Source organism: Ochotona curzoniae, unplaced genomic scaffold, assembly GCF_017591425.1.
Source record: "Ochotona curzoniae isolate NIBS_2020 unplaced genomic scaffold, NIBS_Ocur_1.0 contig_1014, whole genome shotgun sequence".
Classification (NCBI taxonomy): Eukaryota; Metazoa; Chordata; class Mammalia; order Lagomorpha; family Ochotonidae; genus Ochotona; species Ochotona curzoniae.
The window spans coordinates 2794037-2937518 of record NW_024464920.1 but is presented as its reverse complement, the minus strand read 5'-3'; the positions used below and the strand labels follow the sequence as shown (position 1 = coordinate 2937518).

The following is a 143482-nucleotide window of genomic DNA, read 5'->3' as shown; positions in this document are numbered from 1 at the left end:
TTCAGGACACTCTTCCTTGGTTGGTTTTTCCCCTGCATTTACTTCCCATTCTTGCACAAATTATTGTTTTGTAGGTGAAATGACAAAACCTTAACAGACTGCCTTACAACATTTCAGCAAGGGTTAAGCCTGCAAGCAGAGGGTTCCAGTTCCTTCCCTGAAATCCCAAAGGATCACAGGTCTCGAGTATGGCATTTCTGTACAATGCCTTACACAGACCAAGCGCACAGTGGGACTATCTCAGGGAAACACACAGGAGGTGCACGGTGGAAAGGCTCTAGTCAGTGGTAAGATTTAAACCCAGAGAATTCACAGGGGTCTAAATCCAGGAGTAGATGCTTTCACAGGAAAGATAAAAGAAGATTAGGGGGAAAAAGGTAAATGGAAATACAACCCTCAGGCGTTTAGGTCCCTAACTGATGAAGCAGTCAGCTTAAGTCATGACAAGGCTCCATTGGAAAATGCCGACATTGTCACTAACTTTTCCTAAGACTTCCTGCTGCCTGGAAGGAAGAAAACAAAACTGAGAAAACACAACAAAATACACTAGAAAGTATGCGATTAAGATGGTAAAACTAAGGATGACTTTTCCACAATCAGGATGGGTTGCTTTGCTACTTATACTGACTGATCTGCTTTGCCAGTTAGAAAAAAAAAACCCTGCATTTTCAGTATACAGTATGGGTTTCTTGGTCTTCTTACAAGTAATCCATAAGAATTGAGGATTCACTATCTCAAACATGTGCCTTCCAGGACAATTTATTACATAATACCAGCACATTAAAGGCAATTAATTTTTTCCATTCACATAATGTTTGCCTTGCTTCAGGTGGACATGCCTCCATCTCTGTACTCTCTGCAAAGGGAGTTGCCTTTCTTCCACCCTCTCTCCAGATTCTCCCTCTCTTCAGGATAACAATCACCACACTGACACCTGCTCTGAGACAGCCCATCATACTCATCCCTCAACTTTTATTTTTCACTGAGACGAAAATAAACTAAGATAGTCATTGTGCTAGGAAGTTCCCTGCCAGGTCTCTCCCCAAAGGAACTCCTGTGTTGGTTGGCAGAACGTACCAGCTAAATGCAACACCTCCATTCCTAGTCTGATGTACAAGTAACTTTTCTGGACAAACCTACCAGGGTCACATGGTGGGTTTGGTGGGAGACCCTTTTCCAGTTTTCCCAGTTCAACAGCAGCCAGACAAAATACACTTCTGAGACAGCTTCATAATTCTCAAGCTATTGAACTCCTTCTCTTGGAGACCAGATCTCCAAAATATTAACAGTCTCCTGCTATCCCAAATGGACTGAAATCACGCAGTCAGCAAAACGCCACTGTATGACTTACATATATAAATATCTGTCGCAGCCTGCAACCCGCCCCCCCCAAAAAACCTCGTTGTCTCCATGAGGGACGGCCAAAAAGAAGTTATGTGGGAGTAATCCAATGTGATAACTAGGCTTCAACCTCTAGCACAGAGCCAGCTGTGCAGGCACAGCCACATCCCCTGGAAAGCCTGCCAATAATCAACACCCAAATCTCATCCAGCGCTTGAAGGAGCTGTCCTTTCAGCACCACGGGGAAAAAAAAATGCCAGGAGGAGCCTAACCCCAGACAACTCAAACCTGGACCACCGTTCACAGGGGAGACAGCAAGCAACTGTGTGGGTACCTTTCCCCCCGTATCCTACATCCCAACTCATTATCCTTTATTTAAATGAAAACCCTCCAAATTTTCTGATACAGAATCTCAAATGAAAACCAGGGACACTTGAAATCAGCCTAGCCCAGCCACCCCACGCTTCAGAGCCTTCCTTTGCTCCTTCCAGCTCCAGTCCCACCAGGACACGCCACTCGGCCCCACGGCATCAGATGCTCACAGAACATGGAACATGCCCACAGCCCTCGCCTCAGGGACAGTCTCAATTTCTAGGACAGAGAATGCGTGCTCAACAGCAGCCTGTCACTACCACCTCCCTCCCAGGCAATCAAATCTGCTTTCAGGGAGAACTGAAGGCCTTACGGGTCATGAGTTCCAAAGAAAAACACTGCAGTATTTCAAGAACCAGGTTACAGGCAACCTGCTATCCAGCGGCTTTGAGCATTCTAAGCCCATTCCCTCCAGATTCCTACTGGGCTATGGCTACCGGGTGGCAATGTTGCCCACGGCCAGTGGCATTACACATCAAAAAAAAAATTTTTGACGAAAGAAAAAAAATCCTTCCCAACGCCCTGTTTTGCAACGCACAAGGAGAAGAGAGAGGCCCGGAAGAAGAGGACGAAAATGGTCCTTCAGCCCCGACAGCCTCCCTCAGACTCCCCAGGTTCAAACTTGTGCAAACTGTTTTTGACAAGTAGTGTCCCCTCGCCCCTCACGGCCCTCCCCCACACTTCCTACTTCCATCCCAAGGTGCAGGGAAAGCGGCGCCTGCTGGGGCAGACCCCAGCCCCCTTCTCGTTATTTCTCCCCCACCCCAACCGAGCCAGATGCAACGCCCTCCCCCAAACAGATGCCACCCATGCATTCGGAACACCGGGCCAACCCTGGATTCTCCGGATGTAAAATGTACTCCCCCACCTTTAAAAAAAAAAAAAAGCAAAACTGCAGTGTAAGTGAGGAAGGCAGCGCAGGGTGGAGTAGTTGGAAAGAACGCTTGGTGTGAAGCACTCAATTGGGCTGAAAGGGAAAAAAAAGAATAGCCACCCATCCTAACTCGCAGTTGGGGCTCTCCGAGGGGGTCTGGCAGCCCAGGCGATGCCCAGAAAGTTCGCTGCCAAGTCTGGCCGGTGGTCGCTGTGAGCAGCCGAGGGGATGCGGCTTGAGCTCAGAGGTTTGGGGATCCCACACCCATCCACCCCCGCCCCGAGGACCGCGAGAGAACCAGAGAAGTGGGGTCTGGGCCTGAGGAGCCGGCCAACAGTCCCACGCCCCAGAGCTAACAAGAAGCCGAGGTGTAGAAAGAAGAGGGGATGGGGGTGGAGGGGGTGGAGGAGAGGCCCAGGCTTCTGCACCGGGTGGCGTAGAGGTGGGGGTGGGGGAAGGGGCTGTTCTGAAAGTGGTGTAGTCCCTAATACAGGAATCCTAGCCGGCTCCGGGAGCGCCCCCCACCCCCAGCAGCAACACAAGCCCCAGAGCACCCTGCTGGGAGGGGGCGCGTGCACCCAAGTCCTGGGCAAGGTGGTGGTGAGAGAGCAGGGAGTACCGCCTGCCTTCCCAAGATCCCAGGAGCCCCAGGCTTCTGCAGTGGGGAGCAGCCTGAGGCCGGCTGAGCGAGAAGGGTGCAGTCAGACATGGGGGAGGGGGGCAAGCCTAGGGGCTGCAGCAGGAAGATCCTGGCAGCACTGCCCTTCCCAGGGCAACCCGGCAGGGGGTGGGGGATGGAGGCATGAGTAGCGGGCAGCTGAGGGCAGGCCCGGGCCCCCCCCTCGGCCCCGCGACCCAGAGCCCAGCAGAGCGAGGGTGTCCCGGGTGGGTGCCGGTGGTGGTCCTCCATTGGCTCGGAAGGTACCCCTCTCCCCCCCACTCCCCAGGCCCCTGGGGAACGCGGCGAGAGGAGGCAACACTTGCAAACATCTGTCCAAAACCGGGATGGCAGAACCCCCAGCTCTCCCGGCCCCCTCGAGCCCCGCCGCCACCGCGCACTCTGCGGCAGAGCCCCTGACTGGACAGGGGTCGAGCGCCGCTCGAGGGTTGCCCCCCGAGACGAGCAAGCAGCCTCCCCCCCGGGAGGGCGAGGACGCGGGAGCGACTTACGGCGGCGGCGGCGAGGCAGGCGGCGGCGGCCCTAGCGCGGGGCCCGGGAGGCGCGGCCGGACTGCAGAGGCGCCGAGGCTGCGGCGGGCGGGACTGCGGTGGGCGCCATCTTGGAGCGCACCCCGCGCCCGCCCCCCGCGCCGCCCGGGGCCTTGCATAATTGATGACTCGCGCCCGCCGCGCGCCGCCGGCACCGAGCGCGCGCCCGGCCGCCGAGGCCCCCCGGCCGCCCGCGCGCCCACCCGCTCGGCGCGCGCCCCTCACCACCACCACCATCACCACCACACCACCCGGCCCGGGCCGTCCCCGTGCGCGCCCCCCGCGGCCCACGCCCGCTGGGCCCCCGCGCCCCCGCGCCCTCGCGGCCCACCTACCCCTGTAGGGCGCAGCGCCGCCCGCCCGGCTCGCCCGCTCTGGGGCCCGCGTCCCCGCGCGCCCGTCGGCACCGGATCCGGAGCGGAGCGAGCAGGGCGCCCGGCAGGGGGCGCCGCGCCCCCGGTTCTCCCGCACCCCCAGCTCTCCCGCGCCCGCCCCCGCGCCCAGCGGCGGCCCTGAGGGGAGGAGGCGGCCGCGGGGCAGTGCGGGGCTAGGGTCCCGCTGGCGTCCTCCAAGGGGGTGGTCGGGGTTGCTGACGCCTGGAGACGCCAGGACTGAGTTTTACCTGGTCTCGGGCCGGAGATGGGGCGCAGGGGAACGCACCAGTCCGGCCCCCTCAGGCGGCGGCGCGTGCTTCCGTGGCTGGCGCCCTGACGGCCCCCAGGTGTGACTGCGCCGGGGTCACCTTAATCTTCCCCTAGCGTCTGAAACGCGGGCGGGCAGAGTCTTGGAGCGCCTCACCCCGCAGTCCTCTGCGGGGAGCTGGACTGTGAATGCGGGGACTCCTCGCGCTTGGCCGTGCCTTTCTCGGGCTTCATTCTTTCCCCCTCCCCCAGAAACGCGATGAGCGAGGACCAAGGTGCCAGGCGCACGGTGCGCCCAGCACTCAGTGTGTCCACGCCATGCCTTTTGCAAGCAGCTTTTGGGGCTGAGTGGTCAGCTGCACGTTCAGGATGTGCGCTTTCCCAATACGTGTGTGCACGCGTGGAACTTGCCAAAGTTTCCTCGTGCGTCTTGGTAGACCTCTTCTGCACTGCCTGCCCCTCCGCCACCTCCAGCAACCTCTCATCTACTGTCCCTTAGCATGGTTCAGAGTCTTAAATACACGAGGTCACACGGCATGAACTATCTGCCCCCCCCCCGCCTTTTTTTTTTTTAACTGCTTCTTCCGCTCCGCAACGATTGGCGTGAAGGATCTTTGTCGTCCTGTGCTGCTCCTCCACAAGGTGAGTACGGGTTTCCCCTGTGGCTTTGACTTGCCTTCGCTCATGCCTAGAGCTGCGCACAGCATCTCAGGGACTCGCTTGTCATCACCAGATTCTCTGGGGTGAGGTGGTCTGCTCAAGTCTTTTGCCTAAAATTGGTCCTTTTCCCTGTTATTGCACTTGAAGAATTAGTCAGGATGCATATCTTCTATTAGGTGATTGGCAAGCGGTTTCCTGCGCAAGCTAATCTTTTTATTTTCTCTTTTCTTCTTCTTCTTAAAGGTTTATTTTTATTTAAAAGGCAGATTTACAGGGAGGAGGAGAGACAGAGAGCTCTTGCATCCCTTTTATTCCCCAGCCACAGTGGCCTGAGCTGAGCTGACCTAATGCCAGGAGCCAGGAACTTCTGGGTCTCCCACGTGAGTACAGGAGCATGAGGTCTTGAACCAGCCTCCGTTGCTGTTCCATGCCAAAGCAGGGAGCTGCATCAGAAGTGGAACAGTCAGACACAAAACTGGTGCCCGTAGGGGATGCTGGTCCTGCCAACAGAAGATTAGCCTACTGAGCTATCCTCTTTGCAGTGTCTTGCAAAAAGCAGTGGCTCTTCATTCCAAAGTCCAATTGATCATTTTTTTTATTCTAAGAAAATGTTTTATAATAATTATTATTTTTAAAGATTTATTTTTATTGGAAAGGCAGATATACAGAGAGGAGGAGAGATAGGGAAGATCTTCCATCCAATGATTCACTGCCCGAGGGGCTGCAGTGTCTGGAGTTGAACAGATCAGAAACCAGAAGCCCGGAGCTTCTTCTGGGTCTCCCACCTGGGTGCAGGGTCCCAAGGCTTTGGACCATCCTGGACTGCTTTCCCAGGTTACAAGCAGGGAGCTGGAAGGGAAACTGGGCTGCCGGTATTAGAACCGGCGTCCATATGGGATCCCAGCACGTGCAAGGCGAGGACTCCAGCAAATAGGTTATCATGCCAGGCCCTATAATTTTTTTTAAAATTTATTTATTTTGGGCCCGGCGCGGTGGCGCAAGTGGTTAAAGGTCCTCGCCTTGTACGCCCAGGATCCCATATGGGCGCCGGTTCTAATCCTGGCAGCCCCGCTTCCCTTCCAGCTCCCTGCCTGTGGCCTGGGAAAGCAGTCGAGGACGGCCCAAAGCTTTGGGAACCTGCACCTGCATGGGAGACCCGGAAGAGGCTCCTGGCTTCGGATCGGCATAGTATCGGCCCGTTGCGCTCACTTGGGGAGTGAATCATCGGACGGAAGATCTTCCTCTCTGTCTCTCCTCTCTGTATATCCGCCTTTCCAATGAAAAAATAATAAAAATAAATCTTTTTAAAAAATTTATTTATTTTTACTGGAAAGGTAGATTCACAGAAAGATCTTCCATCCTCTGGTCCACTCCCCAAGTGGCTGCAATGGCTGAAGCTGAGCTGATTCCAAACCAGGGGCCAGGAAGGAACAAACTCCTTCTGGGTCTCCCACACGGGTGCAGGGGCGCAAGGCTTTGGACCATCCTCTGCTGCCCTCCCACGCCGCAAGCAGGGAGCTGCTTGTGGGCAAGGAGTAAAGCCGCAGTGACATAGGCCAGTACCTATATGGGCTGCTGCACTTGCAGACAGAGGTCTAGGCAGTGGAGCCATTGCGCTAACCCCTCTAAGAAATTTCTACCCAGCTCAAGTCCGCACATCCTTTGTCCTTTGATGAATGTTCGAGTGTTATCCTTTATGTTTAGGTTGTACACTGTATTTTGAATTAACTTTTTGTATAGAATGTGAAATAATGTTTAAGATTCTTTCCTGTTCTTGATTTTTTCTGTGAGATGTGGTGTGGATAACCAGTTCTTCTTGCACTGTTTTGTTGAAAAGACTCTCCTTCCTCCATTGGTCACTCTGGAATCTTTGTCCACAATCCATTGATCAAATCACTAAGGGTCTATTGTTGGTCTCTCCATTCGGTTCGATTCATCTGTTTTTCCTCTATTGGTGCTAATGTGAGGGGACTTGAGAAAGTTCATGGAAAGTGGAATGAAAAGATGAGTTTTGTGGCCAGCTTTGTGGCACAGTGGGTGAAGCCACTACCCATGAGTGGCTTTGGCATCCCGTATGGTCACCCGCTCTTGTCCCAGTTGCTCTGCTCTCAGTCCAGCTCCCTGGTAATAGCATGGGCAAAGCAGAGGAAGATAGCTCAGCTGTTTGGGGTGCCTACACCCACAAGTGTGACACAGCGGACGCTCCTCACTCCTGCTTCGGCTGGCTTGGTGCTGGCCATTGCAGCCATGTGGGAGTGAACCGTGGACAGAAGATCTCTCGCTCCCTCTCTGTCTAACTCTGACTTCTAAAATTGGTAAGCAAATCTTGACAAATAAATCTTTTTTTTAAAAAGAACATGCATTTCAAGATTTACCTTTTTAAAGATTTGTTTTATTTTTATTGCAAAGTCAGAGAGGAGGAGAGACAGAGAGGAAGATCTGGCATTCACTGATTCACTCCCCGGGGTGCCGCACACTGGTTTCAATACTGCTTACTTTCCCTGAGTCCTTTATTATTTCCACAAGACAGATCTTGCTCACCTTTTTGGCAATTTATTTCTAACTATCCCATGTTTTTGATGTTACTGAATAGTATTTTATAATTCAAGTTCTGACTATTCATTTGTTATTATATAAAAGCACAATTTTTATGTATTGGTTTTAAACCATATAAGTTGGCTTGTTACCTGTAACAGATTTCTATAACTGGTACCACACACTGGGTTTTCTTTTTATTATTTTTTTTTAAGATTTATTTATTTTTATTGGAAAGTTAGATTTATAGAGCAAAGGAGATAGAGAAAGATCTTGCATCCGCTGGTTCACTCCCCAAGCGGTGCAACAGCCACAGCTGAACCAATCAGAAGCCAGGAGCCAGGAGCTTCTTCCAGGTCTCCCATGTGGGTGCAGAGTCTCAGGACCTTGGTCCGTCTGCTAGGGCTTTCCCGGGCCATAGGCAGGGAGCTGGAAGGGAAGCGGAAGAGTTGTGATACGAAGCAGCACCTACATGGGACCCCGTGCTGGGCCCCATACTTTGGGTTTTCTAGCCACAAACTTCTCAGCTTCAAATAAACACAGTTTTTGTTGCTTCCTCTTTTTTCCTTGTCCTGTAACACTGTCTGGAGTCTGTCTAATATTGAAGTGGTGAAAGAAAACATTATGGCTTACGTCCTTATCTTAGGAGAAAACTTTCAGTCTTCCACCACTAAGAAGAGGTGTTGGTTGTAGATTTTTTTCTAGATATTGTTTGTTCTGTTGGTCTCTTTTGTTCCGATACTGCTGAACGTTTTTGTCAGAAATTGATAGGAATTTTGTCAATGATTTCTACGTCTATATTTATTTTGAGCCTATTCATACAGCAAATTGACTTTCAAATGTTAAATGTATCCCGAGAGTAATATTTAGATCATGACACATTATCCTTTTAATATATCTTGGCTTTGATTGGATCACTTTTAAGAATTATTGTATCTGGGGCTGGCATTGTGGTATAGCAGGAAAAGCACCACTAGCATCCCCAGCTTCCCACGGGAGCCCCAGCTTCTGTCCTGGCCATTCCTCGTGATTCAGCTTGCTGCCAATGGCCTGTAGATGGCCCCATGTTTGGGCCCCTGCTGCCCACATGATAGATCTGGGTCAAGGTCCAGACCTCTGGCTTTCGCCCAGGCCAGAGCTGACTGTTGGTATCTATGTTCATGAAGCGTGTTGGTTTGTAGTTTTGTTGTAATGCCCTATCTAGAACTGGAATCACAGAATACAGGTGTTCCCTTCTCTTCAATTTTCTAGAAAAAAAAAATGTGTAAAATTCATATTAATTGCTTCTTAAATGTCTTATAGTACTACCCAGTGAAGTCATCTAGGCCCAGAGTTTTCTTTCAAGACAAGTTTTTAACTACAAATCTAATTTCTTCAGTAGACATAAGGATATTCAGATTTTATTTATTGTTGAGTGAAGTTGGGTGGTTAGGTCTTTGAGGAACTTTGTGTCTAACGGGCCTAAGGTTGATCAGGATATTCCCATATTATATTTGTTCTATCTATAGAATTTGTATTAATGTCACCTCTCTTAGTCCTGATGTTGGTAAGTTGTGTTTTTTCTCACTTTTGTTGGTTAGTCTGGCTAAAAGCTCATTGATTTTACTGCTCTTCTCAAATAGCCAAATACTGTTTTTGATTTCATTGGTTTTTCTCTACCGGTCTTATGCATTCAATTCCACTGATTTCTACTTTTATCTTTAACCTGCCAACTTTGAGTTTTATTTGCTTCTCTCAGTTCCCTTATTTTAAATACATACATATATATATATATATATATATATATATTGGAAAGGCAGAGTTGCAAAGAGGGACGAAGAGGTAGAGAGCTCTTCCCTCTGTTAATTTGCTTTGCAGATGGCAGCAACAGCCAGGACTGAGCAGGGTTGAAGCCAGCAGCCAGGGACTCCCTCTGTGTCTCCCACCTGGGTGTCAGGGAACCAAGCACATGGGCCATTGTCTGCTGCTTTGCCAGGTGCATTATCAGAGACCTGGATCAGAAGTGAAGTAGCTAGGATTTAAACTGGTGTCTGAAACATGGCTGCCAGTACAGGTAGGGACTTAACCCACTGTGCCACGGTGCCAGCCCCTCACCACTGATTTCTTAAACCAAGATCAAAGCTCATCGATTGGGATTTTTTTTTATAAAATAGGGATTCAGAGCTAAAACTTTTTCTCTAAGTATTGCATTAGCTTTAATAATGCTGGATTTTCTTTTAAGGTTTTTTATTTGAAAGGCAGATTTATAGAGAAAGAAGGAGAGATAGAGACATATCTTTCATCTACCAGCTCATCTACCAAATGGACACAACAGCCAGAGCTGGGCTGATCCAAAGCCAGGAGCCTGGCACGCATCTGGGTCTCCCATGTTGGGTACAGGGCCCAAGGAATTGGGCCATCCTCTGCTACTTTTTCAGGCATATCAGAAGGGAACTGGATTGGAAGGGAAGCAGCTGGGACTGGAACCGCTATAGGGGATACTGGCATTGCAGGCAGAAGCTTAGCTTGCAACCCCATAGTGTTGGCCCTTATGTTGAGTTTTCATTTTAATTTGGTAAAACGGGTTTCTAATTTCCTTTCGTTACTCATCTGGCTCATGAATTATTTAGAAATATATCATCTCATTTTCAAGCGTTTGAGGATTTTCCAGATGACTGTCATCAGCTTCTGATTCTGTTGCTTGTGACCAGTGACCATGGTTTCTGTCTTGACTGCCCAGTTGGTGCAGCATGGGGTCTTTTGCTCAATGTCCAGTGTGCAGCTGGGAAGAAGGAATGTGGCCTCCACTCTTGTTGCACGGGGTACTCTGTAAATGATAATTAGGTCAAGATAGTTGATGAGGATTTTCTTTTTGCTTATTCTATCATTTATTCACTATTTTTAAATATATATATATACACACATATATATATATATATTTGGATTTGTTTCTTCTTGGCATTTTTTTTTTATCAATTTGAAAGCCAAAGAGACAGAGATCTACTACCTGACGATTTACGCCACAAATGCCTGTGACAGCCAATGTAGGATCAGGCCTAAGACTGGAACAAGGAACTCAGTCTGGGTCTCCCATGTGAGTGGCAAGAATACGGCTACTTAAGGCACCACCTATTGCCTCCCAGGCTGTGCAATAGCAGAAAGCACAGCGGGGACTCAAACTCAGGTACTCCATTCTATAATGCAGATGTCCCAATCATCCTAGCGACTGAGCCAAATGCCTACGCCCATATTATTTGTTGAGAATAGTATGTTGCATGGTAGCCTAGTAGCTAATGTCCTTGCCTTGAATGTGCCAGGATTCCATATGAACGCCAGGTTTAGAATCGGTTCTAATCCCAGTAGCCCTGCTTCCCATCCAGCTCCCTTCTTGTGGCTTGGGAAAGCATTCGAGGAAGACCCAAAGCCTTGGTACCCTGCACCTGTGTGTGAGACCTGAAAGAGGCTCCTGACTCCTGGCTTTGGATCGGCTCAGCTCCAACCATTGCGGTCACTTGGGAGTGAATCATTGGATGGCAGAAGATCTTTCTCTCCATCTCTGCTCAGTAGGCCCACCTTTCTGATAAAAATAAATAAAATCTTTTAAAAAAACTAATTTAAAAAACCCAGGATCAGGTATCTGGCATAGCAGTTAAGATACCACCCATGAAAACATCCTATATCAGGGTGTCTGGGTTTCAGTCCCTGCTACAGTCTCAGCTCCGGCTTCCTGCTTACCTGCACCACCGGAAGCAGCAGTGCTGGCTCAAACTCTTGGATTCCTGCCACTGATGTGGGAGACCAGGGTGGAGTTTCTGGATCTTGGCTTTGGCTCAGCCCGGCTGCCACGATTGCAGGCATGTGGGCAAATGAGCGAGCAGATGGGAGGTCTCTGTCTTTGTGTCTCTGTCTTTCACATTTAAAAAAATAATCATCATAATTTGAAAAGGAAAGCAAATGCAGGCATTCCCAAAGAAAGGACTTAACAGTGTTTGCTGAAGGCAAAAAATTGTAATATCGGTTGTTCTGGACGTTTTTAAGATCAAACCTCCTTTTGAAAATTTGATGAAAATTGTAAATCTTTTTCAAGAAAAAAAAATGCTCAAATTCACACACAGATGCTTGTGCGTGTTCACACACACACACACACACACACACACACACACACACACAGGCATCCAATTGTGTGACTTCCTGGACCCCATGTTAACAGTGCCTGGTGCATTCAGATGTTGGAGGCATGAAATAGGATGGATTTTCATCGTCTACGTGGGCAACTCTGTGCCCCCCTCTGACTGTATCCGCAGCCTCAGCACTGCCTCATTTCTCCTCTCTCCTTTTCACCCATTCATCATGTGTCGTCTCTTTTTCCCTCATCCCAGGCGTTATTGCTTCCTCTAAATGTACCCTTCCCTTCCACGGAGACAGTTTGTAATCCTGTGAGCTTTTGTAAGGCCAACAGACTCCAGCCTCAGTCTCTGAGGTTCCTGCCAGTCTCCCTCCTACACTGACAGGTCCTGCTGAAACATTGCTGGTGTGGAAGATAATGCTCCTTCCAGCCTTCCTGTCTGCTCCCAACCAGGGCCACCCACCTCAAGCATGAAGCTGTGGCCATTTCTTGGCTGATCCTACTTTTGGGGTTAATGTCACTTTGCCAACTGTTGACCAGTTCACTGGATCAAACTGCACGGGTAAGAGCACATCTCCCGGCTCTAGGTCAGCATTTGGAGTTGATGCTGGGTGGCATGGCTGGCCATCCTGCGTAGGGAGAACAGTCTTGGATAGGCACAGTGGAGAGGGCAGTGTCCCCTGAGTTCACCCTCGTGGACTGTGAGCTGGACCTCACAGCCTCCAATCCACACTTCACCATATGGTACCCTTTTCAACGTGGGCACTTAGGAGCCACTGGGCTTTCTTTCCCGTCCCTGCGAAAGCATCGATGCCTCCCCATAGCTCTCTCAGCAAAGTCTAATTTCTGTGGCATTGCGTTCAACCCTGTCCACAGCTGGGCCCCAGACTGCCCTTCCATTCTCGCATCCTGTGATTGCAACTCATTGACTCCAGTCCTGTACAGCCTGTAGGTATGCCATACACGATCAGTTCTTTGCCTGTGCCATCTACTTTGTCATATCCTGGTCAACTGCTCATTCTTCAAGGGCTGACCTGTATATCCTGTACTTCATGATGCTTTCTCTACCCTCTTCCTCCATCAAAATCAACCATGTGCTGTCGGTTTCTATTAGAGGAAGAGTGACTCTGTGTGTGTGTGTGTGTTTGCCCAGCCACATGTGCATTTTCAGGGACTAATACTGGCCACCCCTCGTGCTGGATGGGCCTGGATGCAATGTGCCGTGGCAGACAACGTCTTACACAAACTGTCCCGTTCCTAACAGTTGAGCTTCAATTCTTCTTGTTCCCTGTTTACGCAGATGCGTTATCTCCTACTCTTTTGAAATGCTTTCGTTCCCAAGGGACACTTAGCTCACAGAACATTGGCAGATATTTTAACTTTTTCAGAAAAAAACACAGCAGTGTCTGGAAGGTAGTTCCAGGTTTTGTGTCCAATGTAAGAAAGAGTTTAAAGACAAGATATAGGTAAAGATCAGCCCAGGATCCAGATGTGGGTGTGTGCACAGCGGGAGTACACACTGCAGAAGTGTGCATCTTCCGGACATCTCTTCGTGACCCTGAGGCGCAGCGGGAGACGTCAGGGCAGGCTCTGATTGGATATTCTTGGGGTGGAGCTCAGAGCAGGGTTTGAGTGCCACCTATTTCCTTGCCCTGGTAGGAAGTCTGAAGTGTTGGGATATCAGGGGCACCATGGGAATGGAAGTGTCAGCCATGGTCCTGTGTGGTCCCTCGAATTAGCTAGGTGTCATCACAGCGATGTGGTCGGCACTGCACTGGCAGGTTGGTGACTGGCACTGATTCTGAGCACTGGCTTTCCAGAGGCTCTGGTTTGAAGGTATGGTGGAGCAGACAGGGCTGAAGTGACCTCAGCTCCTTGCTACATCAGGTCCTCAGCGTCTCTCAGTGCAGAGCCTTCACCTGGAGGCAGTTCACAATATCAACCTTAGATTATAAGCAGCTCGGTCAATGACATCACCTCTTGGCAAAGCTGGATTTTTGCGGTGGGGGGATGCTATCATAAAAAGCAAATACCATGTGACAATGAACGTGAAACAGGAAATTATGATGGTGGTCCTCAATCTCACTCCAACATCTCAAAGACCATGCTGTGCCCAAAAGGTGCACACCTCGCATGATTATGTCATTGTGGTGACTTGAGAGTGACACGAAGGGGGCTGGAGTTGAGGCATAGCAAGCTAAGCTGCCACCTGCTGCCCAGGCATCCCATCTGAATGTGGATTCCATCCCCAGCGGCTCCCTGTTAATGTGCCTAGGAAAGCAGTGGAGGCTGGCCCAAGTCCTTGGGCCCTTGCACTCACATGGAACAATGAAAAGAAGCTCCTGGCTTCAACCTGTTCCAATCCTGGCAGTTACAGCCATTTGGGGAGTGAAACAGTGAATGAAAGACCTCTCTTGGGCAGCTAAAGTCCCATATAGTCACCGGTTCTGGTCCCAGCAACCCCACTTCCCATCAAGCTCCCTGCTTGTGGCCCGGGAAGGCAGTCGGAAAGGCAAAAGCCTTAGGACCCTGAACCTGCGTAGGAGACCCACAAGAGGATCGGGCTCCTTGCTTCGGATCGGCACAGCTATGGCTATTGCAGTTGGTTGGGGAATCATTGGACAGAAGATCTTCCTCTCTGTCTCTCCTCCTCTCGGTATATCTCACTTTCCAACAAAAATAAATAAATCTGTTTTTAAAAAAGACCTCTTTCTCCCTCTATCTCTCCCTCTCTGTATAACTCAAATAAAATAAATATCTTCAAAAAATGATATTATATGATTGCATTTGAATGTATAGATATTTTTTTCAGGCAGCTGTTGAGTTGTTGGAATGCAAATAGTCAATAATGGAACTGGTAGAAATTACGAGACTAGATATGCTATCAAAAAGTTATCAAAATAGTAAGTTACAAACACAGACTGAGGGCCCCGACGTGATTAACTAGTAGCTAAATACTCACCTTGCATGCGCCAGGATCCCATATGGACTCCGGTTCATGTCCCAGTTGCTCCACTTCCCATCCAGCTCCCTGCTTGCAGTCTGGGAAAGCTGTTGAGGACGGCCGAAGGCCTTCAACCCTGTGGGAGACCCGGAAGAGGCTCCTGGCTCCTGGCTTCAAATCAGCTCAGCTCTGGCCATTTGGGGAATGAATCAGTGGACGAAAGATCTTTCTCTCAGTCTCTCCTTTTCTGTGTAAACCTGTCATTCCAAAAAATATAAATAAACCTTTAAAAAATTAAAAATACCAGAGTTTAGCAAACTGAGCACATTTGTTCATTTCTTCTTTGCAGTTTCCTCTTACAAACCTTTTTCTATGCCAATTCCATGTTGAAATGCCCAGGGTCCAGCTGGTCAACTCTCTTTTCTCCTTCAGAGTCAGGCTCCTCTAAGAAATCTTCCTTGATTTTCCCAGAGCAGGAGGTGCCAGACAAGCATGCCTACACTTGCATCGCAGTGAAGCTCCTGGTCTCTGCCAGTGTTGTATGCATAACAACATTCCCCAACTAATAGAAACCTCGGTCCTTTGTGGAAAACATCCCCAGGAAGAAATCCTGAAGTCATTGTGGTTTTTTAATGAATCATTTCTTAAACATTGATTTATTTTTATTGGAAAGGCAGATTGACAGAGATAAGGAGAGATGGAAAGATCTTCCATCCACTGGTTCACTCCCCTAATGGCTACAACAGCTAGAGCTGAGCTGATCCAAAGCCAGGAGCCTGGAGCTTCTTCCTGGTCTCCCATGTGGGTGCAGGGTCCCAAGGCTTTGGGCCGTCCTCCACTGCTTTCCCAGGCCACAAGCCGGGAGCTGGATGGGAAGTGGAGCAGCTGGGACACAAACTGGAACCCGTATATCAGCACTTGGACATGGAAGATTAGAGAGCTGAGCCGTTGTGCCAGTGCTGAGGCTTTGTGTCTGTGTTTGTGCTTTTAAGATTTATTTGTTTGTTTAATTTGTCTGGTGAAATGCTAACTAAGAGAAAGAGAGAGAAGGAGAACCTTCCGTCTCCTGGTTCACTCCTCAAATCCCCAGTACCGGGCCAGGGTGAAGCCAGAACCCTTGGAAATCCATTGGGTCTCCTATGAAGGTAGCAGGTGTGCACACACCTGCTGTCTCCGAGTCACAGCAGCAGGGAGCTGGTTTGGAGGTGGAACAGCCAGGCCTCCAATGAGCACTCGTGGGGTTCTCGTCATTGCAGGCAGCAGCCCCTGCGCCACAGCGCTGGCCCCTAGAGTCATTCTTGACCACTTCTTTCACATGCATTCTGTGCACAAATGCCAAATTGGCTCTCACATCATTATGGCTACCTGCTTCGTCCCTCACCATTGCCTTTCACCAGACCTACTTCATCAGCTCCTGACTCATCTACCTGGTTTCTCCCTGGTCTCTGTTTGGTCTTTGTTCAGTCAACATCCAGCGAGAACCTTTAAATATGGGGTCAGACCAAGTGAGTCTTCCCAAAACCCTCTACAGGATTTGGCCCTTGTTAAACCTTGGCTTCTGTACCCCCATGTTTATTGCAGCTCAGTTCAGAATAGCAAAGATACCGAGTTAACTCGGGGTGTCCGTCCATTGATGACTGGAACGTATGGTGTATATGCTCACTGTGAAATACCACTCAGCCATGCAACAGAATGATGTCCTGTTTCTTTGCAACAGAGTGGATGCAGCTGGAAGCGATGATGCTGTGAAATAAGCCAGTCTGAGGAGGGGAATATCATACGTGTTCTCTAATAGGGAAACGTGAAGACAGAGTGCAGAAAATGTATAGGAACAAGATGCCCATTTTGAGATGCACTTGCTATTTTTAGCTCTTGCTTATATTCTTGCAGAATTGTGGTATTTCTATTTTTCGTTTGTTGAGTGGTATGATTAGTGGTGCATTAAGCCCGTGATGATAGCGTGAACTGGAATGATGTTTTTTTTTGGGGGGGTGGGGGGAGGCAGGGAAGGGAAGAAAGGAGAGGGATTGAAGGATAAAAAACAGTGTGGTTATTACCTTGGGAATGCACCCCTGAAATTCATGAAGACTGTTCTCTTTATAAGTTTATAATTTCTCTTTAAAATGGATAAATAGATAGCACCTGGCTTGGAGTGCTGCTAGCTTTGCAACCTGCGCATGTGCGCTGGTCATGGCATTGCCCGCCCTGCGCGTGCTCACTACACCCACTCTTCAGACACACAAGGTAGTCTGGTCTCCCTGCTTCCGTGCTTGCTGATTTTCCTGGTGGCATTCTCTTGCAGAGAGCTGTGCCGTGCCCCACATACTCTTTAGAGAGTAACTCTGGATTCCTGTGTCTGAGCTGCATCTGTAACCATCCTATGCAAAAGGCTGCCCCCTTCCTGTTCCCCTTTGCTGTGTTCATTTCCTCCTGTACGTTATCTAATGGTTATCTAATACCCTGTGTGTTTGAGCTCACAAAGTTACATCACTGGCTGCCTCTGCAGGGTGGCAACAAAGGAAACTGCAACAGGGAGGGACAACTGGAGGGCGTCTTGGGTGTTAGCAGTGGTGTGTTTCCTCTCCTGGGTGGGATCAAATACCCTACTTCTTTGGAATGCACTCTTCTGTGTATCACGCATCTCATCCGAAAATCAAATGTTAAAGAGAAGAAGAAAGCCAGCAGCTGTGCACACTAGAAACAAAAGTTAAAAGGTCTAAGGAAATACAGTTGTTGCAATAAAAAAGAAATATTGGCTCACTTAAACAGTGAGACAGCTGGGGCATTGCCTCGTGAAATGAATGATTTGACCAGAAGCAACATGCAAAAGTAAGAAAAAGCGGCTTGTGAAACTGTCCCAGCCAGCACTGCATGCACTGTACCCACAGAGATGCTGACTGGGGCGGGCATTTGGGACAACAGTCAAGTCAGTGATTGGGACAGCTGCACTCTATACCAAAGTGCCCAGGCTCAAATCCTGACTCGCTCCTGATTCCAACTTCCTGTCATCCCACCTCAGCAGGCAGCAAGGAGGACTCAAGTCCCTGCTGCCAACATAGGAGAACCACCCAGATCGAGTTTTGGGCTGCTGGATTTGACCTGGCCCGGCTCCTGCTGTTGCAGGCAGCCAACCAACGGACGAAAGATAGTCTCTTTCTCCCTCTCCCCTCCTCCCCCCCTTCTCTTTCTTTCTCCCTCTCTCTCTCTCTCTCTCCTTCCCTTTAAAATACATAACTAGGGGCCCGGCACCATGGCCTAGTGGCTAAAGTCCTCACCTCATGCTGGGATCCAATATGGACACCGGTTCTAATCCCAGCAGCTCCACTTCCCATCCAGCTCCCTGCTTGTGGCCTGGGAAAGCAGTCGAGGAAGGCCCAGAGCCTTGGGACCCTGTACCCTGTACTCGTTGCGGTCACTTGGGGAGTGAATCATCGGACGGAAGATCTTCTTCTCTGTCTCTCCCCCTCTCTGTATATCTGACTTTCCAATAAAAATAAATAAATCTTTTAAAAAAATAATATGGTTAAGAAGCGAGGTAGTTATTAGGAGACCGAAGGAGCCACAGTTAGACTGACAGGAACAATGTGTATTAGCATGGTGTGTTTACAGTATGACAGAAGCAGCAGGGACAGATAACTAGTCTGATCTCAGGGACTGAACACAATAGTATTTTATTTGTACTTAAAGTTTACTGGGTGGTGGAGGGGAGAGGAGTAAAGTAGATTTGTTGCACACGGTCATTCAGGAGCTCCATGGTGGTTAGTGGCCAGCACATGGGTGGGATGGAAGAGAGCTACGGGTTCCCTAGTCGTTTTACACTGAGTCAAAGAAGTGGTCCCTTTGCTGCCAGAACTTGGCTACATGACCCCGTATGCAAGGGAGGTTGGGAAAAAAATGTAATCCTCTGGTAGAAGCCCGTTACCATATTTTGGATTTTAGAAAGGAGCCTGGCTAGTCATTTTCTGTGAACTCGATAAAAATGTAAATATTTACATTTTCCAAAGTCCAGATCCTAGAGTGCATCAACTAATAGCATATCTTACCCGTTGCCTGTAATGATACAATTGTTTTTTTAAAAACAATAAAAAACACAACAAGATATTTTTTAAAGACTTAGTTATTTTTTATTGGAAAGTCAGATATACAGAGAGGAGGAGGCAGAGAAGAAGCTCCTCTGTCCAATGATTCACTCCCCAAGTGACCGCAACGGCTGGTGCTGCACCAATCCGAAGCCAGGAGCCAGGATCCTCTTCCAGGTCTCCCATGTGGGTGCAGGGTCCCAAAGCTTTGGGCCATCCTCGACTGCTTTTCCAGGCCACAAGCAGGGAGCTGGATGGGAAGTGGAGCTGCTGGGATTAGAATCAGTGCCCATATTGGATCCCAACATGTTCAAGGTGAGGACTCCAGCTACTAAGCCAACACGCCGGCCCCAGGAAAAGATTTTTTAGGACTTATTTTGTTTTTATTGGAAAAGCAGAGTTACAAAAAGAGAGGGATAGAGTATTCTTTCTGTTGATTCACTCTCCGGATGAACACAACAACCATGACTGAGTCAAGCTGAAGCCAGGATCCAGGAGCTTCCTCCACGTCTCCCATGTGGGTGCAGAGATCTAAGCACTTGGACCATCCTCTGCATTTTTCCCAGGTGCATTAACAGGGAGCTGGGGCAGAAATGGAGCTGCTGAGACTTGAACCGTTGCCCGTATGGGATGTCGGTGTCATGGATGGCAGCTTCGCCCACTTTGCAAAGATTTCTTGACATCTTCTTGTGCCTTTCATTCATGTAACAGTATAACATGGGCAGCTTCCCACAGCCAGGCTGCCCGGGTCTGCTTGTTCTTTGCTGGAGGTGCACAGTTCTGCTACAATGATGGTCTATAACTTTGTCTAACCAAGGACTGGCTCAGGATTCCCAGTGCCTTGTGTAGTACCCAATACCCAGAGAAAGCCCCTTGTAAACGCTCAACCAATGAACTCCTATGCCCCTAAAGAGATGTTATTGCGATGAAGCAATATAAACACAGAAGAGGGAAGAACCAAGGGCACAATGTGCCTATCTGAAACAGAATTACTCTACTAAAAATCAATTACTGGGGCTGTATGTGGGAATTCAGGTCCAGGAGCCAAAGTGCTGCAGACTCAGAACTCCCCAACCCCGCCACCCCCCCCCCCGCCCCCACTGCCCAGGATGAGCCGCCATTCCCTGGGCTTGGAACCTCAGGAAATGCTTGACTGTACTGTAAAGCTGCTAGCCCATGCTGGACGCTCCATATGCGCCAACCCGTGTGGGGAACCTTGCCGACATGCATTTTTTAAATTTATTGTAAAGATTTATTTTATTTTTATTACAAAGTCAGATATACAGAGAGGAGGAGAGACAGAGAGGAAGGTCTTCTATCCAATAAATGATTCACTCCCCAAGAAGCCGCAACGGCCAGTGCTGCGCTGATCCAAAGCCAAGATTCCTCCTCCAGGTCTCCCATGCGGGTGCAGGGTCCCAAGGCTTTGGGCCGTCCTCGACTGCTTTCCCAGGCCACAAGCAGAGAGCTGGATGGGAAGTAGAGCTGCTGGGACCAGAACCGGTGCCCATATTGGATCTCGGCACGTTCAAGGCAAGGACTTTAGCCACTAGGCCACCACGCCAGTCCCGTCAACATGCATTTTAATGGGGGAGGAGGACAGATGGGGCTCATAGGGGATGGAGGCCTCACATTGGGACAGAAAGCACATGCAAAGGTGCCAAGATGGGACCTACAGGGATTGTGCAGTTGGGTGTAGACGGCCTCTGAGGAATGATGGGAAAAAATGGGATTGATGAGATGTGGATGTGCCAGCAAAGAGGAATGGCACCAGCCAAAGGCTGAGGCAGGTAGATCATGTCCACCACCATTGGACAGCAGGAAGAACTGGAGAGAGGGGAGGGAAGGGTGTTGTGGTCTGCTGATTTTGGCACATCCCAGCCTCTTATTGGCTTTGTCTGCACTCGGCTCTCTGGAGGAACTGGTAGCAGTCCTATTGCAGGTGTAGGGAACCAGCCTACTGGGGAAAGTCTCCTGCAGCTGGAGACCCAGGGCCTGGCAGCATTCAATAGAATCCTGAGGTTGCCTCCCTCCAAAGCACAGGTGTTCTGGAGCTAACTCCTAAGAGGCTTGCAAAAGCTGACAGCTGAAAATTTGGGGAATTTTCTGAGCATTTGCTTGACAGGATCACAGCTTAAGTGCTGGGCCCTAGGGTTAACCACCTCTCGAGATAGCTGCATCACATGTTGGAGTACTGGTTTGAGTCCTGGCTGCTCGGATACAGATCCGGCTTCCCATTCATGTGCCTGGAGGTACCAGGTGATGACCAAGTGCTTGGAGTGCCAGCCCTGGTTGTTGTGGGCATTTGGGGAAAAAAAGCAAAGAATGAAAGTTGGCTTTCTCTTTCTGTTTTACTATGTATTTCAACTAAATATTGTAAACTTATAATTAATTATATTTAAAACAAAACAAAAAGACTCAGATCACATTTGTTCCTAACCCTTGATTGTCAGTGCACTGTGGGTGTTTGCGGATCCAATGTCTCTGTAGGGTGGGTCACCCCGCACATGCCCGCCCTGAGACTGGCCAAGATGGCAGTGCTTACAACTCACCAACTGACATGTGCTACACATCAGGGCTTCATTTATCATTTTGCTGATTATCTAGAATTAATAAGGTGGTGATAAGCTCCCTGCTTGTGGCATGGGAGGGCAGTCGGGGACAGTCCAAAGCCTTGGGACCCTGCACCCGCATAGGAGACCTGGAGGAAGTTCCTGGCTCCTGGCTTCAGATTGACGCAGCCCTGGCCATTGCAGTCACTTGGGAAGTGAATCATCGGATGGAAGATCTTCCCCTCTTTCTCTCCTCCTCTCTGTGTATCTGACTTTCCATTAAAAATAAATAAATCGTGGGCCCGGCGCGGTGGCGCAGTGGTTAAGGTCCTCGCCTTGTACGCCCGGGATCCCATATGGGCGCTGGTTCTAAACCTGGCAGCTCCACTTCCCATCCAGCTCCCTGCCTGTGGCCTGGGAAAGCAGTCGAGGAGGACGGCCCAGAGCCTTGGCACCCTGCATCTGCGTGGGAGACCCGGAAGAGGCTCCTGGCTTCGAATTGGCATAGCATCGGCCATTGCACTCACTTGGGGAGTGAATCATCGGAGGGAAGATCTTCCTCTCTGTCTCTCCCCTCTGTATATCCGCCTTTCCAATAAAAATAAATCTTTACAACAAATAAATAAATTAAAAAATCTTTACAAAAAAAAAGAAGGTGGTGATAAAACAGTAATTATATAGACAAACTTTTCAAAACGTATGTTTGTTTATTTATTTATTTGAAAAAGTTACAAAGAAAGAGAGAAGGAGATCTTTGATCTCCCCCAGTGGCAACACTGAATCAGGCCCAAAGCAAGGACCAAGAAGGTGTGAGGGGTCCAAGGACTTAGGCCATTTTCTGCTGCTTTTCCAAGGCCAGTAACAGGACCATCAGAAGTGGAGCAGCGGGCCCAGCATGATAGCCTAGTGGCTAAATACTCACCTTGCAAGCGTCAGGATCTCATGTTGATGCCGGTTCATGTCCCAGCTGTCCCATTTCCCATTTCCCTGCTTGTGGCCTGGGAAAGCAGTTGAGGACTGCCGAAAGCCTTGGGATCCTATGCCCATGTGGGAGACTCGGAAGAAGCTCCTAGCTCCTGGCTTCAAATTGGCTCAGCTTCGGCTATTGCAACCACTTGGGGAGTGAACCAGCGGATGGAAGATCTTTCTGTCTCTCCTTCTCCCTGTATATCTCACTTTCCAACAAAAATAAATAAATCTTTTTTAATGTATGAACAATGTAGAATATAAAATGTACCAAAATCACAGAGTTTGTCTCCCTTCCCAAACCATTAGCAACTTTGGGGACAGACAGTGCTAATATGGCATTGTGGCAAAATTCATACACAAACAAAAGATGTTTCAGGAAATATTTTACTTCATTATTTAAGTTAGATACTATTAGGGAATTCTAGATCATTTTCTGGATAAATTATAATTTCTTTTCACAAATGCATTTAAAAAGAAGCGTAAGTTTTTATAATCACCTATATTTATGTTAAAATATATACTTCACGTGAAAAATAACCACATTTTATAAAATTTAGATACATTGTATTCAGTACAACCCTATTCTCTTTGCAAGTATAAGTTCTTATGTTCACATACACAAAAATTGAAACTAGCCTGACTGTTGCAAATAATTACATGGTTTCAGGTTTTCACTTGTACAACTTCTAATGCTGTTCAATAAAATATTCAGTGATTTGTTAAAAAAAAAAAAAACCTTTTTAAAAAAGAAGAAAAAGAAGGAGAGGAAGAGGGAAAAAGTGAAGAGAAAGAAGGAGGAGGAGGAGGAGGATATAAGAAGAAGCCAGGATTTGAACTGGCACCCCTGTGGGATGCCAGTGTGGCTTCATTCACTGTGAACACCAAGCCATAGATACTTAAGGATGCATCCCGTTGGGGCCAGCAGGTTAAGCTGCTATCTATGATACCGGCATCCTTTATGGGTGCCGGTTTAAGTTCCAGCTATTCCACTTCTGATTCAGCTCGCTGCTAACATGGCTGGAAAGTAGCAGAAGATGCCACAGATACTTGGACATCTTTCTGCCACTCATGTGGGAGACATGGAGGGAATTCCAGGCTCCTGGCTTCAGGCTGATCCATCCCTAGCAGCCGTAGCCATGTGGGAGGCGAACCAGCAAATTGAAGCTCTTTCTTTCCTCTCTTCCCTCTCCTTTCCTCTCTTGTAACTCTGCCTTTCAAATAAATAAATGAATGAAAGATGCAATGTGTCTATAGCCGTTGCATTTTTTCATAACACAATAACGTTGAGGAAATATTCTTCCAGTTCTAGGCAGCAATTATCTGACTCAACAGTCATGTAACGCCATTGACAAACAAGTGATGCCCCAACAGACATTTGCTGCTTATTCAGTAAGGCAAACAAAATATCAGTCAACGCAATGCCACAACTGTCCTCCTCTCTGAGCTGCCGCCATAGATGGGTTGTGGATACACATTTCAGGAAAAATCATTTTGCATTTCTCTTAGGGTTAGTATGATAGTTCATCACAGTGTCATATATTTGATGCTACTTGTAAATTGTGCGCAACACATCTTTCAGATCAGTAAAATGTCTAGTAAACACAGGTTACATCAGCTCGCAAGAACAAAATCTACAGTGAACACGATAGATTGACTTTGTGGAAAAAGGCATTTTTGCTACCATTTTACCAGCATCCTAGTGCTCCCCCTCATCAGATCACCTTGCGTCCCAAGGAGACCAGAAACACTTGCCCGATTCAAGTTCCAGTACCAACCTCCATCAACTATAGTCGGTTTATTCCAGACAAACCTTGCTGTTTCCATGTGACCTATCCCCTGCTTTTTATCTCGGTCTTTGAAATACACCATGGCTTATTTTCAGCCCAAATTATACAAGTATCTAAGACTTCCTCTAACTCTGTAAATAGTAATTTTCCGACTTGAACACGCTGATTCATTGAATCCAAGGAGCATATTTTATCCCAACATTTTAACATCTCTGAAATCAAGAAGCCTCTTGCAGCCCCTGCCAGCCTGGCAACAGCTGGGCCACTGTGCTCCCACGTGTGAGCATGGTCAGAGCTGGTGCCTTGGCATCGCCGTCGGTGGGTTTGGTTGATATTTAAGATGTAGGAAGGCTGCCTATTGACATGACAGGTTATCTGTAGTTACAGAAACGAGAGGGGACCAGAGCAGTGGAAGAAAATGTTAATAAAAAGAAAGCAGTCGGTACCCAAATGCCAGATTCTGCTGTTAAGATCTGCCAAGTGCTTTAGGCGACCTTTAGGAAGAGAAGAGACCCATCGTGGGAGAAGCTGTGCCTCCTTTTGCCCCTGAAACATGAGCAAAAGCAGTGTCTCTTATAAGCCAAGGCAGTGGGGTGACTTGGTAGGATGAACTGCTAGATCTCTCACAATAGAGCAAAGAAGTTTCAAGCCATGGAAGTCTGATGTGAACAACTTATGTGTCCCCTGGGACCATGGCCAGAGCATGGCTTCGTATAGACGTGGCAGAATTTTTCCCCTCTTAATGATGTATAAAATGATACATTTTATGGCCAGTGGCATTTAAGATCTCCTTTACCATTTCATATTAAACCTCAGGCATGACTGCCCCTGTATCTCAAATAACCCACTGTGTTTGACATTTCACTTGGGAAACACAACAGTTACTGTGAAATCGAAGTATCCCTCCAGATGTGATCTGTCCTAACTTCAACATTTCTGGACGTGGGATGTGCGTCTCCCACATGCGTCATGGCCACTGCCCCCAACAATCCCTACAATCATTGTTGGTGATCAAATGGGCAGAGATGAAAGACCATCTCAGTGAATTATCACCAAACCAACGCCACCCACCCAGGTTGAGGACAGTAACAGCACCCACCACTCCTCCAGGTCACCCTCAGTTACCAGCTCCACTCTCCTCCCCAAAGACAGCTGCTCTGCTGACCTGCAGCGTGCAGCACTGTAGGCTGGTTTGGCCATTTTTCAGCTTTAATGTGAACAGAATAAGTCTTTGACCCAATGTTTGCGGAATTCACTGAACTTTGTGCTTTTAAGTCTCTCGTCAACACTGCCGTGTGTCTTGTGCCCCAGCTCCTTTGTCTGTCCCCCTACTGATGGACATTTGGGCTGTTTCTAATTTGGAGGCTACTTTGAATAGTGCTGCTATAAACACCTTTGAATCTGTCACCATGCATATATGAATGAATTCTGTTACGTATGAATGTAGGAGTCGGATTACTGAATCAGAGCATATGTTCCACAGGAGTAGATCCTGCCAAATGCCTTTGACTTGTGACAAAGATATCACTGCTGTGCCATAGGACAAGAATTTAAAAAAACAATTGAGACTTCGTCCTTATCTCATCTCCCATATAAGAAGTAATTCCAGGGGAACTTCACATCTAAAAGTGACTCAAAAAAGGCCGAGTCTGCGATGAGCCGGTATAGGAGAATATAAAGTATTTGAGGATACCTCTCACTTTTTAATTTTTTAAGGCTTATTTTATTTATTTGAAAAGTAGAGTGACAGAGAGAGGTTTTTTTTTTTTTTTTCTTCCCCATTAGCTTCAAAACTGTAAGATTGAGATTCCTCCCATCTGCCACTTCAAGCCAACAGCCCAACAAATGGTCCCAGAGCCAAAACCAGAAATACAGTTCAACTTGGGACTCCCAGTGGATGTCCCAGGTGCTGGGGGTGGGGGCGGGCAGCATTAGCAGGAAACCAGGTACTTGGCACTGCCAAGAAAGACCCATGAGACACCCCAAGGGGGATGGGAAGTGCACCCTCCCAACCTCTCCACCTAGCTGCCCCACTCCTGTGGTGAAGCTTGGTGGCTTGTTGGGAACAGGGTATTCACTCAGGGCCATTCTCAGCAGTGGAGAAGAGATCTTGCACCTGCTGGTTCACTCCCTGAGTAGTTGGAACAGCTAGGGCGTATCAGGTTTAAGTCAGGAGCCTGGCACTCCCTCCACGTCTCCCAGAGGGGTGGCAGAGGCCCAGGTGCTGGTGCCATCTTTCACAGCTGTCTAAGATGCATTAGCAGCCAGTGAGTGGCAAGTGGAGCAGCCAGGATTCCAGTGGCCAGTGCTCTGACCTAAGATCAAACGAGCCGCTAATTCCTGGATCTTGCAAGCGTTTGGGAAGCAGTCTGGCTGGATTTTTGCTGGCTTCTGTGGGACACCCAAGAACTTGGGGGTCTACTTCCATCCAGCTGCACCACCATTGCCTCAGCCTCACATCCCAGGGTACTGTTCACAGCATCACGTTTGCCAGAAGGCTATCGGAAGGTATGAGGCAGGGCCTGCATACTCTCCCTCTGCACCCCTCCAGTGGATGATGGTTAGTTTCTTTTAATTATTCTATTTTTAATATTACTTATATAGTTGAGAGGGATGTATTCCCATGTGGGCCTTCAGTTAGGATGGGGAGGGTTGAGATATAGAGGAAGATGGAGCCGCTTCTTGTTTTCAGACTATATCAGCACTCAGGGATAGGGAATGAGAGGAAGGGGCAATCATTTGATGACGCCTTAGAGACCCTGATGTGGGGAAGAATGTTCCGAGGGTGCTACTTGAGTGATTTTGATAGTCCTAGGATGTTGCTGGCTGTGTTGCTGCAGGGTTGAGAAAATGTTTCCAAGGTCTATTGGCTGATCAAGTCTGCCTTAGTGAGTGCACAGACATTTGCTGCGAAGCATGGCCAGCAGCTGTTTAAGTTGTTCTGCCTTCCATTCACTGATGAGCTGGTTCTCATGTCCCCCTTGTGCATCTGGACATGCTGTCTACAGCCCGGGTGTCAGCAGCTGAGATGTTCCAGTCCTGATACCCGCTGTCCAGGGTTAGACCCCCTTATCTTGTGGTTTTCCCTGTGACTGGGATTTGAGTCCAGTGGTCTAGTTGGCAAGGCCTCCAAGAAGCCTCGCCTGAAGTGACCTCAGACTTGACTCTTCTATGTGCCAGTCAGTGCAGGGTCTGGCTCAGTCTGTCATCTATATCAGTCAACACACATCAGCTGCCTGGTCAGTTCTGCCCCAGCTCCATCTCTCACGTGAACTGATGGGCCTAGCCCAGCCCAGCTTGCCACAGGCCTGGTCTTCACACACATCAGCGAGTGTTGTGGCCTAGTTGGAGCAACCCTCAATAACTCCCACCAGGCTCCCTCCCCCAAGACCTAGTTTTTGCATGTGCTGCAGCCTAGCCCAGCTTGTCCTGCATTCCACGTGGCTCTCGTATGCACCCATGGATGCTATAGCCTGCCCCGCCCTCAGACCTGGCCCAGACATATACTGATGGGTTTTGCCACCTAATCAAGCTTGACCTGCCCCCAACTCTGGCTCTCATGCTCATTAGCAGGAGCCACAGCCTAGTAAGGGAGTGCCCATAGTGCCCACTCCCAGGCCCAGATCTTGTGATTGCCACAGGGTACTGTGGTCCAGCCTGACATGACTAGCACCCAGCCTTGCCACTTGTCAGCAGGTGCTGCAGCCTAACCTGGCTAGCCTGTACCCATACTGGCTCTTGTGTGTGCCAGCAGGTGTAGCAGCCTAGTCCAGCAGGTGCTGCAGTCCCACAGGGGTGAGCCCATAAATCTTACAAAATCTGCCCCAAGATCTGATTCTTTCATATTCCAGTAGGTTTTTGGTCTAGCCTAATGTGGCCCATGCCCTACCCCAACACTCACCAGCATGTACTACAACCTAGCCCAGCCAGACATGCCCCACAGCCCCAGTTGTCATGTATACCAGTGGTTGGCAAGTGATGCTACTCAGTCCAGTACAGGTCTCCTACATGGGTGGTTGCCTTGGCATGACCCAGACATGCCCCCCAGTTTTTTTCCCTTTAAACTGCTCCGTCTCAGCTCCCTCGCTTTTCTGTAAATGTAATGTCCCAGCTCATGGAAGCCCCCAGAGACCATTTCTCACCTGTGAAGCATGACCCGGATGGCCCCTATTCCAATATGTCCCCAGATTCCCCTTCCCTGGGTCAGACTCTATGAATCTGTGGCTTCATACCTCCTCACTTCTGCCACAAGGCAACATGCCTCAGGCCAGGATGGCATGCCCCTGCCTGATGTTCCCACCCCCGCCACATGGTGTTCCCTGCATATCTTTTTTTTTTTATATAATTTTTTTTTATTGGAAAGGCGGATATACAGAGAGGAGAGACAGAGAGGAAGATCTTCCGTCCGATGATTCACTCCCCAAGTGAGCACAACGGCCGATGCTATGCTGATCCAAAGCCAGGAGCCTCTTCCGGGTCTCCCACACGGATGCAGGGTCCCAAGGCTTTGGGCCGTCCTTGACTGCTTTCCCGGGCCACTGGCAGGGAGCTGGATGGGAAGCGGGGCTGCCGGGTTAGAACCGGCGTCCATATGGGATCCTGGGCGTGCAAGGTGAGGACCTTAACCACTGCGCCACCGCGCCAGGCCCCTGCATATCTTTAAAAAGGCAAAATAGGCAACTATGCTGCATATTGACATTAACCAGGCCTGCCAGCTACTGGCTGCTTTCTCCCAGCTGTGTGACGCTTGCCAGATAATGTGCCTGGGAAGTAGCAGGTGATGATCCAATTACTTGGGTTCTTGCTGATCTGATGGGAAACCCGGTTCCTGGTTCCTAGCTTCTACCTGAACCGGCAATGATCCCCTGTTTCTCTCTCTCTCTATCTCCCCTCCCTCCTTCCCTCCCTCTCTATCCCTCTATGTCACTGTGCATTTCAGATCTTCAAGAGGGTGGGCATTTGGCATAGCACTGACGATCCTGGTTGGGACTTCTGCATCCCACCCCAAACTAAGCTCAGCTCACGTACTGATCCCAGCTTCTTGCTAATGCAGACCGTGGGAATGAGCAGATTCTGGCTTAAGTAATTGGGTTCCCACCACCCACACGGGCAACCCAGATTGACTTGCAGGCTCGGTTCCAGCTCTGGCAGCCATCTGGGGAATGAACCATGGCTAGGAGATTTCTCACTCTCCTTCTCTGTCTCTTAAATTGATAAATAAATACTTTTAAAAATTTTTAACAAAGGAGTGAGTATTAAACTGTCATCATTTTGTAGCCCCTGAAGAACTAATAAAGCATTGAACATGGTGGCTGATATCTTGCAAGGAGAGACAACTAAGTGGTCTTTGCCAGTCTAGAAGAGTCCTGGCCACCCCTTCCCAACTAAATAGAAGCTTTAAAGAACTGTAGGGCAGGAGGGACGTTTGAAACACTAACACGGTCATGTACTCAGCAAGTCATGACAGAATAAGTGTCTGGTTTCTCAACATACAAATTGTAAGGAAAGAAAGGTGGAGAGAGAAAGCAAAAGAAGCTGTCGATGTAAGGAACATATAAATGAATTGCAATATCTGGACCTTGCTTAACTCATGAGTTGAATAAACTGTAAAAAACAAATGCCTAAGCCTGAGCTGAGTGAATACTTAAGATTAAGTCACTGTTGTTGATTTTTCAGAAATGATAATGATGTTATAATTATATGACCTTATGCATTGGAAATCTGTGTAAAAATATTTATAGGTGAAACCATGGTGGGGCCATGTGTACAGAGATAAGAAAAAACTAAGTATATGGTTGTATTTTGTTGATGGGTCATGGAATTTCATTACATATTTTCTCTGTTTTTTGTGAATATTTTAAATGTTTGATGTGTTTTTTTATTTAGTTGAGAGGCAGGGAGAGACAGACACAGAGTAGACATCTGCTGGTTCACTCCCCAAAGACCTGCAGAGCAGGAACTGGGCCAGACTAGAACCAGGAGCTTGGGAACAGCATCCCGATGTCCCAGGTGGGTGGCAGCAGTCCAGCTCCTTGAGCCACCGCCAGCTGTCTCCCAGAATGTGCATTATCAGGAAGCTTGAACAGGTAACCAGAACTGGGGCTTCAAGCAAATGTTCCAGTCTAGAAATGTAAGCACCTTAACTGATAACCCAGCCATCAGCTGGGTGGAGGTGGCCGGTACCTGGCTTAGCAACCAGTTCACGGAATACCATGGGCAGGGCAATTTATAAACAGTGTATGTTTGCTGCTGGGAAAGAAGAAGGGCAAGGGCATGCATGGAACACACAAGGGGCTAGAGAAAAGTTAAAAGAACCTGCTCTTCAAATAACTAGTCCTCTCCCAAGACTGTGGCCTTGGTCTCTCAGGAGGAGGAAGCTCTGGAGACCTAACCATTCTCCAAAGTTGATGTCTTTCCAAGGGGTTTAGTTCCTACCACGTGAGTCCCAGGGAACACATATGAACCACAGCAGTGGGCCATTTGGATACTTTCTGATTGAGACTAAGGTTGGATCAGACAGCAACAGGTCTCTGCAAATGAGAAATTTTGTCCGGTGGGAGCAAGAACCTGCACCGCTCCCAATCATGTGAAGTTGTGTTAAAACGCACAGTAAGAGAAACGTACTTGAAACCACTCAGAGATTCTCCTCTTCACCCATCAGATGGGCGCTGTTAGCAAGACTAGCGCTCAGCCTACTAACAACATACATGGCTGTAAGTCATGGCTATAAGCCACACATGCTCATAGATGGCAAGCAGAAATCCAGAGTGGTGCACCACAATGGAGAGTGCCTAACAGAACTACATGGGCACATGTGGCTCTTGTAGGAGACACCGCCAACAACACAAACCAAAACGGGACAAAGAATGCTTAGGGCAACAAAGTGCTAGAAGTCACCGAGATGCCCCAAGCAGGACGTTCATTAAATAGACAGGTTTACTGGTTGAACAAGCAGCTTCAATAGAACACTGTGCCTTGTAGAAAGAATGGAAACACTCTATGGAATGAATTGCAGTGTGCAAAATAAGATCTGTAGCATGCTCCCTTTGTGTAAGGGAGAAGAGGGGATAATAAAAATGTGCTCATTTTGATTGAAAGACACAGAGTAAGCCAGACACAGAGAAAGTGGACTACCTATTCGTAGGATGGACAGTGGAGAAGGAAGAGGCTGTGGTAGCTGGGAAATCTCTCTACAAAACAAAGGAGTCCTCTGTGTTTGGTGCAGCAGTTAATACATTCCTTGGGATGCAGGAATCGCCTGTAGGGTGCCTGGGTTTAAGTTCTGCCTCTGTTTCCAGCCCCTTAGTAGGCAGCAAGTGAAGGTTCAAGTGCTTGGTTCCTGCTACTCATGTGGCAGACTTGGAGAGAGTTCTGGGCTCCTGGATTTGGCCTGACCCAGCTGTCATGGGCATCTGGGGGCGGGAGTGAACGGGCAAATGGACAGTCTCTTCCTCTGTCTGCCTCCTCCTCCCTCCCCCCCCCCCCCCGTCATCCGGCTTATCTGTCTACTTGGGTGAGATTCATCTTCATTACCAACATAACATGCAAAAGGAATCACATGACGTACACTCTTCCTGAGGGGCTTTGGCTCAGTGTAGTGTGTCTGAGATTGCGCCATGCTGTAGTGTGTTATCAGTAGCTCACTCCTGTCTATCACAGACACAGAACCATTTTTTTGATCTAGTAACTGCTAATAAGTTGCTTATCGCCAGGTTTTACCGTTTTGCATAAAATGGCCATGCACGTTGATGTACAAATCTTTGTGTGAACATATAATTTCATTTCTCTTAATATGGGGTTAAAAGTTCTGGGTCACCTGATAAACATAAAACTTTATTTTATTTTTTTAAAGATTTATTTATTTATTGGAAAGTCAGATATACAGAGAGGAGGAGAGACAGAGAGGAAGATCTTCTGTCCAATGATTCACTCCTCAAGTGACCACAACAGCCGATGCTATGCCGATCCGAAGCCAGGATCCAGGAACCTCTTCCAAGTATCCCATGCGAGTGCAGGGTCCCAAAGCTTTGGACCATCCTCAACTGCTTTCCCAGGCCAGAAGCAGGGAGCTGGATGGGAAGTGGAGCTGCCAGGATTAGAACCGGCACCCATATTGGATCCCGGGGTGTTAAAGGTGAGGACTTTGGCCACTAGGCCACGCCGCTGGGCCCAAAACTTTATTTTTAATTGCAATGTTTGTGTATTCTACTCACCCACATCTCTATAATTCTTCTTCTTGTAGAGGTCTACTATTGTGGTCTTAATATAAGTTTCCTGATGACTAATTTCTGTTGAATCTTATTACTTGTTTGCCCACAAGAATTCTTTTATGAACCAGAGTTCCTTGAAAAGTTGCCGATACTGGATCTGAAGCAAGAAAGATACAACATGAGCTTGAAATGCTTGGTTTGCAACCGAACGAGTGCTTCAAAGTCATGATGGGATTCTACAAAAGGCACAGAACCAACTCTGTGCAAACCCGGGACCCTGGGATTTTTACAAATCAAGGTAGGGGCAGATGCCTGGCCTTGTGACAAAGACACTGTGCCCTACATGAGAGTACTTGCATTTTTCCCCCCCCTGGGAGTACTTGGGTTTGGGACCTGACTCTGATTCCTGACTTCAGCTTGCTGCTAATGCGCACCCTGGGAGGCAACGACAGTGGCTCAAGTGTAAGTAGGTTTCCACCATGCATATGGGATACCCAGATTGGATTCTCAGCTCCTGGCTCTGGCTCAGCGCAGTCCTGGCTGTGGCAACATTTGGGAAGAGAACTAGTGGGTGCAAAATCTACCTCTGTCTTTCAAAACAAATTAGTGAAAAAAAAATGAAGTGATACTTATATATCAATGGTAAACTTCCTGAATTTGATCAGTGTAGAGTGGCAGTGTCACAGCATGTCCTACTTAGGAACTGCAGACCAAAGTACTTAGGATTAAAGGGACCTGATGTGCAAATGCTATTTTCAGATTCTTTAGAGAAGTGTGTGTGTGTATACTGTTTGCATAGGCAATATAAGGCAGAGATGCACATAGTTAGAGGGAATAATAGAACAAATATGGAAAAATATTTCCAAGTGGTAAAGATAAGTGTATGTGGAGGTCCCTGTGCCACTTTTGCAAACCTTTCTGTAAATTTGAAATTGTTTCAAATTCAGAATTCTTTTTCAATTATAAAGAAAGAAGAAAATAAAGCACCATGCTAGCCAAGGCCAAAGGTGGGGGCACCAGAAGCACTAAGCGTGGCGAAGAGATGGGCGCAGACCTGCAGAACGGCCTGGAGGCCAGATGCTGAGAGAGAACAAAGATCCCGAGTGCCCACCTGGAAGTGTCGTCCCCAGAGCGTCCTCCCGGAAGGCCTTGGGGTCTCCCTGCACTGGGGTCCCCACTACCCGTGAAGTGAGAGATAAGCACCTGGGATGTGCGGATGGAAACCCGCTGTTCTGTTTTCTCTCTTTCATGTGGGGCTGGACGCAGGCACCTGTCTGCACCTGGAGGAGGAACAAAAGCTTTCATTTTTTCCGATAATGAACTGACAATCAGTGGTTTTCTACTGTGATTGCAGACCATGAATGCTGGTGGAATGGACTGCCACCAACCAATAAAACACACTGAATCCCCACATCCCAGCTGCTGCAGATGCGCGGATGCCGTTTACGCTCTTTGCTACTCACAGTCACTGTGGCCGGGTCTGAACAGCTTGGACATGGCCCACTTGCTGGGCGAAAGTCTTAATCCCTGGACCCCCACATCCGGCCCTGAATGGTTCTGAGTAGGCAGTCAGAATTCTTGCTGGGGTGAACTGGTTGCTGTACTTCTGGTCAGGCCTCACTTTCTGGGCACCCAAAACAACTCAAAAATAAATTTAAAACAAAAACACAAATTTTTTAAAATGGAGGGTGTTCTGGCCCTTTCTTCCTTTCTTTTGAAAAGTGTCTGAGAGAGAGCTTCTATCTGCTGGTTAATTCTGCAACATGTCCACAAGGGTGGGTGCTGGGCCAGACCAAAGCCAGGACGTGGGACCTTCAGCTGGGTCTCCCATGCAGGTGGTAAGGCCTGAAGACCTTGAGCCATCTCCTGCTGCCTCCTAAAATGCATTTTCTTTTTCTTTTTAATGTTAGTTTTGATGATATTTACATTGTTGATCAGAGTGGGAAGGATTGAGGGTTAGGGAAAAGTGGGTGAAAGTGGGAGTGGTCATTATTTCCAAATTTTCTATTTCTTCCTCTTGTTTCTGGGGGAAGGGAGGAGGTAAGGGGATGAGCCATGCCCAGCCTCCCTACCGCCCCCGCACCTCGGGATGATGAACGGCCACCCAACATCAACCCAGGGTCCCAGTGTTGCTCATGCTCCGAGGGTGCTGCCCAGGTGGTTTTCATGGTTCTGAAGTGCTTTTGATCTCGCCAATCCAAGGATAAGGAAATCCTTCCCGTGTCCACTGGCTGACTTAGTCGACCTTTCTCTCTCTCCATTTGGCCATATTTTTGCTGTTATCGTTTGGCTGGGGTAGTTGTCCAATTTTTCTGTTTTCCCTCCTCTGCTGTGGCACTAGTTGTCCTCTGAAGGCCCCAATGGGCTACCATATGCTCCATGTGTGTCAGGGCCCCGTCCACTGCTTCATCTTTTCCACTAAGGAGGATCAGTTCTTGCAGGCAAACCCAAGGGCCTGGGCCAGGTGACCCGAGCCCTGCTAAACACCCCTGCACTTAGGGCTCACAGACCCAGCACCCACCACCCACCACACAGGTGGGCCAAGGACCCGGGCCCGTCAACGCCGGTCCCTCCGGACCTCTCATCCCCATCCCTAGGGCTCATGGACCTGGCACCCAGGGTGCATTTTCACTGGAAGCTCAAGTCCGAAGCAGAGAAGCAGGGACTTGAACCGAGGCACTCTGACATGGGTACAGGTGTCTCAGACAGTGTCTTCAGCACTAGGACCACGCGTCATCTCCTGGTACCTTTCAAACCAGGCAGCTTGTACTCAAGCTGGGCATAAGAACCAGATGGGATGCGGATTAGACCAGGCTAGGTCACAACACATGCTGACACAAGCAAGCACCAGGGCTGGGGTTGGTCTGGTGGGGGTTGTTGGGGGTCAGCCTGCTAGGCCACATCACCTGCTAGTGTGAGTGAAGCCTGGACTATGATGGGTTGGGCTGGACTAGACCACAGCACCCATCAGTCAGTTTGCATAAGAAATGGGTCTGGGGATGGAACTGACCAGGCAGCTCTATTCACCAGTATATGTGTTGGCCGGTGCAAGTGATGGATTGAACCTGATGCTGTACTAGCTGGCTCACACAAGAGTCAAGTCTGAAGTCACCTCAAACGAGGTTTCGTGAAAGACTCCCCAACTAGATCACTGGATTCAAATCCCGGCCACAGGGAAAAATCACAAGATATGTGGAACCACCTTGGAGTCTATTTATCAGGATTGGGCCTCCTCAGTTGCTGATCCAGGCAGTGGTCAGGCTGAAGCCAAGAGATGGAAATTCAGCTCAGGGCAGGGAGCCCAGGTGCACGCTAGCAGGAAGCTGGATTGAATGCTCAAACCCAGGTGCTTTAATACAGGATGTGACTGTCCTAAGCAGTGTCCCAGTCGCCGTGCCAAATCCCCGTCCCCACTTCATCTTTAGATGGGAAGAGCAGCAAAGGACGTGTGGCCATTTCCAATCTGCCACATGGGAGAAGAACAGCATCCCCAAGCAACTGGGATATCAACTGCGTAAGAAAGCGTTGGCATAGAGATAAAGAGCAGAAAGGGAACAGGAAGGAATTGTGGCTGTGGGGTTTCCATGAGTCATTTGACTGCTTTCTGTCAAGGCGAGTCCTGGGATGGCGAAGGGAGTTCAGGCGGGATGCTGGAGGCACAAGGGAAGGAGCTGGAGTTGTTCATCTTGAAGGCTCAGTGGGGATGGGGAATGGGTAGAAACGTCTGGAAGCCTTGGACACATTCCTAGACTAGTGCGCGTGTGCCATCAGAACCAGAGCCAGCAGGCGGGCAGCCCGGAAAAGCAGAGTTCTTTTTCTCCGTGTAACTCACAGTGCGAGATGTGCATGAGCGGAACGAGCCACGAGAGGGAATGAGCACGCAGGCACTGCCCATGGCAGCCCCAGAATGTGGAAGCCACCCTGCCCCTGGAAGGGTCCCCGAGACTCCTCCTAACCCGGAGAGTTCAAGATGCCACCTCCTTCTACTGTAACCTCGTGCTTCTGCCATGGTGGTATGACCCAAAAGCCAGTGGGAAATGGGGGCAGCTTCCAGAGCGTCCGTCCCACCAGCTGCTCCGGGGTCTCCAGCTGGGTGGCACTCCCTGCACCTGTCCAGCCTGGTTTCCAACAGGAACTTGTCCTGCCCAGTCACGGGGTGGACTGTGCTTCTTGGGGCCCAGACAGTGGCTGATCTTCTCGCTTGCACTGGTGTGTGGTAGGATGGCCAAGTCCTCCGCAAGGTGGCCTTCACCCCATCCATGTCTCCTGGTGCCTGATGCAATCATGTGCCCAGCAAGGCCACTGAGAGAACTCAGTGTCATGGGGCAGTTCCACTTTGCTTTCACTTTCCTTAAGCGGGCTTGGGGGTTTCACCTGTTTGCTCGTTTTGCCAGCCAAGTATAGGGGATGGGAGAGATCGGGAACCACTCCCACCTCCCAAACTACATGTGGGTGCTTTCCATGAGCCGGAGCTTTGTGCAGATTAGTTCTGTTAATCCTATCAACAATCATAAGTGGTAGGGATGGATGAGAGAACGGAGGCAGAGGAAGTTAGCCTGAGCACGTTAGCTGCATGCTCAGGCTTACGCAGCTGTAAAACGGCACAACTGATCCACGTAAGCACTGGTTCAAGTCCCGGCTGCTCCACTTCTGATCCACCTCCCTGCTGGTGTGCCTGGGTAAGCAGCACAAGATGCCCCGACTGCCTAGCCCCTGTACCCACAGGGAGACCCCAATGGAGTTTTGGACTCTTTGACCTGAAGCAGCCTCAGCCGTTGCAGCCATTGATCCCCAGAACTGCTTAAAAGAGTCCCCCATGCTTCCCCCGCAGAGTCCTGCCTTCCAACTCACCCTCACAGGCGCCAGCTTTTCAAACACCTGTGGTGCCAGCGGATGCCCTTCTGGACAGAGAACGTCCAAACTGGCCCCTGCCTGTGCTCCTGACCCCTCCGCTGGCGCCACTACGATTCCAGGACGACCAGCATTGAGCTAGGCCTGGAGACAAGCCCCGCCTGGCCGACTCTGCAGCTCAGGGGTAGAGCAGCAGGTCATCAGATGACATCAGCAACCATGACCACCAGGAGGACGAGCAAGGCACCTGTCCTCACAGGTCCACACTGCCGGGCAGCAACGCCGCAGCTGCTGCCTGGGGTTCCCGTTCCAGCGCTTCCCTCAGAGAGGAGACGGGGAGAATCCAGGTGCTGAGGATGGGACAGGTGGCAGCATGCAGATCCTGTGCCACAGGGAGGGCCAATCTTGGATGATGAGGCTCCCATGCTGGCTTCCAACAAAGAAGCCAGAGGTCAGCATCCTGGTGTAGCATGTTAAGCCTCTGCCTTGACACCAGCTTCCATCTGGGCACAGGTTCAAGTCCTGGCTGCTCCAGTTCTGATCCAGAGCCCTGCTGATGCATCTGAGAAAGCAGTGGGAGATGGCCCAAGTCCTCCGGACCCTGCACTCACGGGGGAAGACCTGGAGGGAGTTTCAGGCTCTTGGCTTTGGCCTGACCCAACCGTAACTACTGTGAATCAGTGGATGGAAGAGCTCTCTCTCTCTTTCCCATTCTCTCCTCTATTTCTTTCTTTATCTCTGCCTTTCAAGTAAAAACAAAATAAATCTGGGAGAAAAAAAAAAAAACCAGAACAGAGCCAAGTAGCAAGATACAGATGGGCTACAGGCCCCTGATGTCAGGAAGATGCACATGTGACAAGATATGCAGCAAAGCTCATCCCAAAGCCTTGGGATCCTGCACCCATGTGGGAGACCCAGAAGAGGCTCCAGGCTGCTGGCTTCGAATCGGCTCAGCTCCAGCCACTGAGATCACTTGGGGAATGAACCAGTGGATGGAAGATCTTTCTCTCTCTCTCTCACTATAGCTCTGCCTTTTCAGATCTTCCCGGGCGGTGTGTTGCCTTTGTGGGAGGGCCGGTGGTGGCTGCAGGGCCCCCAGCCCCGTCACACATACACACACTTTCCCAGGGCCTGTCCCAGCAGGCCGCCCACTTTGCCTGGCTGCCCCTCTCTGGCTGTATCTGTCTGTCCTGCCTGCTGTCTACAGTAATGAAGACTCCTGGGACAGAGAGCAGGTTGGAGGCCTCTGCCAATTCAGCTGAGGGGTCTGGGCTCCTGCTGCCACCATTTATCAGGCCGGCAGGGTGCAGGAAGGGAAAAACCTGGGCACCCTTTAGTGTGGAGGGCAGGGACCTTCTCCACTCCCACTGACAAATCGTTGAAGACACAACACACCCAGTAGCCACACTCAGCTACAAACAGGCTAGGAGCTGCCAAGTCCTCTGTAATTTGGGAGGGCAGAAAGAACAGGCACTGAGGACAGACAGCAAGCCATCCCCACCCCTGCCAGGTTAGCAGTGACTTTGTAGTAGAGATATATTCATCTTGGGGGCCGACATGGTGGTGCATCAGGCTAATCCTCTGCCTGTGGAGCCAGCATCCCTTATGAACACTGGTTCAAGTCCTCGCTGCTCCACTTCTGGTTCGGCTATGGCCTGGGGAGGCAGTGGAGGATGGCTGAAGGTCTTGGGCCTCTGAACCCATGTTGGAGACCTGGAAGAAGCTCCTGGCTTCAGATCATCTCAGCTCTGGCTAATGTGGCCATTTGGGGAGTGAACCAGTGGATGGGAGACCTCTCTCTCACACTATAACTCTGTCTTGTCATTAAAAATAAATATGTTTTTATGTACATAAATAAAGAAAAAAATACATCTCTGCTTGAGAAAACCTTCAGCCCAGGGCAGGACTGGAAAGTTATAAAGTTGAGTAAGATGGAGCATCAGAGAGCCGGAAGTGCGCTGACAGCAAAGGCATGGGGAAGAGACACAGGAAGGAAGTGGAAAGCGCCCCCAGTGGCCAGAGCTGGAGAAGTCTCAGCAGTGGCACAGTTAGGTCACGGGATTGCAAGGATTGAAACAGTCAGTGACTCACAAGTCAGCGGGGTCGCCGGAGTGGAATTCCTTTCTTATAAAGGCAGGAAGTGCAGTGTGGTTCCTGGTTCTGCCAGCTCAGGTGGGGTGGCCCTGGGGTGAGGCTGAGGGATGACAATGTCAGAATGCTTGTGGGACAACCGTGGGGCAGGCTGGGGAGCGGAGGTGCACCCTGGCAAACCACTCCAATCTAACCACGTCCCCAAAACATCCAACTCAAGACCCCATAATGGGCTCAGACTCCAGCAAGTCAGAAAGCCTGGTCCTCTTCACACTGGAGCTCGAGACAAGGGACACATGTGCTCTACAAAAAAATTCCAGTTGGGAGATCATCTGAATCGTTGCCCTGAGTGATTCACACTCACAGAATACGGACTAGAACGCAGGGAGACACAGAGGCACTTGGCCAAGGCTGCCTAGACCAAGCGTAGAAGCTAGCACAGCAGTGACAAACCACGTCGCCACAGGAAGACATCCCAGTTCGTGTCTCATGATGGGAGATGGGACCCTCAGCTCTAAGATGTTCTCCTGAGAACCCCTTTGCAGTCGCGGGGTAAACATCAGAAACACCTCCTCCGAGAGATGCTCTGCCGAATAGCTGACCGCAACTCCCCAGAACTGTCGCGGTCCTGAGGCAAGACAACAACTGCCACAGGCCATCAGCGACCAAGGAAACGGGGCCCAAGACACAAAGATGGGGCATCCCAGGACCAAGAGCTGCCATGAGCTCTGTGAGCCAAGGACAGCCTCGAGCTCACTTCACGGTCATGTGCCCAATACGGTCTTTCTTGGCTTCAACCAGTTTCCCCCGTGGTCCCGTAAAAGCAGAAGCCTGGTAAAGGGAATCCAGCAACTCTCTCAACTTTATAACTTTTCTTTGAATTTCTAGTTCTTCCAAAGTATATTACTGTGTGTGTGTCCCACAGGAATAAGTGAATAAATAAATGTTTTATATTAAAAACAAAATACTGCTTTTCTTGTGACCCAATGGTCATACATGCAAGGGTCCTTCAGAAAGTTCCAGAAGGACAAGTGTCTTAGCACAGCAAGTTAAGTCATTGCTGAATCGCAGCCTGGCTGCTCCCATACAAGACGCTAGAATGGAGTTACTGCCTCTTGGCTTCTGGCGTTGTCCTGGTCCAGGCATGGCTGTGGTGGCCAAGTCGGGGGTGAATCAGTGTATGGAAAATATCCATCTCTCTCTCTCTCTCTCTTTTTTTCTGTCTCTCTAGTGCTCATCCTTCAAATAAATCTTTTTTTTTAGATGTTCATGGAGGAAGTGCATTATGACAGGTGTAATACCCCTGGAGTCTGTAGGATCCTGGCAATGGGTCCTCCTTGTCTCTCCACCCATACCACCGAGTTGGCGAGCCTTCATTTTTACATGGGAAAAGAAACCTTTCTTTTCATTGCATCTGCCATGGATTTTTTAAAAAGATTATTTCTTTATGTAGAAAAACAGGATTACAGAGTGAGAAGGAGAGACACACAGAAAATTTATCTTCCATCTGCTGGTTCACACCAGATACAAGTGCTTGGACCATCTTCTGCTGCTTTCCCAGGTGCATCAACAGGGAGCTGGATCAGAAGTGGAGCAGCCCAGGCCCAGCACGATGGTTGAATTGGCTAAATCTTCCCCTTGCAAGCACTGGGATCCCATGCAGATGCTGATTTGTGTCCCATTGTGGCCATTTGGGGAGTGAGCCAGAGGATGGAAGATCTTCCATTCTGTCTCTCCTTCTCTCTGTAAATCTGCCTTCTCCAATTATATAAATAAATCTTTTTTAAAACTAGTAGGGCCTGGCATGATAGCCTATAGGCTAAACCCTCACCTTGCATGTGCTGGGATCCCAAATGAACTAGATGTTCCACTTCTGGTCCTACTCCCTTTTCATGCACAAGCAGAGGATGGCCTAAGTCCTTGGGCTCCTGCATCCATGTGAGAGATCTAGAAGAAGCTCCTGACTCCTGGCTCCTAGCTTCTGGCTTTGGACCGGCCCAGGTCCAGATATTGTGGTCATCTGGGGTGTGAACCAGCAGATGAAAAGTCTCTCTGTTTTTGCTTCTCTCTTCATCACTCTTACTTTCAAATAAAAAATTAATGTATTTTTAGATGTATTTTTTTCCAGACACAAGTGAAGAAAACATAGGCCTGGAGCATGGCTTGATGGCTAAATCCTCACCTTACAAGTGCTGGGATCCTGTATGGGCGTCAGTGCATGTCCCAGCTGCTTCATTTTCCATCCAGCTCCCTACTTGTGGCCTGGGAAGACAGCAAAAGAAGACCCAAAGTTTTGGGATCCTGCACCCACGTGGAAAACCCAGAAGAAGCTCCTGACTCCTGGCTTCTGATCGGCTCATCTCCGGCCATTGTGGCCACTTGGGGAGTGAATCAGCAGATGGAAGATTTTGTCTCTCCTTCTCTTTGCAAATTTGCCTTTCCAATAAAAAAGAAGTAAATTTTAAAAAATAAATACATGTGGAGAAAACATGATTAGACCGTGGAATGTCTTCCTTTCCCTTCCTTTAGAGTGTTTTTATTTATTTTCATCTTGTTTGAAAGAGACACGGAGTGAGAAGGCCAGCTTCCATCTGCGGATTCATTCCCCAGATGCCCACAACAGCAGCATCTGGGGAACCAGGAGCTCAACCCAGTCCTCCCCAGGGGGCTGGCAGCCCAGTGACCAGGACTGCTGCCCGGGGGTGCTGGGTCAGGAGCAGAGGTGGCATCTGTGACCAGGTGACCCAGGCAGTGCTGTCCACTTCTGCCTTGGAGTTGGGGGAGGAGTGCCAGCCCGATGAGGCTGTGTTCCCTGCAGAGCAGCCAAGGCGGGGCTCCCGGCCTTCCATCCCGTTCCAGTGTATTCCACTGTGAACTGCTGGCCTCTTGTTGCCCACATGTGACTTGTGTTTACATCTGTCAATGATTTTAATTTCCAGAAAGAATGGGAGAGGAGAGGAAGACAGACAAAATGAAGATGAGGCACTGGCCTTCTCCATCACCACTTCTTATGCATGAAAGCCAAAATTCACCCCTTCCAGGGCCCCCTAGTTGGGTGCCACCACATCTAAGTTGTCACTGCAGAAAATGCCGTGGGGGCTCTTCTTTCGTGACTTTCTGAAGCCTGGTAACTTGCGGCTGGCTTCACCCTTCTTCTAACCCTGCAAGGCTCCTTTTTCTCCTGTTGACCACTCACCTGGGGAGCGCTAGCCAGCAGCCTCTTCCTAATTGTGGATTTAGAAAGCGCTGTTTGCTCAAGACAGAGCACGAGGATCCTAGGAGGTGAGCAAGGGGAAGGTGGAGATCCTTAAATATTCATACCTTACCCAAGAAGTTAATGATACTGGTCCTCCCTGGCAGGGCAGAGGGAGGCCCCTGGGGAGCAGGGAAGCTGCAATTGAATCAGCCGATTGATGAAAAGATCGGTTCATTTACCTGCTGGAGGCTAGGAAAGCGAATCTGAGTTGTCCTGTGTGGGCAGGTGGAGGCTGAGACTTGGGTGGGAGTGCAAGACATTCATGCTGGATGCTCAAGACCATTTTAAGAACTTCAGATAAGCCCCCGGGGATTCCCCATTTGATTATATATGGCGTTTTCAAATGCATTCACAGCCTACATTAAGTATAATTTCCCCTGCACATGTGAGCGAGGTTATATAATTTTGCTTTGGAAATTTTGTGGTTATGAGTAATGTGAGCTTGACAATGGGCTACGATTTCCCGGAAGCCGTGGTCTCTACCCAGGCATTCCTGTGGAGTGAGAGAATCTAGCCCACAAATTCTTTTCAAGTGAAATGACTATTCATAAATGCTAAATTTAGCATTTAATGAAGTTGGCATAATGCTATGTGTGACATTTAATTAAGGATTTATTAATTTCGTTTCCCCGGGTTTTTAAAATTAGCCTTTGCACCCCATCATTTCTTTCAGGATCCTGCTAGATAAAAAGGCCCTGTTGCTGTGTGCCCCAGGCTTGGTCTTCCTGGGAATCCCAGCCCACGGTGAGGGTCCCTGGGAGCTGCCCACATTCCCTCCCTCTGCTCTCCCCAGCTTTAGCTAGTCCATCTTCACAAGTTCTGGTATGAGCAGGTGGGTAAGCAAATAGGAGCTGAGTGAACCACCTGCTGTCACCAACGAGCTGCACCTTCCAACATGGCTGCAGACTCTGCACACCCACTTCCCACCATGCACCTGAGCCTCACTTCCCATCATGCATCAGGCACCAAGTTCCTTCATGGAGATGCCCACATAGGTGTTCTGGCCTCACGGCTAGGCGGTGCCATGACGCTTCTGAGGTTCTCTGCCTAAGCTCCACCCCATTTGAATATCCTGTTGGGCCCCTTATAGGGGGACCCCAGCTTTGGTGGGGGCAGCAACTCTTCTTCCCTTGTGAAGGGAGATTGTCCGTATCCCCGTTAAGTGTATGCCATCCTTTTCTCCAAGTCCTGCTTCCCTACACAGTCATGTGGCTCCTCCATGAATGCTTCCACACGTGGAGACCAGAGCCTGGCACAGCCCAGCCAGAGGCCCTACAGCCCCCAGCAGTTCCTCAAGCTCGACCCTTCCCTTGATGCCCGTCTTCCTTTCTCCTGACAAGCTCTGGGCTCCACTGGGGTGCATGGCCTGGGTAACTTACAGCTTCCCATAGTAACACTTACCACTCCTATGTATTATTTGAGCGTGTGTGTGCTCCCATGTGCAGGGTCACATCCCCAAATGTCTGCAGCACCCATAGGGGCCGGACCTGGACTGCAGCCAGAGCTGAGAACTCAACCCCCCTCTTCCATGTGAGTGGCAAGGACTCAGCTAGCCGAAACATCACCCCCCGCCCTCCAGCGCCTACCCTACATGGAAGCTGGGCTCAGGAGGGTGGGGCTCACGTGATCTGGTGGCTTAGTCACCAGGCCAAATGCCTATCCCCATAGTCCGGTTGTATTTTACTATAATTTTTTTAGCTTCAAGAATGAGATTCTGGGCCCAGCATGATGGTACAGTGGCTAATTTCTTGCCTTACGGCTGCCAGGATCCCATCTGGGTGCCAATTTGTGTCCTGACTGCTCCACTTCCCATCCAGCTCCCTGCTTGTGGCCTGGGAAAGCACTCGAGGACGGCCCAAAGCCTTGGCATCCTGCATCCATGTGGAAGACCCAGAAGAGGCTCCTGGCTCCTGGGTTTGGATCAGCTCAGCTCCAGCCATTATAGCTAATTGGCGGATGGAAGTTCTTTCTCTGTCTCCTTCTCTCTGTAAAAAAAGATTTATTTATTTATTTTTATTACAAAGTCAGATATACAGTGGAGGAGAGACAGACAGGAAGATCTTCCGTCCAATGATTCACTCCCCAAGTGAGCACAACGAACGGTGCTGTTCCGATCTGAAGCAGGGAACCATGAACCTCCTCTGGGTCTCCCACTTGGGTGCAGGGTCCCAAGGCTTTGGGCCGTCCTCAACTGCTTTCCCAGGCCACAAGCAGGGAGCTGGATGGGAAGTAGAGCTGCCAGGATTAGAACCGGCACCCATATGGGATCCAAGCATGTTTAAGGCGAGGACTTTAGTTGCTAGGCCATGCCGCGGGGCCCTAATCTTTTTTGTTTTTTAATGAAATTCCTCAAATTGCTGGTTCAAGCCAACAAATCATTGAGTTTGATGGGTGCAAGAGGCCAGCATTAGCAGGGATCTGGAAAATGGATCGAAGCAGGGATTTGAGGGGGGCTTGGGGCTAGCACTGCTGGCAACTTCCAACCACTACCCCAATCACAGGCTGCTGCCTTGCTCCAGCAGCCTCCACTTGGACCCGGGGAGCCCTACCTGAAGGCTGGGGAGCAGGGGAGGGGAAGTAGGCAGGGAACGTGCCTGGGAGGGGCCAGGGAGCTACAGGGGTGGCCATAGTCTCATTTTAACTGAGCCCTTTTGGAGAGACAAATTTGCATTTTGAGAATTTTTTTTTTCAGGATGTAAATTTAGGGTGTATGTGTGTGTGGAATATGTTCCCAGGCAAGTGCAAAATGCTTTCAGAGTAAATTGAAAAAAAAAAAAATCCTTCCTCCGGGCACATATACACGTCGTTGGTGAGGCAGCATGTGTAAGATGTAACCATGATACAAACTGCCCCGCAGCATGTTGCACATGCAAATGAAGGGTCACCGCCAGCCGAGAGCAAAGCTTGCTTCCTGGGGTTTGCACGGTGGTGCAGAGGGCTAACCACCGTCTGTAACTCTGGCACCCCGCATGAGCACCAGTTCTAGTCCCGGCTGCACCATTTCTGATCCTGCCCCCTGTTACTGCACCTGGAGAGGCAGCAAGTGACAGCTCAGCTCCTTGCCACCCACTAAGACACTCCGAGGGGGTGCCAGGCTTCAGCCAGGTGGGGAGTGAAACAGCCAATGGAACATCCGTCTCTCTCTTCTCTGTTTAACTCTTTTAAATCAGAGAGCAGAACACTTGTCCCTAGCTGCACTGACTGGAGGGGGCTGCTTGGAGAGGCGCCTTGTTCAGTCGCCCCTGAAGGGTGAGTGGTGTTTCTGAGTTCACTTCTGGCTCCTTCCAGTCGCTGCAGTTCGTGCGTGCCTCCAGCAGAGGGCAGACCAAGCACAGCCAGGAAGGAAAAGGTGACCCGGAAAGCAGGGTGGCTCTCTAGGCTTGCGAAGTTATTGGGACGCACAGTGACCTCTTTGATCTTGCCCAAAATTGCTGCTGAGTGTGCGGGCTGTCGGCCTCCACTGGTTCAAAGCCTGGGTCCACCTGTCCGTGGGTACTGCAGTAACCTTTCCAGAGGAAGAGTCCTGCCGGGGCAGGTGTGGGTCCTGGATGGGGAAGGGAGGAGCCTCTGGGTTACCACAGGAAACCAGTGGATGGAAAATCTTTCTCTCTTTCTGTCAAAAATCAACACTTTTAAAAAAATCAATAATCTATTTGAAAGAGAGAGACAGAAAAGAAACAGAGACAGAATCTTCCAACTACGGATTCACTCCACGGATCACTGCGACAGACAGCACTGGCCAAGCCAGGAGCCAGGAGCTCCGTCTGGGTCTCCTAAGTGGGTGCAGGGTTCCAAGCCTAACCCAGTGGGGTGCCCTGGGGTACTCCTGCACACCACAGGCTCTGTGCCCTGCACGGTGGTGCAGAGGGCTAACCACCGTCTGTAACTCTGGCACCCCACATGAGCACCAGTTCTAGTCCCGGCTGGACCATTTCTGATCCACCGCGTCTCCCACCCCTCAAAGCCATGGACTCACCCGCAGGAAAAGTCAGAGTCCTCTGGCTTTCCATTCCCTGGCCGTCGTCCCAGAACGCTGGCCTGTGGCCTCCGTCCCTCCTACAACGTCTCCCCGTTGTCTGATCAGACACCCACACCACTGGGCAGAGCAGGTTCTGAAAGGCACTGAGGCCTCCAGGGAGCCAGTTCTGAGAGAGCAGCCTCTGTCGCTTTCGCCTTCAGGCCATCAGATTTCCTGGCTGCTCAACCCTGCTCCTTCCTCCCTCTCCAGGTCTCCCACATGGGTGCAGGGGCCCAAGCACTTGGGCCATCCTCCGCTGCTCTCCCAGGAGCACGAGCAGGGAACTGGAGCACAAGTGGAGCCGCCGGGACTCAAACCAAAGTCCATATGAGATGCCAACACTGCAGACAACAACTTTGCCCATGTCGCCACAGCGTCTTCAGCACTGCCCCCAACTCCTGCTCTTTTAAATGTAACATTTGCCATTTTATCTGTGATGTGTGAGGCCTGCGGCCTCCCCCTGTGATGGGGCAGGGGGCTGTGTTTCACACCACACCCTAGGATTGGTGTCGGCAGTGCAGGAGCTGGGAAAACAAGCACTGAGTGATGGACGCGGCATGACCGTGCCTGGAGACAGAGAGGACCACAGATGCACCGTCTGCTCTGCGTTCTCTGGTTACAGATGCCGATCAGAGGCAGCTCTGCGCTGCCTGTGGAGGCTCTGAGGGTTGCCCCCAGTCCAACCCCACCCCCGGTGTGTGCGGGCGATGCAAGCTGTGGCCACTCGGGGACCCACAAGCGACTCTGCCACACAGCGCTTTGGTGGAGGATCCGTCCCCGTGTGACTGACTCAGCTATTTAAATGCTAGCTCCCTGGGTGGGCACACTGAGAGCAAGTGCAGGAGTCTCCCGGGTGTGCACGGACAGGCCGCGTCTCTGTCGGTCGCACTGTTGGCAGGCATTGCTTCATCACTTGCTGCAGCGTGGCCCAAGGCTGCAGGCATCCAGCCTGAGCTGTTGTCACCTGCTGGTGGTGTATCTGTGCGTTTACACTTCCTCCCCACTGCATGACGTTCCGTTCTTTCTCAACATTCCAGGGCAGGTGTCTGACTTGGTGATGAAGATGGCTGCTCCCACATCAGACACAGTGCCTAGGTTCAGTTCCCTGCTCCGGCTCCAGCACCAGCTTCCTGCTGCTACAGGCCCTAGGATGCTGCAGTGATGGCTCGAGGGACGGGGCCCCTGCCACGCACTTGGGAAGCCTTTATGGCGTTCCTGGCTCCTGGATTTGGCTGTAGCCCAACCCTGGTTATTACAGGCATTTGGAGCGAATGACCCAACGTGAGCCCTTTGTGTCTTGTTGTTATTATTTGCTGGCTGCACGTCCCACTCCCTGCTCCGGTCCAGTCCCCCGTGTGCAGGCCGCCAGTCACCCGATGACTGTGCAGCCCTGAGAGGTACAGCTGGGGCACTGAGGCTCAAGTTTTGCCATCTCTGCACAGCTACGTGTAGCAAGTGGAGAGCATGCACAGGTCTGGAACTTTCTTTTTAAAGCTGTTGATCTTTAAAAAGCTGACACATTCAACAAGCTGCAGGTGTGTGCCAGGGGAGTGCACAAACCCAGATAGGCGGCCCAGAGTTGAAGGAACCAGGATTCAAAGCAGTGCTCGCACAGGATGCCAGCTCCGCAGGCGGTGGCTTCACCCGGTGAGCCACAGTGCCAGCCCCAAGATTCAGCGGCCGAAGGTAGGCAGAACACAAAACAAACCAACACAAGCCTTGATGGCTGGAGGGGCAGGAGGCTCTGGGAGAGAAGCTTTGTGACCCTGGGAGCGTAATGTGGCCAACTGAGGCTCGGCTGCTGCACCTGTGAAATGGGCATGATTGAAGCTGCCTTTCAGGGCCCTCTGGAAGCCAAGTTTTCTGTAACCTGGCTGGGCATGTGTGCAGTCAGCAACAGCAAGGCAAGCAGGAGCCAGTGCAGAACTGGAGGCTGGCGGTCTCGCAGTGACATTTTTTTTTTGAAGGAAAGATACTCTAACTTGGAAGTGGGTACTTCACAGGTGACATAGAATGTGATTTTTTCTAAGATTAATTTTTTTTATCAGAAAGTCATATATACACAGAGGAGGACAGAAAGATCTGTCTGATGATTCACTTCCCAAGTGGCTGCAACAGCCAGAGCTGAGCCGATCTGAAGCCAGGAGCTTCTTCCGGGTATCCCGCATGGGTGCAGGGTCCCAAGGCTTTGGGCCATCCTCTGCTGCTTTCCCCGGCCACAGGCAGGGAGCTGGATGGGAAGCCACCAGGACACAAACCAGCACCCTTATGGGATCCTGGCAAGGACTTCAGTTGCTAGGTTACTGCACCGAGCCAGGCACATGACATAGTTTAGGGTGCATCTGTCCCTGGGCAAGGGGACACGTGGACAGGATGAATGAGGAAGAGGGGCAGGCAGCATGGAGGTGGGGTCCAGTGCTGGGGAGAAGAAGGGAGGGCATACTTCTTTCCTCGCCTCCCAGAGAAGCTGTGTGGAGGTTGCTCAGGAAGTCGGGGACCCCCTCCTTCGATGGGCGTTCATCCCCAGCCTTCCAGCCCGGGATGCCCAGGGCCCCGCGTCTTCCACAGGTGTGAACTTCACCATGGTAACCTCACACAGAGTTCCCTTGCTTTGCTTTTTCCGGTGCCTCAATCAGGGTGTGACATGGTGCTCAGGTGAACGGAGCTATGACCTCTCTATCCAAGAAACTTGGGGCTGTGAATCCTTTACTTTGGCCTCTTGTCAACACGCCAGATCCAAATATCCACCCCTCACCACCTTGGGACTACCCAGAGCAGGATGCCCTGTAGGTCCATGCCCTGTGAGGGACTCCCCGTGCTGCCGCGGCTTCACACTCCCAGCCTCAGCTGTTCTGGGCTCGGACACTCCCTGGGTTTGCACCTGCTCAAGTCCAGCACACCCGAGGCCCGGGGTGGACACTGCTTAACCATCCACTGGCCTGTGAGACTGGAAATGCCGGCAGCTGGAGCGTGCTCAGGGTACACCTGTTCTGTTTGAGTGGATGGAGACCTCAGAGGGAGAGCAAAGCCAGCCACAGGTGGAGACAGGATTGGCGCCAAACCCAGAATGCTACCTCGATAGCCTGGCCTAGGGAGACTGTTGGCAGGGGCTGCTTTGGGGAGGCACAGGGGGCTCTGAGGGAACCCCTGGATCCAGATGAACTGCTGAGCTCCGCCATCTTGCAGGCCCAGCGAGGCAGCACCATTGCACTGGCCTACTGCAGTGTGGCCCAGCATGTCCACACAGGTCTGGATTCATCTAGGGGCTTCATAGCAGGGTCGGGGTGCAGGTGAGGGAGGGAAACAGGGAGACCATCAGGAAAAAACCCTTCCTGTGTTCTGGGAGGTCCTCTCCTAGACCCACGTGGTGACCTTGGTCCCATGTAACCCAAAAGGCTGACCACAAGCCTGGAGTGCCTGCTCACCTGCCGGGCCACACACACACACACACACACACACTGGTTCTTCCTCTCACCTCTGACATCTGTTCCCACCCACCCCTTCATCACACGCTCTTCCATAGCCCCTTCCCCCGACGCCCTTGACCCTTGCTGGGAGCTTTCCAGTCCATCCTTCCACCTGCTGCTCCCTGCCACCCCGGGCTGCTCATTCTGGTGGAGGTTGCAGCCAGCCCAGCTCAGCCTTGCAGGAGTGAATCCTGGCTACATCTCCGGCGCTGTCCAACACGACGGCTCTGGACCTAATAGCTCTCCTGGGTGACTCCCCACCAGATCCCAGGCCAGCGGTTTCTCTTTTGTTGCCCTCACCTGTCCCCTCCCATGCGTCCCCCCTGTTCTGACCTGGATCCAGCAGCTTCTATCCTAATCTCTTGCAAGTCTTCCCCTCTGCTGTTGAGGTTTTCAGAAACCTCAGCAAACACCCATCATCTCTCCCTTTGATGGGGTCCTGGAGCTTGGCCTGGAAGGTCACCTGCTCCCCTTCCCTTACCAAGGATGCTTGCACAGCGCCCCCTGCAGGCTTTGGGCCTCCCAACATTCCAGCTCGTTCCTGCCTCTGAGACCTGCCGGCTTTCCCTCCTCCCACCCCAGTCTCCCCTTGGGAAGCCTCCCGGCTCTCAGAGGACTCACCCGGCACCAGCAGCTGCTAGAAGCCCGGCCCTCACCACTGCGCTGTGCTGTCCTGCAAGCCCCGCCCCAGCCCTGTGAGTCCCCTCCATCTCTTCCCTCACCACTCCTGCCCTGCCCAGGAGGGACATGAGAATGTGGAGGTCACCCAGCTGTCCTCTTTCACAGTTCCCCGACCTATGGCCGTGCTGGGGGCGTCTCTGCTTTCCCAGTAGCCTCTTGAAGGACCACAGAGTGTGCCATGATGTCTGATCGCTGTGGGGAGGGGAATGGTGGTTCCATCGGAGCCTAGGGAGAGGGCGGCCAGCAGGCGCTCGGGGTCCCTTGAGGGCAAGCATGGCGCTGGGACTCGCCTGTCCATCTGCGCAGTGGTCCTGATGCCCTCTGGACTGTTCAGGGCGGTGGCGGACATCCTCAGCAATGTTTCCGGAACATATTTCTAAACTAGGGATTGTCACCACCTCACTGCAATTATTGCTTTCTTGGCTTCTCCTGCAGAGTCATCCTTCCCTGCTCCAGCCAGCAGAGCCAGTAACGTGGAAAGGGAGAGGGTCTGGGGATGAAGCACCGACAGGAGACCAGTGATGGGAGAAGTCTCTCTCTATTGCTCCTTCACCTCTCCTTATATACTCTTCCCCCCCATATCTTCACTTAGCAGGATATTGGATACAATATCCAATATTTAGCCACAAGCCCAGTTCCTGTTCCTGCCCATTCCAAGGAGCACTAATCAACTCCTTAGCCCACAACAGGTCCCTATGCATACATCAAGGAAATGTTGCAGATACAGCCTCCTCCTGAAGAGATCCGTAGAGAGACTGACAGCAGGGGTTCCAGAGAAACAAATGCGGCTGCCTGACCCCTCCTTCTTCTCCACCCCAACTCTGCTACTCAGAACCATGCAGCCATCAGTAACTTAATTAATCTTGTTGAGCTTCTGTTTTTTTTTTTTTTTTTTTTTTTTTGCCTATAGGAGGAAGCATACCCATTGCATGGATGAGTCATGATGATCAGCAGAGAGAAGGCATTTGTGAAGTGCACACACCACACACACACAGAGCAGGTGCCAACGGACTGTGTAGGATGCTGCTCCACCTGCAGCGCCAGCATCCTATATGTGTGCTGGTTTGAGAGCTGGCTTGCTCCACTGCCAATCCAGCCCCCTGCTGACGGCCTGGGAAAGCAGCAGAGGCACCCATACGGGCGTCCCGGAAGAAGCTCCTGCCTCCCAGCTTCCGATCAGCTCTGGCTGGGAAGTGAGCCAGCACGTGGAAGATCTCTGCCTCTCCTCTCTACATATCTGCTTTCCAATAAGGCGGAACGCAGAGGCCTTCGTGGCTCAGGATCAGAGGCAGACTCACGTAGCCCCAAGCGGCAAGAAGGCTGTGTTGTTCTCATTTTGCCTGGGAAAGAACGATTTGGCGTAGTTCTCCTTGTGTATCCCAGCTCAGGGAAGACAGGACACAGCCAGTGTTCTTGTGATCTCTGAGGGCTGTGGTGATAACAGAACCACTGGCACCCTCAGGGGACTGGGGCCTCACCTCTCCCCCTCACGTGTACACCAACAATCAGGGGCCAAATAAGGTACTGATGACATTTCGTAAAACAATGTGGTGGATTTATCTGAAAGAAAGATACAGAGGGAGAGACAGACCCGCAACACCCAGGGCTGGGCAGGCCTTGCCAGGTGCCTGGAACTCCACCCTGGTTTCCTACAATGACGGCAGGGCCCGCCCAGCAGTTTGGGCCATCTGCTGCTGCCTTCCCGGAGGGCACTGTCAGGAAGCTGGATCAGAAGCAGAGCAGCTGGGACTTGAACCAGTGCTCCAACAAGGAATGTATGTGTTCCTGAGCGATGGCTTAGCCTGATGTGCCGTTCACTAGCCCTTGGTGATCTTAAAACCGAGGGCAAGCATGCTGCAACCCGGGTGCATGGCTTAGGGGGCCCAAGCAAGGCCTCTGACTTACACAGTTTAACACATGCAAGTTATGCCTCCTTGCCCGACTTGTGGGCTCCTTGCCCCTGCCATGGCACTGTCTCCATGGTTCACTCCATGGCTGGGGTCCAGGCCATAAGGGCCGGAGGAGGGAGGGTCTGACCCTGCTGGGAGAGACTGCCTTGGCATGTTTGCCAATCACTCCTGCTTTGTAGGTGAGAAAACAGAGGCACCAAGGAAGCCACTTACCCAGGGCCAGGCAGCGAAGGAGGCAAAGCCAGAACCGCCCCACTGCCTGGCTCGAAGGGCCTCCGCTACACCCTCACCTGCTGGCAGGGATGCTATGCCCGTCTCTGAGTGTGACAAGGGAGCCACGTGACGGCTGGCAGGTGTGTGCCCATGTGTCACTCGCTGTAGGGAAACCTGACCACAGGATCGCCTTGGGGCCAGGTTTGTAGCCAGGCACAGCTCTGGACGTCACAGACACATCATCACTGGGCCTCCTGGGGCCCTGGCCACCTCCCAAGAGAAGCTGACAGGTACAGCCCTGGTCTGAGGCGCCATTCTCAACAGCCAGCATTCAAAGTGGCCCCAGGCCACCAGGCTCCCGAGCCCCAGCAGGAGAAATGCTGAAAGGGGCCCCGCAGGCTTGGGAGTTGGATCTGGGAAACCTGGAGGCAATGAGGCTGTGCGCGGTGGGGGTGGAGGCTGTGAGAACGCGTGGGTGAGCGAGGCTGTGACGCTGGAGGCGAGAGACTCCACCACCACCCTGTGGCAGAGCTGTGATGGCAGGTGGCGACAGGGGTGTGGCAGGAGGGAAGCAGCCACAGAGCAGCGGAGGAGCACAGCACGCAGTAGCTCCTGATGCCTGACCTGTGCATACTGTTCCCCGGCAGGTGGCCCCCAGGGGAGAGACTGAAGTAAAAACCAGGATGGAGAACCGTGACCTTCAGGGCCGCCCCTGGGGTTCTGACAACACGCCCCCCCCCCCACCACCTGAGTCCGACCCCAGCTCTGCAGGAGGCCAGCTGCATCCTGGGTCTCTTGGGGTCAGTAGGAGACACTTTAGGATACTACAGGTCAGTCCAAGAGAGTAGAGCTCAGGAGCCCCAGCCAGACCCCCGAATCTCAGCCCCCTCTCTCTTTCGGGCTCAGAGAAGGCAAGTGACCCAGCTCTGATTCAGGATGTGGGAGGTGGAGTCTCAGAGAGAGACTTTCCCCTCTGAGTGAGGGGAGGGAGGGAGGGGGACAGAGCTAAGGGATGGGGGAGGCAGAGGGAGAAAGAACAGAGACAGGAAATGCCCTCATCCCGGTGCTTGTTGCATTTGGAGTCTAGGTTGGCTGTGCAGTGTGGTGTTCTGGCAGCCATCTCGTGACCTGTGCCTCGTGTGGTCACTGCAGACCTGGCCAGCCCCGCAGTCCCCCAGCATGGGAGGCCCCACCTATGTGACTGCCATGAGTTGGGACCTTCTAAGCACTTTCTGTTTTTAAGGAGTTATTGATTTATTGGAAAGGCAGGGTTACACAGTGAGGGAGTGAGAGTGAGAGAGATGGATTTTCTATTTGTTGGTTCATTTCCCATTTGGCTGCAATGGTCCAAGGTTGGGCTTCACCTGGGACTCCCACATAAGTGCAGGGCTCAGGCACTCGGCCCCATCCTCTGCTGCTTTCCCAGGCCACAAGCAGGGAGCTGAATGGGAAGCAGGTCAGCCAGGACTCAAATCGGTGCCCATACAGGATGCCAGTGCTGCAGCTAGATGGGGGACCCATTTATTTCCCAGAGCGGCTGTGCTGGGGTGCCCCCTGCCATCTAACCTGGTATTTGGGAGCGGCGAGGATCGGGTGTTAAATAAAAGACCCGGGATGGCTAAGGGGCTCGTGAGCCGTGCGCTGTGCCTGCAGCTCACAGGACCAGCCTGGCTGGCTCTCACACCAGGCACCCACTGGACCCTGGCCTTCAGGGAGCTCTCAGTGCCAGTGGGCACCCTCTCACCCAGAGCCTGCTCACCGGCCCCTCTTACTCCGCTGTTCCTCCCTCTTTCCTCTGCTTCTCCAATAACAGGATGAGAGGGAGAAAAACAGAGCAACTCCATCCCCGAACCGAATCAACCCCTCCCTGCACCCCCCACCCCACCCTGGAAGATCCTTTTTGAAGTCTGTACCAGTGGACAGGGGAACCCCTCAGCCTGGCGGGGGCACCAAGGTGGGCTTTCTGTGCCTCGGTCCCATTCCCCAGGCCAAGCAGCAAGCAGCTCCTTGGCAGCTCTGTCCGCTTGGGTGGACCCCACCACCCCCAGGGTTCTGAAGTTAGCCAGCACAGGCTCCACCTTGGGTTTGGGCCGAAAGAACAGCACTGGCATGGATGGTTTATAGAGACTTTATTTACCAATCCCCCTTACCACCAAGGCAAGCACTCGAGAGCTGGGCAGGCTGGTGTTCGTGGTGCCTGCCCAGCTTCACACACACAGACCCAGGGGAGGCAATGTGGAGATGGGGTTGTCACACACACACACACACACACACACACACACTCTCTCTCTCTCTCTCTCTCTCTCTCTCACACACACACACACACACACACAGGGCTACAGGATTAGCATGACAACATGGCTTTTCTCTATTTACACCACGGAGTACGGACAGGGGACATTTCCCACACCAAGAATATCTGCCTTAGAATCTCTGAAATGAAAATATCTCCAGCTCTACATGAGGGTGGCTGGAAAGAATACCAGATGACCTGGACGAGGGAGCAGCTCAGGCCCCACTCTCCACGCACCCCGGGCTCTGAGCGACCCTGCGACAAACACCGACATGGAAAGGCAGGCGGGAACCCGAGAAGGAGAGGAAGAAGGGCGGGCCTCTTAGGAAAGGAAACCATTTGTACATTCAGTTGGCTGCGTCTGCTTTGCACATTGTTGCACATGGTCAAAGACCTGTGTGGGAGGTGGATTGTGGCCTGGCATTGGGAGCCACGTTCTGCTTGTTCCTGCTGAGCTCGGAAAAGCCTGGGTGTGGCTCTCCAACCCCCTGGCCTGGAGATACTAATGCCACTAGCTAAAAGACAGAGTCCAGCATTGTCCACGACGGACAGAGAGTTAGACTTGGGCGAGCTGCGCTGTCTCCTCCTCTCTTGGACGTTGCTTCGGCCCGGCAGATCCCGGCACGCTCCTTTCCTATGTCTTGTGACACAGTGACCCCTCTGGGTTTTGACAATGACCTCTGCGTTCTGATAAAGCAACATGAATTGAGCCGACTCGGCACAGTCGCTGCTCTGGGACGAAGGGCGCCGAGCAGCTCACAGGATGGATGTGGTGGGCGCATGGCTTGTGCCTGCCTCTGGATGACTCTTTCCCTGTTCCCATCGAAATGTGGGTCAGGAATTAGCCTAATGAAGAAGCCCCCTTTATCAGGAGCTCCAGAGCCATCCAGCTTCTCCCTGCTGTCTCCTCTCCTGTCCTGTGACCCGGAGCTTCTTGCCTCTGAAGGAGAACCTGAGAGATGGAGGACAAGCAGAGGGAGAGGAGTTCAGGGTGTCGGGAGAGGCTGCGCCAGGAGACGGGGAGGAAGGTGGATGGGTGACGGCTCTCAGCCAGCCTGCGCCTGCTCCAAGGGCTTCTGCCTGAAGGGAGGCCCGGCGGCGGCAACTGAAGGGAAGATGGGCAGGCCGAGCACAAGCGTTTGCAGCATACCACGTCAGGGGGCCTGGGACGGAGACCCAGTTCTGCTTTCTGCTAACGGCCACTCTGGGAGGTAGCAGGTGATGGCTGGAGCACTCCGGCCCTCACAAGTCAGATGGGAGATGTGGATGTAGGGGCCTGGCTCCTGGCTGCAGCCTGGCCCGGCCCCTGCTATTGTAGGCATCTGGGTAGTGAACCAGTAGGTAAGAATTCTCTCTCCCCTCTCCCTGGCTCTGCTATGTAGACTTAAAAAAAAAAAAAAAGGCAGAAAGAGAACATTCAATGCAGAGTTCCTGAATATCCCACCAAGATGTGGCCTGGAAAATCTCAGAAGTCTGAAGAAAATGCAGGAACAAAGCAACAAAGCTGATTGCTCACGTGCCCAGCAGGAGGGCCCAGCTCTGTTGCAAGGGATGAGCTGAGGGGCTCAGTCGACCCAACCCCAATGGCAGGGAGCAGCTGCAGCACAGCCTGGTCCTTCGGGTGCTGCTTGCAGGCCCTGCGTGGGCCTGGCTTCCCCACGTGGGCTGGCTTCCCCACGTGGGCTGGCTTCCCCACTTGGTGGCAAGCCTGAGACCCGGAGACCACACGGAGCAGGCCACAGACTCCTCCACTCACAGTCAAGTCTGGGAAGCCGAGCAGGAGATGGAGAACTAGGAACTTGGGGTTTTTTTGGATGGCCAGAACTACAGATTCTCCAGCGCCCCCTGGGGTAGGTAGGCCCTAACAGCCGTGGCCTGACCTCTCAACCGCACCTGGAATTCTGCATTTGCTAAATCTTTATTGGATATTTATGATGAATTTAGAAGCCAGCCAGCCACATGTCTGACATGGAGCGTATGGCCTGTCACCCCTTCTGTCCTCAGGCCAGTGACCAGAAACAAGGCTCTGGGCCCAGCAGTTGTGTGTTGTGCCCTCACATGTTGGACATTGTCCCTTGCCACCAAGAGCCAGTCTCCCACAGTTCCTGCAACCGAGCACACTTGACAGTGTCCCAGCATGGACATGAGTAGAGTTTTCTGTGGATGAACTTGCATGAGTCTGTCCTCACGCTGTCGTGTCAGGGAAGCGTGAGATGGGAACTCCCTGGATGAAAGACTGACCGTATATTTTCCCCAAGTTCCCACATGGCAGCTTAACAGGAACAAGGAAAGCTCTTGACTGTACTCCTGCTAGTCCACGCAGAGCAGGTATGTGCTCACCCACGTGCACAATGGCTGCTTTGCCTCTTCTTCCAGCTTCTGCCTGACCTGACAGCCCCTCCATGTCTGCCTGAGCACCGACACAGCCTGGGCTGGGGCTGTGTGTGTGTGTGTGTGTGTGTGTGTGTGTATGTTTGGGGGACTGGGAAAGAGGAGAAGCTAAGGGTGGGGAATGGTTCCTAGCACTGGAATGAGGCAGAAAGGAGATTGGTTGTTGTTTGAGAAAAAAAATCTAGTGGCTTCAAAAGGTTGGCAACACCTTCCAAGTAGCTAAGTGACCTGGGAGGGTATGGCGCAGGAAGGACTGGCAGTGTACCCATAGGTGGCTCTGAAACCACACTGTCCAGCACTGACAAAGGCAGGGACCCTACTCTTTGGCAGCTCAGCATACAAAAGGCATAAGAAGATATCCTTGTGTCTGGGGAGACGTGTCTCAGTGGTCCTGTCATCTGGCTTCGTGGCAGATGCTCCCTCTGTTACATCCACCGGCCATGCCAAAGCTGGGGAAATGGACTGAGTATTGCCAAGGTCTCCACACAGAGAGTGGGAGGAGAAGATGAGAGAGTCATGATGGAGTGGGAAAGGGCGCGTGTTCTCAGAGAACAAGGAAGATGAAAGAGAGGCAAGTTTAAGGAAGCAGCCAGAGACGGGGAGCAGCCAGCAAGAGCACTTCTCCCAGCAACAGGTGGCTGCTAATTTTTCCAAATCAGGAAGGTCAAGGTGTACAATTTTTATGTCAAAAGTAAAGCCACAAAATGTGGAGTTGTGGCTCACTGAGATTTCAACACCCGCGTATTTCAAAGCATCACGCCCGATCCTGTCCACACTCGATCCTGTCCATACCATGTGAAAGGAAGCCAAGATGGGCCCTGAGAGAGAGCCTTATGGACAGGAATTAGTCAACCCAGGAAGGAAGCAGGCTGATGGGCCTCCGTTCTCAGTGCTTGGTGGCTGGCCTGTGCCCATTGTCCCTGTGCCCTTAAAAATCATCACTGCATTGAAATAACTGTGGCCCCAACAGGGGAAAAATGCTCCATACCAAAGGTCTTTAGAGAGTAAGACTAGAATATATGCATATATTTTAAGAGTCAAAGGGATAAAAAAAATTCAATAAAGTAAAGGAGTCACTTCTTTGTCTGTGGAAGAAAGTCATCCTAGGGGAACTGCCCACTCCCCGCAAGACTTTCCAGGATGAAGAGTGGGCAGAACAGGCTCTCTGGGCCACATTCTGTGCACCCAGCAAGGTGGGTTCTGTGGTGCAGACCCTTGACGCTCATCACACGAGAGCCATCAGTGCAGCTCACAGCTAAATACCCAAGTCAGTTTCACCGCTCAGAGTTCGTTTCCCAGTGCTGCTTTTTCACGTGGGAGAGGCAGGACATTGGACAGCTAAGAGAAGTCCAGCACAAGGAAGCAATGCTCTGGGGCCACTGGGTGTGCGACAGCCCACTACTGAACAGCCGAGGAAGACGGCCACAAGCCCTTGGCCCGCTCCAGATGCAACGCAGATATATCTTCAAAACACAGACAGCTCCACAGAACGTCAGCCAAAACACCACATCCTCCCTTCTGCTCGCCAACCACTGTCCCGGGGCCTTTCCTAGATGTCTAAGAAGCAGACACGACAGCACACGTCCCACCCAGGAAGTTCTCGCAGGGTATCCACACCAACTCCTCCCGTGATGATGGAAGGTCCTCTCACGCAAGGACCTTCAAGAGCCACCGCCCACCCTCACGCATCACTGTGGTTTCCTGGAGCCTCTGCCCACCCGAGCTAAACAACTCCACGTCTCTCTTAGCCCTTGTTTCTTCCGAGGCACTCACTGAGGGCCTTGTGCAGGGCTGCTGCTGGGGCGTGATGGAGACGCAGCTGGCTGCAAGGCATCCTCTTGGCTGCAGCACGACGTACGACCCGTGCCTGGACGGCTGGCCCTCCGGATGAAGACAGCTGTGGTCTGAGCCGCCAGGCACCTGACCCAGGCCCAGGGCTGCCTGTGGGCCTGTCCTTTTCTCTTGGTGTCTCTGCAGCCCACCCTCACCCCCGCCCCCGCAGAGAGTGTCACAGATGATGTCTGGCAGACGGGAAGCTCAGTCCTCAATGGTGACAGTTCTGAAGAGACGAGAAGAAAGAGAGGGAGCGACAGGAGGTGACTTCTGCTTCCGTGTTGACATCTGGTGACGGCGGCTGGCATGGGATGGCCGGATGCCCTCCTGGGCACACCGTGAGTACTGGATGCTGCCGCATGGCTTTGAGATGACCAGGAATGGGACCAGATTTGGTCTGGCTTCTCTGTAACCAGATCTTCCCTGGGGCAAGCGCCTCACCGCCCACCAAGAGGCTCAGTTGAAGAGACTGAAGAAAAGTGTTACAATTAGACCAAAAGGGAGCGCATGACGCATGCCCACTGTCAACACATTGACAATGTCACCACAACTTGGATCTGGCTATATTTGGAGTTCATTTACAAGTGGACCAGTTCTCAAAAAAATAATCATGTATGTTCTAAATCCCAACAGCTGCCTGGATTTTCCTCTGAAGGAAAGAGTCTCCACTTCACTCCCATGCATAACACATTGATATTAACCCATTGGAGGAAGAAGCAGCCCCAGCTCCCACCCACTCGGGCTACGGCTGCTCTAAGCTTCGGTTCATCCTGTGAGTGGTCACCCAGGGGAGGCAGCTCCCGGGGCCTCATGCCACACATACTGCCCAGTGTTACAGGGCCTAATTATTTCTAAAATAACGCAATTTAGCATTTAGAGTCTCTACTTGGCAATCATTTTTATCTTGGGCTTGGCGGAGCGGGCGAAGGTATGTTTCAGTACTTTAACCCCATCTGCATTATTTTAGCAACCTTTCCTCTCTGCGTGGCTGCAGTAGTCAGAGAGACGCCCTTCGGGTTCTCAGGTGAGAACCAGAGCGGGGGAGCCAAGCAGACACAGCAAACCCTTAGCCCCTAACCTGTGGGATCTATGTAAATGGGCAGCTTCTCGGCCCAAATATTCGGACAACATCTTTCTGATGTTTAGGCTTAGTTCTTGTGGGGCTGCCGGCAGTCTGGGAAGGGCTGTTGACGACACAAATTCAATTGTACCACCAGAACCTGGTTTATGTTCAATGCAACTGTCATTTTCACCGTTAGAGATCAAGACAGAACTAAACAGGCAGTGTGCCCTGTACCTCTTTTCCTTTGCAGCCCCCGAGTTCATGCTGAGAGCCTTCCAGACGGTGGTCTTGGGCATTTCATCAGAGATGTTGATCTCGGAGGGGTCGCATCTGAAATGAGTGCTCTGGCTGGTGAGTGTCAGGGGAATACAAGCGAAATCCATCATTGTCACGGCCACTCCCTTCCTCCCCCGCAAAGGCTGCATGTGGGGAGCCCGCTAACACCTCCTAGGAGTTGAGGGAAGGAGATGGAATCTGGCCATTCTTCCTTCAGCCACCGTGGATGGAACGGTGATCCACGAGGTGGCGTTAGGGGCCGGGCTGGTGCGCTAGGCAGTGGCCCTGATGGAGAGTCTGACTATGGGCGGTCACAGGTGGCAGACGCTGCCACCTGCTGGCACTCCCTGGCAGGCACTCTGCTCCCGTGTGCAGAGCTGTAACTTTTCCATCTGTGCCTGAAGAAGGCCTCACACTCAACTACCTCAGCACTCTCAGCCACACTCTGATCTTAACGGAGGAATGCCCTCAAGTTCAGGATAAAGAAATCAAAGCTCACACAGCTGACCATCCAAGCAAGGCCAAGGTGAAACAATAAGTGGGAGGAGAAGCAAGGCCTCGCCCACTCCTTGAGGTAAGAGCCCCAGGGTACATGCAAGTTTTCTCCCAGCTGGACTTTCTCCTTAAGTGTCCAGAGGGCATGCAGTAGCCCACTGGAGGGACCCTGCTCCTACTTTCACACCAGGGAATTCAAAGCCTATGGCTCCTTCCATGGCAAATCATAGAAAGAATCAAAGAAAAGGGCCAGTGGCACAGTGCATTAAGCTACAACTTGCAGTGCCAGCATCTCAAATAACTACAGGTTTGAATCCCAGCTTCTCTGTTGATCTAGCTCCCTACTAATGTGCCTGGGAAAGCGCCAGAAGACGGCCCGAGTAGCTGGGTCCCTGCCACTCACACGGGACTTCCAGATGGAATCCCAGGTGCCAGGTCTGGGCCTGGCCCAGTTCTGACAGTCACAACCATTTGGGGAGTGTACCAATACATGGAAGATCTTTCTATCCCTCCCTCTCTGTAACTCTTTCAAATAAATACCTAAACCTTGAGGAAAAAAAGGGGGTGTGGGCAGAGGGTGAGAGGGGAGACATGACTTCCCAGATGTCAGTTCCCAGCGACACCAGGACTCAGCAGTCAACTCTGCAGGACCGGACCTGGGGAACCCTGTCCTCTTCCTTGTCCGCCCGCTCTGACTGCCAGGCTCTTCTGGACTGTGTGGGCAGGAGCCGGCCTACACACTGACCACCTTCACCTCCTGTGACTTGTGCTGAGCAACAGGTGGGACAGAGGACACAGGTGTGACATGAGGACAGCTGCCATTGTGCTCCTTGGCACGGATCTGCGAGCCAGCGCCCGGTGGGCCCTCTGCCATCTCCAAAGGCCTGCCCGTGTGTGGGAACTGCATGTCTGGGAGGCCGAGGATTCTCTGGAAATAAAAACCTGCCTTCGATTCGTCCCCAGGAAGTGGCAAGCAGACGCAGAAGGAGCTCTGGTTGAGGGACAGACAAGCAGGTCAGAGCCTTCTCCCTGTGTGAATGTGGGTGAGGAGGGACTGACATCCATGAGTGGCTGTCAAGGTACAGCAGGTGGCAAACACCTCTGCAGGATGCTCCTGGCCACGAGGAGACCCCCAGCTCTCCAAACGTTGGCTCCCATGCCACGCCTCTCCCTGTGTCTCTCAGCATCTCGAATTACAGTGCCTGGCATCTAGCAGGTGCTCAATAAATGATGAGATGGAAAAGATGAAAGTGGGAGGCTGTTTAGCTGCACCGGCGACAGCGCCCCCACACGGTGACATGGTGGCCAGCCTTTGCAGCAGGAACAAACTCCTGGGCGTTGGGGAGTTTTACCTGAAACTGAGGCTCTTCCCGGGGCTGCTCAGTAACTTCCTGCTCTCCAAGGGAAACTTGTCTCCACCCATCTCCAACATCTTCTCAGCCTCCTGGAAGGAAGGGAGGCATCAGATCAAGGAAGACTCTGCGACCAGCACAACCTCTACCTAATCTTCTCTCACATTGACTTGAGTATAATCAGATTATACTGATAGTATAATAGATTTGACTGGTCACAGAGAGATAAGCAGATACAGACACACGGAACAGCACTGGAAAGCAAGGCAGCCGCAGAACCTGAGTAAGATCTTTCCCCCCAATGACCAGTTTCTGGGGAAGAATATGGTAAATCACATGCAGAAACACATTGAACAAAACCTGAAGAGTGGGGAAACAAAGAAGGGGAAAAGCGACCTCTGATGGAGACTGGAGAAAGACAGCAACCAGCGGCGGTCCCTGGGCCGAGAGCTGCTCAGTGCCTCACTCAAACACACATGCTGCCAACACAAGGGAGAGAGTGCTTTTCTGTGTGTCTTTAAATCATTTTAAATGACATGTTGTAAAAGATCATTTCAGCAACTTGAACGAAACAACTACAGAGAAAAAAACCTGTAGGCATAAAGATGTTTATGGTAGCATGACTAGCAATTAAACCTAAAACACAAGAAAAAATTTTAATGAAGAAAAGTTTCAATTAATTGGGGGATAATACTATAGAGTACTATCTAATGCTATGTAATACTATAGAACTCATTAAGATAAACATCATTATTGTATAGAAACATGAAAATATGAGATCCAGTTGGTGGGAAAAAAATAAAAATTTATACACATAATACAGAGGGGCTTCAAAAAGTTCATGGAAGTGTATATATAATAAAGAAACTATGCATGGTTTAAGATTTTTTTTGCATGAAAATAAATTTACCTCTGAATTCTGTTTTCCATGAACTTTTTGAATTATCCTCACACAGATACATATATAACACATAGATATATGTAATTATAATAGCATTATATAAAAATTTTGTTAAGCATTTGTAGAGAATATAAAAAAATGAACATAAGATGTGTGTTGAGATGACAAAATTTTGAGTCAAGCTTTTATCTTTCATGTAGCTTTTAAAAGACTATCATTTTATAAAACAATGCTTATTTCAGAACGTTTGAAAAACAGGGAATACAATGTCTGCCAGCCACCTCAAACTTAACATGCGAGAGACAGCTCTTGATTCCGCACTAAGCCCGCTCTTCCTTCGCTTTCACCATCTCACGCACTAGTACAACCATCCATCCAGTCTTCGGGTCAAAAATCTATCAGTCATCCCCGACTCCTGTCTTAGGCCATGCCCACCTTCAACAGAGCAAAACCCACCGGCTCTGCCCGCAAGCAGCCACGCTCGTCCCAGCCTCAGGACCTCTGCACTCTCGGTTCCCTCCACCTGGAATGTTCTTAGGTCCAGAAGTTAAGGATTTTCCCCTCACTTCATTCAGATCTCTGCTCAGATATCTCTGATCAGAAGAAGCTTTCCTAACCCCTCACCCCGACTTTCTTCACAGAACACATTTTACATTAAAATTGCATACGCATATGGTAATCTTCGAACATTATGAACAAGTAGTTTTGTTCTAGCCTGTGTCCCCTCTGTGAGAACGTAAACTCCGGGAGGTCCAGGCCTCTCCGTCTACCGTGAGCAACGAGGATGGCATCACATCCCTCAGCAGTTATTTTAAGATTTTGTTTTGATATTTTATACAACGAATTCTCGATAGTTCCTTTAATTTACTTATTTGAAAGGTAGAGTTACAAATAGGCAGAAAGATCATCACAATGGCCGGTGCTGCGCCAATCCGAAGCCAGGAGCCAGGAGCATCTTCCATGTCTCCCAGGCAGGTGCAGGGTCCCAAGGCTTTGGGCTGTCCTCTTTCCCAGGTCACAAGCAGGGAGCTGGATGGGAAGCAGAGCAGCTAGGACTCCACTTGGCACCAGCACCTCGGATGGTGACTTTATTTGCTACATCTTATCACAGGCCCCTCTATTCATGATTATTAAAGCTTATTTAGTAATACAAGATCTTTACAATGCAAGATATTAGAAAAAGACAAGCTTTTAAAAATGTGTATCATTAAAGATCATTGATCAAACTTGTAGGGCAATGGGTTAAACTACCACTTGCAAACCTGCATTCTGTGTAAGAAGCTAGTCTGAGTCCTGGCTGTCCTGCCTCCAACCCTTGTTACTGCACCTGGGAAACAGCAGGAGGCGGCCGGATTCCTTGGGTTCCTGCCGCTCAGATGGGAGACGTGGATGGAGTCCCTAACTCCGGCATAGGCCTGGCACAGCCTCTGCCCTTGCAGCCGTTGAGGCAGCAGGTGAAAGAACTTTGTCACTCTGCCTTTCAAATAATAAATATGTTTTTAAAAGTGCATTTCAGATGACATCAATTATTTCATTAAATTCCTGGTACGGTATTTTCATTTTGTTACACATGCCCTGTTGGGCATGTATTCAGGTCTATCGTGTGGATGGCCAGGCGCCGGGTGCTGGGGGAAACGAGAGGAATGGCCAGTCCTCCACAAGTTCTCTTCACAGGTGCTGACCATGGCAGCACCTGAAGTTGACTCCATAACCAAGAGTGCCAGAAACTCCCACGCTTTGGCGTCTCGTCTGATAGTAAGAGCAGACCCATGTTCCTATTCTAGATGTGAGCCTGCTCTGGGCTGTAGACAAAGATGGTAAACGATGGTCAACTCCAAAACTGAAGGACAGCCAGGAGCAAGAGCCTCCCTGCACGCTCAGGGGAGCCCAGCCCAAGCGCGCAGGCCCCTGCTGGCAGCTCACTTCCCACGCTCCCCAAGGCAAGACCCCAAGGGGAACAGCTGGTCCCACAACTCTGACCTCCTCCTCCTTGGCCTTCTTCTTAGCGTCGTCCAACTTCTTCTTCTTGCTTTCCGGCATCAGATCATCCAGCCAGCTCAGCTCTCGCTTGGAGAAACAGAGATCCATGACTTTCCTGACGAAGACCAAGGCCAGAACCTGAAGAGGAAGAAAAGTGTGTTCAGGCGGCTGGTGTCCTCATGACCTCACCAGACCAGGACCGCACGAGTGAAAACCCAGTCCTGACAACCTTCACAGCTGCCACGCGTGAACATGCTTTGCGTGCCAGGTATCAAGGGATACGTGTTCTGTGTGCATTATTTAAACTCTCAGTATAACAACCACGTAGCAGAGAGATAGCAAGTGACTTTATTCTCTCTTTGACAAGGGAAGTGCAATATCTGTCAATGTCCTCAATGGCCGCCCTGCCCTGGGTTGGGTGGCAGGAAAGACTACGGGGTAGCGCCGGGGGAGGGTGCAGGAGGCCCCGCAGGAGCATGGCCCAGCTGTGTGATGCAGTGGGACATGGCACCTTGGAGATCAGTCTTCATTCTCTTGGCTCCTCTGCCCGTACATTCCCTACAACACCCTTGCCTTCTGCCTGGCTCACGTGGCACGAGGGGCTCTTCACCGTCTGCCTGCCTCACGTGGCACAAGGGGCTCTTCACCTTCTGCCTCACGTGGCACGAGGGGCTCTTGTCTCTACCCTCTGGCTTGGCCTGTCACTCACTTCAGAGGTGAGGGAGTAGAGGCCCAACGAGCGAGTGACTTGCTCAGACCTGATACCTCACTTCCCCAACAGAAACAGGTGTATCTCATGGACCACTTTCTTCCCTGGAAGACCATCTTTGCCCAAGGGAAACTAGTACTAACCCCAAAGCACCTGTCTGGCCTCACTGGTGTTTACTGGCCTCCTCTGGTATCTAGACAAAGCAGGTGACAAGCCAGGCTTCTAACAGTGAAGCACACTGTCCTTTAATCTTAGCAACGATTTTTCTAATCAACTCATTACTGATAGGTTCCCTGGAACCCCTTCCACGTGTTCCCAGGGATCTGCTATTTCTTTAACCAAAAACCCTCATCCTGAGCGTCAATGTGTTAGCACTTCTGACAAAGCTGAGGCACTTTCCAGGAAGGTCTGGCTGTAAGGGATTAACAAAAAGAATGAAAAAACAGAATTCCCTTATGATCCAGCCATTCCACTCCTGGCTATACGGCAGAAGTACTGAGCGCAGACACATACCAGGCATTTGTCCTCCGCAGCATTAGCTGCCCTGTCCACAGAGCAGACATAACCCAAGTGTCCAGCAACAGATAAACGGACAGGCAAAACGGGGTTCACACAGAGAAGAGAATACTACTCAACCTTAAAAAGGACAGATATTCATCCCCAAGGGGCCACATTGTGAGCCCTGAGGATGTCAGACGGAGTGAAATCAACCAGTCGCAAAGATAGCGCTGTATGACTCTGCCCCCAAGCAGGACCTGCCCTATGTTTAAGTGCACAGAGACAGGGAGTGGATTGGCGGGTGGCAGGGAATGGGCACACAGGGAAATGGGGAGTCACTGAGGAATGGCTGTGGAGTTTCGGCTTTCTAAGATGAAAATCGCTCAGGAGATGGGTGGTGGTGACAGCAGTCCAGCGGCGTGAGTGTGCTACACTGCCGTGATGGAAATGGTCCCTGACAACAGCTGGCTGACAGCGGGTTGCGAGGACTCACCATCATCGGGAAGACGATGGCCGCAGGAGACGCCTTGATGACCCAGAGCAGGACGAGGCAGGTCAGTTGGATGAGGGTGAAGAGATGCACTTTGCGCAGCGGCACGTGCCGCAGGTAGATGAAATCCGGCTGGTGCTTGGCCGGCATCCCAAACAGCTTCAGACGATCAAAGAACTGAAAGGAGGAAGGCGCTGGCATTGGTTTGCAGCAGGTTCCTGGGGCTCAGGAACCTTGTCACCTCCCCCCACAGCCCCATGTCACCTCTTGCACCTACTCTGAAGACAGAAAACGGTTTCCACCAGACTGAAGTGGTGAGGACAGGTCATGTGGGTTGATGAAGTGGCAGAGTGTCAAGATCTGGATCCATTTAGGAAAATAATTTTTTTTCTTTTTAGTTATTGAAGAGAGAATGTTCAAAAAAGAGAGAAACAGACAGATTGTTTTCCAGCCACTGGTTTCGGTCTGCACATGGCCTCAGAAGCTGGGGCGGGGCCAGGCTGCAGGTCAACCCAGGTCTCCCACAAGGATGGCAGGGGTTCCTGGGCTGTGTTCCTCTGCCGTCCCAGGGGCATCAGTAGGGAGCTGCATCAGAACTGAAAACTGGCACCCATAAGGAGCGTCAGGGTCACAAGGTGGCGGCTTACTCTGGCATGTGACAGAGCCAGCCTCTGAGCTTGTCTTTTCTAACTCCACATTCAAACCTCTCTGTCCATCCCACACTGTGGCTTCAGACAGGACTCTGTCTCTGGGAAGGCTGAAAACAAGTAAGCGAATCAGTTACACCTTCCTGTGTATTCTCAAAAGAAAATCTCTGATTTGTTCTTTGAAAGGTTTGGAGCCATTGGTTATCCAAACCGGAACCTTGTAACATTCCAGATATAGAAAATCTGATCATTCTTGTACTTTAAAAAGGAAAACAAAGATAGAGAGATGCGTATTAACTACCTGTCCAAGGTCACATTAGAACTCAGTATGTGGGAATGGCACGGGGATGCGGTGTAGCAGATAAGACACCTTTTGGGTCACTTTACATCCCACATCACAGTATCTGGGCTGAAGTCCAGCTCCACTTCCAATTCCACCTTCCTGGAGAAGCAACAGGTGATGTCCCTCAGAGGACCAGCACTGAATTCCTGCCTGGCCCAGGCCAGGCTACTGCAGGGGTCTAGGAAGTGGGCCAGTGGCCTTTCAAATACATTTAAAAGTATATTTAAAAAGAGTGAACATTGGCCATTCCCTTGAACACGAAAATTAACAACCAACAGAAGTTAAGCTCTTACATGTGGGCACTTGAAACAGTTCCCGGAAACATGGAGTCAGTTCCTTCATTATTTTTACACACAATGCCATGAACTTCATCCAAAGACCCACTCATACATTCACACACGTTTTTACTGTAAAATACCCTTTAATTCCACTTTCCATGAACCGTTTGAAGTTCACGTTTCTCAGGACAGCCAAGTTAACGACGGCAAGTTGCTCATTTTTTCTGAGGATTCAGAGGAGTGAGTCGATGGGCAGGAGAGGACAGTGTATAACAAAGTGACACCAGCACTCCCCATTCCTCCCACTCCCACACACGCACTGCCCGGTGTCTTCAGAGTCCAGCTCCCTCTGTCACACTCCAGCCTGGCAACACCCCCACGGCTGTCCACGTGCGGAAGGCAGTTCGGCTCTCAACCTTTCAGCTCCAAGTTTACCAGTGCCTGGCAAAGCACCTGTGCTTCACGCTTGTCAAATAACTGTGCGTTGAATCGTTTGTGAATAACTGGAACCATGACCCCAAGCCAGGCCACACTGAGAGTCTTTGCACTGTCGGCTCACTGTGATCACATGTGACCACATGTTCTAAGCAGTGCTGACACTTGGAAGTCAGTTCCCAGGAACTGGTGGTGCCTGCCCCGGGGGTGGGGGTTGGGGGCTGGCCTCCCTGCTCAGCACAGGTGAACTCACGGTGAGAAGACACAGGCCTCCCTCAGCCAGCCCATACCTGGATTCCCTGCAGCGAGGACACTCCCATGTACAGGAAAACTCCATAGAGCACCGGCATCGGAATGAACTGTGGACAAAGGAGAGAAAGGCGAGGCATCAGGCTCGGTGTCACAGCACCCCGAGGTGACACCAGCTGCGAGGCTGTCGCCAGGGAGAGCAGGCAGGAGGAAGGAGTGAGGAACGATGACACAAGGGCTCTCAAGTCGTATTCAGGCACGAGGAACAAGCCGGGGTTCTACTGCATGGCAGGGGGATTGTAAATACTGACAGTGCACTGTGTGTTTTCAAGAGCTGCCATTCTAAATGTTTTGCCCCAAAGAAATGACACGTGTTTGAGGAGACAGCTCTGTCCACACCGATGCGAACATGATTCGATGAATACAGGTAGTGAAATATCACAGGGTACCCCGTACATAGAACTTCACAGGTTCATTTTAGAAATAACAATCAAACTTTGGAATCTCTGAGAATGAAACAAGACACAGAGCACTTCCCACCGTCACAGCAGCTGCTGCTGAGTTTCTGTCTGACCAGGACAAGCAGAGGCTGACAATGATCAGCATCACTTTGTTGTGAAACTACACAATAAGCTAAGCGCGAGGCTCCTCTCACAGTAGCCTGGTCCCTCCTCCTCCGCGGGGACAGCAGCTGGACACACACACCACTCCCTCCTTACAGAAAGGGTGGCATCCGACCCTTCCGAGATGATGCAATCACCTTCTCAGAGAGCTGGTATGTTTTCTCCCAGACTGGAGACTTGAGGACAGGAGAGGGAGGGGTCCCTCAGTATGGTACTATCAGAGATGGGATGACTGGAGGGGCATTAAGTGTTACTGTACACTCGACTATTCGAATTGCACTTGAATATGACTTTCCCCATCACAGAACTTCTATCAACCTGGCCAATCTTGGAAGTAAGTTGAGGCATGGAAATGGGACTTTCACGGAATCAAAGAAGGGCTCACAGCAGGAGGCTAAGCAACGTGCTTTCATCCCGAGGCTGAAGGACTTCCTCAAACATTCTCAGCTCCACTCAGAATTAGACAAGCCCCTTTAGGGTTGACGTTGTCCAACCTTTGCAGCAGCCAGATGTCCCAACGCAGCCATCACCTGGTCCCTTGAGGAAACCTCCTGGGACAGTGATGGGTGGCCCAGGGACACCCCGCCTTTGTGGTCCAATCCCAGAGGAGCCACAATCTAGGGGCTCCTCCAGGTGGCACCCAGAGCAGGGATCTGAGGGCTAGTGATGGAGAGTAGAGGGGTAGGGAGAGGCAGGTTAAGTGGGTGGCAAGGCTGAGAGGAAAGTAGGGGGCCAGGAAGATGGTTCTGACTTTGTACCACACCTCTCAACTCTCAGCCTTGGAGGGTGTTTGTATGACAGCTTGGAGTGTTCAGGACTCAGCAACAAGAGGGAGAAGGGAGTCACGCAGGACTGGCTCACGCAGGACTGGCAGTGCTCCACAATGGTTAGGGCCAGGCTAACACAGCCAAGGAACTTTCCCTCTCACCCCACCTCTGGGAAGAGGCAGGTCCTGCTCCCTACCCGTCCCCCGCTGCCCCAACACAGAGTTTCTTTCTCATGTCTCTCTCATCTATTAGTCCCACTTTTCACGCCAGCTGCTGTCTGTTTTTTGGTTCCACATCCCGGGGAAGCCTCCGGAATGAGCTGTGTGCAGACACACTCCTTACTTCCTGCTCCCCCGCTCTCTCCAGCCACCTGCCCCTGGGCTCTGGCCCTGTAGTGCCCAGGCATTTCCTCTCTGGGATGACTGCTCACATTCCTGCCCTTAAGTCCCTGGTCAGTAAAAGGCAGTGCTTCCAGTCCACGTTACAACACACCCAACCTCCTGGGACGACAGACGGGTGAGGGCAGCCCACGGTTGAAGCTGCTAAGACCCCTTCATTTCAGAGTAAAGGGATTTTGAAAAACCATTGTCAGCTGCTGCTTTTGTTTCAGCTTTTAAATCATGTTAAAGGCAGCAAAAACAAGTGTGACTTGCCGAATCTGCTCTTGGCAAGTCTCGCTAGGCCTCCATGTTACAAACTTCAGTGCCCCTGGCTTTGCTTCAACTTTCTGATGGCGCCTGGCCAGTCCCTCAGCCTTGACAGCTTCCTCTCATCTGGCTTCTGTGGTCTGGCACCTTCCTATCTCTGAGTTCACCTGCTGTGTCCTCAACCCAAACTCCCCTCCCTGCTCTCCGGCTGCTCTTCCACTTCTGCCCTCCTCCCTGAGTGAGCTCATCGACTCCCTTAGCTTTCAACGCCATCTCTGAGTTGTTCACTGCCAAGATCTCATTTTCCATCCAGGGCCACCCTCTAGCCTCTTTTCTAAGGTGGTTGGTTCCCAGGCATGCCACTCAAAATCCAGTCACAGTCCCACCCCTGCCCAAACCACAAGGGTTTTTTCCATCTTAACCAGTGCTACCACTGCCCAGCAGAGGTCAGGTCGGGAGACCAAGAAGCATCTTGGACTCTCCCGCTCTCCTCACCCCATTCCACAGCCAGTCAAACAGCAAGATCAAGACGGAAGCCATGCATCCATAGCTGCTCTTGCTACCACTTATCAAAACCTCTGTCATATATCTCACAGCTTCCTCTGCTTCTTCCTTCCCTCAGTCCTGAAACAGACAGAAGCCAGAGTGACCTTTTAAAAAATATGAAGTGGCGTGCCTCCCTCTCCAGTTAAAACATCTCAAAGGGAGCTGGGATTGCGACGCAGCACACTAGACTACCATCCGTGACATCAGATTCCCATAACCAGAGCAATGGTTCAAGCCCTGGCTGCTCCATGTCCAATCCAACTCCCTTGCTAATGTGCCTGGGAGAGCAGCAGTTACTGGGACTCCTGTCAAGTGTGGGTCCCTGTCATCCACATGGGAGACTCGGTTGGAATTCCAGGCTTGGTGGGTCTGGTTCTTCCTCAGCCACTGCAGCCATTTGGGCAGTGAACCAACAGATAGACACTCTTTGCCTCTCTGTTCCTAACTGTCACTCTGCCTTTCAAATAAATAAATCTCGGAGGGAGAAAAAAAAAAAAAGACCTTCCGACGTCACCTCGACTGGTGCCCTGCCGCCACGCACCGTGCAGTGTGTCAGTGCTTCTTACCCAGACTCTGCCCCCTCGAGCCATGTGGCCCTGCAGAGTTCCCTTTCCTACTTCATGCCCTGCCCCACGGCTGCTCTCCCGCACACCTCCTCCTGCCATTCGTGGCAAGGTAGTCACCATCTCATCCCCAAACCCCTCTCTCCTCGCGCAGGCCTTCTCTGACCACCCTCAATTTGTAGTGGCACCATTCAGCACCAGTCCCATGCTGGCTGTCCTTTCTACTGCTTGTCACGTCTTGTAATGATCAAGCGTTGCTCTCCTCACTCACTTTCTTACCCACATATCTGTCTTACCCTACCAGAATAAGCTCTGTCGGGGCAGGAGTGTGTGTGGGTATGGTCTGCCTTTGGCACCTGGTTATATTCCCAGAACCTTGTGGGATTCCTGGAACATATCATGCCCTCCGAACGTGCCACACCCACCAGGAAGGAACAATTACCTTCAAGACAGCTGTCATGAAGACCGAGCAGCCCATGAGCACGAAGATCATGAGGCCAGTCACCCTCTGCTCTCGGATGCCCAGGAACTTGGGCTGTTCTCCAGGAGCGGAGCACTCGGATTCCAGCTTGAGGCTGTTCACATGCGTGATGGACAGGACGGTCGCAGCCACGAACCAGGGCAGGCCCATGATGGAGCAGACGCCCAGCATGATGGCCACCATGAGCAGGTCCAGGTGGTAGCCACAGCCTTTCTGCAGGGAAGCAGAGTGTCTGTCACCTCCAGTGGGATGGCTGCAGCAGGGCACACAACCTTGAGCTCAAGGCTGAACAGGCAGACAGGTAAGAAGGAAGGGGGCTGGGATCCCAGAGAAGTCTCGTGTCCCCTCTTTCTTAGGAGGGAACAGAGAAGAAAAAGGAATTTCAGCCTGTCTATATACATCATGTAAGAGTGCCCAGCTTGTTCTGAGCCTCACACACACAAAGCTCCATCCTCCCTGGAGCAGGAAAGCAGACAGCTAGCGACATCTTGAGCAGTCTCAGCGACAGATCGGTAGTATAGGAACTGGAGAGAAACATTTTGCTGGCTTCCCGTGGGACATGCCCAGATTCCTGCCAGATGTGCGGCCACCTGCTCTGAGTAGGGGAAGAACAGGGGTGGAAAGCACAAGATGTTTCACTAACACAAGGACACCCCAGAGCCTTAGGGTCCTTTGAGTCAAGGTCCAGTGTGAAAGTCCTTGTACCTGCCTCTGGCCAACAGCGGCCCCGGGCCCGAGTGGCGCCTTTCTGCACAGGTTTCAGAGGACAGCACTGCACTCTAAGCCTCTGGCTCGCCACACTGCAGTGCTCCGTGGAGACTCATTTCTAGACAACTCTGTGCTGCTGCAGGAGCAGGTAGAAGCCCTTGCTGATCTGAATCCCGACCTTACACTCCACCCTGGTCCTCCAGATGGGCTCCCCTTAGAATGAAAGCAGTGTGACTCTCCCCGCCTTAGGATGAAAGCAGTGTGACTCTCCACCCTAGAACGAAAGCAGTGTGACTCTCCCCCCCTTAGGATGAAAGCAGTGTGACTCTCCTCCCCTTAGGATGAAAGCAGTGTGACTCTCCTCCCCTTAGGATGAAAGCAGTGTGACTCTCCACCCTAGAATGAAAGCAGTGTGACTCTCTCCCCTTAGGATGAAAGCAGTGTGACTCTCCTCCCCTTAGGATGAAAGCAGTGTGACTCTCCCCGCCTTAGGATGAAAGCAGTGTGACTCTCCCCTGCTTAGGATGAAAGCAGTGTGACTCTCCACCCTAGCGCCGTCTTACCTTGAGCTTATGCTCCTTCCTGTTGATGATGACCGCCGTGATCTGCTGGTCCATGAAGATTAAGATGGTGCAGAGAAGAGCTGGGATAATCGCAGCGATCACAGTCCACCACGGGTTGGGCCCGATGGGACTAATAATCCACCCGCGGTCATCCCTCGTGGGCTGAGGGGAAAACACAGGGCATTCATCACATAGCTCAAGTTAACTATAATCATTAGGGCAAAACAAATACAACTGAATCACAGTATCTGTCTCTTTTTATTCTTGAATAAGAATCCTAGAAAAAAACAAACGCATGACATGCAGCAACTGCTTTTCCCAAATCTCCTTTGAAACAGTCCTCACTTAGCAACTTAGTGTGGGATACGCATTCGGCCTGCTCTTCCTTCCACTAACTTCTCGTGCTCCTGTGCGCTGACAGAGCGATTTTATCTCAACATGAACCCAAGCAAAGCATTATTAACCACCAACACTTTAATGACTCCTAGAACAGCTCTAAGCAATTCTGACTCTCCTACTCACTGCTGTCTTCAGAAACCACACATTGGGTGTCTGCAGCGCACAGAAAAGCAGGGCAGAGTCAGCTCCGTGGAGTCTCCTGGGCTCAGAGTGAACTGTCCCCGAGGCCCTACTCCCATTGGACGTGAGAGAGGGGCACGGACACCAGGGACTTGAGAAGCATCCAGAATCAATCTGGAGACTTGTCTGACCTAGGACTCTCTGCAACGCCCCTGTGAGACCACTGTGCGTTCATGTGTAGGGGTGTTTACGACACATCTAAGCTCTCCTAGATTCTGAAGCCCCTTGCACCCCTTGCCCCCGCTCCTTCCCACCCCTCCCCCCGGTACTCGAGAGGAGATACCCTCACCTGTTTTGCAAATGGTATGCAGCCTGGAAGAAGCTCTACTAAAAGAGATGCAAACTGGCCCAAATTGACCCAGACATAGTAAGGACTGCAGGGGCCAAAGACTGTTCAGTCATACCCAGTTCTGAATTATGAATCGGCTAGATTCCAGAAGTTTATAGAATCTGTTTCCTAAGAAACAGTGTTGTAAATGGTAGCTATATTCTCAGACCAATAAAAACATGTCTTTAGTTTTGCATGACATTAGAACCCCTAGTAATACAGCATCAGTCTTTAGATTGGGTCTTGGGACCTGGGGACCATGTATTGTAGCAGGGAAGGGGAAAAGGAAGAGAATTCCCTCTTGGTTTCCTGGAAGTAGAGTTAGCCCTGAACAACATTTCCTTTGACGTTTTTCCATTTCCCTTTTGTACAGCTGGGGTTTTTCCTGGATGCCCCAGAAATTCAAGTGCCCATCAGGGAGCCTAAGAGCTACCTCACATTTCCAAATGACCTATTTTTACACAAAACCCATTCCCCCTGTGGGGCCAGCCCCAGTTAGTTATCAGGGAGCAAGTGGCTTAAGAATGACATATTCTGAGACAAGGGTGATTATTTGCTGATCCACACATACCTAACTTGGCAGAAAAGCAGCTACCTTAAGGAAATTTAAAATGTTCAAACAATAAGGAAGAAGATACTTTTGAATCTGGCCTGTTCTAAGAAGAGAGAGACAAATCAGAAAAGAGGCTGCTGATCAACTCATGGGGGTTTCCAGGTCGGGGACTGCTTTTATTCGGCCTGTCTCTCCTCACCGCGTTGATGAGGTATGATCCTGCTAAGTCCCTGAGTGATCTGGGTTTTCTCTCCACTCCATAGCCCCTTCGGGGAGCTGTGGAACTGACCAGTGGTTGTTCCACCTTTTCTGTTTAATCAGTATCCCTGAAACAGATTTTGAGGCCCACGTATTGGTCATCTGTACTACTTCTTACATAGATCTCCAGAAAAACACTCTAGATTATAGAGTTATTTTTTAAAAAATACAATGACTCGGGGCCCGAGTAACGTCAGGATAGCTGTGGCAGAGGCTCTGGACTTCAGATGAGGTGCCTTTGCATTCCATTTCCGGAGACAGGGAAAGGGAGAGAGAGAGAGAAAGCTAGCTCCTATTGACTGATTCCCTTCCCAGATGAGCAACAGGAGCCTAGGCTGGGCCAAGGCCAAGCCAGAGGCAGGAATTCAATCCAGGTTTCCTCCAGGGATGGCTGGGATTCAACTACGTGAGCCATCGCCTTCCAGATTCTGTGTTACCAGGGAGCTGGAGTCAGGAGCCAAAGCTGGGACTCAAACCCAGGTACTGTGACGTGGGGCAAAAGCATCTTAACTGGAGTCTTAACCGTGAGGACGAACGCCTGGCCCAGTTTTAAATCATAACATAGTAAAAGAAAAACAACGTAGGTGGTGTCAGTGATCGTAAACAGTACCGTAACCTCACTAAGCAGCCTTAGTTGCTCTGCTCTGACTTTTCTCGCAGGAACTCAGCCAAGCCTAGAGAGCTTACCTTGCTAAAAGGCAGTGTCAGGAGCAAGGCACAGACTCCTGTGACTGCAAAACCCCTTTGACAGCAAAGACACACGAAAGCTTTGGAGAAAAACCTCGGGATCGAGTTTTGCGGGGGTACACGAGGGGGCCCAGCACCTGGGAGTCTGTTTACCTTAAACACGCTGGGGACCTGAAGCTTTGGTGATGGGACTCCGATCAGAAAATCAACAATCACCATTGTGAAGATAGTGAGGAAGACGGCAAAGTCGCTCACCATGGAGCGCACCTGGCACAAGAAAGAAGAAACAGCATCGTACCAGTTCTTCCGATCCTCAGGATGCGTACACGGTCCCGCGGACTGAAACCAGGCACCATGTGTTAGCAAGCACACCCGGCTACCTGACGGCTCCTGCTTTGGGCAGACCGGCTCAGGGGCGGCCCCTCATTCTGCACACCTGGAATAGGATTTCCTGGGACCCGCTGAGGTCCATGGTGCCAGCCAAGAACTTCTGCAGCAGCATCAACTCCACTGTTCCCTCGTGAGCAGGGTCCAACCCCCACTGAGAGTCCTTTCAGTTCTTCCTGTAGCTCACCGAAAACAGGAGCACCTCCCCCATGTCGAAGGCACCATGGCTCTTGCTGGGGTAACTGCAGGAGCCCCCCCAACTTGGTGATACCTTTGTTGAACACAGTTTCCTCCACTGCAGCTGGAAGAGCAGTAAGGCAAGGGCCACACATCACTCCTGTTAGAGTTGTCGCTGAGTCCAAAGCCCAAAGACCTCCTTGGCCGGGAGGTCCAGGCGGACCGGGGTCTCTGCCTCCGGCTCCTGATGCTCTCCAGTCACACAGGTTCACTGCCTCCACGTGCCAGGCTCACTGCCACCTATCTGCTACCCGAGAAGCTGTTTCCCCAGGCAACCTCTTGGACAGATCCTCCCACCTCCTTCATCCAGACACCGTAGTCCTCACGAGCTCTTCTCGGATGATCCTTCTGGAAACCGCCCTCACCCTCCACCCCAACATTCCTGAACTGTTTCCCTGCTTGATTTTCTCCACTGTACTTAATGTCCATTTTTGTAGGTTGATTTGCATTCCATGTCTAACCCGCCCTGGATGGGCTGTTCTATTCCAAGGTTTAGTGCAGCCCGGATAAAATGCAACACCTAGCAAACGGCCTGTACCTTCCAACAGGCAGAGCAGAATACACCTCTATGGCAAAGTTGCCTTTGCTACTACCTACGATTGCTGTCTAGACAGCCGCTGATGCTCTCATGTCTCTCCTACCCTACCCATCTGACTGCAGATAACATCTTTTCACCATTTGCATCTCCTCTCATAAACCTTAAGCCAGGCCTGAGTACAAGAGCAATTCAGCCACCACTTGCTCAGCCAAGAAAAAAAGACAAGGGAGGAAAAAGAAGGAGCTTATTGAAGGTGTTTCTTCGTTAACTATCATGTGGGTTTCCTGAAAGCTGGAATGCATTTCAGCTGCGCATGTGCATCCGTCATGGGGCATACCCCATTCACATACCTTGTTCAGCAAATGTGCCTGACTGAAACCTTATTCATGGACACGCCACTACTTCCTCCTAGCCGGGGCTCCCTTTTCAAGCAGTGCGTCCTCCAGCTACCCCGAACTAGGCCTCAAGCCCTGCCTCACCCCAACCAGCAAAAGTCCTGCTCATAACACAAGCAATACAGTTTGCATCAGCAGGTTACCGAGGCCAAGGCCATGCACACCAGGGCAGGAGCAGCTTGGCGGCTGTGGTCAGTATGGTCACAGGAGCCATTCCTAGGAACAGACTCTGCAGCCTCCTAACGCAACCGAGACAATCACCTCAGTTGACCATATTCCCATATTCAGGAGCCAGTGACTGCATGCTAACTGTCTCAGAATTCTGGAAGTAGAACTTAACAGCCTCCAGAAATGAGGCTTGGCATCTTTTAGAAAAAGCTCTGAAGTATCCTCATTCCACACAGTGCATCTATGAAAGGGGCTGCCTCACCACAGGGGGTTCATGCGAACGTGGGCTGCCTCCCTGCCTGCCTATGTGCACCCAGGCAGCGCACAGTGCAAGCAGGCTTCCCTCTTAAATCAGAATCCTATCACTATCGGGGCATCTGAGTGTGCCACCTACCCTGGTAGGGAAATAGCGGCTCGTCTTAAACGTCTTTAAAGTGCTCGAGAGGATGAAGGTGGTGAAGAAGAGAATGCAGGACCAGAAGAGCACATCCGGAGCATAGGGGCCGTGATGGCCACAGGCAGACCCCACGAACTCTCCACGCATCTTGTGGCACTCCTGGAGAGAGAGCAGCAACATGCTGGGTGACGAGAGGCAGAGGGGAGAGAGTAAAAGCTGCCACCTTCTGAGTTCCCCACTCACTGTCACCTGATGGTCACTGGGAGCGTGGGCCCACAGCATCCCTGGGGCCCCCGGAGCGTGGACCATTTACAATCCTAAGACATGTCAGGATGGACTCAGGGGCAGGTGTTTCGCATGCTGGTTAGGATGTGCTTGGGAGATCTGCCTTTCAGATGGGAGCACCTGGATTGGAAAGTCAGCCCTGCTTGCCCGCTGCAGCAAGCAGTACAAGGGTAGAGCAAGGGTGCGCTGCAGTGTGTACCCTAGGAGGCAGCACCAAGAGCTCAGGTACTTGGGTTCCTGTCACCTGTGTGGGAGAGCTGCCAGGTCCCAGCTTCAACCTGGCCTAACCCCAGCTATTGAGGGCATCTGGGGAATGATGAGTTTTCTTTTCCTTTTATGTACAACAGAACTTCTGGAAGGGAAAAGAAGAGTCAATAAGAATAGGGGTTCCTTCCCCCCATGAGTCACATGGTCACAAAGGGCGGGCACCTGCACCTCCCAGACTTACGCTGACAGTCAGGTTAGCCCACTGGACTTCCGCCGTCACGATGTTCTGGTCCTTCCAGTACTGCAGGGTGAGATTGCTCGGGTTCTCTGGGAGAGCGCACCTGCAGCTGAGGGGAGGGAGGGGAAGCAGATTTCTAAGGGAAGATCCAGATAGGCTGCACCTAAAGGTTTTTAGCCTTGACTGGATTCAAGGCACTGTCTATCCCCGCCTCACTTCTCCTTTGCATAGTTTATACCCCTAACCTGAGGCTCACCTGTAGACTCAACCACACCTCAATTTTTTGCTAGTCATTGATAGATGGACAACGAATCAGCCCAATGTGCTGACAGCCATGTTTGGCCTGTGATGTGCCCAGGTGTTGTCTTGCTGGATTTCCATCTCTCAGGCTCCTGCTGTGACATTCGGTCTAGCAAAGAGGTCCTGCCACCCCCAGTCAGTTCTCCATAACTTCCTCCAACCTGGGATATCTCATTCCCTTCAGACTCCATCAAAGTGGGAATGCTCAAAGTGGGGATTCGCTGGAGGTGTGATGGGAGCTCCTCCTGACACTGCAGTATCCTTGGCCATTTCCCAGCTGCTAATACCGGAGCCAGGCCTGTAGTGTCCGGCAGTTCCCTTCGCCTCCCCATCCTCCTCCTCCATACAAATCTAGACCAGACCAGACCTGACTCACTGACCACCATGTTGCCTCCCAATCCTGGCATGCTTTAATCCTGAACTGCCTCTTTGTGTGGTCAACTCACAGAGCCACTATTATCAACTTTATTTCATCTGTGAATTTAATGATATTAACCAAATTTACCTTCTAGGATGCAACGCTGGAATGAACATTCAAAAAACATATTGACAGGTTGGAATAACAGAGGGAGATAAGAAAATAAAAATCAATCTGGGCAAGTTACAAAGCTTTATATTTAGGTCTAAAAATCAGTTCCAGAATTGGAAGCAGCTAAGATTTCCTTAGATAGATGAAAGAGTAAATAAACTGTAGTACACCAGGTAATGGAATATCATTCACTGCTGAAAACAAATGAGCTGGGGTGGGTAATGTGGCACAGTAGAATGGGCCACCACCTGCAACGCCAACATGCCACCTGGGTGCCAGTTTGTGTCCTGGCTTCCGATGCAGCTCCCTGTTAATGCCTTGGGAATTCAATGGAAGATAGCCCAAGTACTTGAACCTTGGACCTTACATGAGAGACCTGGAAAAAGCTCCAGGCTCCTGGTTTTGGCCTGGCCCAGCTCTGGTTGTTGCAGTCATTTGGGGAGTGAACTAGAAAATGGAAGTTCTCTCTTTCTCAATCTCTCTTTGTGTGTGTGTGTGTGTGTGTGTGTGTGTGTGTGTGTGTGTTGTGTGTCTCCCTCTTCCCATAACCCAACTTTTTAAATAAAGAAAGAAATCTTTTTTTTTCTTTTTTTTTATAAAATAAACTGGGCTGCCACAGCAGCTCAATAGGCTAATTTTCTAGCTACAAGCACTGGCATCCCATATGGGTACCGGTTTGAGTCCCAGCTGCTGCACTCCCCTTCCAGCTCCCTGCTCACGGCTGGGAAAGCAGCAGAGGATGGCCCAAAGCCTTGGAAGAGAGACTCGGCACTCCTGGCTTTGCTGAGCTGTTTCAGACATTAGGGAAATGAACCAGATGACAGATCTTTTCCTCCATCCTTCTCCCTGTAAATCTGCCTTTCCAATAGAAACAATCCTTAATAAATGAATCAATCAATAAATGAGCTGTCAAGCCATGAAAAGCCATGAATGATCCTTAAACGCATACTTCAGTAAGGGGCAAGGCCAATCTGAAAAGGTCACTTAGCTGTGTGATTCCAGTGATATGACACTCCAGAAAATGCAAAACTATGGGGACAGTTTAAAAAAAAAGTCATCATCTGTCAGGAACTGGGGAGAGACAGAGGGTTAAACAGGAGAATGACGGAGGCCTTCAGAGCAATGATGGCAGACAGCACAGTATGCATCTGTCATTGCCCACAGATGGCCCAGCACCCAGTGTCAGCTCCAGCATCGGCTTTGGACTGTGAGTGACTGTGACAGGGCACACTGCCCATAACCAACACGCCACGCTGGGGCAGGAGGTCTATGACGGCAGAGGCTGTGCGGGTGCAAGGGCAGGGATGTACTGAAACCAGACATTCTACTCAATTTTGCTTTGAACCTTAATGCACTTTTATTTACTTTTTTAAAATCTACTTTGAAAAAAAATCTATTAAAAATCACATATATTGCACATATAGTAATATAAAATCACTCAAACAATCGAAGGGTTCTTTCTGGCTTTATGCCTGCTTCACAGAAACTAAGCACAGAATGCAACTAAGGAAATACCACCATGGGTCTCATTGAGAATCACAGTTTCTAGATCTAGGGCCTACCCCATGCTGGACTGGTCACCTTTGGCTATCTTTTTCCCCAAGAATAGAAACCTCATGAGGGGAGATTCTTGGTCGTGCTCACCACTGCATTTCCAGGTCATAAAACAGTGCATGACACACAGCAGGTGCCTAACGACGAATGAGATGTGCCTTACACTGACAAGGCTTTGGAGAGAATCCTCCTAACCACTGCTTCCTTAGAGCAGTTACCCATCTGAGTATGCTTGGGGTCTATCCAGGGACGTTCAAAGGCTACCAAACGCATCGGGGCTAGAACGGGGCTGGTGGGCGGATGGCTCCACTCGCCACACACCCGCTCTTCTGCAGCAGTTTCAGGATGACACTCTGTGCTTTGCAATCAGATCCTTCACATCGGGCTGGCCGGCCAGAGGGAGAGAGCTGGACAGACAGGGCTATGGGACAAGGATCTCCCATCGGGAGTTGGAGAATGCTGTCACAGACAAGAAATGTCCTGCAGGACTGGACTCACCTACATGGCTGAAAACCCAGCCAGAGACTGCTTCGGGTTTCCAGCTGACCCAGCATTGTGCTGCATCCTGAAATAGAATAATCTCTGGAGCTAAAATCTGTGAAGAATACATGTTTCTAGGTGTGCAGGATACAGTGGGAGAAACTTTTGACTCAGAAAGGCACAGTTGGGGCTGGCCCTGTAGCATAGCAAGTTGAGCCACTGACTGCACCATCAGTATCCCATAGAGATGCCAGTTCTAGTCCTGGCTGTTCCACTTCCAATCCAGTTTCCTGCTAATGTGCTTGGGAAAGTAACAGAAGACGGCCCAAGCCCTGGGCCCCTGCACCAAGGTGGGAGATCATGACAAAGTGCCTGGGTTCTCAGCTCTGGGCTCTGGCCTGGCTCAGCCCTGACTGGTTATTTGGGGAGTGAACCAGCAGATGGAAGATCTCTCTCTGTAACTGTCTTTCAATAATTAAAGTAAATCTTTTTTTTTTTTTTTTAGATATGATTGATCTATTCATCTAAAGAGTTGCCCATACGTGCTTTTGGGGGCAGGGACATAGTCGAGGGGCTCACAAGTCCTTGCAAAGAGCAATCCTGGTGAGTAATTCAAATTCTCCCTGCTACCTTTGCAGTCTGTTTGGGCTTGAACGCCTAAACCCAGAAGACAAGCGCTGGGTAGCACTGCTCTGTCATCACGTCCAACCGTTGTTCCCTGGTGGCCCTTCGGTCTGCTCACCCCCAGAGGAACCCGGATGCCCAGAGGCCCGGGGTGATGCCCTATCAGAAGTTGCCGGGCACAGGACATCAGCAGTGAAATTCAAGCCCTCGGCCCTTCCCATGACCAGAGAAAGCAGAAAGCATACTTACTAATAGAGGCTGAGGTGGTCCAGCTGGCCGTGCATGTGGACAGGGTAGGTCTCGGCCAGGTGGATCAGCTTTTCGATTGCTTCATAGATGAAAATGATACAAATCAGAGAGGCGAACGCCTCTTCCGTGAAGCGGGTGATGTAGCAGACAAGGGAGCTGGCATCAGTTGCCACGAGGACGATACACAGGAAGGCGGTCCACAATCCAATGCAGGCTCTCAGGGAGAGGTAGGACAGCGCATAGTCTCTGAAACAAGACCGGAGTCTGTCAGGAAGCCTGCCCGGGAAGCGTGGCTAATCCAGCTCTCGGTGTCCAGGGTAGCCGCGCAACTCGGGCTATCCCCAGGTCTGGCTGCACTCCCTCCTAGCTGATGCCCCTGGGACAGCCATGATGAAGATGAGTGCTCCATGAGTGCTGTCTGCCACAGCAAGCACCGTCTCGCATACAGCACTGCTGCCATTCACATCAAATATAATTAAGGTGTCATTCCTGCAGTAAGGCAAAGGGGATAAACCGAGTTCCATGTGCTCCTACTTCTAGTTTAAAAAATTATACCAAAAAAAATGTCAATTTAGGACATCGCTGAACTCCCATTATCGTTAGCAACCAGAATATGAAGAGGTACGGTGTCTGCACAGTGGCATAGTAAATAAAGCTTGCTCCCTGTGATATTGGCATCCCATGGGAGCCCTGGTTTGAGCCCCATTGCTCCACTTTTGGTCCAGCTCCCCACTGAAGGCCTGGGAGAGCAGAAAAGACAGCCCAAGAACTTGGATCCTACCACCCCACATGGGGGATCCAGATGAAGCTCCTGGCTCCTAGTTTCAGCCTGGCCCAGCGCTGACAGCTGTGGCTATCAGGGAACTAGATGAACAGAGAAAGGATCTGTAGCCCTCCCTCCCTCTGTGTGTGTGTAACTCTTTCAAAATAAATAAATAAATCTTTTTTTTTTCTAAATAAAAATCGGACTTAAAAGTTGACATTGCGGTTCAGCAGGTTAAGCCACTTACTGCAGTGCCAGCATCCCTCACTGATGCTGGTTCAAATCCTGGCTACTCCACTTCCAATCCAGCTTCGTAATAATGTGCCCGGAAAAGCAATGGAAGATGGCCCAGGTGCTTGGGCCCTGTACCCACACAGGAGGCCTGGATGAAGCCACTGGTGCCCAGCTTCTGCCTGGGCCAGACCCGGTCATTAGGGCCATTTAGGGAGTGAACCAGCAGATGTAAAACCTCTCCTTTTTTATCTATACTTCCCTCTCTAAATACATCTTTCAAATAATAGAATACTTCTTCACCAATGGAAATGGAGGAGTTTGAATTGGCTAGGGAAAAATTTTTTTTAAAATTTTAAAGTCAAGACTTCAGTAGCGGCTGGTGACATTGCTCAAGTTCTTTAACTTGTTATTTTAGAAATGTTTCAGATATTGGGAGGCAGGATGATTCCAAGCACTGCCTGCCTGCTCACTCCCGCCTTGAACCCGGGCATTCCACATCAACAACCACATCCAGTTAGACTCTTCACAGAAGCAAAGGTCTTACTTGCAGAACTTGAACAAAATCTTTTCAAACACAAGCACTGGTCCGGTACTCCCCAGGATGGTGAGGGCCTGTCCCGCAAACAAGGAATAGGCGATCCCGGTCATGGAGGCTCCGAACAAGGATTCAATTGCACTCTGGGAGGGAGACAAAAGCCACCAATGAGTCCACGGCCCATCAGCAAAGAGCGCTGGCTTCTGTGGGCTCCTGCCTTAGCTCTCACGTGTACCTTGGCAGTGATTCGCCTGCATTTTGTCTTAGCAAGAGGGATGAGCATACGCCACGTAACACTCTTTAATCATTCCTCTTTAATCATTCAAGTGCCCAAACCCATCTGCATTGAATTCCTTACCACTGTTCTGCAGTGACTCCATTGAGAATTTCCAAAATATACGGCAAGGACAAGGATCCTATCTACACTACAACTTATCATGCACAGTTACTTTAAATCTTATTTTCAAATAGTAGCACTAGATCCCTCTGCTATCCTTGGGGCCACGGCCACTTCACCGGGCAGCCAGCGAAAATGATCATCCTGGGAAGAGTTGGTTCTATGAAAAGGAGTGTGTTGCTGTTTGGTAGGAGGTCAGAAGGCCACAGCAACTTTAGGAATGAAAACACGATCTCAGTGCAAGCCCAGGGCAGTCCACTCCCAGCTCTTCTAAGGGCATGGCTGCCACCCCCATATTTTAAATAGCCTTGTTGGAAACCATTAAGAGTGACTCAAAGCTCTTACTATGCGTCCCTCGGTGGCTTCTCCGAGCAGACCCCCAAAGGTGATGACTGGTGACATGCAGGCACAATACAGGAAGAGGAAGGAGGCCAGACACTGCAGGCTGAGCGCATCCCGGTAGTCGCTCCAGTACCAGGGGGCTTTGCGTTTGATGTCCAGCACCAAGCCCCCAAACAGCCTGTGGAGACACGGCAGAGTGCAGTCCCTCTTCATAAAAGCATTTAAAGTGTGCTATGCAATGAAGAAATGCTTTGGCTTTCATTTGTCACCAAGTACAGGAGAGCTCTCTTGAGCCAACAAGCATTCTATTTGCAACCAAAAGTGTGACTTGGAGGAAATCTTAATGATTATCCCAAGCATAAAAAGAATTCATCTGTGTATGTATATGATATTAACCAGTCAGAGTTCAATGTGAATGGTTACAGTATTGGTGATTTGGCTTAAAACAACCTAGAAAAAAATAATAATACGAGTAGAAAAAAAAAAAAAACAGATGAAACAAGGTTGGCAAAAATGTTGGCAACAGTTAATGGATTGCTGAATTCATTATACTAATATATTTTTTTTAAATATATGTTGAAGCCAGAAGTGACCCAAAGAAGAAGTCAGGAGGCTGGAGGAGTGTGAGGTGGCCTGGGATGTGTGCATCGGGCGAGGAGGCTCAGGCAGTGGGCTTCCTCCCAGTAGCCACGCCCCTGTTCCCTAGCCAGGTACCACGGTGTCCAGGGACACAGGGAGCCACTGTCTTACATTTCTATCACGCTCCTGGCCTCTGGTGGTGGCAGGTGCAGTTGGCATTCACTTTTTCTCAGCTTAGCAGCATTTAGCGGCAGTCTGGTTCTGGGCTTAGAGGAGACAGCTGAAACCAGCCTTGAGACCTGCATTAGAGTATGCCTGTCCTGTATTCCAGCTCAGGTAGAGGAACTGCCTGCAGGGTCTGACCCAGACCACAGGAGCTGTACCTCACCAAGGCTCTGAGACTCAAGTTTTGCCCAAGGTCATACAACATGATATGTATACAGTAGGTTCTGCATCTCAAAGAGATAACAACTAAGGTCTGAATATTTGCAAAGCCCAGGCTAATGTATTTTAGGAAGGTCCAGAAAGTTCTAGGACACCCATCTACAGGGAAGGAAGGTTCACATGGCAGGCTGCAAAAGGCTCCTGAGCTGGCCTGGAGCTGTGATCCCTGACACAGGCAGTGGGTAACCAGGTCCAAGGAGCTACAAGGGGAGGCAGACATCTTGAGGTCCTTTACTAGGCACTCAGAGCAAACGCCAGGAGCTCAAGAAGAGGATCCAACCTATCCTGTCATCTTCGTCAATTCCAGAAGTTTCTGACATGACATTACGGCAGAACTGCTTCAAACCCTTTCTGACTTTGTGAGGCAAGGTACTTAGGGTTTGTGGGTGGTCTTGGGACACCAGGCACTATTTTTTAGGCCCAGCAGCCGCTGGGAACCAGCCTACTTGCCTTCTCAACCCTCCTGTGTAATCGGGCAAAAACGAGCTCCCTCAAGGCCTGTGACCCTCAAAGTCCACCTCTGCACGGGCTTCTGTTTGGGAGATACCCTCTTTCCCTCAACTCCATTACTTTTTTCTTTTTTAAGATTTATTTCTTTTTATTGGAAAGGCAGATTTACAGAGAGAAGGAGAGGCTTAGAGAAAGATCTTCCAACCACTGGTTCACTCCTCAAGTGAACCCACAATGGCCGAAACTGAGCTGATTCAGAGCCAGGAGCTTCTTCTGGGTCTCCCGCATGGGTGCAAAGTCCCACGGCTTTGGGCCGTCCTATACTACAGGGAGCTGGATGGCAAGTGGAACAGCTGAGACACAAACTGGTGCCCATGTGGGATCCTGGCACTTGCGAGCAGATTAGCCAACTGAGCCATCACACTGGGCCCGATTGCACTGCTCTGAAACATATGAAATCCTGGGTGTGTCTGGAGGATTACCAGTCCATGCCAAAGTAAACGTGAACTCCTGCCTGGAATCCATCCAAGGGCAGATGTTGCCCTTGACTTGCTCTCAGTAGCAGGCTTCCCCAACAAATCCACACCTCTCCCAACTTTGAAGAAAAGGCCTCACTCACCCCTGAAGGTTGTTCGCTTTTTCCCCAAGACCCCTTTCATCATGTGGCCTTCTTTCCATCAATCTTCCCACCCAGGGAACAGTTCTCTGCCTCTATTCTCCAATATATTCCTCCAACCAGAACATATATTCCCATCAGTACCCTGCTAGTGATGTACCACACTTCCTAGGTCTCAGTCTCCTCTCCTGGCTTCTGGAATTCCCAAGACTAGGGGAAAATAAAGGGCTGCTGCCCACAATTCCAAGGCAACCCTGAGTTTCCACTAGGCAGAGTGCTGAGGGAGGAGGAAAAAAGGCAGGCGGAAGCAAGCCAGTAGAGACAGTGACACTGTTTGCATGGTCTCAGCCGTGTCCTGCAGGTCCTGCTGTGGCAGCCCACTCACAGAGCCACAGCCACAGTCCCTACCTTCTCCCACGGTGCCCCACACCTTGGAAGGTCATGCCAGCCCAACATATTACATGCCTTGACCACCTTCTTTCCTGGGAACAAAACCTTCTAGTCTGGGGCTTGCTTCCCTCCCCTTCCACAGAGAGCCTCTTCCTTGGATAATTGTCCTTAAAACCCTGCCCTATTGAGGCTGGTGAAGTGGCGTAGCAAGCTAATCCTCCACCTGCAGTACTGGTATTCCCTATGGGTACCAGTTTTAGTCCCAGCTGCTCTATGTCCCCATATAACTCCCTACTGATGGCCTGGGAAAGCAGTAGAGGATAGCTCAAGTCCTTGGGACCCTGTACCCATGTGGAAGACCCAGAAGAATTTCTTGGTTCCTGGCTTCAGACTGACTCAGCTCTGCGTGTTACAGCCATTTGGGAAGTGAACCAGTGGATAGAAGACCTCTCTCTGTCTCTGTCTCTCTACATGTGTGTGTATTTCTCTCTTTGGTATTTCAAATAAAAATAAAAAAACCTTAAAACAATATCTTGGCCTAAAAGAACAGGCTGCCTATTCATTCAGAGAGACACACACATCTAAAATGTTCCTATCTTCCCAATCTGAAATGATCACCCAACATTTACATACACTTAGTCCAGTCTAGGCTACGGAATGGCATTGCTTCAAAAGTACCCATTCATGTGTCAGATGGTGAGTACCTGCTCTGCCCGTGCTACTGTGCCAGGTGCCAGGAGTAGGTCGTAGGCCCTGCCCATGGGAGCAAACAGGCTACCAGGAAAGACAATGACAATAGTAACGTAGGATTGGGGCAGTCATGGGCAAGACGGGTCAGCGCTCAGCGTTGGGACCAGCCAGTGGAGACGCCTGACTCCATCAACAGGGTCACAGACAGCTTCCCAAAGGAAGTGCCACCTAGGCTGAGTCACAGGATGCTATCAGGAGTCAGAACACGAGTAAAGCGAACAGGGTTCACATCGGAGCAGAGGATGCGGGAAGAACTGGAAGTGAGACAGAAAATGCTGCTGGTCTGAGAAACTCCGATGCATGAATACAGTGTCTGACATAGGTATAATATATGCACAGTCATAAGTTTCACTTGAAAAAAAAATCACCAAGTAGAGAGAAGGCTGCAAAGATGCTGCGTTCCTTTGTGCAACTTGTGGGCAGTAAGTGACATCATGGCAAACTTACCGCCCAGTGCGCTGCAGCTCCGGCCCGCTGTGACCCCCATGCGGTTCAGGCTCTATGTGGCAAACGTTTCCATTTGGAACCCCAGGCATTTTCCTTTTCTCCTTTTAACAGAGGACCATAAAGTTAGTAGCGTCGGAGAGGAGCGCAGAAGAAGTGACCCAAAGCAACCAAAACTGCCTGCCGCTTTCAAATGTGATACAGTTTATGGACTTTCCTTGGGGGGAGGGCTAATTTATCTTGCTCTTCAACAGCAGCTGCCTTCCGTATTTGGTGCAGAAACAGAAAAATGGGGGCATTTGCAATGACCTATTTCAGCTGTAGATTAGCTTCTGTGTGGTCCTCACTCCACCTCATCGAACACACAGCCCTGGGGGATGATGTGGGTCAAGTGTCCAAAACAGATAGCAGTATGTGGGGGGGGAGGCAGATGTTGCTGGGAAGGCTTCGTGCAGACACCTGCAGTGTGTGACCTGAGTCTTCTATCCACCTGCCAAGTGTCATAAAGCACATGGGAACTCCACACGCTCTTTCTTTACAAGTTGCCCTTCCCTCCAGCTGGCTTCGGACTAGACACACTACGTCAGATGTTCTCACCTGCCTGCCTTCATTCCATATCAATCCTTCAATTTGTGGCTTCAAATTCATCTCCAGCAGTCCTGTCTTGCCCTGTCACACCTGAGCCAATCTCTGTTCCTGTAGCTTCTTCTTCTTCTTTTTTTTTTTTTAAACTGTTCTGATGTCACAGGTGCCCTGAAAAGCCATTTTGGCTTATTCAGCACACACCCAACACCATCTTCTGTCTACAGAGGCGCTCAATAAGCACTACCAGCCACTACTGGTAACACGCACACGTTACCTGGGAAGGGACATTTTTGGGTGGCTCGATTCTAATGGATGGGTCCCACTCTCCTGGCGGAAGGACCGTCACCTGGTCTAGGAACTCATCAATGCCTGCCAGTAAATCATCTCGCTCTTTCGCCTTATACGCCACATCATGAAAGATCTAGGGGAAAGAAAAGACCCTTAGGAAGCTCAAAGCAATCTTGCTTAAAACTCTCATCAATGGATATGGTGATGAATTTTTAACTCTGCCATGGGGATGTAAGAGGAAGAAAATGTTAGAGAAATTCCAGGATAAAAGAACTTTAAAAGTGAATATGGGAACGGCCAGGATAGTGCTGTGGCAGGCTGAGGCACGACCTATGGTGCCAGTACCCCATATGGACATCAATTCTTGTCTCAGCTGTCCCACTTCCTATCCAGTTTCCACTGGTGGCCTGGGAAAGCAGCAAAGGAGGGCCCATGTGAGAGACCCTTAGGAAGCTCCTGGCTCCCCGTTTCAGACCGGCCCTGCTGCAGTTCCAGTAGTTGTGGAAAATTTGAGAAAGTGAACAAGGGATTTTCTCTCTCTCTCTCTCAGTAATTCTGACTTTTAAGTAAGATAAATAAATCTTGGCCAGCACAGAAGCCTAACAGCTAAATTCCTTGCCTTGCATGTGCTGGGACCCCATATTGGCGCAGGTTTATGTCCTGGAGGACCAGTTGCCTATCTAGCTCCCTACTTGCGGCCTGGGAAAGCAGCCGAGCACAGCTCAGAGCCTTGGTACCCTGCACCCGTGTGAAAGACCTGGATGGGGTTCCTGGTTCCTGGCTTCGGATCAGCTCAGCTCCAGCCATTACGACCATTTGGGGAGTGAATCAATGGATGGAAGATCTTCCTCTCTGTCTCTCTTTCTCTCTGTACACCTGACTTTCTAATAAAAATAAATAAATCTTTTTTTAAAATTTTTATTATGTTTTATTGGGAAGGCGGATATACAGAGAGGAGAGACAGAGAGGAAGATCTTCCGTCCGATGATTCACTCCCCAAGTGAGCGCAACGGCCGATGCTATGCCGATCCGAAGCCAGGAGCCTCTTCTGGGTCTCCCACGCAGGTGCAGGGTCCCAAAGCTTTGGGCCGTCCTCGACTGCTTTCCCGGGCCACAGGCAGGGAGCTGGAAGGGAAGCGGGGCTGCCGGGATAGAACCAGTGCCCATATGGGATCCCGGGCATGCAAGGTGAGGACCTTAACCACTTGCGCCACCGCACCAGGCCCAAAATAAATAAATCTTTTAAAAAAAATAAATATTTTTCAAAAGACAGAGTTAAGACATGATACTAAAGTTGTACAGTTCTATAATCTACACAAAGAAGTAAAAAAAAAAAAAGGAAAAACGTGGAAAAATGTCTTGATCTTAATGGTTGATAAAACTAGATGAACTTGCTAATGAGTAAGGAGATAAGCTCTCTAGTGGAAAAGAGCTGGTGACACACAGTTCACACAACATTATACTGACTGAGGCACACCCGTGGAGAACCCTACTGCAGGTCAACACAAAACACTGGCGTGGCCTCAGCACAGACCAGCAGGGCATCCAAACGACCCCACGTGGCACCATGCAGACTGGTTATTCATTTGGGATGGAAGTCAAGTTTCTTAAGCAAATTGCTTGGATACAGTTAGTTAACCATCCTATCTAGAAAGTTAGGTCAGCCTTAACGTAACTCTGCAGAGATCACACGTCGCAATGATAATTTTCCCAGACAAAACGATTTTTCTGCATTCTTGATGACAAACTCCCCCAGCAGACTCAGTCTGCCACAGGAGGCTCTCAGAGAAGCGCCCCGGCCACTTGCCACCCAGCAGGCATTGCAATCGCCATGAAACTATCACAGGGCCTCACTCACTCAATCAACATTTACAAGATGAACGAAGGGCATGTACCTCATCGGTCATGATGGTGGCCATGGACCTGCCAATCTCATGGTACTGTTGACCTTTCCCTACTGGGCCCAGCAAGATGAACAAAAACCTGGCAAAACACAAAAGGAGGGAGATTAGGGTGAGCAAACAGAATAATCCTGTCTAAACAGTGTAAATTCTTCTTTCCTGTCTAACAGAAAGGAGACATACTAATGATGGTACACTGTGAATTGCCTCAACCTAACACCTCTATTTCGGGCACTGGTAGCTATCTGTATGGTATCATTCATGAATGGGAGACCTGAACAGAGTTCTGGGCCGTTGCCTTCGACCTGGGCTAAGCCTGGAAGTCACAGCTACTTCAGGGAGTGAACCAGTAAGAAATCTCACTTTCTCTTTCCTTCCTTCCCGCTGGCCTTATCGCGTAGAGTCAGGGTTATCTGTTTCCCATTTTTCTAACAGCAAGGAAGCCTTGTAGAGGAACTGACATTGTGTCTTTCACCAGTGGGCCCTGAGTCACCAGCGTCCCCTGCTTCAGTGTGCAGGGCCAGTCTTGGGGACCAACGCAGGCATATTTGCAAAGCATACATCCCACCAGAACTGTGAGGGGGGACACCTCTGCCTTGGTTGGAGATCTGCAACTGGGTCAGCAAGACCAGGGCTTCTGAGCAAGGCACATGGTTGGCCTTTGCCATGTTAGTACTCTGCAGTAATTCTCCGTGCCCAAGCTACAGGTGCCGTGCACTCACAGCCCCCGAGTCCTAGAATTCCTCTGCATGGCAATTAATCAAACACATTCCAGTTTTTTCCAGATTGCTGGGAAAATCAAAAACCATTCCTACTATCATGAATACTAAATTCTGGCATCAGCTTGTCTGTTCCACTTGTTCCTGTAAGTAGTTTCATCTTTGCCGTCACCTCGTGGGGATGGGCACTTCCGTCAGGCCTGAGAGAAGCACGGCTGGGGACAGCCTCACGAAGGCCACGATGGGGTGGTCCAAGGTGTCCACCTCCCCAACCAGAACATTCGAAGCCTCTGCCCCCGTGGGGATCTTCTTCATGAAATGCAGGTCTACCTGGAAGTCCAAAAGAGCCCCATGACAGCTGTATCCATCAGTCACCTGAACCCTCAGTCACCCTCCTCGGGCTTCCCATTCACACGTCAACTGGCCAGCACATGTTTCTTCATGCTATTTTATTGGAACCTTACGAAATTTCCATAAGGTTTATAAGGTATACACTACATTAGTCTCATATTTTCCCTTTAAATGAAACAATCTGAAACCCAGAAAGGGGAAAAAGACTTGCCCAGAATCAAAGAGCTTTTTTGTTTGTTTAAAGATTTATCTTATTTATTTGAAAGGCACTGTTACCGGGGGAGGGGGGGGAGTGAGACAGAAATCTTCCCTCTGATGGTTTATTCCTGAAATGGCTGCAACAGCCAGTGCTGGGCCAGGCCAAAGCCAGCAGAGACTGGAATTCCATCCAGGTCTCCTATTTGCACAGCAAGGGCCAAACCTTTGGACCATCTTCCCCTGCTTTCCCAGGCACATTAGCAGGGAGCTGGATCGGAAGTGGAGCAGCTGGGTCTTGTCAGCTCTGGGACTTTCTGGGTTTAAGCCCCTGTCTACAATGTCACATCCCATATCACAGTGCAGGTTCAAGCCTCCCATTCTAGCTGCTCCATTTTCAATCTCACTTCCTGCCAACATCCCTGGAGAAGCAGAGGATAACAGCCTGAGTACCTGGGCCCCTGCCAGCCATGTGGAGGCCAGGATGGAGTTCCAGGCTCTTGGCTATGGCTGTTGCAACTATCTGAGGAATGAATCAGTGGACAGAAGGTCATATACTGCCTCTCCCAATACTGTTCTGTCTTGTAGAGTACATACATAAATCTTTATATATATATATATATATATAGAGAGAGAGAGAGAATTAAAATCCAGATATTCTGGTTTGCCTCCGTTGCCCCCTGCTTCCTCCCAAACAGATGCTTTTGAAGCGCTGCGTCCCAGTCTTTCCCTTTTAAATACTCACATGCTCTGTCAGTGGTTTCAGGTTTTCTAAATCGATTGTGGAGCTCTCTGAGCAGAGGAAGAGGCACGACACTACAGTGTTTCCAAAAGACAGCACTGGGGGCCAGTGTAGTAGCATGGCACGTGAAGCCACCACCTGTGACGCTAGCTATCCAGGTGCTGGCTCAAGTCCTGGCTGTTCCATTTCTGATCCAGCTCTCTACTAGGGGGCCTGAGAAAGCAACAAAGGATGACCCAAGAAGATGGCACCCACATGAAAAACACAGAAGTAGCTCTGGACTCCTGGCTTCCACATGGCCCAACATCAGCTACTGTGGCTTTCTGGGGAAGTGAATCTCTCTCTCTCTCTCTCTGTTTCTCTACCTCTGTAAATGTGCCTTTCAAATAAAATAAAACTTTAAAAAAAGGCAAGAGAGACAGCATTGAATGTGCACTAGAGTGAGGAGGGGCTTGGGAGCAGAAGCCTCTGCAAGCTTCTATGATGGCCTGGGCCTCAGAGTCCACAGGTTTCAACCAACAGGCAGCCGGGAAGACAGCAGCCGAAATACTGTATTGGCAAAATCCATGTAGGTGGGAGGAACTGCAGGAGACCAGGAGGTCAGGGGCTGGCGTGTGTTTGCAGCGTGGGGAGTCAGCCCTGCCCAGGACGCTGGCATGTGCAGAGGCAGATGGGCCACATCTGCTCTCTCTGTGATGTGAGCCTCTCAACACTAAAGCTAAGCCAGATTCCAGCAACTGGACCCGAGTTCACTGGAGAGAAATGGAAGCCTCAATGTCTACCACCCATGTCTCTGCTCACCTTGCTTAAATCCACAGGACTGTGTTCACAATTCACTCCATTTTTTACTTCAAGATGTGTAGTCGGGACAGGCTGGGGAGACACGGTTTGACCTATTTGGAAAAAAAAAAAAATCAAACAGACCCCAGAGTCACTGCCTTCCCCTCCACACCTGATCCACCATCACCTAGCCACGTCTGCTCCCACAGTCCACACGGAGAACTGGCGGCCAGGAAGCCAGCTCTGCTCCTCCCTGGCTTCCTGCCTAACACTCGGTGCTAAGGGTCCTGCCACTGTGTCTTTTCTTCCTGAGCACATTCGCAAGCCTCTTTCGGGTCTCCGGCAAAGCCGCAAGCCTGAACCTGAAGGATGGAGCAGAGACCCCCATGCACCTGGGCATGTCCCACTCTGTGGGCACCCAGGTATGTCCCACTCTGCAGACACATGGGTGTGTCCCACTCTGCAGACACTGGGCGTGTCCCACTCTGTGGACACATGGGCATGTCCCACTCTGTGAACACCTGGGGCTATCCCACTCTGCGGACACTGGGCGTGTCCCACTCTGCGGACACCTGGATATGCCCCACTCTGCTGACACCTGGGCATGTCCCACCCTGTGGACACCTGGGCATGCCCCTGCCCAGGGATGCAGCAGATGTGGAGGCCGGTGGATGAACAGAGAGGAGAGCCTGGCTGGCCCCTCCCTGAAATGGAGCCAACAACAACAGCCAAGCTTCATGGAGTGTCTACCTGCCATGCTGCACTATGGCCTTAACATGGCTTCACTCACGGAAGCCTCACAATAAACTTGGGGAGTAGGTCCTTTAGTTACCCCTATATCACAGGTGATAAAGAGGTTTGGTAGGCCACCTGACGTCACACTTTTCAAGGTAGTAAAGCCATGACGACAAGCTCATGAGTGACTCAAGGGCTCACACAATAAGATTTTACCTCCCCCTCCTAGAATCACCTTCTCTGGCCCAACTTATCCTGACCCTGAATATCTCCCAAAGGGCACATCGTTTGAGGGAGGGGGGGACAAATCTCATGTGTCAGGTCCACAGAAATGCAGCACTGCAAGAGATGTGCACCAGTGCCAGCCAGTCATCTTACCAAACATCCTAGGTGTCTAAGGTGATGTAGAAACATACTAGACAGATACAGCCCCCACTTCCCCATGACTCAGCACCTCCTACTAGTGCCCGAATGTTACATTAATACAGAGAACAATCCCTCCCAGTCACCCTACCGTGTTTATCCATCAAGTGTGGGTCGGACTGCTTCTTGCCGACCTCGGCAAAGGAACGGACAATGGGGATGAGATTGTTCCTCTTCTTCTCGTTCTGATGATGATGCTTTTTGAGAAGGGCTTCCCGCACCTTCACCCTCATGCTGTCATTCAGGTCACTGGACAGTTCCTGCTGGTCCAGGATCAGGTCTGCAAAGCAGGCACTCACATGAACATGCAGCCTGAGGATTGGTGAGTCCTCGGAGGCCAACATGGGGTTGGGCCTGGGCAAGAGGCGAGGCAGGGGGAGGCATGATTTCAGCCCCAGGGTCTGAAACAGCTGCCTGAGACCATGGCTGTGAAAAGTTACACTTTGTTCATGTAATAAATCATTATTATTATTATTATGAATTAAAACTACTGAGCACTTAATATACACCAGAAACTAAAATACATATATTATCTAGTCTAATCCTGACAGCACTGAGAAGTAGATATTATTAAAGCAACTTTTACAGATGAGGAAATGAGGGTTGAAACCCTACAAAATTCCTCCAAGGTCTCATATCTAATAGGCTATAGAGCTGGGATTCAAACCCAGGACTAAGCTGAAAGTTTTCAATATTACCTGCTTAGTTCTATCATCTCCCAAAAGCCCCCTACAGGCCCTTCCCCCAAGATTTTAACGTTGGTGTGACTGTCAGGAGGAATGACAGGGGCAGGATTTTAGCCTGGCCATTGAGACTCTGGTTAAGAAACTCATTTCCTGGATGTGATGGCGATCTGGCTACAATATCTGTCACCCCACTGATCGCCAGGGCTGATTCGGCCGATCTGGTTGGCTACGGGGGTGTCCCCTTCCTCCCTCACTGCTCCATGTGCGTCCCTCCTAAAGCTGCATGCTCGTTTGAAGAGGATGACCATCCCGCTAGAGCAGGACCAGTTTTCGGTCAAGGGTATACGCGTAGCTGCATTGCCCTGTTAGAACCTCCAAACAAGCTCTCAAGAAACTTGTCATGTCCCACAGAATGGAGAGGGGGAAACCCCAGTGCCTGGTGTTGACAGGCAGCTAGCTAAAGGCACACATTCCACCCCAGTCCTACAATTTTTCTTAGCTATGCAACCTTGGGCAAGTTACATAATCTTTCCGAGACTCAGTTTCCTCATCTGTAATGTGGAGTGCCAATATTATCATCCCATTTTGGAAGACTGCTATGGAAAATTAGATGAGCTGATGACACAGGTTAGTTCTCCTCATCACTAACATTGTGGGAAAACGCTAGGAATCTGATGTGAGAACTAAACTTCCACTTCAATCCTGTACACTTCTCCCCAAACTTCTGCCTATTCTCAATTTCTAACTTCACCCCCCATGACTATCCAAGTACTAGAATCAATGATCGAGGAAAATCTACTTCAATTAGGTTTCTTTAACCATTTTACTGATTGGTTCCTTCCTTCCACATTATGACAGTGTTTCAGGATCCTCCGTCTTGAGGAAACAAATGAACCAGCACCCCAGATCTTCCTTTTCTTTCTCCTACCATCTAAAAGTTCACACACACACACAAAAAATCCTTAGCTCTTTGCAATTTGACTATGGCAGCGGGGCTTCTTGTGATAAACCCATCACTAACCTTCCTGTTGCTAAATCCAATGGAGCTTCCAGTGTTCCTCTCACCTGACCTCTATGAGCTTTTGACTCTGGTAGATCGAAATCTCTTCTCTCGGCTTTTAGAGCTGGCCCAATGGTGGCCTCCGGCAGGTATGTCTACATCCTAATGTCCACCCCAGAACCTGTGAATGTGATTTTATTTGTAAAAAGGGAGTCTTTGCAGATGTGATTAAATCAAGCATCTCAATTATCAGGGTAAGTCTTAAATCCAATGGCAAATATCCTTTAAGAAGATGCCCAGGGGAGAGACTTGGAAGAAACACATGTGCGGACAGAGGCAGGCATTAGAGATATACAGTCACAAACCAAGAAGCTCTGAGGCCACCAGAAGCTAGAAGCTGAACCCAACAAGGGTTAATTCTCTCTGGAGTTTGCAGAGAGGATAAGGTCCTGCCAATAACTTGATTTTGAACTTCTGACTTTCCAGAACTGTACGAGTGAAAAAAAAAAAGCTGTTGTTTTAAATCGCCAAGTTTATGGGAAGTCATCGGAAGCAATTCAGATTATATGACCATTCCTTGATTGTCCTCCAACCCCTATGAGCACTCCTTCTCCATGTCCTTGGCACTCTTACTTCTTCCAACCTAACCACAAGCCCCTCAAAGCCACCCTGAAACTTCGCAGTTCCCCTTTTCTGTCACAGCCTTCTGATCTTTCTCCCTTCATAATATCAACTATTTCAAGACTGTAAGTATCAGCTACCTACAGTCTTCTAAGTGCTGGCTCCAACTACCCAATAGATTTCCATCGAGATGTCCGCAGACCCTTAGAATTTAGCACATTCAAAACCAAACTTGGAATCCCTGACTCTTTTCCTTTTATTTTCCCCAAACATTTGCCAGACTATTCTCAACAATTCTACTTCCTCAATCTCACTGGGATCTGTCTCCGCTCCTTCCTACCTGCTACAGTCAACAGCCGCTGATGGTATAGTCAACTGTCACAGCCCACTTCCCCTCCAACTCACCCACCCTCTGTATTTGCGATCATCATTCTAGTTCTAACATGCCAAATTTAGTTGTCATCAACTCACCAGTGGCTCCCTGTTGTTTACATAAGTATAAACAGTTTCAAAGGCTGCAGGGGCAGTGGAGAACAGGTGTTGTGATGCAGTGGGTAAGCCCTTGCTTGGAATGCTGCCCATACTGGACTGCCAGTTTATGTCCCAATCTAGCTGCTGCTGAGCTTCCCAATCTAGTTTTCTATTAATGCACCCTGGAAGCAGCAGAGGATGACTCAAGTACTTGAATTCCTGCCACGTAATGGGAGACTTGGGTAGAGTTCCTAACACGTGACTTTAGCCCAGCTCAGAGTCCTGACTGTTGTAACCATTTGGGAATGGGGTAGGCCATCTCAAACTGGGCAGCAGCACACAACGGCAAGTGCCAGGACTAGATGCCTGTCACGTCAGGCTGGACCTCACTACCCCATGGCAGACATAAGATCCGGGGCTGGAAGGGGAGCTGGTAAGGGAACTGTGGGTACTACTTTGCTGCACTACAGGTCCCGCTGGTGAGCATGAGAGCCAGGGCTGTGGGCAGGCCAGTCTGGTCAAGGCAGCAGTACCCATCAGCATATATGTGGACCGGATCTGGGGTTGGGGCAGGCTGAACTAACCTACAGCATTCACGGGTGAGCAAGAGAGCCAGATGGGACGTGGGACAGACCAGGCTAGATCTGGTACAAGCAAAAACCAAGATTGGAGGCAGGTCTAGTGGGAGTTATTGGAGGTCACCCCAACTAGGTCATGGCATTTGCTAATGTGTGTGAAGACCAGGCCTATGGCAGGCTAGGCTGGGCTAGGTCATAGCACCTGTCAGTTCACCTGAGAGATGGGGCTGGGGAGGAACTAACGAGGCAGCAGCATCACCAGTATGTGCGTTGGCTGGTGCAGGAGACGGAGTGGACCTGACTCTGAACTAGCTGGTGCACACACAAGAGTCAAGTCTAAAGTCACCATAGGCAGTATTTCTTGAGGGACTCCCCAACTAGATCACTGGATTCAAATTTCAGCCATAGGGAAAGTCACAAGCTATGTGGTCCAACCTTGGAGTGCATGTATTGGAACTAGGCCTCCTTGATTGCTGGTGCCTGTGTAGGGACATCACTAGATGCACAAGGGGGACATGATGGCCAGCTCATCTAGGCCAGCAGAGGACATCAAGCGCCTCTTCAGAGGATGGAAAGCAGAACAGGTTTGACAACTCTCTTGGCCAAGCTTTGCAGCGAGTATCTGGGTCTACAGATGTACACTGAGGTGGACTTGGTCCGCCAATAGACTTGAGAAAGACTTTCCTCAACCGTGGTGCACTAAAGCCAACAATATCTCAGAACTATCATAACTATTCAAGGAACACCCTCAGAACATTCTAAGGCATCATCAAATGACTGTTACCCATCCCCAGGTGTTGATGTAGTCTGACAGCAAAGAGTGGCCCCTTCTCCTTCCTTCCCCCAGAAGGTCAGGAGAATAAAAAAGAGAAGAACATTTGTCTCACTCACCTTCCTCCATACCTTGATCCTCTCCACCCTAATTGGAGGCCCACATGAGCATGTATCCCTTCCAACTTTATAAACAATATTAAGATCAAAATTTTTAAAGTTTTGGTGAGTATTTTTATAAAGAAAAGCTAGGGGCTGGGTACTGTGGCGTGGTGGGTAAAGCCACTGCCTGTGATGCCAGATCCTATGCGGGTGCTGGTTGTGTCCCAGCTGTTCCACTTCTGATCCAGCATCCTGCTAATGGCCAGGAAAGGACAACAGAGGATGGTCCAAGTGTTTGGATCCCTGCCACCCATGTGGGAGACCTGGATGAAGCTCCTGGTTCCTGGCTTTAGCCTGGGCCAGCATTAGCCATTGTGAGCATCTAGGAAGTAAACTGGCAGGTGGTAGTTCTCTCTTTCTCTAACTCTGCCTTTCAAAAATAAATTTTTAAAAAAAGAAGAAGAAAAGCAAATCTCCCAGGGCTTCTACCTAACACAAGGATCTTTCCTTCAGCCACACAAAAAAAGTTACCAAACTATGGCTATGATCCCCGTGAGTTCTGCCTCTCCCAGGCAATCAGTGGGACTTTGGAAATCTTGAAAAGGAGGGGACACAGGATCCCATCAGCTGACTCCTCCCCTGGGTGTTTGTGTGCCCCTGGAGAGGCAGAATAGCTTCAATACTTGAAATGGAAATATCTGTAACCTGCCCAGCTGAACAGCCAAGTGAAAGGAGAAGTTCCCATGTGCTACACAAGTGTTGCTCCAACCCTGTTCCTAAAACACAATCCTTCAACAGTCCCTCACATCACAACACACTTTTGCCTTGAACGTCATGCTGAAGCCAGGTGAGCACTATGGCTCTATCCAGGCCCATCTGCCTTTAAGATCTTTAATTCTTCCTCACTCACTGGGTTGTTGGAGCTTTCCCTGCTAACCTGCCTAAAACTTCTCTATTCTTCAATTGTTAAAATGCAAAGTTCTATAAAACCATGCTTAACCACTATATACTGCAAAGTTTAAATTGTGGCTTAATTTTGTCCCCAAAATACTTTATCAGTTTATGACTGTTAATGCTAAACAAGATGTAACTGCATAGAAACTTTGATGTTAAGTTTGTACTCAGCTGTTACATATATGATGTTAATGTTGATCCTTCCACTGTTCCTGTGCCACTCTGATTTAGGTTAAACTCAAAAACATGGTAGCTTGGGAGATGGAAAAAAAAAAAAAAGGTTTATAGCAGCTGGTTGTGTATACTAAAATTGATATGCCAAGGAAGTAGTTACAGGATGCGGTTAAGAACTTGCATTTTCTAACATATTGGTCACTCAATACCATGTTAATTAACTTCCTGATGTTGTTAATTTCAATGTTTCTTCCTGTTGTTGAAGTTGTGTAGTGACATCTCATTGAGATAATATTCTGCCAGCTCTACTTTCAGACCAAGGACGGTCTCCCAATGAAACTGTTGAATTTATCTGGACAATAAGATGCTGGACCCTCTACATGGTCCATGCCCGCCATGAAGGAATCATGACTGGATATGAACTGTATTACTGTAACAATATGGAGGAACTCAATATGGGGAGAGGACTTGGGGAGGGGATGGAAGAATCCCAGAACCTATGAAACTGTGTCATAAAATGATATTTAAAAATTAATTTATTAAAAGATCTTCATTCTCCTTGACTCTCCTCTTTGCAAAAACTGCCACCTACTCCTTTCTCTAACCATCGCCCAGCACATCTCTGCTGCACTTGCTCTCACTGCTGTTCTCAGACCCACTTCCCCGGCAGCAGGTAGGCCCACTTCCCCGGCAGCAGGCAGGCCCACTTCCCCGGCAGCAGGTAGGCCCACTTCCCTTGCAGCAAGTAGGCCCACTTCCCCAGCAGCAGGTAGGCCCACTTCCCCAGCAGCAGGTAGAGCTCCCTGAAGGCAGCAACGGTCCCATCCCTACAAGGGGACTGCAAAAAGTTGCCGGTGAAACAAATTTAAAAATCAGTTTATTCTGAGGCAAAAAGCTGTTTTGAAACCTTATACACTGCTTCTAACACATTCTCCACTTTTTGAAGATCCGCTCCTCTGCTCCCTGTGCCTAGCACAGTATCAAGCGCATAGTAGTCACCAACTGTTTACTAAATCAGCAGACAAAAGGGAATCTAAGGGCATGTCCCTTGTCGTCCATAATAAGCCAGTGAAACAGGTGAGGCGGGGCTTCGCTGGAAGGTGAGGAAAGGCTGTGACTCGCCCGAGGACACACAAGCACTTCCTTCTTTCCTCTAATTTGCCCAGAAGTTCCTCTTTTCCGTCACCTAACCTTACCTGAAATTTCTTCTATGCTGTTTGCACGCATATCCAGAAGGACAGTTCCGTTAATAAGGCAGCTCCTTAGCTCAAAGAGGCTGTGCAATGACAGGGTTGCCACATAAGGCTTGCTCCAGCGTTCTCCCCCATCCTCAACATCTTCTTCAAACTTCAGCCACCTGAAAGCATTACAAATAACTGGATGCTAAAGGTAGACAGGAACTTTCAGCAGACATTTTGAAAATACACTGCTGAGAAAAACAGCTGAACAGCCGCACTGAACATCATAAAATGTAATGTGTATATTCAATGGACGTTGGAAAGTGAAAAAAGAGAGTTTCAGAACACTGCAAGACAGTACAGTTTAATTCCATTTTTTGTTTATTTTTAAAATGACATTTAAAAATTTTATTTATTTATTCTTTATTTAAAAGGTAGGTAGGTGCACAAAGACAGAGATCTACAGTCTACTGGTTCACTCCCCAAATGCCCACAACATCGGGAGTCTAGAACTCCGTTCTGGTCTCCCATGATGGGATCCAGGGCCTAGAGCCTTTACCCGCTGCCTCCCCGCGTGCGCATTAGCGGGAACCTGGGATTGAGAACAGAGCCTAAACTGAAGCCCAGGTACTCCAATATGTGACACCAGCATCCCAAGAGGCAGCTTAACCACTGCGCCAAACGCATGCCCCAATTCCAGTTTCATTTAAAGAAAATTTGAAAAGCATGGCCATCTGAGAATCTCCCAGTACCTATTTCTTCTCTTCTACTTTCAGACAAAAATTTGTGAAAGAAAAATGTCTTAGCCCTCATGCAACTTGGCTACCCCAATGGGAGTGCTTCTGACAAAATCTTCACTGGGTTTGCAGCGGATCACCCCACGGGAGCTGCCATTGCTCGTGTCATCTGACCTCTGCAGGGTCTGATACTAAAAGGCCAAAAGTCTCTTCTCTTGGCTTCTATACGCATAAGACCCCAAATATTACACTCATTATCCATGGGGTAGTGGAATTACAGGTAACTTTCACTTTCTTTTCACTTATTTTCGGACTTTCTATAGATAATCAAACTATATATATCATCAAAGATAGATATTATCAGTAGGACACACTGACAAATCACAGTAATAAAAGGATAATATTTTTCTTTTTATCAACACCTGTGTGACCTGCAGAAGTTTGCAAAGACCAAATGACAAAAGACCAATTGCGTTTTAGTGGGGCGTCAGGTAGTAAGCAGCTGCCCTGTTTAATCCTCTGTGTTCAAACAAACCCTTACAAAACATCAATCAGGCAGCGGGCATCCAGGAAGACCCGTGTCCGTACCAACTGGAAGTCTGCTCTGACAGTTGCCCATATTGCCTCCATCCCCAAGGTTCTGGCTTTGAAGCATTTGTAAGGCTCGCTGGTCAGTCCCTACAGGAGCTGGGACATAGCTCTGGTTAACACTGAGGCCCTTCTGGGATTTGAATCTCAGGTAAGTATAGTTACCACACAGTGACCCCAGGGAGTTTAGCATAAATCCAAGAGTCTCTGTCGTGTTGCACTGTCCAAGAGAAGTTAAAATCTCAAGGCTTCTGCAGCTGTCAGTGAATTAAACTCAAATGGTCCTAAGGTACACCTGCGTGGACCTTTTCAAGACTAGGCTCCAATCAATTTAGCTTTGTTTGTCTCCAAGGCAGACCAGTAACATGGCACTGACCCTGAACATGGCACTGTTGACCTTGGCTATGGAATCAATACCAAGATTCCATCAGGGGAGTCTTCAGCATCAGTCCTGTGCTTCTCCCAAGAACACGAGGCCGGCGGGTGTGTCCCTTGCCGACAGACACACCCGTGCCCTCCCCAGCAGCTCTGCAGCCGGGCCACTTCTAACGGTTCTTTTACCTGGCAGTCTCCTTCCACTCGGCATCTTCTCCTTCCTTCAGGCAGATCTCATCCAGTTCTGTGAACAGCTCGTGAGGCACATGCTCTTCATCTTCCTCGGTGCCAAGAATGAACTGAACACGCTGCGATGGTGTGTCTAGGAAATCAAGCAGGGGAAGGTCCGTGTCTAGCCTTGGACTTGAAACACAGTTTCCTACCTGCCAACTCACTTCAGGGCTGTATAAAAGAAATCCTGAGTGTAGATCAAAAAGATTTCTTTATTCTCGGAGAAAAAGCTATTCTGTGGAAGCAGTCTCAAGGGAGGAAAAGTTAATGAGCTAAGTCCACTTTGTATGGTGGACTGTGGTTTGGCTTCTCACCGCCTGAGCTCTTTCAACTTCAAAGCCACAAGCGAGGGTGGGAGCCTAACCCAGGGAGGGTGTCAGGAGGCGGGGCCGAGTGGGAGGTCCCTTAGGCTGCCGGTCCCTGCCCTTGGACTTCCCACGAAACAGCTGCTACAAAAGCCCTAGTTGGAGCAGTCTCTCTGCTTGCTCCCGACTTGCTGCACGAGCCTTCTGCGTGTGCTCCACCACTGCGAGCTGCTGTCCTCCCAAGAGGCCAAATCAGTGGGGCTGCTCGATTCTGGGCTTGGACCTTCACAACCGTGAAGCAAATAAACCCTTTCCTTTTGTAAATTAGCTTGCTTTGGACATTTCACAATAGAGATCAAATAACTAACACATACCTGAAAGAAAACCTGCAACAAACAGGAAACAAGTCTAAAGAAAAAGAATGGCTAATTCTCTGGCAAATGATTTCACTGGCCATGGTACTGACTTGGGTGGGCAAGAGCTGCTAAGTTTTCATCAACAGCATTTCTTCTTGTTCCCAGAGAGAAGCTCTGAAGACCCTACCACAGGAGTGCACCCCACTCTCCTTCTGCATCCCCAAGCTCCCAGGCACAGACACCTGCCCTCTCCAGCAAGGGGGTTACCGTGGGCCAGGGCTTCCAGGCCTTCCTCCCCCTGGCTGGCTCCTTTGCCCCGCGCTCGTCTCCGGTGCTTCTGCCCGTGGGTGCGGTGGTGCCGATGGCTCTGCCGACCCAGGGGCATCCGAACGCCCACATACAGGGTCCTGTGACCTGGAAAGGAACAGAAGGTCCATGGAGAGGCTCTTTCAGGCCAAGGAGCATCACACCGTTAACGGGGAAAAAGACAAGAGCGCTTCAGCCTGATCACAGGTGCACAATGACGGAACTTCAAAGACTTCTGGAACTAAAGGCATACAGGTCCCAGACTGAAGTTCTCGTCCCTTGCGTGCAGGAGCAAACCTCATAGGGATTGGCATAATGTGCACAAAAGTGATCTTCAGGCTACAGAAGTCTTACTCTCTTCACGGTTGCACTGCGAGGACACAGTGGCTGAGTGGTTTTTTAAAAAGGCCATGCCGTTGCTCTGTGATACTTGTCCTCAGTGTTAGCAGAATGTCAGATTAGAAAACTGAGTAAGAACACTTCAAGTTTAAATCAGTCTGCCTGGGTCCCAGGCTTCTTATTAATTGCATGCTCTTGAGATCATCTAGTTTTTCCATTTTTCAATTCTAAAAACAACAACAGAACAAAAACCTGAGAGGAAGACAGGATACGGGAGGAAGGGCAGAAAGAGTGTGTGTCCCGATCTGCTGGTTTGCTCCCCAAACGCCCAGAGTTGACCCAGGTACAGAACCAGGAACCAGAAACTCAATCTAGCTTCCCACTAGTGCAGACCTGAGAGGCAATGATGATGGCAGGAACCAAAGTGCCCCAGCCACCGCTTGGCACCTCAACCCTAACCCTAACCTCAACCCTAACCTCAACCCTAACCCAACACCTTGGAGTGGAGCTGCGACTCAAACCCAATCCTGCAATACTGAGATGCACGCACCTTAAGCAACATCTTAACCAGCAGGCCAAACACCTACCCTTGGGACTTGTCTTTGTAAAGGCATACTAAAAGTTTACTAACTAAACTTGCAGGGTTTTTATAAGCAGTAAATATGATTGCATGTAAATGCTTAAAACAATAACCAGAAGAAATTTTTGGCAGCCGGCAAGCATATTCTAAGATCAGCTACTGTTATTTGCTTTTTCTTTTCTGTATTATAGAATATACAATCTAGAATGACAGGGAATGACCAGTTATAAAACATAAGGAATGGGCCTGGCATGATAGCCTAGAGGCTAAAGTCCTTGCCTTGCATGTGCCAGGATCCCATATGGGCACTGGTTCATATCCTTACTGCTCCACATCCTACCCTGCTCCCTGCTTGTGGCCTGGGAAAACAGTCGAGGACGGCCCAAAGCCTTGAGCCCCTGCACCTGTGTGGGAAACCCAGAAGAAGCTCCTGGTTCCTGGCTTCAGATCATCTCAGCTCCAGCCATTACGGTCACTTGGGGAGTGAACCAGTGGATGAAAGATCTTTCTCTGTATCTCTTTTCTTTATATATCTGCCTTTTCAATAAAAAGAATCTTTTTTAAAAAGGAACATGAGGCTAGTGTCAAAAAAATACTTTTTATTAATCTGAGAGGCAGCGTGCACACACTCCCCTCTGCTGTTTCAGCTCCCCAGTGCCCAGGACAGCAGGGCTGGGTCAGGGCCAAAGCCAGGAGCTGGGCGTGCCATCCAGATGGGTGCCAGGAACACAATTACCAGAGCCGTCATCGATGCCTCTCAGGGTCTGCATTAACAGGAAGCCAGCCAGAGTCAGGAGACACAGCAGGATATGGAACCCAGGTACTCCAATGTGGAAAATCGGTATCCTATCCACAAGGCCAAATAACCAACCCCCCCCCCAAAAAAAATTACATACTGTGCCGTGAAGGAGAACAAGGAAGCAAAAGTGACCTGGTATCACTCTTCACTCTTCCTCTCCTAATGCCTCTTCCCTCCATCAGCCTACTTGCTTGGATCCTCCACCTGCTGCACCTGCTTTCCTGCCAACCCAGAGGCCCAGAATCAGTACCTTCAGGGCCCCAACACCAGAGCCTTGGGCTTGCCCCGTTTCTACCCAACTGCTGCTTTTCTGTCCCCAAGGCCTCAGATCCACTCTCCACATCTTCCATCAGAACACCATCCCAGTTTTTAGCCACACTCTTCAAATCCACAAGCTTACCCATAATCCCTTCCTCCGAATAAGTGAGCCTGCTTTCAGTTCTAGGGAGAAGACTTGGGCCCTCTCAGGTGAACTTCCTTCAGCTCCATCTGGCTGGCTCTCCTCCCCCAGTGCCTCCTCTTTGCCAGGCCACAAGCATGGCTCCAGCCCCATCACCTCCCACCCCTCTGGAGTTCTTGCTGCATCTACTACCCTTGGTCTTTCCTTTCCACACATTCCTTTCATAGGCTTCTCCTGACTTAGATAACTTCCCAGAGCTGTGCTAATCCTCTACATTCATTTGCTTACTTTTATTGGTGAGGCAGACATATAATACACACACAGGTGGTACCCACTGATTCACTACCCAAATGCCTGGAATATGCGGGGCAGAGTTAGACTGAATCCGGGAACTGAAAACTCAGCCGAGGTCTCCTACAAGGCAGCAGAGACCCAAGGACACTGCTGTCAGCTCCCAGAGTGCATGTTAGTGGGCAGCTGGAGTCAAGAGCGGCGACTGGAACCAAACTCAGGCATGGGACCAAGGAGTCCCAAACAGCATTATAATCAGTAGGCCAAATGCCCACCTCTTCAAGTGGCTTCTGACTCCACCTCACTAGGGACCAGACAGCCCCTAACCATCAGCTCTCATCCTCCTCTACTCACCTCACTTCCCAGAGCCCACCCCAAGCTTGCCACCATCTCTGAGCACATCTGCCTGTTGGGTGATCTGGCCACCCTTGGCTCCTGTCCCACTCTGCCTCCTGGCTCAAACTCCTTCTCCCTGTGCTGCTTCTCCATCCCTCCACAGCTCACAAAATGAAGGTTCCCTGTGCTTCTATCCCCAGTCGTTGCTTTAACTGCTAATCATTCTTCTAATTCAAAGCTTTTACAAGACTCCCAAATCCTGACCGATAAGTGATTCAATGTGTCCCACAGCCAACTCACCATCCTCCATCCCATATCATATTCAGATCCATTTCTTCCATGTTTCTCTCCAAGGAATTGCCATTCTCTCAACTTTCCAACCATGAAACCCCAGTTCTCTACGACTCCAGCTGCACCCCTTTGTCACTCACTGTGTAGGGATGTCACACCTTTCGCTTCTGCTCTGACAAAGCCAGGGCTTTCTTTCTGCCCCACATTAACACTGCTAGTCACAGCTCATTCCAATGAGTTCAGGACCCTACGCGCTTGCTCAGTCCTCAGCCTCTTTTCTAGTCTAGGACAAATTTTACCTCAATGTGAAAAGACTTCCCCAAAACCTCAGTAATCAGCTCAAAAGAGATAAAAGTGGACACACCACATGTGTGTGCAGAATAAACAATCGGGCAGTGGGGGAGAATCTAGAGACAGGTATATCTGCATGTACCCTAACAATGAATCAGTCTGGTTTGAACCCCATCTCTTCCTCACGGCTTTGGCTGCTACGCCTACCATCACTTCACATGTCTCTGGTGGAACCACACTGCCATCCCCCAATGTACCTGTGCTTTCTGCAGGCTGACCTGGCCCACTCAGCCAAGATTCACTACAAATGCATCTTCATTCTCAGTATTATTTCTGATTCCGTCATCAGATATGTTATCTCCTCGGCCTAAAACCCCAGGGCCCTAGGCAAACACATCTCTCATATACCACTTTGCAGGAAAGGCTGTCTGTGTTACCTCCCACTACTCACTGGCAGTTAGCGCCAAGCCTTGTGTCCTGGCCTCCTCTCAGAATTCCCATGTGGTCCCCAGCGTCTGATCACACAGCCATCATGCCACAGTAATCAGCAGATGGCTTCTCCTGGGAGAGAAACCACCTCAGGAGCACCCCGGCTGGCCTGAGAGGGCCTCTCACCTGAACCAGCCACAGAAGGAACACAGAGCCCATGTGGAGCCCAGGGCGGGGTAGGGCGTTCTGAGCAGGGCGTATGAGGTGAAGGCTCTGAACAAGCCGAGGGTGGAAGGCTGACACAGGAAGCCAGCCCAGAGAAAGAGACCTCAAGCAGGGACTGTCACCCCTTCCTCTCCTTCCTTCTCCTGCTACAGGATTTCCCGACACTGCACCTGCTTCCAAATGGGGTCACAGTGCCTTGGGTGCGGCTCAACTCCTGCTTCTCCACCCCTCTACCCACCCAGCCCCGCTGCTGTGTTCTGCCCTCCAGAACAGAATCAGCATTAGGAAAGGAGATGATCAGAGATTTCTTGGAGCGCTGACAGGCACAGGAGGACCAACTCCATCTGGTTTTTGATGGAGTCACACTCCTGACCCTCGTCCTGCCTCAGGGCAGCCCTGGGCTGCCTTGCTCACATCTCAGGGCGTTTATGATAGGCAGATCTCTGAACACACTATAACCATTTTACAAACGGACAGAAACAGAAACTTGGAGCTGGAGGAGGTCACCAGCTAAGATGCAAGATTCCTGACCTCTGACATGATCATGTGAACTATAAAGTACATCCAATTCAAGCATGAGTACACTGAATATCACCTTAATCAAGGACCCACATTAGCATTCAGTAGCCAATAATGGCCCACTATCTATGTCTGTGGAGAGGAACTCTGGTGGCATCAGCAGCAACCCAGTAGCAACTAATTGTGCCAGGTTCTGTCCCAAAGGCAGGGGATCAGCAGCGGGCAGCACAAGGGCCCCAGGACACATTTTCTAGTCAGGAAAAACAGAGAACAAAATCACATCAAATAGTGTATGCTGTGAATCAAACAAGATAATGTCAGAGTATGTGGGCAGGGGTTGGCTGGAGAATGGAGACTTGAGCTAAGATGCTTAGAAGGACACCTGAGAAGGAGAGACCAGGGCAGGGCGTGCGAGAAGGGGAATCCAGGGAGAGGAAGGGAACATGCACACACACACAGGCCCCTTGGTGAGTGCAGGTAGGGTTGGTTCCAAGGCACACGGACAGCAAGCAGGGCTAGAGCAGGATGGAAAAGCGGAGAAGGAAATGAGGAGGAAGGGGTTACAAAGGCAAGGACAGAGCATGCAGGATCCTTGGACCACGAGAAACCTGCATCCTAGAGAAGAACCCTCACTGGCCTCCACTTGGTGTCCTGGGCGCTGTAACACTCGCCGCACCTAGGCTGAGCTAGACTGGGCTACTGAATGGCTCCCTGAGGAAGGATCTTCAGCTTTCCATGCAGCCCCCCAAGCCTGCTCCCTCGCCCCTGCAAATCCCCAGAGGATAAAGACTCAGCCAACGGCCTCCACTATTCCTTTGGTTCACACTGCCAAGAAGGCTGGGAGCTTAGAGAGGCAATGCATGGGTTAATTGAACCCACTTTATTAGATGCCACCTTATTGGTTAATGGCCTCATTGTTATCACCAGATTTAAGCAAAGAGGTCAGACCAAGAGGCACCCTGGGCTAGTGCCTAGACACTGGGCAAGTCCAGGTTCTAAAGTTGGAGTCCTTAGGGAAGGTTTGTGCTAGGCCCGTCTTTAGAGGAGACAGAGTGGTTCAGATCCTGTCACTGTCCTTGCTTCCTGCTGTAGACAGGGACCACAGAGGGGGTTCAGTCAATGGCCGCCAAGGAAGCAGCTGTGTTTCTGCTTTCTAAATCCCCACCAGGCAGGAGTGAGCCACAGCTGGAGTCATCCTGCAGACGTCTGCCAGTTCTGAAGGTACCGCTGAAGTCTTAGAGGAAGATGCTTTCTTCTAAGAAGGTCCAAGCAACTGTGAGGAAGCCGACCCTGATTTCTAGGCCAGTGACCTCACTCCTTTAACCCTGTGGTCACTTCGCCAGTCACAGGCTCGGGCTGTCTCACCTACGTCTAACTTACCCAACCCCATCTCCTCCCAGACAATTTCCCACTCTTTTTGCAGTCAGAGTGTCAAACCTAGTCTTTTGGGCTCTGTATAAATAAAGTATTCTGATTTAGTAAAACTGATGAGAAAGATATAATTTGGGTGTATATGTTTAGAAGGCAAGATTTTATCCCATACAGAGAACAATCATTAGTAAACTCGTGCCAAACCTCACCAAGCAGGAGAATAATCACAGCATACCCCACCCTGCGTATGGTGACTGGGTGCCCAAGGCCCAGCGCAGTACCCGGGCACCACGCGCCAGGCGCTCACTCAGACGTCACTAGAACCTGCCAAAGGGCACAAGGTTCCTCTGAGCTGAGCGGCTGGGTCAGTCAACAACCACAAAGGCGAATCTAACACGTGGAACAGATGCAAGTCTTTCTTTTTTTCAGCTGTAAAATGGTCAACTGGCTCTCACCTTTGTTTAAAAAGAAAATATTAGAAGGCATTAAGCTTCCTACAGGAATCATAAATCAAGTTGTTAATCAGCTATTAGTGACCTGCCAGAAAAAAAAAATGGAAAAAGCCATTCCTCTGATTAAAGCAATTGTCCTGAGTTCCCCTGGTGCCAGAGTCCCCAGAAGCAGGTGTCATCTGAGTGGCTTCCAGGAAGGTAGATACTGTGTCACCAGGAGAAGCTGGTCCTGCTGCCAGTGACTCAGGAGCTACTGCGGATGGAACCCTGACTGCGGGAACCAGAAGCGCCTGTCCAGGCTTATTATTCTACTTCCAAGGAGACAAGCATGCTCATGAATGGTTACTTCCTTGCTGGGAGCAAAGGTCCAGGGGGTGTTCACAGGAGGACAAAAACCAAAAATGAAGGTTAGAACATGGGCCCTAAAGGCGTAATGATGGGGAGAGACAGACACACAGAATTATCCAGACAGGAAGAAGGGCTGAAGCAACAGATTACAATGTTTCCATGGGGACCAGCCCCTGGGGTGGTGGTTAAGATGCCTGCATTTCACATCAGAGGGCCTTGCTTCAAGTCCTGGCACTGCTCCCAATCCCAGCTTCCTGCTAATGTACACCCTAAGAGTTAGCAGTGACATCCCTGCCACCCCCAAGGGAGACCTGGGCTGAATTTCTAACTCCTGGCTTCAGCCCAGCCCAGTCCTAGCTACTGCTGCCTTTGAGGGCATGAAGGATCAGTAAGATCTCTGTCTCTTTCTACATATCTATTTGTACCTTTCAAATAAGAAAATAAATGCTTAAACTACTTGAATTAATTTTTAAAATATATATTTTATTTTTGAATTTGAAAGGCAGAGTTCTACATACACATACACAGAAGAAAAGACAGAGAGGTCTTCTATTCCCAAATGGTTCACTCCCAAATGGTTGCACTGATCAGCACTGGGCCAGGCGAAAGCCATGAGCTTCATCTGGGTCTCCCACATGGGTACAAGGGCTCTCAAGTTCTTGGGCCATCCTCCACTGCTTTTCCAGGGTATTAACAAGGAGGCGGACTGGACACGGAGTAACCAGGATGGAAACTGGTGCTTACACAGAGTGCCAGCACTGCAGGCCTTAGCCACTATGCCACAAAACTAGCACGACTGAATTAATCTTTAAGAAGACACTTAAGATGTTGACATGACAAGATAGGACTCCCAAGGATGGGTGGTTAGCGCGGGAGGGTGTCCTCCCCGTGAGCAGTGCTTGCAGGATGGGCAGAGCAGAAGCCCAGTGCAGACTCCCCCGTGTAGAACAGTGATGGCACCTGCTCAGTGGCGGTGCTACGAAGAGGAAGAAGGCAGCCTGTAAAAGGGGACTACTCTAGCACCGAATGCACGGGGGCACTGGATAAATGGGAACCTATCAGCACACATCCTTTCTTTTCCCCACTTGCCCTCATGGCTGAACCCCACATCAGTTCAAAATACTCTGGAAAACTTAACCCTGATATACCCAAACACCAGTGACCTTCCCAGAGCCACCCACATCAGTTCTGGTAACGACTGTGGAAGCTGAGTCAGCTCTGCAGCTGCTCCCTTTCTGAAGGCCAAGTGCCTCCCCCCTGGGGGCCCTGCAGCTTGGATGACAAACCCACCACGGAATAAGCAAGAGCGCAGAGAAGGCCCGCCCGCAGCCCCAGGTAGCACAGTGCTGCTGTGTCCTGGTCAGCAACCGTCCAGGGGCTGCTGCAAGGGACTTGAGCAAGGCTCTGGGGCCCAACGTGCCTTCTCTGGCCACCTGGACTAGACACATGCCTTCCCTAATCAAACCAGGAAGCCACAGCAAGAGCTCCAAGTAGGTCCCCTGGGAAATGGGGAAGCAGGCTACCAAACTCTGGTTAGGCAGGAAGGTTGGGGAGTGCAGACAGTAGGAAGGGTCTTTAAGAGGGTAAACTGGACATGGCCTGTCAATCAAAGTGCTACTTCCTCCCCTTTTACTGGCTAGAGTTTGACAGAACCTTGCACTGTGAGTTCTTGAAAGACTGTGTCACATGGGCCCAGTGCAGTATCCTAACAGCTAACATCCTCACCTTGCAAGCCAGGATCCCATATGGATGCCAGTTCTAATCCCAGAGTCCCTTCTTCCCATCCAGCTCCCTGCCTGTGACCTGGGAAAGCAGTCGAGGACGGCCCAAAGCCTTGGGACCCTGCACACACGTGGGAGACCTGGAAGAAGCTCCAGGCTCTTGGCTTTGAATTGGTGCAGCACGGGCCATCGCAGGCACTGGCAAGTGAATCAGAGAACAGAAGATCTTCCGCTCTCTCTTGCTCTTATATATCTTACTTTCCAATAAAAATAAAATAAGTCTTTAAAATAAAAAGAGTATGTTGCAGATGGGCTTCTGTTATCCCTTCCCTTGTTCAGATGAGATCAGGCTAGGACGAGCTAATACGGGACATGGGATAAGATGGTTATACAGCAAACCTGAGATGTTACAACGAGTGGTGGTTTTCTATCTATAGTTACACTTCCAGGCAGTTGTCAAGGGTCAGGTGCTTCACAGCCTCAGGGAATGAGTTACTCGTGAGTGTCCACACTGGACGTGACACTGCTCACAGCACTGCCTCCCAGGCAACAAGACAGCGCTGTCAGGCAGCGCTGGTATCATGGCTCCATTTTTATTTGGCAGATGAGGACACTGAGGCTAACAGAGATAAAACGATCCTTGCCCTGGGGAAGAGCGAGGACTGCAGCCCAGTGCTCGCAGAGGCAGACCCACCCGGGTCCATTCCCCTCCCCATCCTCTGACCCCTACCCAGGACTCACCTTCCAACTCCTCCTTCTCATAGTGGATATTAAGAATGGTACTGGTGCCGCCCTGGTCCACCACAGCCTCTTCGTCTGCTCTCTGTTGAAACACGAATAAACCATAAGTCGCAGTAACACATACAAACACCCAAGGAAGTCCCTTTAGAGACACTGGACGTGTGTGGGAGGTTGGGAGGGGAGGAAATAATGGTCTACCTGTATTTTGAAATGTGAATCTCACAGTAACTTTATTTCTAAAGATTCTTTTTATTATAAAGGCAGATGTACAGAGAAAAGGATAGACAAAGAGAGATACAATAACTTCTGAGATGCAAATACAAGTAGTCAGCCATGAACCTGAGAGGCAGAGAACATTCCAATTCCGGAACTACTGCACAAGGTCCCAACAGTGGTAAAAGGCTAAGCTAGGACTGAGCCCAGGGCCTGTGAGTACAAAATACACACCTTCCTCACTGCCCCCACTCCACCAGTAAGACTGCAGAAGGTGGTGGCATTTGTCATTTGTGACCCTCTGCACATTTGAGGCTGTTGACCACAGCATTCATGAAATCCCCCGTTCTGCCCCTCTGATCAGGGCTTCTCGCCTCACTCCACGCTCACTCACCCTCCTGTGACTGCAGGGCCCAGGGAACAGCTCTCCAGCTGCTGTCTCCCTTGCTTGAGTCTCATCATTTCAAACAGCATCTGGAACTGTGTGGCTCAGTTCTCGGTAGACACTAGACCAAGATCTCTGTGTCTAAAATCAAACTAATCTTCTTTCTACAATTAATACCTTGTGTTCATATATTTCTACCCACAGCACCGTCATTCCTTTACTAAAGCTCTCCAATGCCTTGCAGCCAGGGCCCAGCCTGATGGCTCAGCTGGCTGATCCCCCTCCTCTAAATGTCTACATCCCACCCAGCTGTTGATCCGTGTCCCAGCTGCCCCACTTTCCATTCAGCAAGCTGCTTATGACCTGGGAATGCAGTGGAGGACAGTCCCGATGCCTTGGGACCCTAAACCACATGGGAGATGTGGCTCCTGGCTTCAGATAAGCTCAGCTCCAGTCAATGCAGCCATCTGGGGAGTGAACCAGTGAAAATATCTTTCTTTCTGTCTCTCCTTCTCTCTACAGAGCTATCTTTCCAATAAAAATAAATACACTTAAAAAAAAAAAAACTTATTTGTTTGAAAGGCAGAGTAACAAATGAAAGTGGAAGAACTCTTCCAACCACTGTTTCAGTCCCCAACAGCCGGGGTGGGGACAGGCTAAAGCCAGGAGCTCAGAACTCCAGCTGGGCCTCCCGCGTGAGTAACAGGGGAGCTGAACTAGACACAGAACAGCACTCCGACATGGGGTACCGGCATGTCACTCAGTAGCCTGACCTGTTGGGCCACAACACCAGCCCCAAGAACCCTCACTTCTTAGCCCATGTTTGAAATTCCAAGCTCATTTATTCATTGGCTCCACACGTATTGAATGTCTACCAAGAACCTGCCGGTCTTGCTCTGAGATTTCACCCAAATTCAAACACCTCTCATCCCCTCTATCCCACCCGCTCTGGCCCTGTCGACTGTCCTGGACGTTTTTCCCAGATGTGGGACCGCCCCTACCTCGTTCACTGAGCGTTACTCTCCCACCAGCAGCACCTGACACACATCGCCTCCTTCATCTCAGCTTAAATGCGCTTCCTAGGCAGTCTCCTCTAACTGGCCCCATCCCAGATACCCAAGCTAAGCCTGGTCCCCCGCCCCCCAATATTTCTGCATCTACACATCACACTGCAACCCTCCCTCAGTGAGAAGCACTCTTTCTGCTCCTTGAGTCAGGGACTGTATGTGCCTTCTTCACCAGCACTCAGCACAGACTTTTTGCAAAGTACTCAACAAAGCGTTGTTAAAAGGACTACCATGGCATCTAACATTTTAAGCCCTTACAAGATCCTGAATCATTAAAAGTAACATTAATAGGGGCCAGTGCTGTGACACAGCAAGCTAGTCATCTGCCTGCAGTGCCAACATCCCCCATGGACATTACTTTCTGTGTCAGCTGCTCCACTTCCATCTAGCTCCCTGCTTGTGACCTGGGAAAGCAGCAGAGGAAGGCCCAGTGCCTTGGGACCCTGCAACCGTGTGGGAGACCCAGAAGGTTCCTGGCTCCTGGCTTTGGATCGGCACAGCTCTGGCCCTTGCAACCTCTTGGGGAGTGAATCATCAGATGGAAGATCTTCCTTTCTATCTCTCCTCCTCTCTGTACATCTGACTTTCAAATTAAAAAATATATATATACATTAAAAAAAAAAAGAAGCAGCAGCAGCAGCTAATGGCTCTTGGCTTCAGATTGGCTCAGCTCCTCCGTTGAGGCCACTTGGGGAGTAAATAAATGGACAAAGATCTTTCTCTGTGTCTCTTCTTCTCTGTAAATCTGCCTTTCCAATAAAAATTAATAAATTAAAAAAAAAGAATAAATGAGTTCACTCTGCACCCTAATTCTGTTGTGGAACTGGGATGCTCAGCAGGACAGAAACAGGAATCAATTTCAAGATAGAAGGAAAACAAAAGCCAGGGAGTCCTGAATTCACACTGGAAATATCAACAAGAAATAATATTTCTATCTTTAAAAGCTTTTAAATGTATGAATTTATATTTTCTTGCTGTGTGCACTTATACAGCCTAGTGAAAACAACAACAACAACAAAAAAAAAAAAACAAAAAATAGTAGCATTGAGTATCATCAGCACCCAGATTGTGGTCTCTTAAAATGCTGTTCCTTGAAGGATGGGGGCATCTCAGGTGTGAGTCAGCAGCTGTACAAGAGGAGACTAAATCTGCTGATATATCAGGTAGTAAGGAGGTTCCCAAAGGCAGCTAGTGTCTCGTCATGTCAGAAGGACCAAGGAGTCAAGTAGCTGCTTGGGACAGTTGCATCCCTTAGGGGAGCATGTGGCTTGGTGTGAATCCCTTCTACTCGGCTTCTGCTCCAGCTTCGCGATGACGCGCCCCCTGGGAGGCTCAAGTGTTTGGAGCCCTGCCATCCACAAGGGAGAGCCGGCTGGAGTGGGTCCTCTGCCTGCAGACAGGCCAATTCCTGGCTGCTGTCAGATTTGTGGCGTGAACAGGTGAGAAAAGTTGCCATCTGTCCCTTTGGCTTTCAAATAAAAACAAAACGCGTGAAATTCTTAAAAGAACTCAGGGGAAAATTTAAAGAGATACTCTGCCAAAAATAGGACAATAATGGTAATATCTGCAAGAGATTGGGTATATCAAATATGTTTAGATTCATGAGTTCACATTACTACAAAAATTAATTAGTCACCACTGGAGGATAACATAAATAAACCAATTCATTCGTTTGAAAGCTAGCAAATAATTTACCTTGACTTGCCAGCTTAAATTATACCACAAAATGGTACCACAGACTAGATGAGAAAATTTTCTCACAATGGAAGAAAATAAATAAAAAAGGAGTCACAGAGCCTTGTCATTTTGCAAACCCTAATGGGTTGTAATAATTTTTTAACAGTCTTGCTAACATCACAGAAAAAAATAAAAGAATTACACAGCTCCTCATGGGAGACCATACCATCAACCATGAGACAATATGATCAAATAAATTGTTCCTCAATCTAATCAAGTCTCTAACTCGAAATGCTAATTTACTGAAAATACAGTGAAACAGAGTTCCATGAAAAACAGCACCGTGGAAAAATAATCAACAAAATCCAGATTCTGGCCACACAAAAGGCCTAGGCAAAAAAAAAAAAAAAAGCCCAGCCAGTAGCATGGGCTACTTAGCGTTAACACTTAGATGGCAACATTTCAAAACTCCATCTTCAGTAGAGCTAGGTTCAAGGAGACGGCGATCCAGCTGCAGCATGTGAATTTCATTTGGATCCTGATCCCAAGAAACCAACTGGAAAAGTGTGTGGTGTTTTTTTGGTTGCTGTTTGTCTTTCAGTTAGCCGCACACCTACTATGGTGGCCAAGAGCCAGGATGCCAGCACCACCACAGGCTGAAGACAAACTCCTGCTCACGGCTGGCGGGGATGCAAAACGGTACAGACGTTTCTTACAAAATGGAACACATTTTTACCATATGATCCGACAATCAGGCTCCCTGGTATTTACCCACAAGAACTGAAAACTTATGTCCACACAAAAACCTGAACACAGATGTTGAGAGCAGCTTTATTCATAATCGCCAAAACGTGGAAAGAATCAAGGTATATCCTTTAGCAAGGTGAGTGGACAGACTGTGCTGGAGCCATAGGGTGATGGAATATTACTCAGGACTGAAAACAAATAAGCCATCAAAACCTGGGAGAACCGTAAATGCATACCATGAAGTAAAACAAGCCAATCTGAAAAAGCTGTGTGTGTTTCCAACTGCACAGCATTCTGGAAGACAAATCTACGGAGACAGTAAAACCATCAGCAGTTCCCAGGGGGAAGGGGAATTTCCCAGGGCAGTTAAAATACTCATATGAATATTCATATGTCAAGATACTTTTGATCACGCCCAACACCAAAAGTGAACCCGGATGCAAACTGTGGATGTTGGGCGAGAATGACCGTAAGGTTGGAATTCATGTTCAGAACCAGAAATCCACAGAGAACAGAGCTCAGCTTAAAAGAAGCTTTATTGGGAATGCTCCTGGGCGAGGCTCGCTGGTCTGGTACAGACAGCAGGCCAGGGAAGACGCACCCAGGGGATGTGAGGGATTGCTTTTATTAGGGGGTTGTGGAGGTGGGATTTTGGGGGACAAAAGAAATGTGCCTTCTAGGGTGTTACAGGCTCCCTTCGACCTTGGTGGAGCTGTCCCTGCTGGCCGGGCAGGGAGCCGCCCCTCACCCACACCGGCTGGGCCTTACAGTGGTGACTGAATGCCTATCCTTCAATGGCTGGGACCACTCTGCTGACGACGCTCACAGTGAGAGACAGCGCAGGTGTGGGCTCAGCAAGAGGAGGGAAACCTCTGTACCCGCCATTCAGTTTCACTGTGAACACAAATCTGTTCTAAACAGATAAAGTGTATGTATACACACTAACACATACAAAGGATATATGTATATTTATATGCATATACACATATGAAACCTATATGACAACTGTAAGTTTGAACACTAACTAGAACTTTCAGGATACTTAAAAATTCATTTTCCCTTTAGGTGATATATTTAATTTTTAAGGAATCATCCTTCGGACATACATACTGAAATGTTTACAAATGAAAGTGAAAATTGCATATATAAAATATCGCAATGGGAATCTTACTTTTTCTCACATTTATAAAACGCTGTTATGCAAAATGGCCACTTGCCCCTCTGGCAGCAGTGTGCCCCTCTCCTCCTTAGGGACTTGGGGTCAACACAACAGGACGGAGCATACCCAGCTACGTTCTGGCAAGCTTTCTAAGAAATAAGCTTTAAGTGGAAAATAATCTGGCTTCGTTCCAGATTTATTCAGTATTTGCTTATCTTTTAGATCATGCAGTTGCTGACAGCAGCAACCACATATATGCCACCCTGTGTTCTCCCACAGCCCAGCGCGGTAGCTTACCACTGTCAGTAGCTTCCAATTGTCTTATGTCCCAGGAAGGCAGGTAACTGAGTTTCATGCATAGACTATTTATCTTGCACTCAACACATCATGGATAAATGTCGGTGAATGCATAGTTTTGTGAACTTTTTATTTGATATTTATTACTTTCTCATAAAACCTTATGTTGAGTATATAATACATAAGAAGAATCATTCACGTTGGCTTTCCCACTTGTTTTTACAGCAAGGGCTCCACCATTAGCAACACTTGGTTATGTCCTCAGACACCTGACGCAGTGCAGAGCATGCTGGGATTCCAAACGTGGGCTGAGTCCACCAATAAGCAAGCCACACAAGAAAGAGCAAGCGAGGTCGAGCATCAAAAATATTTACCTGGCAAACTGACTTCATTTGTCTCTTTCATTTAGATTGGCCAACGAAAGCCCACACCTCCGAATAACTGTATCTTCTTTGTTTAAAAAAAAAAAAAAAAAAGAGCGGGAGGGAATTGGGTAAGGGGAGCCATTCGCCAAAACACTGAAAAAGTATGGCTTGGAAAAAAAAAAGTGACTGTATGGTTCTTATTTGGATCCTGGTTCAAATAAACCAAACATTCACATAGAAGAAGAATTATATGGCACAGAAACTTAAACAACTGAAGCGATGTTTGGTTCTATTAAGGGATAATTGTTACTTTTAAAAGCTGCATAATCTTGTGATATAGCAGTTAACGTTATTTTTAAAAGGCTTTTAATCCTGAGTGACACACTGAAGTTGTGATAAAATGGTTAAGATGTCTGGGATCTGGCGGATGAATGGAGACACAGATGGAACGAGATGACGTGTTCAGTTCTGAAGCCGAGCTATGGGTACATGGTGAGTCATTCTGCAAATCTGTCTGCTTTGCTGGAAAGGCTCCATACATTTCTAGCATATGCAAAGTCTGTTTGAAATCATTAAAACTGAAAATAAAGGAACATTAGGCTTCCTTGATCTGGGTCTGCCCCGAGTCCTTGTTTATTGGCTAGCACTTCCTCTGGTGCAGGGGGCTTCTCACCCTGGGTTCTGCGGATTTCCAGGGGACCTGCAGGTGACATTCAAGGATCTGTGGTAACATATGCGAATGTGCATTTTCTAACAGCGCGCATAAAATTCGTCTGAAAAGGCTTGTGACTCAAAGATTTGAATCATGAGAATCACATTATATAATCTAAAAAGAAAAAGGAAAAGACAGATAGGAGGAAAGCGATGAAAAGGGAAACGCAGAAAAAACGTGCTATTTCTAAGTATCCTCTTTTCTGTTCTTCCTTCTGTCTTGATGACAATGACCCACTACTAAATGCACACTGACTTGGGGTACCTTACTTCACAAGGTCAAGTTAGACATAGTGGATGAAAGGCACATGTGACAATGAAATTGCAAGACAGGCCTTGAGGAAGTATTATTTTGAACCTTGAAAAATGAATGAACTCTGGCTGAGTAGCCAATCAGAAGAGGCAGGGCAGCTCTGTCCTCCCCATGGGCTCCAGGCCCTGGAGGCAGACACAGCTGCGAGGAGTGGAAAAGTGAGGAGTGGACAGCACCCTCCTCTCACACACCCCTCCTGCACATCCACCCTGGACCTGTCGGAATGCACACCTGCACAGCTCAATCCCACCTCTTTTCTGACGGTAGGTTCCTGACTTTTTACCTCAAAGATCCCTTGCATTCATTTCCCTAGAGATCCAATGTTTTGCCCCATCAAACCACTTTTTTTTTTAAAGATTTTATTTATTTATTGGAAAGTCAGATATATAGAGAGGAGGAGAGACAGACAGGAAGATCTTCCCTCCAATGATTCACTCCCCAAGTGAGCGCATCGGCCGATGCTATGCCGATCCGAAGCCATGAGCCAGGAACTTCTTCCGGGTCTCCCACACGGGTGCAGGGTCCCAAAGCTTTGTGCCGTCCTTGACTGCTTTCCCTCGCCACAAGCAGGGAGCTGGATGGGAAGTGGAGCTGCCGGGATTAGAACTGGCGTGCATATGGGATCCTGGCGCGTTCAAGGCGAGGACTTTAGCCGCTAGGCCACGCCGCTGGGCCCCAAACCACTTTTAAATCAGCAAATACAGAGATGATGTCCGGGGCGTCTAAGCAGCAAATATAAATCAATACAACTAGTACGACAGTACCGACAAATACCTCGTGAGCGTTTGCTGCATACCTAGCATTGTGCTTCACAAAACCTCAAAAGAATCTTTTTTTTTTTAAAGATTTATTTTTATTATTTTTTTTTTATTGGAAAGGCGGATATACAGAGAGGAGAGACAGAGAGGAAGATCTTCCGTCCGATGATTCACTCCCCAAGTGAGCGCAACAGCTGATGCTATGCCGATCCGAAGCCAGGAGCCTCCTCCGGGTCTCCCACGCAGGTGCAGGGTCCCAAAGCTTTTGGGCCATCCTCAACTGCTCTCCCGGGCCACAGGCAGGGAGCTGGAAGGGAAGCGGGGCTGCCGGGATAGAACTGGTGCCCATATGGGATCCCGGGCGTGCAAGGTGAGGACCTCAACCACTGGGCCACTGCGCCACTGCGCCACTGTGCCACTGCGCCACTGCGCCACTGCGCCGGGCCCAAAACCTCAAAAGAATCTTAAGGGTTTGTAACTGCTCACAAGCACTCAGGGAAAAATTCCAACTCAAACCTGTCTGCTGCTCCTCACACCACATGCTAACACTGCAAACTGAAAGAACCCGGGCAACTGTGGAGGACTCTGGTCACGTCACCATGGATTAACACCCACAGTAAAAACAGCCCAAGACCCCTACCAGTACCTGCTTCGATCCTTAGTGTTCCGGAACCCTCATGTTCCATCTCCTCACTCATTTCCGTCTCCCTCTGCCTCCAGCAGAGCCTCTGAACCTGCCCCACGGCTCCCCAACTTTCTAATGCCCCCCGTCGCTCCCTGAGTATAGGCACTCCACAGCAGAAAAGCAGACTCCATGAGAACCTGCGCCGCCGCCCCACACTGCCTCTGCTCGGCAGTCTGGAGCTCCCGCGTCCCCAGGAGCCTGCCACGCTGACCCGGCAGCAGCCTGCTCGCGGCCTACAGTGCCACTGAACACTATGTGGTTAGTACACTGTGCTGGAGAGAACAGCAGTCCCCCAAAGCAGTACACATCCCATCCCTAGAATTTGTGAGTATTTCCTTGAAGGGCAAAGGGGGCATGAAGGTTGCAGAAGGAAATGTTTGCTCTTCAGTTACCTTACAATAAAGAGATTATCCTGGATTATGTCAACACCAGGCAATCTCCGTAATCGCAAGGAGCCTTCGAAATGGAAGGGACAGGCAGAAGAGCAGGGACAGAGAAAGACGTATAGGGACACAGGCAGGAACCGGAGATGCTAAATTAACTACGAGACACTAAGTTTCTGGCCATGAGGAGAGAAGGAAGGATGGAGGCAGGGAATCATGGGTCAAGCAATGCAGGCATTCCCTCAAAGATGGAAAGCCAAAACAACCCTCCAGAAGGACACAGCCCTGCAGTGAGGCCCGAATGGCACCTGCAACGGTCAGATGCCAAATGTGCACCGTGTCAGCCGGTAAACCTGTGGTCAATGTGTCACTGAAGCAATACAGGCTAGTACTGCGCATACATTATGACTTCTTAACTATCAACACCAGAATAAACTTGCTGCTACATTATGGGAAACAACCATTGCCTGGGAATTGTTGCTGCTACCTAGCAGCGCCCTCAGAACAAATACAGTAGCTTTCCTGCACCTGGCTGACTACTGCGAACCCTGCCAAGGCGAGCCATAAACTACACCCATTATCTCCAGGATAGGAAGGAAGTAAATTTGTAGCACGCACTGCCCACCAAGTCTTGCTCCCAAGAATAACCGGTGGTGCCAGAGGAAGAGAATGCCCTAAACTCCCCAATCCTCGCAAGAACACCCGCTGAGTGCCAACAGGGGGTGGCAGACTGTGGGTCACACCCTGCTGTGTCTGGTTATTGCTTCTTCTCCCTAACATCGCACAGATATTCACGGACCATGACCCTCAGAGGTTGTTCTTTCTCTGCAAGTCAGTCATTGATGACTCGGTAAGTGCGTGCTCAACTCCAGCAGGTCCCAGTCACCAGGCACCAGAGCTGGAGATTTCGGCAGAAGTTTCCATTTGGAGTGCCTACAAAAGGCCTTGGGAACTTCCCACGCTTACTTTTCTCCCCTCTGCCCCTTGCAGCTCCCTGAACCGCTCTTTGGTTCCCAGAACTGCTTGGCTCAGAGTCAGAGGATGTCAATCTCTCCATCCTCTCCGCCAGCATTTCCTTCTGCTTGCTTCTCAACGTGCTGACTGAGCAAATCGCGAAGCTTCAAGGGGCTCCGAGCTCCAGTCTAAAGCACAGCACTCCCCTGACAACCGCCTGAGCTTAGTTCCCTAACTCTACTCTCTCCCTAAGAGTTCACGGACTCCAAATTTAAATAACCGCCTCCAGAGGTCATTAGCTCAGCCAAAACGACACCTCCAGCTCCCTAGCTGGTCTCTCTCAGCCGGGTCTCTTCCCAGTCTAACACAGCCTTGGTGCACCTTGCCAAGCACTTCTCAGGCACTTGCCGGGCACAGACTGAGATGCCAAAGACATGGCTGCTGCAACGCACACGAGGAAGGGCATGTCCTCTGGAGAGAGGCAGTCCAGCTGAGCCACGGACAGCTCTGCCACTTGGAAGACACTACTAACCCCTGTACGTCTCGGTTTCCTCAAGATGCATTTGCAACATCTACAAGTGGGATGCTGCACAGCAAACAGCACAGCACAAGCAGCAGGAGGTAACACGTCAGCTCACCAGCAACAACACAAGCGACCTGGAGACAGACGTGGACAGCCCACAAGACAGGAGTGGGAGAAATGACTGGACCCGGGAGATGCTGTGAGCTGCCGAGACGGAGTGATGAATGTCGACAGAACTCCATGCCGTCTCAGCGCACTCAGGGTGGAGAGGATGGGTGGGGACTGTCCAGCGGCCACACCTGAGCAAGGGCAGAGCAGCTGTGAAGGCAGCGCCTTGTGCCACCAAGCATGAGTGACGGCTGCTCCGGGCACCTTGGCTCTGGATGTGGCTTCCAGCAGCCCACACTGCGACAGACAAGATTTTGAGCTTGGTCCCTAACCCTCATGGAACTTCTATGTCAGAAGGTAAGAAAATTAAAACAAGAAGGTTTTAGCTATTTTGATATTCAGAAGAGAAAACAGGACCATATGAAGGAATGGATGGGGGAGGAGGTCAAATGTACAGAGAGGAGGAGAGACAGAGAGAAAGATATTCCATGATTCACAACTCAAGCAGCTGCAATGGCTGAAGCTGAGCCAATCCAAAGCCAGGAGCCAGGAGCTCTCCTGGGTCTCCCACGTGAGTGCAGGGTTCCAAGGCTTTGGGCCGTCTTTGACTGCTTTCCCAGGCCACAAGCAGGGAACCGGGTGGGAAGTGGAGGTGCCGGGATTAGAATCAGCACCCACATGGAATCCCGGCGCATTCAGGGTGAGGACTTTAGCTGCTAGGCCATTGCACTGGGCCCGCTTGAATTTTATTTTAAAACATGCAGGGAAGACGGGCTAGGACATTAATCTGATGTGCATGTTTGTTGGCTGTTTGTTTTTTCAAGATTTTCATTTTAATTGAAAAGCAGAAAGATCCAGTTTACTTCCCAAACAGCGGTGACAGCCAGAGCCAAGGTAGGCCACAGCCAGTAGCCGGGAGTTCCATCCAGATATCTCACAGGGGCAGCAGGAACTCGAGCGTGTGAGCCAGCATCCACGGCTCCCCAGGTGCGTTAGCAGGAAGCTGATTCGGAAGCAGAGCAGCTGTGACTAGGCCCAGCACCTTGACAGGGTTTCCCAAGTGGTGACTTATCTGCTGCACCAAAGTCCCACCCTGTCCTCCCCGCCCCCTCACACACACACACTTCATTCACAGGGAACAGGATCAAAAGTGAAGCCACTGGGTCCAGTGGGGTCATAACAGCAGCTTATTACCTATTGCTAACCCGTGGTTGACCTTATTAACCGCAATACCTGCCTCTTCTTTCTTAACTTTGTTTATGTTTATTTATCTGAAAGGCAGAGGGGTACAGAAGCATCTTCCATCTGTCTGCTTACTCCCCAAATGTTGGCAACAGCCCAGTCTAGGCAAGGCCAAACGCAGAAGCCAGGAATCCTATCTGGGTTGCCCACATGGGCGGCAGGAACCCCGGTATTTGGGTCATCCTCTGCTGCCTCCCAGGGAGGCATTAGCAGGAAGCTGCATTGAGAGCAGACGGGGGAGGGACTTGATCCTGGGCGCTGCCACCTGGGTTGGCACCACAACGCCCATTCTGATGTGTGTTTTTAAAAGCTCCCACAGGCTGCCATGTGTGAGCCATATGCGGGGCCTAAGAAAGAAAACAAAGGACAGCGGTTGGGGCTAGCAGTTAACATGGCCCATTTCAGATGTTCTAGGTTCCACACTTTCTTCTGGCTTCCGGCTCCTGCTATGGTGGTTTCTGGGGAACAGCAGCTGATGGCTCAAGCAGTTGAGTTCTTTGCCCCCACGTGGGAGATCCTAGCCAGAGTCCTTGGCCTGAGACCTCCAGCTGTTTCCGGGGAAGGAACCACTGGATATGAGGTCTCCCTCCGTCGACCTCTCTCAAACACGTAATTTTTAAGGTAAAAGTAATCATAAATTCTTAGAGGGGAGAAGAGAAATAAAGCAGCGGGAACTGTTAGAAGGCTAGGACAGCAGTATACAGCATAGCTTCAGGATATTTAGATGGGAGTCTGGAACCTCTGTGTGTACACCAAATACAATCTACTCACTTTGCAAGGTCCTTCTCCCCTGTGCCCAGCTTAGCTGGTGCACAGACGCTCAACCAGCAGTGCCCTGCGGCTGACTGCACCTCCTGTAGGTCATTCCTGTTTTCCCCTCATTCTTTTTTCTTTCCTAAAGCTCAAGTGCCCATCTGCTCCTTGCCTGACTACAGCCTTCATGAGTTCTGGCTGCTTCCATCGGGACTCGCCTCACCCATCAAAGTTTCGCCAACTGCATGTGAAGCAAGCAATTATTATCTCTCCTGCCCCAGGAACACTCCGAAATGATCCATTCCCCAGAACGCTATTGGAAGCCTGCAGGTCTTACTGTTCTCAGGAACATAGCCTGCATACTTTCTACATGTGAAGCACATTGTTCCAGCCTGTTCTCTCTGAACAGAGGCAGGGAGGAAAGGAGAGAGAGATCTTGCTGGTTCACTCTCCAAATGACCACAATGGCTGCCTGAGTCTGGGCCACAGCCAGAGCCAGGAACTCAGTGTCTCCCACCTGGCTGGCAGAGGCCCAAGCACTCGGGTCATCTTCCACTGCTTTTCCATGTGCATTGGCAAGGAAATGGATTGGAAGTGGAGCAGGTGAGACTTGAACCGGCACCCATATGGGATGCTGGCGTTGTACGCAGCAGCTTCACCTACTGGCCCACAATGCCAGCCCCAAGGAAAGCTTCGAAAGGGCAAATCTGCTGGTGATCTCATCCATGCTGTCTTGCACCCTCCATCTCCTGCCCTGTTTCTCTCTCCTGTTTAACCCCCTCCAATAGCATCCCTGATGTTCCCTGGAACAACCAGAATCCTCGGTGTGGGCTCCCTGGCATGGCCAGCCTTCAGGTCCTGCAGCCAGACATGCCCTCTCCTGCCGCAGCACTTCTGACGTTGCCGTTTCCACAGCCCTTTCACCTCCCTTCTCCCTCTGTGGGCATTTAGTCATCCTTCAGATCTCTGCCAAGAAGTTCTTCCTTAGCAAAACCTTCTCTGATCCGACAGTAAAGCTGCAACCAGTGTTTATACACACACAGAACTGGTTCTCTTTCTTTCAAAGCACGTCTCCATTTATGACTGGGTGATTATATAATTTTCAAAACTGGTTCTTCCTTCTCTTTTCCCACTAGACGGGAAGCTTCAGGAAGGCAAGAACGCTACCAACTGCTGCCTAGCACCGAATCCCAGGGGAGGAACACACAGCAGGCCTTGACAGGATTAGATCCAGAAAGACTGTCTAAGATCTGAGATGCCAGGGTGGCCGTGCGCTGTGCTGCTTGCTGTCGAGTCCTGTGTCAGAGTGCCTGGGTCCAGATCTGGACTTTCAGAATCCTGCACCCTGGGAGGCAGCAGGTGCTGGTCACCGACACAGGTGCCTGCCACCCACTTAGGAGGCCCAGATGGAGTTTTCGCACCTCCTGGCTTTGGATTGACCTGGCCCGGCCCAGCCCAGGGTGTTGTCAGCATTTTGGGGAATGGGCCCACCAAGGGAGCTCTCTAGCTCTCCTTCTCTCTGCCTTTCAAGCTAAGGCAAATAATAAAAGCTTGACTATCATTTCCTTTTCAACTGAGCAAAGAAAAGGTGTCCTAACAGCACGGTAACAAATCATGAACGAGAAGAAAAGGAGAGAAACTGGCGTCCGATGCCCACTTTGTTACAAACTCTGCAAGTCTTCCCTGCCACCTCCTGGAAACCATGGGTGACGTCAACTTGGTATTTGTTTCCAAAACCTGTCATCCTCCCTGAGCGGGTCCATCATCCCTTTCCTAGCCTCTACCTCATCCTCGACTCCCCTCACCCTTCCCGCAAGCCCCTCTTCCCAGGTCAGCAATCCCACCATCTCCTCAGCACAGGGAAGGGGGCACAGAGTGAGAGAATTTGACCCCCATCACCAGCACACAAGAATGGTGCTTTTGCAGAGAATGACCAGTCACAGACGCAAGCTCTGTGGTCCTGCAAGCATCCCCGTGGGGGAGCAAAACCAACCCTACCTACCATTCCTATTTTAGCAGTCTGGGCCAGCCACCAGCACCAGGCCACCACGTCTGCAGGAGGGCTCACTTCCAATGAGAGAACCTACTGTTTGTGTTGGTCCCTTGCGCTTCCTGACATTAGCCATGCCTTCCCCTCCCCCTTGCATTACCTATCAGATACTGAAATCCGACTCTCTTACTCCCTAAATAAACACCTGTTCCTGCCCCATCCGCGTTCCCCTCCCCGGCACCTGTCCTGGTCTCCATTCTCTGGGGCAATGCGAGTCCCAGCCTCGGCCGCCTTCCACTTGCTCCTCTGTGGAAGCACCCAAGGGAAAATCAAATCAAAACAAAACAAAGACCAGACTGCCCCCACCGGAGCGAGGTCCCTGTCTACCCTTTCTTTGGCCCCCGCGTGCCGGGTAGGCATGGTGGCCTCTCCTGGCCGGTTAAGAGCCGGGAAGGACGAGGTCACCGCCCGCCGGCCCTCAGGGCAGCTCGGCGGCACCCAGGGATGCGGCACAGACGGAGCAGGCTCCCGGTGCGGCCCAAGGTCACCCTCTCACTGCGCCCCCCCGACGTCGCGGACCGGCCCTCCCGGGTCGCCCTCAGGGAGTGGCCCGGCAAGCCCCGGCTCCCGGGCTGAAGCAACGAGGGGTGGGCCCGACGACCGGGAGGCCGAACCCCGGGGAGGGGCGGGAGGCGGGGCCCTACCTGATAGCTGAGGACGCCGTCCGCCTCGCTGCTGCCGGCCGGCATGGCGGCGCCGAGCTCGCCAGCCGCCCCAGGCCGAGCGGCCCGCGGCGCGCTCGCTTCGGGTGTGAGCGGAGCACCCGGACGGCGACCCCCGCGTCCCGGAGCCCGCGGTCACCCCTCGACCGCCGCCGACTCCATCGCCACGGGCCCGCGAGGCGTCCGCCGCAGCCAGTCAGCGAGCAGCCCGGCCAGCCAATCAGGGCGCAGAGCACCGGAGGACGCCGTCCGGCGGTACCCCGGGTTACCACAGGAGATGGGGGCGGAGCTACCGCCCGGGCCCGGTTGCCGTGGAAACCGCCTCCCTCCCCTCAGGGGCCTCAGGGCTGGAAGGTCCTTGGCCGCCTCTGGCTGGCCCTGGGCAGCTGTGGGTGCTGCTGCTGCTGCTGCTGCTGCTGCTGCTGCTGGCGGCTGCACCTGACGCTTGCAAGCTGCTGAAGGTGTTGGCTGCCTCTTTTCATTGTAATCCTTGCAAAAAGAGCTTTGAACTTCTGGACGAGGGACAGGGAGGCAGCGTCCCTCTTAGGTGGGAAGCCAGAGGGGATGGAGGGAGCCAGAGAGGGCCTTGGTAAAGCCCCAAGCCGGCCACCAGAAGAATGAACATCAAGGAGCTGCCTGCAAGCTGTAGCTTGGCGGCTCCGCCACCTGACTCCTCCGCAGCTAGACTCCAGCTCCGGAGGACCGGTGGAACTAACTGCACCCAAGCACTTCCAACTTTTCCGGAAAAATGGCCGAAAGCCGGTCACGGTTGGTCCACAGAACCGCTGAGCCAGGGCCAGGTTAGAAAATATTGCTTAACCGCATACAACTACAGAAAAGGTGGCGCAAAGACAGCCAGCCAGCCAGCCCCTCTCGGAAAGGGAATCCAGGCAGCTCACTCCTGTAGGGACACATTATCACCTGTGCAAGTTCTGCTTCCCGCATGCTGTTGCTGACCTTGGCCATGAGATGGGTAAATACCAAGGCCGAACGTCAGCGTTTCTGAACAGAACCAGATTTTTAAAGTGTATAGCCACACTCCCCGTCCATCTCATCGCTAATTCCCTCATTCCTAATGTTTACCATCCTTCTAGTCTCTTCCTTGAATCCTTTGTACCTTTCTTAACAGTGGTTACTGGGCTGTAGCCATACAAGTATCTGAAGGCATTGCTTTTTTTTTTTTTCAAGATTCATTTGTTTTTATTGCAAATTCAGATATACAGAGAAGAGGAGAGACAGAGAGGAAGATCTTCCCTCCAATGATTCACTCCCCAAGTGGCCACAATGGCCAAAGCTGCGCTGATCCGAAGCCAGGAACCTCTTCCAGGTCTCCCATGTGGGTGCAGGGTCCCAAGGCTTTGGGCCGTCCTCGACTGCTTTCCCAGGCCACAAGCAGGGAGCTGGATGGGAAGTGGAGCTGCTGGGATTAGAACCAGTGCCCATATGGGATCCTGGCACGTTCAAGGCGAGGACTTTAGCCGCTTGGCCACGGCGCCAGGCCCTGGAGGCACTGGTTTTTAAGGTTAAGTTTCATTCTTTGTAGGAAAGGCAGAAAAAGACAGAGATGTTGTATATGCTGATTTATCCCCCAAAGGGCTGCAATGGACAAAGACTGGACCGGATCCAAGTCAGGATCCCAGAACTCCACCCAGGGACCCAGGTACTTGAGCCATCATCTGCTGCCTCCCAGGCACACAATAGCAGGAAGCAGGATCGGAACAGAGGGGTAGGGCTCAAACAAGGGCCCTGTGATTTGGAGTGTTACGTCACAGAACCCTGAAGAATGCTGAACTCATGGAAAGTGGTTAGCAAATATAAGAGGGGTCTTCAAAGAGGCTGTGAAGTGCATACTAGGAAAAAATATTCAAAGTTTTTATGCAACAATAAACATTTTTAATTGCATTTTCTGCAAGCTTTTTGGAGTCCCTTTGGGTGCTTTCAACACAATCTAATAAAAATGTTTTGATCGTGGTGGCTGGTATGGTGGTGCCGCAGGTTAAACTGCTACCTGTGATGCCAGTACCCCTTACAGGCTCCAGTTTGAGTCTCAGCCGCTCCACTTCTGATCCTGTTCCTTATTAATGTGGCTGGGAAGGCAGCAGAGCATGGCCCAAGCACTTGGGTCCCTGCCACCCATGTGGGAGACCCTAATGAAGTTTCAGGCTTCTAGTTTCCAGCTGGCCACTAAGTCCTGGCCAGTGCAACCATCTGGGGAGTCAACCAGCATATGCAAGATTTCTCTCTTTTTATTTCTCCCTCCACCCACTCCCCCTGCCTCCGTGACCCTGGCTTTCATCTAAATACTTAGATTAAAAATTTTTTGAATATCAACTATGTTCAGGCCCAAAGAACACTTAAGGCATAGACAAATCCTGAAATACAACATAGGGCAGGTAAGATGCCACACGGAACACCTGCATCCCGTATCAGAATGCCTGAGTTCAAGGCCTTGGTCCATTGGTAATTCCAGTTCCCTGCGATGTGCACGGTGGGAGGTAGCAGGTGATGAGCTGGGTATTTGGTCCCTGCCACCCAAATGAGAGATCCAAATGGAGCTCCTAGCTGCTGCCTGGTTTGGAGAGTGAATCAGTGGATGAAAGATCTCTCTCCCTTTCACATATTTTTTTTTTTAATCCAAAAAACTGAAACACGGAGAAAGTTAAGCCAGTTTCTCAAGGTCAGACAACCAATTAAAGCTGGAATTCAAACATTTGTTACTTCGAAACACATTTCTTTGGGGCTCCATCACCAAGCACCAAGGTGTGCTTGCCTTGAATTGAGCCTTAAAGTGCAGTGTGGAGACAATAAACAAGTGAGTCAATGGCACAGTCCACGTTAGGGTTGTTCCTATTGAGTAACTAGGGAGGTGAGTCCAGCCCCAGTGGACCTGAGTCCTGAGTTCATGGCCACAACGCCTCTCTGTGCTATCAAAATCTACCTTGGGAGCAGGATGGCTGAGGGGTCAAGGATGATGGCCAAAGGGGATATGTGCCCACCCTCTCCATTCCCCCAGTGACCAGACCTGGCCGAGGTCCAGGTGAAATGGGCAAGGTAGGGGCAAGGACGAGGAGGGAGTGTTTGCTTTGGCAGCACATATACTAAAAAGGGACGAGGAGGGAGAGCTTATTCCTGAAGCTCTGATGGGCATGATACTCCTACAGTGTCCCTCGTGGATAGAGTCGGAGCCTCTGGCCCCAGACTCCAGGACCAAGAGCCCCATCTTCTGGCCTGTTGTGCAAATTACAAAAGGAAGGTGGGCCACAGCACGCATCCTCTATGGCCCTTGTCTTCCAAGTCCATGGCCCTTGTCTTCCAAGTCCTGGAGTGGTCTCTCAGATGGCAGGCCCCTACAGTCTCCTGCCCCCTACCCAGGGTGGAAAAGTGAAGAAGTGCAAATGCCTGGCTCTCCACTGGGTCAACAAAGAGGCCTTGAGAAGCTAAATCTTCAGTCAAGTGCATTGATTTCTTTTTCTAAAGAAGCCAGGACAATCAAATAACCAGACAGAAATCAGAAATGTCTGGGGCCTGGGAGAAGACATAAAATGGGCAAGAAAATGTAAAATAGATGTAAAGAAACAGTGCCCACACATCATTATCGCCATCAGATCAACAAAGAAGCCATTGGGTAAGTCCTAGCATCCCATTCTTACAGAGGAGAAAACTGAAGTTTAAAGCCATACATCCCCCTCCCCCAGCATGGGTAAATGGAGAGGCTGCGCTCTGAGCTCAGATGTGTGTCAGTCCACAGTGCATGAGTCTGATCACCCTGCTGCCTCCTCCCCTGCAGCTGCCTGGGGATTCCACCCTCCTCCAACTTTCATAGACCACACCCTTCTGCAGCCAAATGAATCCCCCTGTGCATCTTGCTCTCCACACCTTGGGGAAGGAGACTGGTATTGAACCCCCGGACGAGATCATGAAATCTCTGCACTGGCTTCTCAACAGCACCCAGGATGTCGCATAGCCAGTCCACCAGTCGCTGAAGGCAGGAATGTGTGCTGAGAAACACGGCCCTCAGGGAGCATGTTTAGAAACTCCAGCAGGCTGGGTGAGAGCATATTACCGGACACCTCCATCACTGACCGGAAGTCCTCATGAAGAGTGATGACTGCTTTAAAAAGTATAAATGTGAGAAATTCAAAACATCTAAGAAAATGTTCCCATGTAATTGCAAACATTTCCATTAAGAGCATCCTAACTCCTCCAACAATGTGCCATGTCCCCGGCTCTGTTTAAACTGTCAGAAGAACCTAGGGCCAGCACGGTGGCTCAACAGACTAATCCTCTGCCTTGCAGTGCCACGATCCCATATGGACACCATTTATAGTCCCAGCTGCTCCACTTCCAATCCAGCTCCAACGGGAAAGTGGCAGAGGAAGGCTTGGGTCCTTGGGACTCTGCATCAGTGTGGGAGACCCGGAAGAGGCTCCTGGCTCCTGGTTTCAGATTGGTTCAGCTCCAGCCATTGCAGCCATTTGGGGAGTGAGCCAGCCTCTATGTCTCCTTCCCTCTATATAAGTCTGCCTTTCAAATAAAAAAATAAATAAACCTTTTAAAAATAAATAAATAAATCTTACAAAAATAAACTGTCTGAAAATAGCCACACAGGAGAGGGGTCCTAATCTTTACCTGCCTTTAACTAGCTCCCTTTTTAGAAAAGTTTGCTTATTCATTTGAAAGGCAGAGTTTCAGAGAGGGAATGGTCTTCCGCCTACTGATCCACTTCTGCAAAAAGCTCCAACAACCAGTTTTGGACCAAACTGAAGCCAGGAACAATTTTTGATTTTTTACTTTTTTTTTTTTTGAAAGGTAGATTTATGAAAAGAAGGAAAGACAGAAAGATCCTCTATCTGCTGATTGATTCACTCCCTTAAATGGCTACACTGGTCAGAGCTGAGCCAATCCAAAGCCAGCAGCCAGTAGACTCTTCTGGGTCTCCCACATGGGTGCAGGGTCTCAAGGCCTTGGGCCGTCCTCAACTGCTTTCTCAGACCACAAGCAGGGAGCTGGATGGGAAGTGGACTGCCAGGATTAGAACCAGTGCCCATATGGGATCCCAGCTGCTTGTAGGTAGATAATTACTCAATTGAACTGTTGTACCAGATCCAGGAGCCAAAAATTTTAACCTGGGCTCTCCCACTGGTGGCAGGGGCCCAACTACTCGAGCCATCTTCAGCCAGCCCGGCGGGTGCATTAGCAGGAAGCTGGACCAGAAACAAGGCAGCCAGACTTGAACTGGCACTCCGATGTGGGTTAACAGCGTGGCAAGCAGTGGCTGTTACCTACTGAGCACAACGTAGTTCCCAGTTTGCAGCTTCACCTTACACCTGGTTTTGTTTCTTCACGTCCCTCTACTTACTACTCTATCCAAGAGAAAGTTGGAGGAAAAAGGTGTTATGTCCGAGAGCGAGCTTACTGAGGACTTGTTTGCACTGGAGTTTGGGAGTGCCTCCTATGGAAGGAAGGCAAAAGGGGGTCCCGCCAAAAAGGTTCTGCCGGTGTGTGGTTTGCTTTCAGCCTTGCCAAGTTATGGCTTATCTAAGGAGACCAAGGAAGATATTTTTTTGTTTTGTTTTGTTTTTTGTTTTTTGTTCACAGCAGCATGCTGCTAGCCTGGAACGCCTCACATTACAGGGAGGAAGGCTGAAGCGCCACGAAAGCCAAGTCCCCTCCTTTTGTTGTCATCATCATCATCCATAGAAGTTGGTGACATGGTGCCTGGCCACACCTGGCTCCGGAGCAAGTGAGGCTCCGAGGCAGAAGACGGGTCCGATGGCAGGCCCCTTCTCTCCCCTCTTTGGAATCACAATGAAGATGTTTGAACTGAGACTGGTGCTGTAGCTCAGCCGCCACCTTGAGTGCTAGCATCCCGTGTGGACACTGGTTCCAGTCCCAGCTTCTCCATTTCTAATAATCAAGCTCCTGCTACTGTGCCTGGGAAAGCAGTGGAGGACGGTCCAAGTGCTTGGGTTCCTACAACCACATGAGAGACCAAGGTGAAGCTCCGGCTTCTACTTGTTCCAAACCTCGTTATTGTGTGGTCATTTGGGGGAGTGAACCAGGAGATAGAAGATATGTCTCTCTCTCTCTCTCTCTATCTCTCTCGTGTATTGATTTAAATAAACATTTAAATAAATATTTATTTATTTATTTAAATAAAAGACGCTCTGGGTAGCCCAGCTGCCACTGAGATGCCATTCAGGAACTGGAGAGATGCAGGTGTGAAGCGAGAACCACTTGCCAAGCCCTGACGCCAGATCTGAACACTTTCGGATTAAATATATTTATCTAATCAGTTTCTAACCGCACCTAGCCCTGCTTAGAAATAAAGCCCGATGAAAATGGTTTCATTCTACTTTCTTATCTGCCTAGGGATTAAGACTGCCTGAGCTTGTCACAAACAAGTAAGGAAAGCGCAGACTTCACCTTCAACCAGTTGGCCTGGAGTAGCTGTAAGGTGTCGTGGGTGGCTGGTTATGTGTGTGCTGTTCTACACCTAATCATCTCATTGGTCTTCGGTTGCTAGAAAGCAGCTGAGCAAGGGGTGGCTGGGTCTTGCCTGGGCCTGTTAGTAAGTGGAGCTGGAGGAAGAACTGCCCAAGTTCTCTACTCCATGATGTGGCTTCCCAGAGAGAGAGAATCCTGATTTGGCTTTCATAGGACACAGAAAATGTGTCTCTAACCCGCCGGGCCCTCCACACCAAAAATCTCAGGGCTCCTCCTCCACTACCCTTTCCCATCGGAGAAGAGTTTCCTATAATTTTCACTTTGGAAAGCTTGCAAGTGATACCCCTTCATTAGCAGACCAAGCAAACGCCCATGATGTCTGGGAAATAACTGTTTCTGCTGCTTATCTCTAGACACACGCTTCTCTGACACAGGTAATAAATAATCCAAGCTGCTCTGGCTTTCGCCCGTTCCTCCCTGGAGGCCTTTGATTTTACCACTAATAAAAAAGAAGAGAGGCCCACGCAGGCCCTCGGGCTGGGGGCTAATGGGAGGAGACAGGGAACATAAGGCTCTTTCCCTTGTGCACCTTGCTCTGTCTCTACCCTGCTGTCAGATTAAGAAGGTCAGCTTCCTCTTTGAAGAAGACCTAGTTTTTCTGGTCCTTTCCACAAACCAACAGAAAATCCGAGTCTTCGTCAGATCTGCCAAAAAACAACCAGGGCTGAAAGATGGCCAGCAGAGGGGGAAAAAAAAAACTCAGCACTGAACACCTGCAAAGATGATCCGTTTTGCCCAGGGGAGGAGACAAAGACTGATGCCATTACCATTACCGGGATCTTAAAACCTGTCTATATGTCAGTTGAATTCTCTCCTGTCCCCTAAGGGGACTTCAGAGTCCTGCTGAGTGCTTTGTCTTCCTGGTGCTTTCCTCCACAGCACCCCAGGGAGACTGGCAGCCCTCATGCAGGTGTTTCAGTTCCATCGGCCTTCTGGAGAAGACTCCTCACTCCAAGTGCTCTCCCCACCATGCGGCTGCAGGGCGAGGGCCTGCTCCTGTGCCTGGGGCTTGGCACCCGCAGCCACACTCTCCCCTCTTTCTTGTCTCCCCAGGATGGATGCCATCCCTGCCTCTAGCAGCAAGCCAGCTTGCAACGCCTGTGGTTCCAAACCCCTGAGAGGAAGATTCCAGCAATAGAATACAGGCGCTGAAGACTTGCACTGCCACCACTCTTCATCTGTGACAATGGCCACACTTGCTCCCCTCGGGTGCCTGCCAGGAAGCACCCTGATAACCCCCATTATGTCATCTATTTGGTGCCTTTGTGTCCTGTGTGTCTGCAGGGAGCCAGACGGCCAAATCTGTTTAATGCCACCTGGCACACTGCACCAACACCACATGTGAGGGTCTTAATTGAATTCATTATAGATATTGCAACATGGCTCTGCTTTCCCAAGACACAGGTCACCTCCAGCACTGACTCGGCCATCAGCCTGCTCTCGGTTGGAAATTTCTACGTCTTTTTTTTTTTTTTTTGGCTAAGGGATAACCATGAATCAAAAGCCTCAATAAGGTTTGTAGCCTTTGGCCCAGAAAGATCCACTTCTTGAGAAAACAATGGTTGCAGCTGCATAGCAATGGGTTTTACAGCAGCTCCATGTTTGCATGGGTATACACCGGTAGATCCAGGGCTATTTCATGGCAGAATCGGGGAGCAATGTCTCCAGTGCAAAGCTAAGGGATGTGTTAGCCATAGCAGGTTGCAGGCCTGTGCCTGTGGGTGTACCTGATGCGGTGGTCTCGCCAGTGCCTGGAGGGGATGAGGTACAGTGCTGCCCAGAGGGGCCAGATGCTGGCCTTGCCTCCCACCTCTCTGTATTCTTGGAGTCCCTCTCCCAAGGGTATTCCTACAGTTCTCAGATCTCTCCTCCACCTCCAAGACATCCTCCCCTCCCCCATGCCACACCCCAACATCCCCCTCTTCCCCTTGTTGAAGGACACATGTCAGGACAAAACCTAGAAAGACACAGGGGTGCTTCCAGCTCCGAGGGGTCGATCCCCACCTCCCCAGGGTGAACCACCTCCCAACTTCCTTGCTCAGCTCTTGGGAGATCTTAGCTCTTCCTGGTAGTTTCTCTCTACTTGCCCGCTCCTGCCAGATCCAAAAGTAAGGGAACAAGGACTTCCCTCACCGACTCTCCTGGAGCAGTGAGTCAACTCAGTGGATTTTGTTAGTTAGCCAGACACTTTCGGTTGAAATGACAACATTCTCAGATACATTTCAAGTAAAATAAGGCACAGAGTGGGAGGGGAGGCATCCAGGAATCAATAACTTCAGGAGTAACCAGGTCCAGGCATGCAAAGGATGTCACTGGGGTCCCCAAACTCGTTGCCTTCTCTGCCATCTCCCAGGCCAACTCTCCTTCCTCGTGCAATAGTCGAGAGTCCCACAAACTTCCATCACCTCCAGGTGGCCGTTCCATTGGTGCTTGCCATGGAGTGGGATAACGCAGGTAGGAGCAAGAGTTCAATTATGTATTTTTATTGGAAAGTCAGATATACAGAGAGGAGAGACACAGAGGAAAATCTTCCATCCGATGATTTACTCCCCAAGTGACCGCAGTGGCCGGTACTGAGCTGATCTGAAGCCAGGGGCTTCTTCTGGGTCTCCCATGCAGGTGCAGGGTCCCAAGGCTTTGGGCCGTCCTCGACTGCTTTCCCAGGCCACAAACGGGGAGCTGGATGGGAAGCAGGATGCTCGGATTAGAACCGGCGCCCATATGGGATCCTAGCACATGCAAGGTGAGGACCCTAGCCACTAGACTACCGCACCAGGCCTTATCTTTTTCTTTTCTTTCTTTTCTTTCCTTTCATTCTTCCTTCTTTCCTTTCCTTCTTTCCTTCTTTCTTTCTTTCTTTCTTTCTTTTTCTTTCTTCTCTCTTTTTTTCTTTCTCTCTTTCTTTCTTTTTCTTTCTTTCTCTTTCTTTCTTTCTCTCTTTCTTTCTCTCTTTCTTTCTCTTTCTTTCTTTCTTTCTTTCTTTCTTTCTTTCTTTCTTTCTTTCTTTCTTTCTTTCTTTCTTTCTTTCTTTCTTTCTTTCTTTCTTTCTTTCTTTCTTTCTTTCTTTCTTTTTTTCTTTCTTCCTTGTTTCAGGAAATGACTTCAAGAACATTCTTGAGTGCCCCACCAGGGTGATGTTGGTCCACCCTCTCACCCCAGTCCCTGAGATCAAGGTGTCATAGGATCCTCACTGGCACTGGGGAAGCAAGAAAGCCCCATCTAAACCACATGGACTAAGAACAAAAGACATTAGATGCAAAAAGCTGTAGGTTCTGGACTCTTGGCTGGGCCTGTCCCCACCCCTGTCCATTCCTGTGTGTGGTCCAATGCTCCAGTCTGTCCAGCACTTGGTCAGGGTCCATTTCCCCAGAATGGCAACTTTGGACAACCCACAACTCCCACTCCTTCCTATAGCTCCTGGGACCACATTTGCATCTGCTCCTGGGAGCAGCTAGCAGAAGCAATAGGAACCACATAGTAAGAATCCTACAATAGCCTGTAAGTCATGCTTCCCCCTGGGCAGAACTGCTTGCCTTCACTATCCTCAGGTAGAGATCGCTGTGCCAGAAACGAGAATGCCAAGGCCCATGGCAGAGCTGTGCCATGTGATCGTACCACTCACACACTGCAGGAATTTGGCTTCCAAGCACAGAAAAGTCTTTCTTCATTTCTAGGTCCTGCATGTGCCCAGAGGTAACGGTGCCTCGTTTTTTACCCCTTAGATTTATTTATCATTTTTATTGAAAAGGCAAATTTACAAAGGGGAGGAAAGACAAAGAGATCTTCCATCTGCTGGCTCATTCCCGAACTGGCCACAATGGCCAGAATGGAACTGAGCCGATCCAAAGGCAGAAACCAGGAGCTTCTTCTGGGTCTCCCATGCAGATGCAGGGTCCCAAGGCTTTGAGCCATCCCCTACTGCTTTCCCAGACCACAAGTAGGGAGCTGGATGAGAGATGGGGCAGCCAGGACATAAACTGGTGCCCATATGGGATCCTGGTGCTTGCAAGGTGAGGATGTAGCCACTGAGACATCACACTGGGCCCCAATGATGCCTCTTAAACAATGACCACAGTAAAGGCCAACATGTGGATAGCAGTTAAGATGCTACCTGGTGCTGGGGAGGGGTGGAGCATTGTTGGCACAGTGGTACAGCACGCTAATCCTTCTCCTTGCAGTGCTCAGCTGCTCCACTTCCAATTCAGTTCTCTGATTGTGGCCTGGGAAAGCAATGGAAGATGGCCCAGGGCCTTGAGACCTGCACCTATGAAGGAAACCCAGAGGGAACTCCTGGCTCCTGGCTTCAGATCAGTTCAGCTCTGGCTGTTGTAGCCATTTGAGGAGTGAATCAGTGGTTAGAAGACCTTCTCACTCTGTCTCTCCTTTCTCTGTAAAATCTGCCTTTCAGGGCCCAGCGTGATGGCTTAATGGCTAATTCTCACTTTGCAAACACCTGGATGCCTTATGGGCATCAGTAAATGTCCTGGCTGTTCCACTTCCCATCCAGTTCCCTCTTGTGGCCTGGGAGAGCAGTTGAGGACAGCCCAAAGCCTTGGGACCCTGCACTCACATGGGAGACCTGAAGGCAGCTCCTGGCTTCAAATCGACTCAATTCTGGCCGTTGTAGTCATTTGAGAGTGAACCAGCAGATGGCAGATCTTTCTGTCTCTCCTTCTCTCTGTAAAATCTGCCTTTCCAATAAAAATATATTTTTAAAAATCTTTCAAATAAAAATCAATAAATTTTTAAAAATGGGGCCCAGCGTGGTAGCCTAGCAGATAAAGTTCTCGCCTTACACGCACCAGAATACTATATGGATGCTGGTTCTAATCCTGGCAGCCCTGCTTCCCATCCAGCTCCCTGCTTGTGGTCTGGGAAAGTAGTGGAGGACGGCCCAAAGCCTTGGGATCCTGCACCTGCATGGGAGACCCAGAAGAGCTCCAGGCTCCTGGCTTCGGATCGGCTCAGCTCCGGCCGTTGCGGCCACCTGGAAGTGAATCAACGAGTGGAAGATCTTCCTCTCTGTTTCTCCTCCTCTCTGTACATCTGACTTTGCGATAAAAAATAAATAACTCTTAAAAAAAAAATGAAGATTCTACCTGGAACACCTGCATCTCCTATCAGGCTGTGTGGTTTGAGTCACCTTTCCGCTCAGTTCCTGCTGCCTGCCCACGTGTACTCTGGCAAGCAGCAGATCATCACTCAAGTTCTTGGGTCCCTGACATCCATGTGAGCAAACTGGATGGAGTTCCTTGTTCCTGGTTTCGGTCTGTCCTGGTCCAGTCCTGTTGTGGCATGGAGTGTGTATCTGACTGTTGCGGGGGTGCATTTGGGAGGTGAACCAATAGATGGAAGATCTCTGTCTCTTTGACTTTAAAAAAAAAGGGGGGGGGAATAAAAAATATGAGTGTCCCCAGTGCTGCTGTGGGCTCACAACTGCCCTGCCTACAGCACGGGCAGCGATAAAGCATGACTACTTCCAGGCAGGCACTTCAAGGCCTGGACTTTGGACCTGGTGACATGGCTCAAGGAGTAGAATGACTACGTGTGAGGTGTTTTGTTGTTCCTAAGGTGTGGTATAGCCGGGGCAGGAAGGTGGTGAAGTACCAGGGCTGTGTTCCTGCAGCCTGGCTGGCATCTTGCTGCCCCGGGAATGCCAGCATTGGCAAGCTTCCAGAAATGCATCTCTCTGCATCAACACAGAGAACATGGAGAAGAATCACCACCTCACCTCCACCCGCAGGTGCACCCTTGTCTCTCTCTCTCTCTCTTTTTTTAATCTTTGAGCTGTCCTCTGCTGCTCTGGGCATAAACCAGAATGAAAGGACCTTGTTGGGTTCTTGACCCACTCTCAAACTCAGACCAAACATTCATGCTTCAGCTAGGCTTTTCCATGAGCTGTCAAGGGTTCTGCCCAAACTCCAGAAACTGGAAAGCAACAGGCACAGGTCAAGGAAAGTACCTACTGACCCCCTAGAATCCTTCTCCTTGGGCTCAAATGGCTGGACAGGTGTGTCTGCAATGTTCCATTGTCCTGGGTTTCCATGGAGGGAAGGCGTAGCCCTGCAGGCCAGGGCTGCTGTTTCTAAACACAGAGCACGGATTATGCCCCGAGTTTGTCCCTGGTGATTTGCAGGGACATTATCTCACCTAAATTTCACAATAGTTCCGTATCCACATCCTCTTTTCTAAAAAGAGAAAACAGGTTAAACAACCTGCCCACAATTGCAGAATAATGGCTAGCTAAACAGAGGGACTTCTCTGCCATCCCTCTGGGTCTCGCCTTTGGAAAGAGGTAGTCCTAGCAAGGGTCCCCCAGGTTCACATACTGAGAAGAACACGTGACCCAATCTGGCACCTCCAGGATGCTCAGTGGGCAAAGAAAAGAAGTCCCCAAGCCCCAGCTTGAGGCCTTCACCCCTCTGTGGGCCTCAGGGCAGCTCTCATCCGGGCAGCAGGCTAAGCTTTCCATCAGACAGGACTTGCCCGGTCACTGGAGTCAAAGGATTCATTTTTTTTTCTGTTCTCTGAGATCCTCTGGCTTCCCAGGTAGGACATGTCCCCATTGCAGCTTTCCAGGGTCTGTAGACCATTCTAGCTTCACAGGCTCAAAGCCATACCTTAGTGCCATGGAGGAGATGCAGGTACTGCAGGGCTGGAACACTCCATATGCCTCTTTTGGCTTTCCAATAAAAATAACAATTAATCTTTAAAGAAAACGAGGATACCAGATCTGCCAATGAGTAATTGTATCACACTCCTTTTTAAAAAGGGGGGGGGTGCATTTTACTTTTTATTTAAAAGGCAGAACTACAGAGACCGTCACAAAGAGGTCTTCCATCTGCTGGTCCACTTCCCAAATGGCTGCAGTGGCCAGAGCTGAGCCCATCCAAAGCCAGGAGCCAGGAACCTCCTTCAAGTCTCCTACCTGAACCATCTTCCACTGCCTTCCCAGACCACAGACGGCAGGTGAATCACAAGCGGAACAGCTAGGATTCAAACTGGCGTCCATATGGGAAGTTGGTGCCACAGGGAGAGGCTTAGCTTACTACGCCACGGCACTGGCTACCTACTTTTAATTCAAATCATTTCAACTCAACTACATTCAGAGGCTGGGAGGTAGATTTCAACTCTCTCTATGGAAACTTAATATTTTTTTCAGAAGCCTGCAAAGATAGGAAACATCTCTGTCTTTTTTTTTTTTTTCTTAAAGGAATAGATAACAGAGGCTTTGCTTTTTAGTTAAGAGGATAGCTTGTTCCAGGAGGAAAATTCGTTACTTCTTTAATACTCACCTCTGGACGAAATGTTCGTCTAATTGAGATGCAGTTAGCTGCCATTTCAGAAGGTTAAATGTGCGCGTCTCTTTCTCTTTAAAAAGACATTCAGTAATAAGAAATCATAATTTGGGGTGGAAAGAATGTTCACAGTGAAGCCTTTATGAGCATTTAATATTTTATTCATTGCAACTGTGAAAATTTTTTTTACAAATTTTAAAAAGGATTTATTTATTTTTATTGGAAAGGTAGATTAACAGAGAGAAGGAGAAACAAAGAGAAAGATCTTCCATCTCTCCAGATGGTTGCAATGGCTGGAGCTGAACCAATCTGAAGCCAGGAGCCAGGAATTTCTTCTAGATCTCCCACATGGGTGCAGGGTACCGAGGCTTTGGGCCATGCTCTACTGTTTTCCTAGGCCACAAGCAGGGGGCTGGATGGGAAATAGAGCAACCAGGACATGAACCGGTGCCCATATGAGATCAGGGCACTTGAAGGGTAGCCAGTTGAACTACCACACCAGGGTCC

At 50.1% G+C, this 143482-nt stretch overlaps 1 protein-coding gene across 1 annotated transcript; it reads right to left on the bottom strand.

Moving 5' to 3' along the window:
• Positions 1–59486: 59486 nt before the first annotated feature.
• SLC4A8 (solute carrier family 4 member 8) lies at positions 59487–114200 on the bottom strand. Its single transcript, XM_040977772.1, has 24 exons — positions 114119–114200; positions 104947–105093; positions 103974–104109; positions 102106–102266; positions 95644–95832; positions 94416–94507; positions 92499–92656; positions 91602–91689; positions 89693–89839; positions 88837–88937; positions 85164–85338; positions 84431–84564; positions 82890–83135; positions 79157–79262; positions 78421–78582; positions 76455–76568; positions 73897–74058; positions 72587–72838; positions 69040–69108; positions 67050–67223; positions 65350–65487; positions 62469–62560; positions 60580–60675; positions 59487–59508 (listed from the first exon to the last, which is right to left on the bottom strand). The coding sequence occupies exons 2-24, from the start codon at positions 105062–105064 to the stop codon at positions 59487–59489; spliced, it is 3132 nt and encodes a 1043-aa protein (XP_040833706.1). The 5' UTR covers positions 105065–105093; positions 114119–114200.
• Between the last annotated feature and the right edge of the window lie 29282 nt (positions 114201–143482).

What these genes read in the sequence shown, in the direction of transcription:
- SLC4A8 (XM_040977772.1), bottom strand. Translation starts at nt 105,064, where the DNA reads ATGCCCCTGGGTCGGCAGAGCCATCGGCACCACCGCACCCACGGGCAG. An exon ending in GAAGTGCCCATCCCCACGAG is followed by an intron (nt 91,690 to 92,498) that starts GTGACGGCAAAG and finishes GTGTTTTGCCAG; the next exon opens with GTTTTTGTTCATCTTGCTGG. An exon ending in ATTTTGTTCAAGTTCTGCAA is followed by an intron (nt 83,136 to 84,430) that starts GTAAGACCTTTG and finishes GTCTTGTTTCAG; the next exon opens with AGACTATGCGCTGTCCTACC.